The 144,179-nt window shown below is 38.4% G+C and overlaps 2 protein-coding genes across 2 annotated transcripts in view; one reads left to right on the forward strand and one right to left on the reverse strand.

The window, feature by feature from the left end:
* Positions 1-2,333: 2,333 nt before the first annotated feature.
* LOC118823783 (formin-1) lies at positions 2,334-112,771 on the reverse strand. The gene is made up of 19 exons (XM_036593597.1): positions 112,750-112,771; positions 108,664-110,425; positions 75,948-76,120; positions 68,932-69,052; positions 65,395-65,456; positions 61,631-62,352; positions 58,937-59,078; positions 48,923-49,010; positions 44,141-44,202; positions 43,127-43,215; positions 42,245-42,374; positions 41,936-42,082; positions 41,068-41,127; positions 40,849-40,969; positions 25,211-25,303; positions 15,395-15,446; positions 7,869-8,018; positions 3,615-3,696; positions 2,334-3,490 (listed from the first exon to the last, which is right to left on the reverse strand). Exons 2-19 carry the CDS (start codon positions 110,306-110,308, stop codon positions 3,446-3,448), a joined length of 3,984 nt encoding a protein of 1,327 aa, XP_036449490.1. The 5' UTR covers positions 110,309-110,425; positions 112,750-112,771; the 3' UTR covers positions 2,334-3,445.
* Positions 112,772-120,549: 7,778 nt separating this feature from the next.
* The window catches only part of LOC118823245 (ryanodine receptor 3), a 282,056-nt gene continuing 258,426 nt past the window's right edge, over positions 120,550-144,179 (forward strand). The window contains exon 1 of the mRNA XM_036592700.1: positions 120,550-120,656. Coding sequence (XP_036448593.1) covers positions 120,609-120,656 — 48 coding nt within the window. The 5' untranslated portion in view covers positions 120,550-120,608. The remainder of the gene's footprint in view (positions 120,657-144,179) is intronic.

Consider the following 144,179-nt stretch of genomic DNA (forward strand, 5'->3'; position numbering starts at 1 on the left):
ATGGGTCACCATGTATACAACACAAATATAGCCATTTCATTTACTATCCCAAAAGCACCAGTGAACCTACAGGTGTCTTTTGAGTTTTTATATGGAATGTAAATCAGATTGTTTTAAAAATTTTGAATAACCTTAGAATAGCCTTCATGTATCCCTCCACCAGGTATAGATTAAAATACATTTTAGGACAAAACTTAAACACAAACATATTGTAAAACAATGTCTCAGACATCAGGCTAAGTATTCATAACCATTTCAGGTAATAACTTTCTGGGAGGGAGCTTTTAGAGGTGGATGTCTGTGTCCTATCACCACAGTGAGCAATTCTGACTCAGCAAGTTTCTCTAAAACACACCAAATCACTATGAATGATTTTGTTTACGCCTCAACCATTCAATTATGCAGAATTTTTGGAAAATCAGTGTTCCCCTTTAACTAGTGATGTAGCCAAATACCAAATACATATGGGCACTTGCATAACACATTTTCAAGTATTCACCTTAAGTTACAGGTTTTAGGTATACATTTAAAATTTGCAACTGTCAAAAAATATTGTGCTGAACTTCTAAAACCACAATGGATTTTTTCCCACTTTACGCTTAATATATTTCCACAAAGAGATTCTACTTAAATATTTTGCTTCAGTTTGCTTCAGGGAATTCCACCAAATTTCTAAAATGTCTGCATAATTAAATGGTTGAGATGTAAACAAAGCCATTCGGAGTGGTCAGTATTGCTCACTGTGGTGGCGAAGGGAACCAGACATCTGAAGAGTTCAATGCCTTTAAAAGATCTGTCACAGAAAGTTATTACATGAAATGTTTATATGCATACGCTGTCTGATGCATTGCTTTATAATAGTTCTGAGAGAAAGGTTTGGTCTAAAACTTTAAATAATTATTGTATATAAATATACATTTTAAATCCATTCATAGTGAAGGGGCACATGCATCTCAGTAAGTTTCTTTACAAAGAACCACTCCACATCAGACCAGTCCGAATGACTGTGTACAGCTCCACCACTGAATTATGCATACATTTTGAAAAATCAAAATTCCTTAAGGAAAAACATAAGGCCTAAGGCCTAAATTCATGTTTTTGCATGTGAATCCTGCACCACAACTACATTTTTGCATTGTTTGTTTATTATTTCCTTGTATTATTTGTGTCAAATGATATGTATGAATATATACCCAAAACGGTCTATACCACATTCAGGAGTAGGTGATTAGCTATGTTAAACTATTTAAAAATAGTACTGCTGAGTGTTTTTGGGTTCTGCTCAAATATAGCTAAAATTGTCACTGTAGAAACAGTCACTACTGAAACACCTGGTAAGGGTTTAGTAGTGTTATGAGTGTTTTGTTTGTGACAAAATGGACTGTTCAATCATTCATCATGTTTTAGTAAAATAATCATAATTAAGGTATAGGGTCACTCAAAGCAAAAGGATTTTAGTGTAAAGTCTAATACGTGTTTTCAGCTCTGACTTAGAAACAATTCACTTGAATCATCCATATATGGTCAGGAGTACTGAACAAGGCAGCTACTCAGATTTTATCCTTATCCACAAAAAAAATGGTTTTGTGTGAAGCCGTACACAACACACACATAGAAAAGAAACCTGAATCACACAATAAGAGAAGTATCACTGGAATGTGAGTGTGGATGGTATCAGGTGTGAGCTTTGCTACTCTTTTGTTCATCCCTTCCCATTTTTCCATTCTTTCACTCACTGACACTGTTTTTGATGCTTTAGAAAGAAAGAGCCCAAAAGCAACAAGGCATGGTTAAAGTTTATGTCCATGGAAAGGCAGAAAGGGCTGCTCAAAACCAGCGTATATTGCACCTTTGAAAGCCATGATCACTGTGGCAGATCTACTAGACTAACCTAGTATTGTCAGGCTAAAGCTTTTTCTACAGACAATTCTGATAAACAGGAATTCACGTCAGATTTCTACAGCTTCTTCACCAAACCCCTCAGTATGCATTTTGATGTAAAAAAAATAGTGTTTACAGAATTAAAATCTAGACATGAATAAACTTTTCCCCTTCAGTTTTACGAAGCATTTTTTTTCCTTCGGCCAAGCAAGTCTATCCAAGACGGCAAAAACCACAAGAAGATTAGGCCAACTTTTTTGGTTTTGGTAATGACAAGAAATTAAGGCATTAATGAGTTCACACATTTCTAATTTTACATTATATGTGTATCTATCGCTGCTGTCGGAACAAAACCTTGTATCCCCATTTTTGTCATTTTGTCACTTTGTGACATAATTTGAAAGTATCTGCTGCCCTTTAGATTGTGTGTAAATTTCATGACGAACAGACCAAACAGACTTTGAAAAAAGTGGATTTTTCCTCCTCCTGTAAAGTTACCATTTTGAAGGTTTTGTTCCGACAGCAGCGATATACTTACTGTTATATTTTAACAGATAACTGTAACCACAACTGTTAGTTCACCAATACACCAATATTCTATCAAAATAAATATACTCTGTTTTACATGGACAATGTGGGTCACAAAAAAGGAGACTGCATAGAAATTGCAAATGAGGTGCAGAAGAGTCACAGTACACAGGATTAAGTACTGTTTGGAAAAGGGAAATGGTAAGATAATGGCTGCTGCAAGCAAGAAAGTGCATGGAAACTGCAACAAACATTATGCAGTTAAGTACTACCAAAACAATATCAGTCACTAAACAAAAAAAAAAACACGCTGACTGATTTTTGGGTTGTGGTTGGTCACTTGAGGTTTGTGAGGGAGGTTTTTACTGCTAACGATATTTGGCTGTCTCCCATTTTGCCTGCTTAGATGAAAAAAGGGGTAACAAATCAACCAATTTTGTTTGCCTTAAACTGAAACAAGTTGAAACAGCAGTATTCTCTTGTGTATGGTGTAAAACAGATTTAACATACTATTCATTCATTAAACCTTATGATGGTCTGTCTGCATATTGCTTCATCAGCGCCCTCTTTTTGGAGCTAAACCTGTCTAACTTTCTGAGGCTTACTTGTTATCAACATCTGGTTTAATTAAAAATTATGCTGGAATTGCAAGTGTTTGCTACAGTGGGTATGATTAACCCATTCAGCCCCCCGTAGCACCTTTGGATGGCCCTACTGCAGAAGCAAAGGGTCACTGCTCACGATATGTTAAAGTTCTTTGTGTGGAGAATCCTCATAAGCATCTTCAGTTCTTCTCTAAGAGCTTTTCAAGTCTATCTAGGTCCCACACTGAACCCTGAACTCGAGTAGTCCCACCACCACTGATTGCACATTCGCAATAGAGGAAATGTCCTGTCTCAGATCTTTGTTATGGCTTTCACGTTAAAGAAGTCTGGAGCAGGTTATGGTGAACGTCTCCTGTGGAAACAGTTCTCTGTCTTAGAGGAGATGGTGGAAAGGATGGAAAGCTCTTGTTCTTGCCTTTCTCCTTTCATTTTCAGCTGGAGGATACACTTGCTTCTTTCTGCCTCAGCCTCTCTTTCTGTAAAAAAAGATATACATATATATTTTTAATATAAATGTTGCAATTTCTCAATAAACTCTCGACAGGGGAGCTGAGGGCTGATGCAGGTGTGTGTGCATTTGTGTGTGGCTCTTGCTCTCACCAGACTGTTGGCATTGACCTTCTTTATCTCCACCTTCTTCTCAGCTGTGATCTTCTGGACATTCAGTTGAGCTTCTTTTAGTCTTAAAAAAGCATCAAAAAAATAATAATTGCAAATACCTTTCATCGTTCATTGAAAAGTCCCTTTGTGTACCTGAACAAAAAAAGTGGTCCTGTGTGTTATGAACAAAACCTTGTAAAGCCTATAAATCAAGGCTTCAGACTAATGGCATCCCGTTGTCCTGGGGGCAATAAAAACAGCATAAGAGATCATGTTTAAATCGTTTTGGGATGCTTCAGGGACAACTTGGGTGCTTTGGACTTACCACTTAATGTCTGTAAAATATAGTAATAAAATGTATGCAGGTGTCCATTCATGCTCACACTAAATATAGCAATGTTTAATCAAGAAACTGTTTTTTGTCTCTTCATAAGTAGCACTGTTCATCACATTTCAACTGCTAGCATAATGCTGATTTCCATTAGCCCATTAATGGGAATTCCTTTGTAACATTAACATCAAGCTAATGTGTCTATTCATAATTTTTAGCATGCACTACCTTACAATAAAAGCTTGCATCAGACATTCAAGTAACATGTTTTGCTTTGTATGCTGGAGCATTACAGTCTCTTTGTAATCTGGTCAAATATGGTAGCACTATTCCAGGGTGCAAAAATATTTTCTATTTTCTAACCATGCTGTATTCTTAATTTACAGGCAACCATAAACACTGATGATGAATCAAATGTTATAATTACTGTTTTTCCCTGCTGTCCACTACAATGAAAGCTGGTTCTGAAGAGCTGCAATGTTACAGTTTCATTTGAATTATTTAAAGAGTTACTGCAAGAAAATCTGAACACAATCTGAATTTACTGAGTTTTATTTTGCATTTCAGGAATGCAGTTTATTAAAAGAATTAGTGTGATACAATCAAATTGGAAACATTACTTTTTAGTTACAGATCTTTTGTACACACAATCTCAAACATATGCACATAAATGTATTTATTGACCATAGCTGTGTCTGTTTGCATTGTGTGTCTGTAAGTGTGTGTGCATAGATGTGTACTAAGCATGTATTCTGTGTATTGCTTTCTGACATATGTCATTTTTGTGAATCTGTAATACTGAAGCACAAAAATTTAGTTTAATATTCTTCATGGTTAATTTTTACTGAAGAAACTTTTTTGAATAGCTCTGGGATGGTTCTGAAAAAGTTAGGCCTTAGCCCTGCTATGAATTAACACTTCATTTTCTACATTTTGCACATTACAGACTTCAAAGCAAAACGATAAAGCAACACAGTTAATTGCTTGTGTAATTTCACTCCACGCTCCTCCAACGTTCTACCACTGAGTCTAAACTGAAAGAAGGTCTATGCTTGGTTTTATGAGCTTGTAACCAGCATTTAAGATAACAGCAACAGTAGATCAGCAAAAGCTGTCAGATGTAATGTGGGACATCACTGCTCAGTAAACAACTAGTTTATGATGGCAAGAAAACCCATGGACATGCTTGAAATCGTTAAACTGCTCCACACAACAGTGCACCTACCTTTTAATCTATAGCAATCTTTTAGTAGGCCTCACTCATTTAGTTAATTCATCGTTTTGTGTCTGTATATACTTTTTCCATCTTTATTTTTTGCATGGATTTTTATTTTGTGCAAACCTGGGCATTTGGCATATTTAGTATACTATCCCATTAAGTTTGATATATTTTAGTAAAAAGACTTTCTGATAAATCTGCGTTAAACCACAGGCTCCATTTCAAATGTGAAATACCTAAAAGATATAACAACTTTGTTAAAAATGATCTGAGATACTAGTATCTGAATTAACCATATATTTCTTTTTCCGAAAGAACAATACTCTACATTATGTCCCTTCTTCAAAAGCTGTGCTGCAGTTCAAAATATTGTCTAAGCTGGACAAGAAAAGTATATATCTGCTATCCCTTTAAATGTTCAAACACTAACAAAATATTAGATATTACATATTACATACATACATTAAGCTTATCTTTAAGTACCTCCTTCATATGAGCTCATGCCATTAAAGGAGAATTCCATTGTTTATTCTGCACAATTTAGTTGTTGAGACATAAACAAAGTCATTCATAGTGGTCTGATGTGAACTGTAGAGAAACTTACTGATTTCTTTACAGTGGGGGTGACAAGAACAAGGAGTCATGATGTCTACAATGCAAGCATAGACATTTTATTGGCTGTCCAAAACAACCAGTAGACCTACATGTTCCATCTGAGTTTTTCTATATTGATAATGGTAAAATAGTGGCAAATCTGAAAAAATAAGTTCTATGGATGCTACTTTGCCTTAAAATGTTCTGTATGTATGAAATTTTAAAAATATAGTTTAGGCCAAAAGCTTATCTTAAAACTACTGTAAAACAATGTCACAAGCGTCATGCAACCTACTTGTTACCATTTAATGCTATATCGTTCTGTGAGGTAGCTTTAGAGACATTAAATACTTTGGATGTCTGGTTCCTATCAGCACTGCTGAAAAATTCTGACTCAGTAAATGTCTCTAGAATGGAACATTTCACATCAAACCACAATGACCTTGTTTACCTTTTAACCACTTAATTATACAGAAACTTGGAAAAATCAATGAAATTCTTCATAAAATGTGACAAACTTTTAAGAAATGCGATAGGACGAGGCTTGGGAACAGGATCTGGAGCTTAGTTTGGATGTTAGCAGTGTGCGTGAACGTGCGCCAGAAGCTGTAAAGCGTCTTCAAACTGACAGTAACCTTGCTTGTACCATTCCATGCACTCCCTTTAACAGCCTCCCATATTACACTAGTAAAGCCAGGGGGCCGCAGAGAGAGCTGCTGTCCCCCCAGTGGGATGCCCCCCACAGGTCAGGGGCGAGGTTGTAAATCTAAGTTGCTTGACACTGTACTAGGCTGCGGGCTGAGACTGCCGCCGTCGGCTTTGATGCCCCTCTGGCCTTAAAAACCAAAAGCACTTTATTTTTATTTGTCCTTACAGAATTCATACTGGCTCTCCATAGGCAAGGTAGGGACCAGTAGGTGCAATAGAAGAGGGGTTGAGAGTCTGGCATGTGTTAAGGGGCTCCACTGCTTTGTTGACTAATTGAAAGGCAGTAACAGAAGGTGCTACAAAGACAGAGAGTGTGAAAGCTTAAAATACTCTAAAGACTCAGGGTTGAGAGTTAACAGTGTATAGAGACATCAGGCAACAATACAGTAATTTAGATATTGTTTCATAGAAAATGTCGTTTCACAATTCAGTAAGAAATGACGGTTTTAAAGAAACACTTCATTCAAAAGTTATAACATGGCAATGAATGGGGACCAGCTAACATGATTTACTATCTTTGTAAAAGCTTGTATTCATTAGCAAAATCAGAATTTCTGGGTAAATGTCAGCTAACAATATTGTTGGGTATCTCAAAATTGAGGTTTACATAATATTCGTAAATAGACAAATTGGCGTTGATTGATTCACTACCATGAACTCCAGAGCATGTAGTTAAGGGCTGTAAATATCAGTATATATGATTTTAACACCTTTTGGCTCCCTTATGTATCAAAAATCCTGAAAATTACTCAGTCACTCAGTTCCATCCATCATGGTCTGATGATTCATCACTTCAAGCAATACCTAGATTAACACCTTACTAAATTAATTTCTGTTTAACTGTCATTTCTATTCAATCATCTGTACTTAATGTCTGTTTTAGTATTCACCTTTTTTAAAAAACAATAAATAAAATGTATTTATTTATTTAACTAGACCAAGCTATGGTACAGCTCGATATAATGTTATAGCATCTCCAGGTACTTTGTATTGCTTTAGCCTCTACTGTTTGCACCCTCATATAACCCTGTTCTACACTGACACAACAGTTGTATGAAGTGCTATTGTATCATGCCTCTTTATGGTGGATTAATACTCCGCAGTTAAAATGTTATATTTTGAAGACAAATACAAGAAAGACAGATTATGTTCAGAAAATACTGACTGGCCAATTGGATATTTGTGGGCTCCAGAGATGAAATAAGAATGTTCATATTTTTTTCAGTGATTATACACATACAGGCATGAGTGACAGTGAATGGAATGATTACAGCTTGACTTTGCTATGGTTGCCTTTGGTTAGAAATATGTTTTTAAACCATATAGCATTGCTTTTATTTTCTTTCTACCCTGTAAGAATAGAAACACTCATAGACTGTGACAGGATTGTACTTCTACTAACCTCTCTTTGGAGATGTTCTTACTCTCACGTTTCCATGTGTTTTTGAAGTCGTTGCAGAACTCAAACCAGAGCATGAAAACGTAGTTGGGAGCAACCTCTTTTTCTCCAGATTTGGGCTTCAGTCCAAAGTAGCCCACCATGTCCTGAAAGCTAAGAAAGGGGGATGAGGGTGGGGGTGAATGAAAGGAGACAGAGAGTCAGCGAAGACCAAGGCAACACTGGCTGGACAAAACATTTAACTACTTGCTATAGCTCCACTAATCTTCCTGACATCTCCACTCTGGGGAGGACAAGACTGAGGGGAAAAGATCTGAGAGAGAGACCAAAGAGTGAGAGGGCAAGTCATGTCAGCTCATCAAAAGCTCCATTTTTTTAGGACATTATATATTCCACAAAAAAGAGATCTAAACTGGGACAATTTAGCTCCTGAAACAAATTGAAGCACTGAGGTACAAAACCCTAATAACACAGCATACGGCATAATAAATAACAGGGCACGCTTGTAATTGGATAAAGCAAGAGCAGTCGTAAAGGAGCATTTCATAGCTCGCAACACTCTCCAAGTAGCCCTCAGAGTATTTGCAAACTCTATGTTCTGCAGATCCAGAGGCTAATTCAATTGTAACCAAACCTGAAGTCTTCCCAGCGTTCACAGCAGTGTTCCACAAGCTGCAGACGCTACAAACTGCTCTGCAGCCTGCTTCCATTCAGAGATTAAAGACCCTCTCCTACTGCCGCTGTCACGCTTGTCTCATGGCCAACCGTGACTCCGAAGGATGCACGGGGGTCGACAATCCTCCCGTGACCCCCAGACGAATGGGGCCTAGCGCTGTGCTAATAGGAGACATGCTGCGGGGCAGATGGCGCCATGCCAGTGCCAAGATGCTTCCCATTTTCTGGTCATCTTTCTGGCTGCTACGGAGGATGGAATCATAGATCATTCATTCTCCAGGGCCTTTCCACAGCCTATGGAGCTCTAATAATGTAGAAGAACTTTTGATTCTTTCTCCTCTTCTTCTCTAGAGATGACAAGACCTGAGGTGCTCTTTGAAATTCTGAGCTCACTGGACGGTTTTCTCATTGGAGCCTTTCATGACCTGGACTAGGAGTAAACACAAATCAACGAAGGGTGCGAACAAAGCAGCCTCTCGTCACAATGGCACCACCTGCTGTGAGATTGGTTTTGCTGTACACACATTCTCTGCATTCCCCTTGAATGGCAGGAAAAAGGCAATAACATGGAAGATTTCCTTGTAGCACACTATAAAGCATCTAAACACTTCCAAGTATCCTTTAAGAAACTGACAAGTTCTGGTAGGCCCCAGAACTTTTAGACCCAAAATAGAGCAGTTATATAACCTGGCACAAAAAACCTACTTCACAATGGCCTTGTCTTAGAACACTGTTTTAAAAATGTGAGATGATCAAGTGACCACCATCAGAATAAGGACAGTCACACTATTTATTCAACATTAAGCTTAAACCATAGAAGGTCAGGGTCCAATGTACTAAGCCTTTCACGCCAGTTTCAGGAATTCAGCACGTGTTCTGCAAGAAACAGGCAGTGCACATAGTAAAATGCAAAAGGCGCTTCTCTTATTTGAGCATATCCATTTGAGGGAGGGCAGTGGAAAACGTACAAGAATAGCATAAAAAGTAGGTGGAGATATTACACGTGTCTGATCACATATTCTGCTCAATGTATTAAAGTTTGAGCAACCTGTGGCAGCCCGTTTTGCATTAAGTTTTCCTCTGTCATTTAAAACCAGACATACATTTGCATTAGGGTCTAAAGACATGTTGTTAGACTTTCTTCAACAATGACAGCAGACACAGTGGTTAGACGGAGGTATGAGCCCCAAACGTGCTGAAAGAATGTCAGAATAATGCTGCTGAAATTCTTGAGACCAAATGCACTTATGTGAGAAGATGCTGAGCACAATATGCCTTGATGCAGCTGCAAAATGCGGACACTGTCCGTATTACTGTTTTACAAACTCTTTTTTCTAAGATGGAATAAAATGGAGAGTGTTTTGATGGAAACAAACTTCATTTATTAACACTGCTATCTCTTCATCACTGAATTTTCATCTTCTATTTTGTCTTCAGTTTGGTCAGATTCCATTATTTCACTGCTTTGTTTAAGCCAGGGGAAATAAGGGCCACAGTCAAACAGTCTGGTCATTTCCCTGCTCTAGCCCAGCAACTAAACCTGATTTATATGATGACTTGAATCAGGTGTGCTTGAGCAGAAAAATCACCAAACTGCGCAGGAATCTGACCCTCCAGGACTGAGGTTCCCCACCCCTAGTTTAAACCCTGCCCCTTATGAGTGAGAAGTTAGTGGGCAGGGCTATGTGCAGTCTGCATAATAAGCTGCCGTTTTAGAAAAGTAAACTGAACTGTGGGACTCGGCTTTGTTCAGAGTAGCTGTGTTAAGAATAGGAAACCAATCTGCGATCTCCAGCAGAAACTCGCTGCTGGGCTGCAAAACATGCTTAGTGGCCACAAGTCAAGTGGAACAGTGTGACTAATGGGCACCTGTATAGCAGCTTACCCATATCACAAACAGGAGGGAAACTCAATGGGCCATTTAAACATGGACATGCCCTAAAAGCCCTATAAAGCAGACCTAAAATTTGCTGTGCATTTCTACCCCTCCTGCTTAATCTGATCTGTGACTTGTTGAAAAGGTTACAACAGCTCACTTCATCTCCACTACAACATTTTCTTTAAATCATTTTGTGTGTTTTGGTTTCAAAATCCTAGAACAGAATGGATTTTACTGTCAAGGACATTTCTTTTCTCAGCTTTCTGAATATGATGCTTAGTGTTAGTCACAAATGCATAAGATTAATCATACTAGCTATGCTTAAAGACAACCTGGGATGTGATAACTGGGAAAGCAATGATGTTCCTTCCAGTTATTAGAATAACCAATACAATATCACAGCCAACATGACCACTTATAAAGTCTGAATGTTCAGAAATAAAAGCCTCTGCCTTCATTGCCTAGATGTTAAGAGGCTCATCTCATATGATATTAAGGGGTTCTCCTATAGTCAATGGCTGCAGTTGTTTGACTAATTAATGGAAAACAGCGTAATTACAGAGATCACCGAGCTGCTGTGTCTGGATGTGCCACTGTTTTGAAGAATTTTGTTATTTTTACATTTTAATTAGGGCTGCATTATATTGAGGATATTGTGAATATTGTACTTATAAAACACTACAAATGTTTAGTTTTGAATTAAAACATGGTTCATTACAAAGATAGCATAATTAGTTGGATGAATTGAATTTAAAGCAGCATGGTACATGAAATGTTGAATAAAAATCATTGTTTTAAATCAAATCGTTTTGGGAGTATTAGGGAAATGTGGCACCACTGGCTACCTTTTTAAGTTATCAATCCTCAGAAATTTATATTTTCCTCAGAACTAAATATCGTGATCCATGTCATGCATAATGAAAATGTATTAAAGTATGATGATCTGCCGTATTGCTAATTCCTACCGATTATCATCGCTAGTCTCTCCTGACAGTGGTAAGAATCTGGTAGTTTAAAAACTGCATATGCTTTCTCTGAAACCCCTAAGGTATGTTGCTGCATCTTTCAGAGTCACCAGCAACTCAGCACTCCACAGCTATTTAATATGTTCTGTGACTCTATGGACTCATCCCAAGTATTACGGCATATAGTGTTCCCTGCTTCTGAAGCTGCAGCTCAGAGTTTGTCTGAGCTGCAAGTCACACCTCTGCTTGCAGGCTGTGTTTTTACTAGAGAGCTTCCCTAATACTGCCTAAATAAATAAAAGTGATTAGGCTCTATTTAACCTCTTTTGGGCTTTTGAAACGTTTGGCTATGCTATAAGATAATGCTAAGAGAATGCTGAAAAAACTTTATTTTACTTATTCAAAAATAAAGTTAAATGGCGCTTCTCTCTCTTGCTTCACTCAGACTGAGGTACTAAACTATTAAGTGTGAATATTTCACAATGATTGCATTTAACAACAAAAACATGAAAAGAAAGAATAAAAACAATACTGAAACAATGGTATAGACTAAAGTACAGTCTAGGCTATTTACTAATGTAGATATTCCAAAAGTTCCCATGATCAAGCTAATGTGTGCAAGGCGTCCAAGTCTTTTCTTCTAGTCTTTAATGTTTGGTATATGCCTCCAGGAATGCTTCTCTGCACAATAGCTAACGCATTTTGATTAGAACCATCTTTGCTGTTGAGCACTTGTTCTGCATAAGTGTTGAGTGATGTGGATAAAGTATGAAAAACATGGATGAGCCTTGCTGCCCTAGCTGTGGGTGATATGGTAAGTTATACTAACCCTAATTGCGGATGGTTAGCATCAATGGCTACCAGTTAGGCCTGTACCATGTGTTTGACAATAAATAAAAGTAAAATTAAACGTAATTAAAACACCACCAGCATTTATACACTTGCCTATCATTCCAGATTTAAGGTCTGTTTTCATGTGTACTGGAGCTCAGTTTTTTGTAGGAGCTCAATTTAAAATTGGGGAATTTAAAGTAAAAAAAATAAAATAACACAAAAAGCTAATGCAAATAATAGTTCTGCACCCAAAACTGTATGTATTGTTAAAATACATGAAATGTATGAGTTTCCCAGAAAAGTAAAAGCTTTACTCCCCCACAGCAACCAAACCACTTAATAGCCCTACTGTAACTGCAAAATGGAATGACACACTTCACAAATCTTTCAAAGACATACACTTGTTTACATTACACTGCTGAATGTATAGACGAGATTGCTTCAGCAGCTTTTACTACTGCGTAGCTGAATGGAGTAAATCGGCGATTTGCACGGAATTAAGATGGAATGCATGAAATGTACACAGAGTAATTTGTGTCGGCCTCCGACTGCCTGCCAGAACATTAAATAAACAGGAGATAAGAGAAATACAGAGAACGAGAAGGAAGGATTTTATTTGATTGAAAGAGAGCTCAGTAAATCAGTTTCTTCTTTCTATCCCTTTTTTGAATGAAACTGACCGGTGTGGCCTATAATGTGTAATGCATACACCCTTTCTGCTTGTAGTAGTCTTCAAATGAAGGTTCTGCTGACATGGAGACTTCATAACGCACACATAACCATTGAATAATACAGAATTTATAAACAGCTTACTCATTAAGTAAATGACAGCATCAACTAAAGTGATGGACACTTGTTCCATTTATAACATATTTATGCAAGTTTAAGACCCAGTGAGGAACACTACATACAGTATCACATTTAATACAGTATGTGATGTTGTTAATCATTGTGATGTGGATCATTATACAATCCATTAATAATGGTTCGTAAGAGTTTTGTAAATGCAACATATGTCTGTCACTAGTTTAAGGGCCCTAATGTCAATACAATGTTAATTATTTAATAAAAAATCCTGTCATCTTGCGAATACTGACATAAGCTGTTCATAAATACTTGAGTATTGCTTTTGAAATGCATTATCCAGTGCTTATGCATGAGTTATTAAGTCCCTATACAGGAGCCATTAAATGTATTCAACCCCATACTCTCAGAAAAACTGGGGTGGTACCCTCAAAGGTACGTCTTCAGTACCTTTAGTTAGGGAACATAATTACACCATAATGCATTGCAATTATATTTTGTGAAGTATTCACTTCACACACCCTGTCCTGCCTCCAGCCTTTTTATTTCATTGCTCTGTTTTAAAACACTGGTTTATGAAAAGGTATAAATGTGTACTTTTCCACTGGGAAAAACATATTTAAGGTACACAACTGAAACCCTTGAGGATACATTTACATTGTACCTTGATGAACAGAAATGTACCATCACAGTATCTTATTTACACCTACAGTGTATGTAGGTGCTGTTCAACTGTTACTTAATTCTTTTGTCTGAGGGTACTTGTGTCCCAATACAAGTATACCCAAATGTATTGTGTATGTGTATCTGATTACGTTAATACCGGAAAAAAAACACTGAAATTAAGAAGACATATCCTTCGTCATACATTCCTTCTTTCTTTTTTAAACAAATGCTTCCCCTTAAAATGCTAATACTGCTAAAGAAAGCTAGATGGGCCCAGTTAGCATTATGCAGATATGTTCATGCTAACCGCCCCTTGGTTTCAACTGTTGCTAAGCCGCATTACCAATTTGGAGGAAATAGTCCTTTAATGATCAAAGGTATGGCTCTGTTGAAGAGTTTGGCCACCATGCAGGCCACACAGTGCAAAACAGCAAAGGTGGATTCTCTTCAGATTTGGACACATGTGGCCGCCCACCCAGCTCCAGGAGGCTGGTCATATCCATCACCAGCAAGTCACTTTAATGAGGTGTGTTCATGGGAACATGGGGGAACACCCCGTCTCCACCACCGCCCATTCTCTCTCCTCTGGAGTGGCCACTGCCTTGGCCGCTTTTGGTGACCAAATTAACAGCGAATAAAAAAGGTTTTCTACCCGTCAGGCCCTTTTGATCAATATTAGTCAATTCAGCACCTTTTCTGAGAAGTGGAGTCGAGGAGGCGCTGAGGTTTCTGTTCTGCAATAAATTAAGGTTAAAAGAGCTAAATTCAGTGTGTTTGCCTTGGACAAGGAAAATGAGGAACCAGCCATGCAGTTTGACAGGACAGTCTGCAACCATCAGCCCTGAACTGTCCAAAATCTCTGATTTTCTGAGGTTCAAAGCTGTGCTGTTTTTGCCACGTATGCACTCTTTGTTTTTATAATTTATACACTGATTCTGATTCCATTTCTTTTAGCAGACATGCCAAAAACCTCTCATGTCTAGCCAAACAAGGAAAAATAATCAATTTGCTTTGTTTGTCATTTCAAGAGTTTTTTTTTTCCTCTATGAAAAGTTCCAGAGATACTCTTGTTTGGCATCTGCGAGTCGTACGTTTCAGCATAAATCACCCAAAACAGTGGACCGCTGTTGGAACACGGTTACGCATGGGAGTCTGATGCAATTAGTCATGATAAGGCTACATGATAAGCAGTGGAACCTCTGTGTGTGTTTGTGCGTGAAGAAAAAAAAGACTTTCGAACATTTCTAGGCATGCCTCCAGCTCCCCGGGTAACAGTTAGGGCTGTCATGAACATCAAGTCCTGCACTGATTTTGGGAGAAGGAAGTCATTGGTAAATAACAGCTGACCACAGCATTACTCAGCAAGCCAAGCAGACCACCATTCACCCTCTCTTTCTTGTTCTCACATAGCTGAGGGATTCCTTATCAGCTGACGCTAACTGCTACAGACAGCTTTACAAATGACAAACATTACTGCTATCTGATGTTGAGAGGATGTGGTCTCTGCTTATCTGTACCTAACATGCTGAATAACCAAAGACGGTTCTCTGACGTCTCTCATAAATCTCACTTGGCTGAGTTCCCCAATGGATGTCACATACTTGCATGCATGCCTCATGTAGTCTTATAGCAATGTACAGTTTCTTGTGTAAACCGATAAAAAAAATACACCATAGTAGGTACATTTTAAATAAAATGCCTCCCACCTTTTCTGGGCAGCATTCAGGCGGTCATCTTCAGCTGCATACTCTGCTTGCGCTGCAGAAGAACAGAAAACAGCAATTGTCAATACATATCAGAACATACTGATGTTGGGGTAGTTAATCAAAAAAGTAATCCATTATAAATTACTGTACTTCTCTCAAACTATAATTGGATTACTTTACTTACTACTTCCCAAGTTACTACTCACAACTTTACTTCTACATTATTTAAAAGGCCTCTCACTATCCCTGAACAAGATACTGCCAGTTATGCTTGATTAAATTTATTAACAGCTGATGGATGATGTTTAAAAATCCAGAAACTTGCCACACTGTAAAAAAGGACAAGTTATCTCAACTTAAAATTATGAGGTAACTGATTACACTTATTTTATTGAGTTAACCTTAACTTGAGGACACTAGACCTCCCTCAACTCAAACTTCTTAGATGAGTCAAAGGTTCTCTTAATTTTTTAGTTCTGCATCTCAGTTAGGTAAACAAAAAACAATTAGCATTTTTACTCAATTTCTGCAAACAGTGGAAATTGCACAATTGCTCTTTTTGGACTCCCAGATATGGACAGCTGTGGCTTTGCTGGGATTCAAACTCACAAACTCCTGATGCTTGGATGAATTATAAAACAGTTGCACCACATCTGACCATGCTACTTTTCAATAAACATTTTCTACGGTGTATTAAACATTTATGGACATGAAATGTGAGTAACTTCAGCTGCTCCTATATGGTGCAATGGACTAAGCCATCACCCTTATAGGAGATTGTGAGTTTGAAACCCAACGTCATAGAAATTTATAAGGGGAAAAAACAAATTCTACTGTATGTACCAAACTGAGATACAGAACTAAAAAATTAAGAGAATTTTTGACTCATCTAAGAAGTTTAAGATGAGGTGAATTCTAGTGTACTCAAGTTAACTCAAGAAAAGCAGTATATAGAATAATCAGGAATAATCATTTACTATATAATTTTAAGTTGAGCCTACTTTTATTTTTAACAATACAGTAAAAACAGTTCAACATTTTTTTTTGCCTAGGAATAAAATCTTTATTAATGAATTGCAAAGCTTATAGAACTTATTTTCAATTAAAACTGAATCTTGTTTGTTGGGGTCCTCTCTTTTGCAGCACATGGATTTTCATCTGTCACTGTTATATTAATGTGATTAGATGACAGATCACTCACTGAGTTCATGTTCTGCACTGCTCGCACTAACAGCGTGACTTCACAAATGTTAGCGTTTGCAGCTAACGTGCACAACAATTCCGTAATGTGCTTACAAGTAAGGTAACACCTAAAGGACAGAGTTCATAAGGCTACAAGACACCTACATAAGCCCACAATGACAATGGACTTAAATCTACATAAGTGTGCTTATTCCAATAAGTGTCATCTATCATAAAAGCTTTGACAACTCTGATGTAAAGTTGACTTAACATCTATGTTAGGGGTGCTGATTTTTTCTGACATTGCGTTGTTATGACATGACACTTTTTTTAAATGACCTAGCAGATTATAAAAACTGACTTTGCAGCTTAATATAGATCCCAGTGACATTCTTCTGATGATGTGACATATAATGTCAACTTCAATTAGTTGACTTTACTCATGCAAACCTATAGCCAGAAAAAAGGTTGTTTAACAGCTTCAAGCTTAAATAACTTAAGCTTTGATTTATAGTTCCTTTCTATTTCTCAGTGATCTACACTTCTACAGCAAGTAAAGTTAACTCACCCATGCAGCTCTGAAACTGCTTGGGGTCTAGTATTCACCAGCTGACAGTGGTCATGGGTACAGAGCGCAATGTTAAACCTGAATACTAAACATCATCAGGGTTAGAATAACAAAAACATGTAAAATTCACCCATTTACATTTTAGCATCATGCAAAAATATCATTATGCGAAAAGAACTAATGAAAAAATTAAGAGTTAATTAAGAGAAACTAACAAAACCGCTAAGAATGCTGGTCTGCAGGTCTCATCCAATAACCAATATTCTATTTCAATAAATGCTTATAAATGTTTATGTAGGATTATGTCACCTTTCATGATGAGCTTATGAAGGTGTCATGTAATCTTATGAACAGTGCCCTACAGTAAAGTGTTGTAAAGTTGAATTGTAATGCACTGCGCTATGCTGTTACAGGAAAAAGTAATCACAACTGTACCGTGTTACCCCCTACATGGCAACATACTAAGCCTATTTCAAAGGTTAGCTCTGCTTTATGACCTAAATTGTACTTTTTGGTGCTTCTGTTTTGGTTTTCATTCAAATCTGCTCTTCTGTTCTCGTGTTATTCTTCACTTTTACAACGGCTAAAGTGCCAATCAGGCAATGTACTACAACAATGCTACAAGATTAAGCTGGATGTTCTTGGCATATGTGAGAAGTTGTCGAGGTGTCCACGGATTTTGGAACAGTCAAGGCACATTAGTGTCCTGTGATTGTGTGTGCGTTTGTGTGTATGTAGCAGAAGCAAGGAGTAAAGCTTGGGAACTGGAGGCTCCTGTGGAGCAGGGCCATGTAAAAGTGTCTAAATGCAAGGCAGATGTGTACGGCGGGCCAGGCCGAGGTGCAAGAATTTATCTAGGGCCAGAGAGAGCCTGTGATCTCAGATTTATTGCATTTTTCCAGATTCATCCTTTTTTAAACTTTGATGGGGGGACCTTTCCCACTCCAAAGATTTAAGAGGGGGAAGTCTCCAAAAAATTGTTCAAAGGCAGGTTTTGGGGTCTTTGGTGGGGAGGGTTTTGGGGGGGGGTGGGCACGATAGAAGGAGTGTAAGCAGCAAAACACCCCTTTCCACTTGGAGTGTTTGTGCGTGCGCGCGAATGTGTGTGGCTGATTATCTGAGGTGAGTCTAATGATGGGAGAGGGGCACTGTGGTGGGGTAATGGACAGAAAGGGGCGGGCCATGACCAATGGCATTGGTCTCAGCATGGGGCGGACTGGCGCCGGAGGTCCCTCTCGCTCTCCCTCTATGTGTGTGTGTGTTTGTAGGTGTGTGTGGAGGTGGCAGGGCCACTCCTGAGACCGGCACGGAGGGAGAGAGAGAGGATGTGTGAATTTTCTCTACCCCCAAGCTCCCTCTGTAAACATGAAACCAGTAGTGGCTAACTAGAAAGTTATGGGACTCGCACGCTGAGAGGTACAATAAATTAAGGCTTTAAAAGCTCAACTCACTTCTTCGAAGCACCGCTCTCTCTACACCTCCTGTAACTGCAGTATCCACATTCAGCGATAATAGTGCTCTAACCGCATCTGATATGCAAAATATTTGCAAGACTATATAGATTTGCTAAGAATCTACTTATCATTGTTGTTTTTCTATAATGTTAATATATACATGTATTATTTAAAATCATACATAAACATAAACACATTAAAAAGTAAGATTTTTTTGTTTTCCCAAAAGTAGTTGATATCTTTGAGTTAATCTGAAGAACAAAATTTGGGTCCGGATGTCTCCTTAATGCCCTCAGCAGTCGCACAGATTTGTTCAATTCCATCACCACCACACTTGATTTAACATAATGAAGCACAGATTAGCCAAACTGGTAATGGATGATAACTACAATTACTACTGGGCTACCACAAGAGCAATAAATGAACACATTCACATTTAAAACTATAATGTAATGTATTAATATTGTTTTTCTTTTATTTTAATATGATTGTTTTTTTCTGAGCAAATGAAAATACACCTTTGTTATAAACACTGTCAAAAATATTTAAACAAACAGGCAGACATTTACCTCTAGTTTCATGCTACTGTTTAAAGTATGTAAGATCTCTGTTCATTTTCTCCAATAAATCTAAAGGAAGATGCAAATATAGTCATGGGCATCCATTACACATGATCTATGTTGATGTACTGTATGGATATGAGCAAAATCTAGCCTTTGAGTGAGGATAAAATATTGAAAGAAAAAAATAACAAAAAAGAAGCCATTTAAACTTTCGTTTTACAGCTTAAAGTATCTACATTTAAAAACGTAATTTACATTCTAAGTAAAATCTATACCTGCAATTAAAATAAAACAGTAAAATAAACAAATATTTTATTGAATAGTTAGACCCCCCCACTCTCAACTCCAAAAGTTTCTTAGCACTCAAGAAAATGACAGAGGTGTTTAATAATTCTTCTAATATATTGATCTAGATTAGTTTGCTTAACAACATGAATGGCACAGCCGAATTAAAGGACAAATGAATGAACGAACAAATGGATGAATGAATAAATGAATGAATGAATGAATGAAAAGGAACAGAATAGGGGTAATGGAAGACAGTGGCCTTGTGTGGCTAAGAGAAATAAATAACTAGATTAGAAGAGAATGACTAATTGAATGAGAAAATGAGTGGAACTTTAGCTCTCCTATGAAGGCAGTGGTAGGGGAGGTCCATTAAAGGGGACGATAGGGGAGGGAGGTCGCGGAGGTGGGAGGGAGAGAGGTAAATGGATTACAGCAAAATGGATGAATGAGTTTTGAAGATGTAAAAGCTGCTCAGATCACAGGCAGGTTTAAGAGTCTGCGTGCAGGTCGTTCGAGTTCACCTGCAGCCCCTGCTGAGAGAGACGCTGTCACTGAGACTGGACCGTAAAGCATTCATATGTGAGTTATGGATTGCTGCCCTGTATACACACATGCATACACACACACACACATACGCATACACCACACCAAACACACATACGTTCAAGCAATCAGGGCAAATAGCACTGCAGCAGACTGTGCCAAACCTAAATTCTGATTTGTTTTCTTACAGCTTAAACTGATATAAATTAATGTAAATTAATGTAATGACACCTGTGGTGATTCAACTGCATGGATTAAAGAGAGTTAAAATCCATGGTCAGCCTAATCGGTACTAGTAACATTAAATAAAGTATGTACTAATTTTTTAACACTGAGCTATTTTGCAATAGTCAGAGAACATTCTCAATTTGTTTAGTTTCCAGTTGAAACAAACAGTTGAAAGTACAAGTTATTCATTGTTCTCCAGCAGAAAAAAGCCAAAGACATATTTAACAAAAAAAATAGCAGAGAAGCCTCAGCAAATAAATATAATAGCATTTAGGTACAGAGTACATCGCTGGCTAGCCTTATAAACTAGCAGACAACTTGGATCAGAACAAATTCAAATAATTAGATATTAATCAAATTTACTGATGCATTTCTAGTGAAGGTTAGAGCTAAATGGATTACATCTAAACACAAAACAATGTTACCTTATTATTTCACTATTGTACATCTCATCACTACAGGCTTATACGGGTTTCATTCTGTTGTCATGGTATGCTATTGTGCTTACTGACCAAAAGAATAGAATGTTAAGGAAAGTGGGCTGAAAGCTTGCCACTTGCGTTTATCTACAATTAACTTATTTAACTTCACAGAACATTTGGTGGGTTTGCTACTTCTGTATGCGGCACCTGGCATGAAGAATATGAGAACCCCTGGCATATATATATATATATATATATATATATTTTGCAGATATATCCCTAATTTAGTCATTGCCAATTCCACCTGCAAGCTATGTTTGCCCTTATCACACATTGCTACCAAGCTGGGGAGGCAAAGGCTAGCACATGCATTCTCTGAGTCATGTGAAGTCAGCCTTATTAAAACAACTCAACATATCTGGAAGAGAATACTAACTGTCAATTCTATTACATTTGTTTCTGTTAGCTAACAAACACTCAGGTCGTATTGTCCTGAGTGATTGGGTGAGGGGGGGCATCCTATCCACACAGAGAAAGCTAAATCAATCATGTTCTCTTGGATGCTTGGCTACAGATGATCAGACTTCTTGAGAAAGCTTACAAAGTTGTGCCACATGGAGGCCACAAGACTGTGTCTCTCGATGAGAGTGTTTGTTATATGTTATTAATTAAATTAAGTTTCACACTCACATTCAATTTGCCCTTCTTTCCTTTTTGTGCCCCTGCTCCCTAAAATGTCTGCATACAGGACTGTTGTGCGGACAGAAATTTACATTCCTAGCAAGAGCAAATCTCATAAAATGAAGCGGTGGCCTTCCTTCACTGGCTGAAGTTCTGCTCTAGTAGAGTGTGAAAAAAGTGTGGCTCACACAGTCAGAGCACTTCCCACGTCAACATTTTCAAGCCTGTGCCACCTGGCCCATCTTAGAGTGCTCCAAATCCTGAAATGCATAATCCTTCATAGAAGCTTCCCCGGATTACTGAGGCATTGAAGCAGAATCAAAAATACCTGTTGCCCTCTCTCTTCCCTAAGAGCTCTGACCCAAAAACCCTCTTCTCCGAAAAAAGCCTGCACAATCTCTTGCTCCTTTTTCATGCTTTAATCTTCATTTGTTTTGTGTACTGAAGCCATGGAATCAGCTCCTGAGAAGGCTAATGTCATTGCTGAGCTCCTAGTGCTTCAAAAAGCAGAAACAGGGGGATGGCCAAAGGAATTCTGTTTATAAAGTGAGCTTTACAAGTATCCTACTGAAAAGTTTGCACTCAAAGATGTGGCTCTGTTAACTTAGACAGTACTGTAGCCAGTGGCAATAGCCTTGCTTTTAAAGCCTGCTTTGAGGTCTGGTGATGACCTAAGGACAATGGCATCTTCACATTCAATTATTACATGCAATTAATAGTTTGTTCTAATGCTAGTTCCAAGGCTACAAAACCACTGATTCAAACTGTCAGATGTGGCTCTCAAAGGTAGAATTCAAATAAAAAATATGCGCATACATATATTATCTTTAATATTGTTGATGTAAATCTCCAAAATGGTAACTTTACAGGAAGGCAACAACATAACTTTTCTTAACTTTTCATGTAAGTCATTGTAAAGGGATTTTATTTCAAGTGATTTCAGAGTATTTCATTTGGTCCATTCATCATGAAATGTTCACACATTGCAATGTATAGGATGGCTGCTGTGTTTAAATGATGTAGAAAACTAAAAACTGAAAAAATGGAGATGTGGGTTTTTTGGATAGTGATGGTTTATCGGAAATATGTATTTTGGTAATAATTTTAATATACTGGAGGAAGTGGATTGGAGGGTCAGAAAATGATCCACAATGCAACAGCTGTGTTGCCAAAAGAGAAAAGAGAAACACAGCAAGTCAGCAGTGAGGCGAACGAACAATTTATAACAATTCTTTGGTAAAATACAACTATTAAGACAAATTTTAATATCTCTGGAAAAACTTGCCTAATGTTATTTTATTAGTATTATTAGTATTAGTTTTGACCACATTTAACTTCAGTCAAAATGAACATTAAACACAAGCAATTCATTTTTCAGCATTAGGAAAAAACAGAAGACATATTTAACAGAAAATTACAGGGAAGATTTTTTTCACTATTTAGTGTGTCCACCCTCTGCCTTTTTTACAGCTTCCATTCCTTCTTTTAAGAAGGCTTTCTTTCAGTTTTCCAAAGCAATTTTCAGGGATATTTTCCACACCTCCGAAGTTCAGTAAGCTGGTTGCATTTTCTCCTTTCCACCATCCAAGTAACCCCAAACACATGCAGTAATCTTAAGTTCTGGGCTCTAGAGTGGCCGGGCCATTGTTGAATACTGATCTGTGGATTTTTCAGACTTAAAGAAAAAAAGTGGAGCTCGATTTTCTCTCAAAGACAAAAGCTTTAAGTACTGTTTATCTGATGATGACAGGTCTTGCATGGTTATTAGTAGTCCCATTTTCTCTATATCTTTTTTATAATTAATAATTTTGCACTCCCATTTTGAAAACTCCTGTTTTTTCACTTATAATCCTTTGACTTTCCCCCCCTTTACTGTGAGTGGATTATCTTCTATCTAATTTCCTCTAAAATATCTGCTAAAATATCTGGTCTATGGATATATGTGAGTCAATCAAAACTAATCAACCCCCACATATAATGAGGCGGCTTTTAGCCAATCAATATCTTTAAAAGGTCAGTTAAGATCAGTGAGGAAGTGCAAAGCAGCATCTGCACTGACCCTCTAGGACATAAACCATCAGAGGGGTAGGAGTGTTATGACGTCCCCTGCCATGGTGGTCCCCCAAACTGTCCCTGCTGAGGTTGGCCAGGCTTTACGAGAGCCCAGTCAGAGATGTCCTGCCAGCTTTATAGCAAGACTGAGTACATACGGCCAGTTTAGGGCAACCTGATCCCTCAAACCCAAACCCTCAAGCTGGCGTACAGTGGAGCTTTACTAGCATTGCATAAACCAGTGGACAGTTTCTGAGCCCCAGCTGATCTGAAACCAACTGAAAGGAAAGGTCAGACCTCAAGCACAGGGCAGAGAGCAGGTCATAAAGGGCATACCAATAAACGCTAAAAAAAGGGAATGTATTTAATGTACTTGATTCAAATGTGTTCATTTCTACATGAATTTTTGACATAATATGTTTCATTCACGTGACAAAAAAAAGCACACTGAATTCATCACTTTTTTCAGGATGCTCAAACATGTATGATGGCATTTTAACGAAAGCCGCATTTCTGTCAGGTAAAGGAGGTAAAAATACTTCCCTGATTCTGGTTCAAATTATGACTTATTAGTTTGGAATATTGACTTATTTCTTGAGATTTTGAGTTGAAAAAAATGTTATTACTCTTCAAGATGGTACCTGATTGTCTGACAACAATAAGTAATTATTTTGAGAAAATAAGGCATTATTTTGACATTGTAACTAAAAAAAATCAAGAAAATAAGTGATTATTTATGACATTTTCGATTAAAGGGATGAGCTGACTTTGATTTTAATGCTGAGTGCATTTGAAAACTCTGCATTACTGTAACTGCAGTGAGCACTTTCTGATCATATAGGATTGTATGATTTTAAACCTGGGTGAGTGTAGCCCTTTGGCTTCGTCAAAGTCCTTGTGCGGAGTGGATCTGTGACATTTCTGCTATGGACGGAATGTATGGAAGCCACAAAGTGCACAAAGTAAGAAGTAGCTTTAGCAATGCAGGGACTGCACAGCCAAAAGAAATTCAATATGTCATCATTATTTAGGCATAACCTAGTCTTAAGACACTTCAATAGTGTTGTAAAATATGCCTGCAGTATTAGGAAATACAGTTTAACCACTGTTTTTCTAAAATGGTTTTAAGTTTTATATGTCCTTCACCAAATTAAAAATAATGTGACATGGCAGGCATTCACAAATGTGTTTTTTCCATTGAAAATAAATCAATGTGTTCAAAAACCTCTCACACTTGTCTGTCTCCGAGCACAAGCAATGACAGCTATTTTAACACTAAAAATCAGACTTTTCTTAGGAGCTTAATAGCACAGAGTCAGCATTAATTATCAGCCTTAGCAAATCAGAATGGGTGGTTTATTATAATAATCCCCTCCCAGTATTTTGTGATTGAAGATAAAACTCCTATAATTGCATACACAATTAGGCAACAGTGCAAGAGAGCAGTGACCGCCACTTTGGTCTTATCTACATTTTATTTTTAATAAAAAAAAATGAATAAAGAATATTTGTGTGTCTTACGTTGTAACAAGTAGGAAAGACAGTCATAGGGGCCTGTTTGGAAGCAGCATGAACAAAGTCAACATCATTGAGAATGTTCATTTTTTCTAGAGCCACCGCAACAATATGCAAACCGACCATAAGCAGTCAGTTTACAAGCTTCTCCACTGTGGATCAAACAAGAAACCACAACCAACTTTAGACCTGGCCTAGATACAGACAATACACTAACAACCCCATCTCTGCCTACATGCTGTGACTAGTATGAGGCAATTCACATCAGTGTTGCCCAGTCTGTAGCCATACTGGTTCTGCTCCCTTTGCTGTTGACTCACCAGTAGCGATGAAAGCCTCCATCTTGTCTTTGAATGGCTGGAGGTGATCCTCCAAGGAGTTGGCACACACCTTTTGCACATTCTTTTCAGAGGCTGCAGGGGGGAAACAAACAAAACCAGTTCAACATTTGACATCACTGCATTTAGCACAGAGTCTGGACTAGGGATGAGTGACTGTGGGAAAGAGAAAGGGTAAGATAATGGTGAGCAATTATGCTATAGAGGAACTGATTCTGACTCTTTCTGCAAGCTTATCAGATGCCATTCCATGGGAGGAATGGAAATCAAAATATTTGTATACGGAAATATTGTTAATTAATGTAATCAAATAAAACATATTTTCCCCCACTACCTCTGTTATCAGATTAACTAGAACACTGTTTGCTCTCTTTATGTGAAATGTTATGACACTGTGTTGACCGGCAATGAGCAATGCAGGGTGAAAGGGGAACCCCCTCCGTGAAAACTCATCACATCTCTCCACAAAGGCAGTCATGTATAGATACAATGGACAGAACAACTGCAGCTTTCTTGATATAAATCAGGTACATCTACCCACAATAAAATATAGCATTTAAACGCTATAATTACACTTGCATGTTGACTTGCTTGCTCACCTTGCTCACTTTTATTTTTAAAAGTGTAGAAGCACATAGGCACCACACTGCAGTGCAAAACAGACATTTGTATCCCAATGTCCAAGATTCATCTTTCAGAAGTAGCGTAGCCTTAATTTCCAGATATCTATATTGGCTGGACAGTAACAACCATGAAATCTGAGTAAGGGTTGGGGGAGTGTTTTATAGATTTTTCTATTTTCTACTAACAAATGTGGGACTTAAGCTACAGCCTTCGTTTGTGTGACCAATCAAACTATCCACAGAACCTGCACCAAATGCAGATGTCAGTGGGGAACTCCTTACAGCTGGCATCATCAAGACTAGATGGAGTTTAAAAAAGGCAGGAGATTAATGAAGGGCATATGAGTTTGCACATTTCATTACCAACACTTTCATAATTAAGTTAAAAAGGGTCTTGTGAGGAAAACAGATGAGGAGAAACAGAGTGTGAATGTGCACAAAAGCATCCTGAACATATGGCTATTAAAAAAACTCTTTTTAAACGTTCTTGGGCCGAGTTCAGAATGTAACAAGAGAAACAATGCTTTTCATTATCAAACCAGTCTCCTGTAATCAAAAGCACTGCTTTTCACATTTTCAGCGGGATTTTATGGCGGTGCAACTTAAAAGTAAATGTTTTTTTCATCAACACTTTTAGCATGTAGCGATGACATGAGTCTGCGGTTCAGTATCCGTTATGAGATCCCTTTCATATGGCAGTGGTTGTTATTAATCCCAGTCCTGGGGACCCCATGCATAGCCTGTTTTTGTGTTTTCCCTGCTCTAAGACACCTGACTTAACTTATCAGATAATTATTAAGCCTTTCAGGAGTGTAGTCAGCTTTTTAGCCAATACATGAACTCTATTCTTAACTTACAGGTCATGCCACTTACCTAGGGCGTGTCTGGTCACGTCATGAATTTGCAGCCATGAAAAATTTCAAAGCTGTGCTTCAATAAGTGTTAGAGATATGAATTTTTAAACTTTGCCCAGTCTAAAGTTCTAGATAAAGTACTGAGTTTAACTGCTTACAGAATGACTAAACTGAGCTAAAATATTAACACCAAAAATACATCCTCCAATTATTTAGCTCTATATGAGAATTTATTAACACTAAACAAGCTGATTTAAAGTGAAATAGTGTTGCATTTATGCCCAGTTGATATATAAGATCAGCTGAGTAATTCTGTAAGCAGTTAAACTCAATATTTAAGTTGCTTTTTAGACCCTGATAGGGGAAAGGTTAAACATTCAAAGCTGTGATATTTTGCAGGGCTGCATCAGTAAAATAAATATTTTAGCTTGAATTTTTTTGAATATTTTTGAGAGTTGGCTGGGAATGACCCTTATAACAATGAGTGGAAATAACAGGTTTTTAATAAAGTACACAGTGAATGTATGCGTGTATGAATGAACGAATGTAAGTTTTGAGCTTTAAGTGCTATTTTGTAATGTACATTACAGTGCAGAAGTCAGAGACCACCCTTCATTTATTTAATTTCTAGTCAAAATGGCCATTTACAAGTTATTCATTTTTCAGGAGATTCTGAGAAGATTAGACATAATATAGTCCATTTCTATATGAACAGGAAAAGTCAAAGGAAAATAAGTGGAATAAAAGGAGTTTCCAAAACTGGAGTTAAAGAAATGACAGACCACCAGTCACCATCAGATAAACAGCACTTAAAGATTTCATCTTTGAGAGAGAGGAGAAAATAAAGCTCTACTCTTGCTTCTGATCTGAACAAATCAACAGGTGTTTATGTTCATTCTTCCACTGTAAGAAAACGCACGCTTTGAGTCAGAAAGGATGTGTAGCTGTAAAGAAGCTGTTACTGAGAAAAAGAAATCAACATCAACAAAAAACATCAACATTAGTGAATGCGTTTGGGATTACTTGAATTGTGAGAAGTAGAAAATCTATTGTAATAAATACTGAAAAAAGCTGTAATAAAGACAAAAGGTGGACACTAAATACTGAAAATAGTGATATTATATTTAGGTGTTGAGGAGTGGTCTCTGCCTCTTGCACAGTACTGTATGTCTATGTTTCAGTTGTGTTAAAAATGCAGTCACTGATAAGCTTGTGCACAATTATACCTACAACATATCTGAAAAATACATTTAGCCACAGCTTCCAAACATACCTCTTGTAGAATGTACTGGAGCTGTAATGAAATTTTGCTTTTTGACTTAAAACGTTATACACTGCACACTGCTGCGTTCATATTTAACAAACGTATCATGGTTAAAGGGCTGATCTAATATCAGTTTCCATCCTAACGAGAACGATTATATGGACAAGGGTGACTTCATCTTAGATCATCACAATTAGTCGAAGACTCTTGATCAGTCCGTGCACCATATGGTGAATTGGGTTTGACCCATCCTGAGTCTGGGACACATGTTTGTGTTGTTTGTGCCAAAGCTTGGCTTTGTTGTCTTGCCAAACAACTGCTCTCACACACGCTTGATGACTTGGCACTCGCTAACTTTTTTTTTTTTGCTTCTTTCAAACAAGCTTTCTTAGGTTACAATATATAAGAACAGCTTTTGTGATTTTTTTCACCTGTTAGTCATTAATCAGGCCCATAAATACTTAAACTCTACAAGAGCTGTGCTGCTAAATAAGCACCACAACACAACATGAATTGGGGTGTCGCTGCTGTGTAGAAGCTGCCAGTAGTCTTTACACAGGGCAGGGGCCTGGGGTGGGGATTTGTAGAATTGATCTCAATTAAGCTCAATTTGTTCAAATAATATCAGACATTTTTTATCTGCAGTTCTCAAGGACAAACAGACACCATCAGTTGTTGGTATTATTATGCAGGATGTCATGTGTAGAGATGTGTATTCTGACTAATTTTGATTTTTGAGTATCCGTAAAAGTTAATGAACTTGGTTAAAGAGAATATTTTTACATTATACTAATGTTACATAACACAAACATAAAAAAACTGGTCTATTAGTGCTAGCACCAGCTAGCACATTTGAAAACATATCTTATTATCCAAAAATAGCCCTGTTTGTCTTAAATATGGTAACAATCTAAGCGTTTTTCAGACCAGAAGATGATATGCCAACACGGTATTTGACTAAGAAGAAAAAATCTCATCATTATTTTTCATTCTCTCTCACGGCAGCTAGAGTAGTTAGCTTTCATACAGGTGCACTGTCTCTGCCTTTTCAATCACATCCTTAAAAATGCATCCTTGGCAATGCATTCACATTAAGGCACTGAGCAAAGCATAATAACTTGCTTAATCCAAAACACGAGTAAACTGTTGCACTTTACAGACATATTACAGCATAACAATTCACTGAACTGCTAGCCTGTGTATTTTCTCTTATTCTGGGCTGTAATGTAACAAAAACAGTGATTTCTGTATGTGAATACTTGCAACTAGAACAGTTAACCAAGTATTACAGAACACAAGGACATCCCTAGTAGGTTTGTCGTTTCTCCACCTAGTCAAAGTCACTGGTTAGGGTCTGAAATTCTTTCCAATTCTCTCCTTCTTTCTTTATTTCTCCTCTCTGATACCTTTTTTTTACAATCTATTTGGTTTTTGACCAAACTGATTATACAGCTAGGAGAAAACATCATTTGATTTGTTACCTACTTTTCATTTCTTTCTGTTATTCATCATTTTTATTTGCTCTATTATATATCTGCCGGTTACTCTGTCTTTTTGTTTTTGTTGTTGCAAGTGTGCAACAAATCCCCTTGTTGTGCAATATTTCAAAATATAATAAAATAACTGGTCACACAATAACTACACAACCGCTAACCGTCCATTTGAACAAGAAATTCTGAACTTTTTTTAACACCAACTAAAGTTGGTATCAAAATCTAGCACAGTAAGAGTGACTTTTGAAGTGGAACATATGTAAAGCTCCATGTAAAAGTTCTCTTTCTTTGTTTGAGACACAGCTGATCCCTCTCTCCACTCTCCTCGACCTCAACCCTTTTCTCAACACACTGTGTACCACAAATGGCCCCAGGTGATTCAGCACAAAATATTGTGAAACCCCGGACTCTGTATGGAGGAATCAACACAGAAACTGCAAAAGAACCCCTTATTCAATTCTGGGGCTCTGTTTCTTCGTAGTGGTCCAGACATAGCGCAGCCACAAGAAGGAAGCCTCAAGAACAACAAAGCTTAAAAAAACAAACCAAAACCAGAAACTCATTGTTTGTGGTCGTCGTCATGCGACGTCATGCAGTGCAGAGCTCAAGCCGAAAGCACGTGGGATACTTCAGTGTGTGCCAGTGTGGTATCTCACCAGCATTTCTCAAAGTTCCTTGCAGTTCTTCAGTTTCAGTGGTCTCCCCACAGGCAAATAGCTCCATTAGATTGAATAAGAGCCATGCTGCTCTTAAATTAAGAAGCTAGTGTTGACCAACACCACCTAACCAACATCACTTAACCAGTCAGATTAGCCCATAAAGATTTTAACACAATAGTGTGAAAAAAACAAAACCAAAGTTTATCAAACCGTAGTGGGTATTATTAAATTAACAAAAGGCAGGAAGTCTAAATAACACTGTCTAATATGTTCAGGTAAGACAGAGAATGTAAAAACTAAACTTATCAAGTATTATAAATAACTATGATGATCTCACCGGTGTTGCCTTCTACTCTAATTCACCATCCCACAACTACCAGTGTAACAAGGCAAAGAGTTCATATTGTCAAAAATAAATGAGTAATCAGATGCACTGAACAACAAGCATACCAGTGTAGTTATCCTGGCCATTAAGTTTTCAATACACATAAAGAACAAACCTGGCCAGTATAATTATGTCAGTCTTGAGATCCTTTCTTTTTCCTTCTCTTTCTCTCTCTTCACACACACACACACACACACACACACACAACAAAAAGCTCCTTTTAAACCTACGTTGATTTTTTTTATTATTATTTGTTTTTTTTTGTTTTTTTATATTTCCGGGCCAACATTCATTGGCCACACCACCACCACATAAATATATTTTTTTTTCACTTCGCTATTAATGTCACAACTCATCGTTTATTAATGATCATATAGATATAAGGTGATGTGGCCACAACCACCCAACACCCCTCCAAACACCACCCCCCACCCCCTGCTTTGAGTGAAACAAAGAACAGAAATAACAGAGACAAAACAGAAGAAGTAAAGAGAAAGGATGAAATAATAATAATGACAAACTGGACATACAGGACAGACAAACACAAACACTTAACAAAACAATAAACAAGGCAGTAATGCCCCCCCCCCTTTTTTTTAATGTAATTATAATGTCGGTAGTTATCAAATCCTATGTAGGGGTTTTAACCTACCCCTGATGAGTTTGGAGAGAGAAATCAGCTCTCAATATAAAAGCATTTGAGGTGACTGGGTGCTGTAAGTGAGGAAAGGTCATTAAGTAGCGCTACAATTGGACATAAAAGGGAGGCCCAAAATCTCTGATAGCCTGTCCATGACCTCTGACAATGTTGGCATTTATCGCTGTGACTGAATCCCATACGGTGTAGTTTACAGGCTGTAATATATGTTCTGTGAAGGGTTTTATATTGAATTAGCTGGAGTTTTGAATTGCTGGACAGAGAAGATGTCACTGCATATATTTTGCCAGTTGACATTACATATTTCTTTTATATCTGAGGTCCATTTTTGAATTGGGAGTGAGACAGTGTTGTCCTTTGAGGCTACAAGTTTATATATTTGTGATAACATTTTCTGAGGTTTAAGGGAGTGTAGTTTTAAGTAGAGAGGGGGAGTGTGATTGCAGAAATTTCCACTATTAACTGTTTTCTTTAGAACATCTTTGAGTTGTATATACTATAATTATCTGGTATGTTGTATTTTTCTTTGATGTCATCAAAGGTCATGAGCAAGCCATCAGAGAACAACTGTGCCAGGCTGGTTATTCCTCTCTGTTTCCAGGCTGAGAATATAAAAGGTTTGTTATTTATTAAAAACATGGGGTTGTTCCACAGAGGAGTTTGACTGGAGGGAGAGTGGCTGTACTTAAGAATTTTGTTTGAATTCCACCATGCATTCAGGGTGGCACTTATTGTACTGTATTTATAAAATGTTGTTTTTTTATAGCTTTGTCTATGAATGGAATACTATTAATGTCCAGTTCTTGAATTAAACTTTCCTCAATGTCTTGCCAGGGTTGGTTTGAGCTGCTTGTCCAATGTCTAATGTAAAGCAATTAATGTGATAGAAAGTAGTAGTAGAAATTTGGGGCTCCAAGTCCTCCAAGATGTTTAGGTTTCTGGAGGGTAGCTAACTTGATTCGAGGCTTTTGGTGCTTCCAATAGAACTTAGTAACTGCATTGTCAAGAGAGGAGAACCAGCCTGACAGTGGTCATAGCAGAGGGTCATAGAAAACAGATAATTGATTTTAGGGAGGATATTCATTTTAACTGCTGATATTCGGCCAATTAGAGTTAATGGTAATTTATTTTACCACCTTTCTAGATTATCCTTTATTTCTTGCATTAAAGGTATGTAGTTAAGTTTATACAAATCATTTATGATAGAAGAGATATGAATACCAAGATATTTAATAGACTGTGCAATATGTTCAGATGATATATCATAGACCTTGTCATCCCAGTTGAATTTATCTAGAGGCAGAAACTCAGATTTGGACCAGTTAATGGAATAGCCAGACACCCTCCTATACTTGTTTATCAGATCATGAACTGATGGAAGGGACAGTGAAGGGTTAGTAATATACAGTAAAACATCATCTGCATATAGACTGATTTTATGGTGGTATGACTTTGACTGAGATTTTATTGCACTGTCTGATAGAAGCAGCCAAGGGTTCAATAAAAAGACAAAACAATAAAGGTGATAAAGCACATCCTTGTCGACTTCCTCTTTGTAGCTGAAAGGGTCTGGATTTACATCTATTTGTTGAGACTGAGGCAGACGGTGAGTTGTATAATGTTTTCATCCAGTTGATAAAGTATGGGCCAAATCCAAAGTGTTTAAGAGAGGCAAAGAGAAAGGACCACTCCACCCTACGTTGATTTTAAAGGTTATAAAGATACACAGTGTATAATAATGCATATACATACACATGCTCACAGTTGAGTGATTCAATCTATCTACTCAGTTACTACATTACATTAAAAGTAAGTTAGTTACTTATGAAAGATCTAAGGCTTGCTGCTCAGCATGGTGCTTGGTGAGTGGTAAAAATGATTTGTAATCTGGAACATGCTTTTCGTTCTCAAATTCTCTGAATCAGATTCTAGTCTCATACTGTAAAAATACAAGGAAAAAATTCAAGCCAAACTTCACAAGGTCCAATACACACAGTCTGAGCCAAAAATGTAAAAAACAGAAGGGCAACCAACTCCAAATCCAACATTCTAAGAAATACAGAACATCCAGATAACAGAAGACAAAAAGTGTTAGACCAGGGGCAGATACAGAAAAACAGATTATAATTGCCATAACCTGAGAGCGGTAAGAGCTCGCAAAGGGCTAATATGACAAAGGTGGATCTATAGTTGATTGGAGTGAATGCAGAACAAGTGTGTGTGTGTGTGTGTCTGTGTGCATGAGTGGTGTTGATGATCAGAAGGTCAGAGAAGTTGAGTGTTGATGGTTCAACACACACTAAAAGTCAATTTTAGTGACTGCTGAGTTTGTCTAGCATGTGGATGGAGGGCGGTTGCATATTAGGAGGCATCTTTGTTCACTGTGTAAGATGATGCTACCGACTGGGGAAGAAGAATGCAATGGAAGAAAAACAGCGAGAGCTTGTTTAGTGTTCAGAGTGGGTTAGTGTTTCAGAAAAGGGTCTGAGTGAGGTTAAAGCACCTATCACTGTGGCAAATCAGACACTGGGCTCCCGGTTTAAACAGCCCTAAATGTCAAGAGCTGGCTGGGCCTATAACCGTGAGGGCCCTTTTACAGTGGAGCTAGTGGGGCAGCCACAGTCACCACCACACCATGTGCTCAGACAGGACCTGTGAACAGGGCGCCATGGATAAAGTACTTTTTCCCTTTTGTTCCTAGACTATATATGTTTTGGTACTGTTCTTCTGTCAGTAAGAGAAGCCACTTTTTCATGTCTCTCTCTTTTCATCTCACTCACTTTAACTCAAGTACTATTTTCTGCTAAAAATGAAGTGGTGTATCTGTTGGCATGCATTCTTAATGACTACCAAATTCAACATTTAGATCGAAACCCCCAAAACATCCCAGCCTTAGATTACATACAGTTCAAAGTACAAATTACATATTAAAAATACAGTTCTCCATAAATTCTTGCTTACAATTTGGAAAAATTGTAGTACAGCCAGGAGGGAACCCCTAAAGGTCTTCTACTTCAGAGAAGGCCTGGTGATTTCTGGGATCTAAAAAAAAAACCTGTGCAATTTTTAGTTCATTTCTTAATATCACAAAATCATGATATTTCTTGTATTTAAATTCTGTAGGTATTGTAGTAATAAGCTAATAAGTTATTATTGAGTTTTGGTTTTTAAGATCTTGAAATGCCCACCTGAAAACAGCCAAATCAGGAATTTTCCCCAATGGTTTATAGGTAGATAAAGCCAAGAAACCTCTCTCATTGCTTAGGCCCTCAAGAGCTGGACTGAAAGCCTTAAACGTTAGATTAACTACCAACATAAATAGGAATGGCAGTGGAATCAACCAATCACATTTTGACTTCCAGTGTGTTGCACCAAAAAAATCACTCTAAAACGTCTAGAATTTCTAGATATGTCACTGATTAAGGATACAAATGCTAATCCAATCAAATGTCAGTCACTTGTTAGAAATGGAAAACAATTGTGACAGCTCTATACCTATGACAGAGGCAGTTTGGGACTCTGTAGTGAGTGATTCAACAGAGGATAGGTGCTACATGCTTCAGCACCTGGCAGCTAGTTTGCTTCAGCACTCTGCGAGACTTACGTGGTTGAGCTGCTGTTGCTCCTAGACACTTCCATTTCACAACGGACTCCTTCCACTAACGCTTCCACATTCTTCTTAGTGCTACATTTGCTTTTTACATTTGCCGAGGGTAACACTCACTTTAGCTCCATATGACTGCTACAGAAGCGATATCAAAATGTTATTGTAGTGTACCACTAAGCTGCAACGTCCATATTTTAGTTCCCATGCACTGTTACAACAAATAGTGAGAATAAGAAGTGGATGGAAGCACCGACTTTAGACAGAGCTGCTGTACTGAAGGTGTAGTCTTGTTTACTGCTGCTCACATGAAGCAGTCAGTGTCTTTGTACAACATGACAGCGATTTATTACGAAATTAAAGCATAACTTGTATATGTAGTGTGAATTTTGACAGAGTTTGTTTATATTTAGCTAGCTATACTAGCTAGAAGCCATTGCTAACTGTAGCTATATTCCCAAACAAGGGAGCTTTTATTAGCTGCTTGCACCAGTTAGCTAACATGGAGCAGTCTCTGCCACACATGTACAGCATATCAGCGATTTCTGTAACATTATAAAAGGAAAGCAAAACTTTAAAGTGTAAATTTTATTTGATAGACTTTAAGATATCTTGTAGCTAATGGTAGGCTAGCAGGCTACAGGTGCAGTTCAAGGAAAACCAGCTTCATGTGAGTAACAAACATTAGCTAGCTGGCTAGCCATGTTAGCAATTTGCCACACAGCAACATTCTTTCAGTTATTATAATTTTTGAAGCAGTACTTTGGAAAACATCACTGCTCACATTTAAAAACATGACTCCAGCTAACGTCAGCTGTTCATACTAAGCTGATGTAGGAGAAATTACATCGTTGATAATGCATTGCCTGTAGCATTAGCTTTTTATAGATGTAAGTACAAAAATCGCTGGTTAAAGCTGCTTTAAGTTAGCTGCATAACAGTTTGGGATGATAGATGCTGTCAACAATGGCTTCTAGCTAGCATAGCTATATCTAACAATTATGGCACAGGAGTTACATAATAACATCGGTAGATGGAACGTCAGGAGATAGTGGCAGAGGTAGTGGCTTTGAAGACACTGTGAAATGAGGAACACATTGGCGCTCAAAATATTTCTTCAGTTGATGTCTTACTCATTTTGATCTGGGTCTCTTAAAAACCCAGTGTAAACAATACTACCGGAAATGAAAGAGCCGCACTATTTCAAAAGGGAAATATCATGTCATAACATGGAATGCAAGGAGTCCATAGTAGCACCTACCGTTGACTGGGGCAGATCTAGGACAGAAATTTCACAAACTGACTTGTGTCAAAGGCGGCATCCTATGACAGTGGAACATTTAAAGTAAGTGAGCTCTTCAGTATGACCCATTTTACTGTTGTTTCACTGCCACCATCTATGGAGATGGAGATGCATGGCAATGTGCTTGATTTTATCCACCTGTTCGCAATGGGTGTGGTTAAAACATCTGAACTCAATAATTTTTATTAGGATAATTATTTTAATTAGATTTCTGTAGTGCTTAGGTCAAAACTTTTACTTACTGACACATTAAATCTAATCTTGCATTTTAAAACTATAAATATATATAAATATATATTCTATTGCACTACAGAACACTCTATAATGCAAAGTTTCTCCATGTTCATAAAATGTCTGAAAAAAACAAGGTGCTAGTAAATGGTGGTCGAGGACCAAATACTGACACATTCTAAACCCTTGCATATAGGCAATGCTACAAATGGTAGCTTTAGCAACTCACTGCTATGGGCACTGTGGTACAGATAGCTGACTGTGCAGTGGGGAAGAAAGGGACTGAGAGCTGATTTATGTAGGCAAGTGGGCCTCGGCCAGCCTGAAGGTAATAGCTGGGATTTATACGGCGCTCTGACAGCGCTCTGGGGTTGTATATAATTGTGGATTATCTGCCGAAATTCTTCGGCTTCACAGTGATGGAAATGATCCACTGCCTGGTATATAAATAACCATGGAGCGCCTGGCCAGACAAAAGTCTCCTCTCCTGAAAGATTTTCCAAAACATAACATCTAAAGCTGTGTGTGTGTGCATCAGTGCATGTTTGTGTGTGTGCGCTTTCACTCATTTGGCTCTTTCATCATCAAGGACTGTTGAGGATTGGGGAAAAAAAGGGAATTTTTATGTCTTAGCATGAGGGCTCAACTGATGTTTGTCTTGTATTGTTATTCCAAAGAAATGCCCAGCAGCCTACTGGCTGGAATAATATAGCATTGTCTCCAAACTGACTGACAAGAGGATGTAGAAAGGAGGGCAGCATTTGTGGTGCCATTAAAGATCTGCGCAACCATTAGAGACAAGACTGACTGAATGGCACCATGGAGGATCAGGCTGAGCTCTTTTCCATTCACCTGCTTTGAACGTGTAGTATGATCTGACATAATACTGAGAAGAGAAATTTAACCCCTTAACCACATGAACCTGACTAATTCGGTACTGGGCTCAAAAAAACTTGTAAGTTTTCCTATTCAAAATGGCTGTTTGTGACACATCCTCAGTAAAACTCTTAATATTCAGCTTTGTTAGATCCTGTTCTTTACATATCAAATAAACACAACAACAGCATTTGCAGAACTGCATTATAAAATGAAAACAATTGATAAAGTAGCAAAAATATCCATGCAGGGGCCTGTGTGTAGGCCTACACTTCAATTATTCACTCTTATTACTACATAATTTACACACTAGTGTCCTAGTAGTTATAAAATAATTTATAATAATTAATGAATAATTTCTCTTAAGATTAATAACTAAACTGTTTTGCCTGAAAGTCTATCCCACACTGGCACTCGCACAGTAACATCAATGTAAGTGCCATGGGCTGTGTATTCTGTCTCCCTGATGCAGAGGAACATCTCTACAAGTGTTTCATCTGGAAACAAACCGCCATCCTCAATCCAAAGCCTGTAATTCTCTGATAGCCATTACTCATCCGTTCATGTTTGTCTCTGGTCGTCAGTTACATAAAAGAAACGGAAAACTGGTGAAGCTCTGCTGGTCTTTGTGTTTCCTCCATTCAACTTGCTTTTCATTAATTAATTACGTTGATGAGGTCCTTAAGTGTCCACTTTGTGAAGTCGGTTATGTAGATTAAGAGTTTGCGGTCTTGCTTCCCATGGTAATTACATGCCTCATAAGCAGCGCAATCAAAAGGGCTGACAAGTCTGGCCAGAGAAGGAAAAAAAAACAACATGGGAGCAACATGAGGCTTTTACATATGTTGTTATGCTCTCTTCTCGCCATGATTAATGCTTGGCTGTCCACGAAACACTGTAAACATAGAATTGACCGCTTTTGTTTTGTCCCATTGTTCTGAAGCAGAAAGCGCTCCCGGAGGCTTTGGGACTGGAGCTGCTCTCTTCTGGTGTGGCTTAGATGGGATTGTGCAAGGAAGCTGAGAGAGCCCAACATCAGTGAATACAGTATAGAAATTAAGTAAATAAGCATAGGTCCAGTTTTGTACTCTTTTTCATTCCTTACAATGAAGCTTTTTAGATCCTCACTTAGATCCTCCAGTATATCCTTAGAAAGAGATTCTCTTGAAGTCATGGACAACCTACACACACACTTTTGGAATTAAATTAAAACCCGAACCCTTTGGTGTAAAGCCAAGCCAACTCTGTCCATTCTGCTAGACTTAAATCCCCTATATTATTCTGTTACAGGGGTTTCTATGTGGATCTTTGTCCTGGATTATAAACGGAAAGCATTCCATAACTCCTGTTCCCTTACCAATGGCTTTAAGTTGGCTTTTTGAGGAATTTGTACAAATTAACCTTCCACAAATCTTACTTTTTTAGCTGCGTAAGCACAAATATAGCAGTCCTCTCACTGTAATCTTTGCTTTGTGTTCACATACAGTAGTGTGCAAAAATCTACCCTTCATATATTTAATTTCTAGCCATAAAAAGGGCCATTAAGCTATTCACTTTCAGCATCAAGAAGAAAAAATGCTTTGCATTTATTACAGCTTTCATTCTTTTCCAGAGACTTGCTTTCAGTTTTTTTCAGCGAAATCTGCAGGAATATTTTTCCACACCTCCAAAGTTCAGTCTTAGAAGTTGGTTGCATTTTCTGTTTCTCACCAAGTAGTCCCAAACACATTTAAATATATTGAGGTCAGCCTAACCCCATGCCATGGCCCATGTTCCACACCGTGGGTACTGGAAAAGAAGTGTGAAGCGACCCACAATTCCCTAAACATACAGACAGACTTCTCTCACCCTGTTTCTTTGCCTCGCTTTTTCTCCTGTTCCCTCCTCTCTTTTTTATTTCTCCCCTGTGCAGTGTCACAAAATCATATGAATTCCACCAACAAAGTTGTATAAACAATTATGTATGAATAAGGCTACAATAGGGAGTATGGTTTAAATAATTTGTTTTCTTGTAATTTTTCTTTTTTCAATATATCACATTTAAAACCTTTCCACTAGCTCAGTTAAAGTCAATCACATTTACAGTTTCTGAGGGGTTCAAGATGCATTCAGGGAATTTAGATGCAATCAGCTGCTGAAAAACATTTTTAACTGATCCAAACCTTTTTCTTTGTAAGAGCTACTTTTAATGTGATGTAATTCTTGCTATTTATATGAATTTCAAATCATTTCTCATCTTATACATTTTTTCCGTAGCATTTCTGCAGTGAAAGCAGAATGTTTGCATTGTTGCCAATGGCACATTATATTATAACATTATTAAATATTTAATATAATTCTAATTAATTAAATATACTAATTATTAATTCAATCATCAAAATAGCACAAAACTACAAAAAAGGTTCCTGAAAGCACAATTCATGTTGTGGTTGTCTTCTTTGTATTGTGTCTCATTCAAAAAGCAGTCAATGCTAAAACATTGCTTATAATTTCACTCAAATCATTTTTGCAGCTTAATTTCTATATATGGACTGTATAAGGAAGTGAATAAAACATTTAGAAATTTTAACAATGTTTACATACTACACTGAACTTGTTTATTAAAGAAAAAGCAAATAAAGTCTATTGTCCATGATATAGGCCCTTTAATCATAATTTTTTTTTTCTGTTTCTTTTTTTCTAGGAGTGAGAGAAGCACTTCGTTTTGTGAACCTTTTGCTGAACCATGACGAGATATCAAAGCTCAAGGAAACACACCATCAGGCCATACTAAACTACTGCCCTAACAAGAGGCAACATGGAAAGGGCCTTCTTCCACATGTGTAACTCATGTACTAACTCTTTTTCAGTACCAGAATCTCAGGGCTATATTACCAGGGGTATAATTAAAAACACTTGCTTTCTTTAGGGTGGTTCATGATAGCACAGCATAAATATTTATCTCGCTCAGCTCGTGGTGGGGATAAAAAATAAATATGTTGAAGGTTCTCCTTCCAAAGCACTGCAATTTCTGCCTTACGATTTGGTGCCAGTACCCTGAGGACTCAAAGGCGAGACGTTTAAAGTTTTTTGTTGCGGTCCAGATCAAATGCTAAGGCCCTTATGTTGTATTTATTGTCTCCTAGTCTTCCATTTTTTCCTAATAAATGACTGACAGACAGCTTGAGGTGGGTAGGCGACTCTTTTGTAGATTACTTTGTGTTTTTTCCCCTCCGGGTCAGTGAGGATCAGGGTTTTTTAACTGTGATTTGTGAATGGAGGAGCGAGGATAGAGAACGTATCTAATTGGTTTCATATGTCGTATTATTGGTTCATTTAAATAATCGCAGACACCAAGGGCTGAGAGCATGACCCTCAACCTCCCGGCTGCTTATAGAGGAGTTTGTTGAGCGTAAAAGACCCCTACAAACACCTTCACTTCTTACACTGGCCCTAGTAAATACATTCTCATCGATATGTTTAGGGGCATAGTGAAAAGTTCATAACCAAGCACTAGAAATTATAAGAAAGCAATAGCATTAAAAGAACATCGAAAGGCCAGTGGCATTAGACACAACCTTTTTAAAGCTTTTCCAAAGCTGTATCATCCCCTTCTACAAACTACACATTTTGCTATGCTTTAGAAAGAGTACCACAAAAGAACCCCCCCGACCCCCCCCAAGTACCATACCTGTGAGATCCCTCTTTAGCTTTCGTAGGTCCTTTGAGAGGTCGTCAAACTTGACTTGAGCAGCCAGGAACAAATCCTGAGGCTCAGGCAGTGGGAAAACACTCTTATCTGTTCCTGCATTCTGAAACAAACAAAAAACTCACACTTATTTCAAAGCTAGATAGAAAAAATGTTATTGAGCACTCACTAGCTAGCATTTACTAACAAGTAATACTCTACCTCATCTATGTTTCGTAGGTAGTATGACACCACATAATCCACCAGACTGATCCGGTTGTCCTATGAATGGAAATGACATAAAGGGTTAAAGTAAACTGTAGAATATATTTGAACTGAATACTGCTATATTTCTTACCACTGAACTGAACTACATTAAATAATTTACTGCTTCTCTGGACATTAAAGTGACACCCATATATGAGTTGTGCGAAAATATTGGCCAGTACTGACAACTCAAGGTTTTATTGGTATTGATCAAAATATTGATGATTGTCAACATTTTTGATTGTAGCATCACCAGGAATCAAACTTGCAATCTCTGGCAACAGCACAAAACCTTGTGGTTGTGCCACGGGGGAACCCAGTATGACTCACCCCTGTGTAGCTACATCACAGTCATACAGACTGAACTGTTGAATTTGAACACAAAACACCATCAGGAGGAAAATAACAAAAAAACATGTAAAATGTTTTCAAATCTAATAATCAGCATGAGAAACCACAAACCAATATTTACAAATGATGATTATTTAATACTCTGTGAGTTTCTGTTGTTTGAGTTTGTGTGAAAATTAAGAACTGTCAATCATATCTGTCAATAAAGCTAAAACTATTGGAGTATAAAATTAAACTCTAAAATGTAAATATAAAACTATATCAGCCAATATTATAGTTTTTTTTTTTAGCCCCTTAAAATCAGTATCTCATGTCAGGCCCTACTAGACTATTTACATCCTATTAATGGCTGAAGCTACAATTTACTATCTACAATACCTTTGCTAGCTTGGGGAAATATTTCATGCTAATCTGTCATAAATTCCTTTAGGGGCATGGTAGCACTCTTTATAGCACTGTAGTGAGTAAGTACCCTGCTCTTGACATCCTTCAATTTGGGGAGAATTTCTAAACCGAAGCCATCAGCCTGCCCTCTGGTCCTGTTCCCACCGTTCATATAGTTCCCAAAGGCTAGGACCAGGCCTATCACTTCTTTAAGACTGCTGCCGTCCAGGAGCTCCTGCAAAAATATATGAGCACACAAACAAATACAACAAATTACAACAAAATTACATTCAAATACATTCTAGTGACTCTGAACTGCTATCCTGCCATAGCTGCTCATCACTAGGTAAATCTTGGCATTAAGAAAGCAAATTATGGCACATCTGCCTGATCATACCTTGCACACTCTGGAGATGATCTCTACTTTGCGATGAATGGAGGATATAGCATCCTGAAACACTGACCGGAATATGATGCAGTGAGCGCGGCCAGCAAAATCCGGAATCTGAGAAAGCTCATAAAGAAACCTTTGCAGAGAAGATAAGAAATCAAGTGAAAGGAAGGAACACGCACTATCCAAAAGAACTTAGTGACAGGCTACTTCTGTTCAATTTACATGCTAACTAGAAATACATCAATAGAGATCTGCTTTTTGTTACAATCTGACAAATCTGTATGTAACTAAGTGTAATTAAGTGTGATTAAATTGAGGATCAAAGATATGAAACATGAGACAGTATGTACACAGTTTGAGGGAAAGACTCAATGACTCAGTAAAAGCTAACAAGTAGCCCACTCCTGACTCATTTGCCTGAATATGCTTTGTTCCACTGTAAGGCTCAGTAATTACTGCTAGTCACATTCACAGTTTCCGACTCTGACCAATGAAGAAAACAAAGGCCTTGTTGGTGAATGTGGTTTTAGACTGAATCACAAAAAATAATTTTGGAATTGTGTACAAAGTGTTATTTTATCATGATGTTCAAGACTCTTTAAGATTACAAGTTATTTGAAAGCTCCTAAATCAGCTCTGTGTCTAGTTATGTGATTTATAACATAACCAACATATAAATCTCTAAATTCAAATGACACGGTAGGGTGACCAATGAAAAATATTTTATACAGCTTTGATATAATACCACAAGCTCCTACTTGCACATATCCTGTGTTGCTAATAACATTTTGCCTCCCTATTTCACACCAGTAAACTTGAGGAATTAAGAATTTTTACAAAATGAATCTCACGAGCAGCTTCATCAAGTAATAATATATGTCGTACTGTTCGGGCTTGTCCAATAGCTTGACTTCATCTTCTTTCGATGTCTCATAATGTTTTTTGATCTTCTCCAGTTCATCACTCTGAGCTCTCTGTAATCAATTCACAACAGTTACTGACAAAATATAACACAACCTATTAGGACAGCTAATAAAGACAGAAGTAAAATCATAAAGACATTGAGACAACAAGGGATATCTAGTAAAGCAATGCATGCTGTAGTAACCACATACATGCACTGTAACACAATGCTGAAGCCATAATATTATTGGGAAACTGACCAATATGGTATAGTTGGCAAAACTGTATCTCTTTGCCAAAGTATGGCAAAAATATACTATTACCATACTTCAAGACATTTGTGCTATGCATCAAAACAATACATTTTTATTTAGAGTTTTGACTGAAGTTAAAGCAGAAAAAAGTCTCACAGTGCTACTTTTAAAAAATGATAGCAATGCACCGAAAATTCAATCACTGAAAATATTGTTAAAATGGTACTTTCATTTTTTTTTCCCTTACTAAGAGCAAACAGGCCTAAAACGAAGAGTAAGAATTGAATGTGCAGTTGGTCAGTGTTCTTTAAGTACCTTAAGTACAATATGCACAATATGCTCAGAAAAATTGTTTCTGTTAAGTAATACGATGCAATTTATCACAATAAAGATAAATATCGTTATATTGCCCACCCCTTGAGTGGAGGTAGCCCTCATAAAGTAGCCAGTGACTGGTAGTACAAATAAAAGGTTGGCGACTACTAATACAGCGAATGGTGGGTTTATATCAACCAACAAACAAACAAACTTAAAAAAATAGATAAATCAATGTCCTTCAAGTAAAAAGGCAGTAGGTGGTAAACATGAGATATTTTATATATATATATTTTAATTTTTGTATTTTATGTTTATATAAAATATCTGATGCTACTGACTAAATGTTACATACAAACTGATGAAAACAGTAGGCCTGCATGAATTTTTGACAGCTATTCAATTACAAAGCCCCAAAACTACTCACATTTTCATATAAAGCTTCAATGGTCTCCAGATCCACCACGGAGTTGTCCACGGTAAGAACAGCTGCAACAGTAAATCAGTTTATTAGCAGCTCTTGTACCCAGACAAAAAGGAAAAAAACCCTAGCAAACACGCTGTACTCGTTAGCGTTAGCTCTTGTTTTGGAACGCGTGCATATTTTCCCCTGAAAACTTAAGACATTTACATGCTATACTGTTTCATGAGCCTGTTTGTACCTGGGTTTATTGGATGGCAGTGCCTCTAATACTTAGACTTGGAAACACAATACCAATTAACTCATAGCACTGCTGCAACACCTTAAAAAGTTTATTTTCAATATGCTGTTGCAATGAATTCATATCCATATTTATATTGTTGGTGGATAAATAGCATCAGACTTCATTTCTGAGTTATGAAGTGGTTTAAACAGAACCTTAAATAGAATATTTTCTGAAAAATAACATAATAAGGACATAGGGAAGAGCGGAGCACAAACAAACTTGGGGTAAAATATAGCATAGGTCATTTATGCAGCTAAAAGTGTTTGAGTAGGATGTGCTTTTAGACATGCTCTTGTGTTCCCATAGCAATGTTGTCAGTAAATTCCAAAAGCAATTAGACACATATTTCTCAAGTTAAACTCTGAAGACCATAAAAATTTAGTGTATTTATGTATTTATGTTTGAAAGCTCATCTGGTTTAAAGAACACAGAATTGTACTGAATTCATGTATTTTGCATATACAATGCACTTTGAAATGCTTCAGTTTATCAGACTTTTTAACGACAGTTACAATTAACATCTCAGTCTGTTATAATTAATCCATCTATGGAGTGACTTCTAACTCTTTTGGTTGAATTATGTGTCATTAACTGTAGATGCTGGAAACAAAGTTGTGCAGAGATGTGCAGGTTACGTGTATAAACAATCAATAATCAAGTACTTTAAAAATTATTAAGAAAAAACAAAATGTATTAAGTTATCCCCCCCGCTCCCCTATTTTAAAAAGCATGTGGTTAATATGCATTGTTGGGCACTGAAGCTATGGCTGTATTAACAGGATCACCAGGTATTTTTCATCTGATGCCCCTTTGTTCCACACATACACACACAGAAACACACACGTAGGGGACTAAGCCTGTAGGCCATGGGTCATGGCCAAAAGCCTGTACTTGCTTAACCTCAGGACCCACACATACAGAACTACCACAGCTCTGCAATCATCAGCACTGCCTTGCCAGAGAAGAGAAGAGAAGAGAAGAGAAGAGAAGAGAAGAGAAGAGGACAAGACCCTCTTGCCTGCCTAGGTACAGTATATCATGTTTCCATAGCCTAAGAACAATAAGGCCAAAAAGTTGCACTGTGATTTTATACAGAGACATTTCAATGGGCCGAAAGGGCTTTCTGGCTTCTCTCTGCAGACGCCAGTGTCTTCCAAATAAGACTCTGACTATCTGCTTTTCTCTGTTGAGCTTGTTAGTTGCCAGCAGTCCCGCTGACAGATTAGAGGAGTACTTCTGGATCGAGCTCTTTCCAAGTGGTGTTAAAAATGGACTTTTGCAAAGCATGTAGGGCATCTGATCAATCACGCAAAGGTGAAGGCTGGGGGTGTGTGCTTTTGTGTGTGTATGTGTGTGGGTTCAAAGGTATGACGTGTTCTGGAAATTTTTTCCACACCCTCAGATCAAAGGCCACCAGCAACCGCCACCTTGCTTGGTTTCCCTCTATTAGCCCCTCACTGAGTGAAGAATAAGAGATCGCGTGTGCGGGTGGGTTACAGAGTTCACAGTGGTTAGCATGGTGATTAGAGCAGCCAAGACCCCAACTAAAGTAAAAGTCTTAATTCAGTGAAATAATGGCTTATGTAGAAGTAAAAGGAGCCAGTTTCCCAATTATTAAGACCAAACCTAAATTAAAAAGAATTTCCAATGGTAATTCTCCATTGGCACTGAAATTTAGTCCAAAATTAGGCAGGTGCGTAGGACACCAGTACTTTGTGTTTTTACGTTTTTTACTTTTTTTGACATAGTATTGTTGGGAATTAAGCATTGTGATACTACACTTGGTATCACTATCAATATCAGAAGCTCAAAAAATGTCACGAGTGCTGAGTTCTCCGTGGAAGTGTAGTCAAACTTTTTAGAACATCCAGCACAGAATGGAACACAAATCAGGCCTTAATATAGTTTTGAAATTTTCATTACTTTTTAGTTTTTCAGTTTTGTTTCAGTTAATTTTAAGAGTGCATTAATATTTTTTTTCCAGAAAGGAGGAGTTTTAGTTATGGTAAATATTTTGACAAAAACAGAGGCCAAACTGAAATCTGTCCAGAATGACTTGAGTACCGCACTTTCCCCTGCTTGCCGCTGAGAGTCTGCCCTCAATAACATAGTATAGGATAGCAGAATGACCCAGGTGGATAGTAGAATAACCCGAGTGAATTCTTCCTCTGAACGTCAGGGACTTGTAATTTTCTTCTGATAAGTTTTCTAAGGCTAAATTAGCACAACACTAGACTATGCTAGTAGACTCGGCCAGGTTGCTAAAAGACATCACCTTTACATTAGATAGAGACATCGCCATCTTGGGTTTTTACGGGTTAACACAGATGATATCCACTTCTAGATCATCTTTCACACACTGAAAACATGAATGTTTTTTCTCTGTTATACTTTTTAAGTTTCCATTCTTGTTGCAGTTGACCTTTTGGATTTATTTTGTTTTAATGTTTTCAAAAACTGACATTTTTAGGAATTCAAAGGGAATGACTAAAGTGAAACAGAGAAAAAAAGTAGATGTACATAGCCACACCCACCTCTGCTTTTTAATTACTCTCTCTCTCTCACCCCTTCCCAATCACCTTTTCTCAAGTGGCTGTAATTGCATTACATGTACCATGGCTTTTTAATTTGCCAACAAAGAGGCGAATGGCTCTGGGAGCTGGCAGCCCCTCAGAAGTGCTTATTAAGAGTCTCTCCTCTAGTATGACACTCAAAGACTCTGCACTTCTACCAAACCTGTCATTAAGAGGTCCACACATGCTGAGAGAGAGTGAGAGAAGAAGAGAGAAAGAATATAACAGCAACAGCCTGCCAGACCCAATGTGCCAGGCGTACGTGTGTGTGTATTCTGTGCTGGTGGATTTATACACACTCAGATCATTAGCAGATCGCACCCATTAGGGATGTGGAGAGTGTCACCAGCTCAAATAAACAGATTGGAGGTAGCCACATGCACAGACAGGCAGGCACTGACTGCACTGTTGCTGTCTCCAACCAATCTAAACACAGCATTCAGCATTCGTTCTCTTCGCTCTTATATATCTTGCTGTTACCTTACTCTCACTTCACGTTAGGGATGTAAATGATTAACCATTAACCATCAGATAAACAACTGTTCGACCAATGTTATCGGTTAAATAAATGCTGATTGAATTTCATTGCTATTTCAGTAGGCGGGTCTATAGTTTAATTTGAGAAAAGTTTTTAAATTGTACATGTTATGGCATAATAGCCAACTGGTTTTGCTAGGTCTACTAAAAATGAAGCACACAGCTAAAAAAAAGTGGTGCTCGGGACCACTTTTTCAGGATAATGACAGCATAACTACAATGATGTACCATATCGAAAAACAAACATCCGCAAGCAAGAAGACAGACAACTATTTCTCCATGCTGTGATGTACAGCAGTGTGAGGAATCATACATGGGTGTCCAAAAAAGTGGTGGATGGCAACGTCTTACGAGAGCTACCAAGGTGAGACACTGAGACAAGGTTAGCCCCGATCATAGCTTTTATGTTTGTTTTCACTTATGCTAGTAATTAATGGTAAAGAATTTAGAATAGAACTTTCTATTCTATGGTAAAGAACTTTTAGCCCATCATTACATATCCCAGTTATGTCATCAACTTTTTAGTTTGTTTTCAGACAAGCATAAACATATTATAGTTGCCTGTCTCTGGGTTTAAACAAAACTTTTAGTCCATTTCCATGGTGAAGCTTGACCCACGTATCAGTACTACATTCCACGGTCTATACAAGGAACACTTTTTAATATTGATGCTTTAATACAGAATTCAGTTATGGTGAATAACTGTGTGCATATCAAGTATTTCACAATGCTTCTAACATAGCTCAGCCAATCAGATTTCAGTTTATAATATATATTATTTGATGGGTTAAGTTCTTAATTTTAGGCTTGTCAGTTAACAGTTAACCAGCGACTAACGACGGTCGGTTATCGCTCAAAAGAATTTGCCAAAATTCACATCCCAATTTCATGTGTATCTCTTTACTGTTATGCACCTTTGGCTCCCACATGCATACAGTCATTCGGTCTGTGTTTCCTCAGTCAAATGGGAGAAATTTCCTGCCTCTGAACTCCAAAAAGAATAGGAAATGAATAAAGGATAGAGTCTTTAACATAATTCTTATGATGCATGTTAACTTAGTCACTGGAGCCCCACAAACATACACATACACACTGTTAACATGCTTCGCTCAAACACCAGCATTGTTCAGCATAGACACAGGAAATTTGTAAAAAGGCCAACTGGAAGCAAATCAAGAGACGTCGGCAAAAGAGAGAGAAAATTACAGTTGCGTATTGCTCACATATTCTCCCACTAAAAATAACTGAGCCCATCTGTGAGTTATCAAGCACACCAAGAACGATTTAAGTCTATCGGCGTGCAATTAAACGAGGGAGGGGGGCACTTAAGAAAGCCGGGAAATGGTTGAATGAGTTGAAGAGGAGGGGTGAGGGAGTGAGCGTTGTGCTCACCTTGCTGAATATCCTTCATCTCCAGGTGAAGGCTGGATATTAGGATTCCCACCGCCTGAGAACGCTTCCCATCCAACAGTTTGATAATCTGAAAGGAGTTCAAACAGATAAAACAGTACTTTTAGTCATCTTCTACATCTTCACATCTGCACAAAATAAAATTTTAAAACTAAAAACAAACTTTTTGGCAACAGGAACACAGGTATTTTATGAGCATCAAGGATATACTGCTCATTATCGATCAAACATATTGCTAAAATTATCACTAAAACTGAAAATTGACATTACGGTATGTCAATATCATAGCATAGCAGTATAAGCTATATATCACCAGCACTAATTGAGCTGCCATTTTTTATTCTTTGCTATTAGTAGAAAGTTTCTCTAATTTATAGGATAACAGAGTGAAGTAACGTAGTCTGTATTTTAAATATGCTCACTGGCCACTTTATTAGAAATGCCTGTCTTGTAGGTTTTTGTTTTTTTTATTTGCACATATTGCAAATATTATGCGACTGTCACTGCTGCGTTGAGAACAGTCCACCACTCAAATAATATCTGGTTAATAGCAGTCCTGTGGTCAGAAACTGACCCATGATTAATGGGATAGAGGCTGGCTAACAAACGCATCACAACAGATGAGCTACAGTCTGTAACTGTATACCCACTCAGTCAAGTCATAAAGAGATCAGTCAGTAGAAGTACAAGGTAGGTTTTTCTATTAAAGTAGAAGGTGGGTATTTGCAAAATACTGACACAAAGACCCTAACTGAATTGAACTAAACTGAACTGATGTTGTTTCTATATCATTGCTGTCAGATCAAAACCTTCCAACTCCAACACAGCAACTTAACAGGAGAAGGAAAAAACATTCTTAAATTTTAATGTATATTAATGTAATCAGATTTTTCCAAGTAATGTTGGACCATTTGTTATGAAAATTTTGAATCAATGTTTAAGTGCAACTGGTGTTTCAAATTACATAAAAAAATTAAAACAACAAATGTGGAGGTTTTGTTTGACACCGACGATATACGATGTAGCCTAACTAGCCCGCTCATGTGGATATATGATACTGTCACTGACAGTACAAAAAAACCCTTAATTGAGTCATATGTGATACAAACCTAACTAGGATGCAGCTGTGAATAAAAATGGAGAAAAGTGGAACCATAAAAGGACATCTTTTGGTCCTGGACGAGCAGGCTAACAGATTTTATAACAAACTATAAATTCACAGGATTTTTATTTGCACCTACACATGGTCACAATTACATATGACTAAATATCCCCATAAAGGGCAAAACAGTTTTTGGCAAGTTAAAGCCCAGCTCTAAAAGTTAATGTCTCGGACTTCTTCATTAGGTAGCCATTGAGCGCCCTTGCAGGCGCTGAGCTACCGAGGTGTTCAGTGGGAACCGGTGCGAGGGCTCTTTAGAAGTGAGTATTGCATTACAGCCGGCAAAGTGGGCATGCTGCTTCTGCATTCATTATTAATGTCACTGGGGATCTCCCCTGGCCTCCCCTCCCACAGACACTACAAGAGAGGGAGAGCCTCTCTTAACACCTCTAATGAACTGCAGCGTTAAAGCTAACCAGCCTTAAAACTTCTGCAGCGTACGACGGCTGACTGGGGCCACCAATTAGCACTGGTGCCTAACAGAGCTAATGCATCGGTGGCAACACAGGACTGTGGCATGCTACCGCTGTTTAAATATAAAAGGACAGATGGATGGATCATGGATGGATGGAATCCATCCAATTAGAAAATGTGGATGGATCCAATTAGAAAATCTGCTTGTGACCTTTAGGAATGTATTAAATCACAGTTTTTGGTTTCCCTTACAGTTTCAGACTGATAGGATGTTTGCGGAGCTTTTTTCCAACCTTAGTCCTACATTTAATGCAGGTCATTTATTTAGCAAATTTGTTTTTCTTTTCCTTTAAATCACTGGATTCATGAATGATTAAATCATTAAATATTAAACACTTTTCATGGTTCAGTACCGGAATACTGGAATGGTTACGGGAGAATAAAAATTTTTAAGAGAGTGCTTTCTCTGGAGTTTATGACTAAGTTACACAGTGATGCTCTGAAGCAATATGCCTGTCTAATAGCCAACAAAAGCTGACATATTCAGAGAAAAAAAGCAGATACATGGATGGAATGAAGTCTACTGTGCTCCTAGAAGTCAGCAATGATCAGGAAAGCAATTGCAGTCAGTATCAAAAAATAACCAGAGGTTATTAAAAACTCCAATAGCTTTATAATAGCCAAGCATCCTCAACATTACATTACAAGGCCAATTGCCTTAACTTACAGCCACTACATGATTCAGTGACCTGGATTACTGAAAACCTTCACAAACATATTGCCAGTTAAAACAGCAACATCTTCAACAGTGCTGGAATAATCTGATGTTTGCAGGTAACTGACTGCAAAAGAAACAAGTAAAATAAAGTTAAAAATGATGATGATATTGACAATGTCTGTCTATTTTGTGTAAAATACCACTAATTTAGATGTATTACAAAGTGTTTCACTTTACAACAACACAAAGCAAGCAAGTACATTATGAGAGGAGAAGGCCAATCAAGCATACACTTAATTTAATGAATAGAAGACTCAATTCAGAAACCTTTGCAAATGGCTGCAGCAAAGGCTTGGCAAAGCATGAAAGGAAGATAAACATAATGTCATTACATGGTTACAGGCTCAACGGTTATTGTGTGCCGGTAAAAATTCTAGTTTAATTCTTTTTTCTTTGCTTTCCTTCAAGAGAAGTCTGGGTACAGATGCACTATAGGTTCAAAATGATAAAACACACAAATTACCTAGAAATCAAAGCTGGTATTTGTTACTTTTCCTTCATATTCACCTTGTGATCTTTAATCCAAATAATACACTCGCAAGTATGCAATACAAAGTACAAAAGTAAGTTTTTACTTGGGTCAACTCAAGCTGACAAAATAGCTCAACTTATTTGTGTCTGTATTTTTAATACTGTGACTATTGCACAACACATTTTGGGAAATCTTGAGGTCTAGATTCTTCATAGAAATACACAACACTGCCAAAGCAAAAAATATGACTCAGGAATTTATGACGGAGAGCACCGTGACCCAGGTCTACCCAGGCTAACATATCCTGAACCCACTCTTAGACGTCAAACCACGTCCTAAAATAGCCGCTTGGTAAACACAAGGTGCCGGGGCCTGCAAGTCATTCCAGAACTTCTGAGTCAGGACCAATTAAAATGTCAGTTTGTTTGAGCAGTATTACCGCTGTACAAACTGCGTATTAAATGTGATTCATCTGGCGACTGAAATCGCCGTATGATCTTTATGCATTAGGCCACATATTACAGGCCTGTGCTGCAGGTAGAGACAAAGAAAGCGGCAGAGTGGGATGTATTTTTTTTTTACGATGTGTAGTGTATCTCATCATTTTTAACAATGCTGAGACACACCACAATGCTGAAGGAAACTGCATGGGCCTTCTGCCTTAAATGACAGCTGTGGACATCCCCCGGACTAGTGCTTGAAGTGGACGGGTAGACTACACCACATTCTGAATGGAGATTTTTCACTGAAAGAAAAGGCTTAAACCCTGTCTATGGAAAAAGACCCCAAATGTCCAAAAAACTGCTCATCCAATGTAGAAAAAAAATTGACCCCCTTTGCTGCAGGAACAGCCTCTACATTTCTGGAAAAGCTTTATACTAGATGTTAGATGATACTAAAAAGCTTTATATGTAGATGTATAGACTATGCAGTGTGTGCATGCAACTGAGAGCCTCTGTCAGCAATGAGTGATTCTTAAAGTAGCTGAATCATTGATTAGAAGGCTTATCTGGATACTTTTGGACAATATATCTATTCATATTACTTCATTACCCAGGGCACATATTATCCAAATCAACTTGTATTCTAAAGTTAATTTCTCATATACTTCTCTTTTTCTTTTTTTCCTGTTAGTGGCTAGCCTAGTACATAAAAAACACTTCAGTAATATTATCTTACAATCTTAGCCTGGTCACAAAAAGGCAATAAGAGAACAATGTCAGAGTCAGAACACATAACACTGCTTCAAAATGAGAAGACTGCAAGATACCTGCAATAAGCATCTTACCTGTGAGACATAACCTCAGCAAAGGGACCACCACCACAAGTGTGACATCAGTTAGTGCTATAGCTGCCCTTAATACCGTTAATGTAAGTATATAATTAATGTAAGTTACTGTTGATGAACAGTACAAATGCTTGAAAAAGGGGCAACTGCAACATTAGCATTATAGCACCAGCACTTATTTTTTCCCTTTCAAGCAGTGCCCCAGACCCAAGCGGAGCCACATGCCTGCAATTAGGTTTTAGTCCACTAGTCTGACTGAGATGACAGAGTCTCCACTTGCTTCGTGTCATCTCCTCTTCTTTCATATGATAATCAGAAGCGAGGCAGAAGGCCTCAAGAACACACATAGTGTGGATCAGGACATATGATACAAATTAGCCCCCCTGCACCACTACCTTATGTAATTGTGTACAGAGATGAGATGACTAGCTCTGTTTTAAACACTTTAAGGGTGATTTCAATAATAACCCCTTAGACCCAGGGCTTATTATTAAGTTATTTATTTATAGTTCATTTTTCAGAAAATACTATGAATTATTTAAAAACTACTATAAAACTAATATGTATGTGGGTGATTCCACAATTAGGGTGACATTTGCCCTGTGTAATTCATAGAATTATGCTTTCATTTTTTTTTTTACATAACTCAACATCGAATCTAAGAAAACATGCATTTAAGGACATTCTGATGATTTAATTACATTTTTAGTTTAAATAAATGAATGAATAATTTACTTTTCAATGTATTATTTGGGTAACAGGGTATACAATATCATTATAAAACTTAGTTCATGAAACATCCTACTGAACATTCCATGACTTGATATTTCAGAGGGGTTAATGTGTTCAGGTAACAGGACTGAGTGAATGTTATGAGAGTTTTTCATAATCTATAACAGATGAATTATGAAAAAGGATGTTTCAACCATGAGATGCTAAATAGTTTGACACATTTTAAAGATAATCTTTGAAAAAAAAGAATTTTGATGTTTTTAATGATTATATTTCAAGGTAATGTGTTGTGTAGATAGTGGGAGACATAAACAGATGCGCAGTAGTACTTGCACGCGAAGATTCAATAAAGCGCACACACACAAACCTCATCTCCATAATGCCAGTGCAGATCAAAACACATACTTTCCCCAAACACCTACAGACTCCAACCATTTCCTCACCTCTCCCAAAACAGCCGCGCACCCCAAGGCGACAGGCCCAATCTGGCAACACTTTGAGAGGAGGCACGCACAAGCACACCCATACGCCTGCACTGTCATCACTCTCTGCTGGCCAGTTGAGCTGCTCATCGATTACATCCAGACTCACCTGACCACTATCGGAGGGCCAGAGCTACTGCTATTGGCTTGTCAGTTTCTCCTATACTGCACTGTAAGGAGGGCCAGAATAGGAAAAATTGACAGAAGTCCACGTCTGGCTGACAGGCTGGGCCTGCTACCCCTCCTCCTGAATTTCTCCACGCAACTGCCCAAAACCCCTTTCTTTCCTGGCCTCGGCCAGTGAGCATGACTTCTCAGAAGGATGATTCAGGAAAAGCGTTCGTACCTTGGAGTGTAAACAGGCGCAGATAAAAGATGGAGATGTAAACATGTTACTTTTGTTTAGCTGACCTTCTGGAAATTGCGCCGCTTTGCCAAGACGCCCGTGCCAATAACCATCTGTCTTCTCACTTTTACCGGACACAATGTTGAAACTTAATAATGGTGTCATCAAATTTTTCATGGCCCAAATTTTTCTCTCTCTCTCTCTCTCTCTCTCTCTCTCTCACTTTCGTTCTCACGTTCTCTCTCTCACACTCATAGATATGCAGACTGGGTAAATAAGCTATCCAGACACACTCTGTGGTGCTTATTTTTTTGGGTTACATTATAATCAAAGAGAGGAAATAATTTTGAAATTTTACACATTCTGATGTTGGCAAAACTGTCAAATCAAAGCTTGAGATTGAGTTCTAACCTCTTTGCATCTACACTTCATCCCAAACTGGTGTTAGGCTATTTAGATTTGCGTGCTTTCTTTTTTTTTATCATTTATCCTCAATGAAGCTGCTAAACCAGGGGTTCCCAATCCAGTCCTGGCAACCCCATACTATGCACATTTTAGCAATTTGTCTCATCTAGCACTCAAGATTCAGCCCATTAACTAATTAACAAGATCCTCGTGGTCTAGGTCAAATTTGTAGAGTAGGGACAAACAAAAATGAGCAAAGCACTGGGTCACCAAGACTAAATTGGATTTTATGGGATCTTAAAAAATTAAAAGATCAATGATTAAAAGATCTTAAAAGATTAACGGGCCCCACATAAAAATATTACTTTTAATTAAAGGTGCAGTATGTAAGATTTAGAGTGATGAGTTGGAATATAGAGTTGGAATATAGTACACAAAACCATGTTTTTATTAGTGTATAATCACCTGTAACTATGAACGGGTGTGTTTTCATTAGTTTAGAACGAGCCCTTCATATCTACATAGGGAGCAAGTCCTTTTTCTAGTGTTACTGCAGTAGCCCCAAACGGACAAACCAAACACTGGCTCTAGAGAGTGCCTTTCATGTTTTTCCGTTGAAATGACAGCTTGAATTTGGTGGCCCTACAGCACCAGTTGGAAGCAGGGCTGAAAGATCAACTAAAATTGCAATCACAAAATCGCAAGAGCTGTAATTTTGTAAAATTATAGCCTGCAGCTGCTTTTCACTATGTGTTGTTGTATGAAAAATTTACCTGTAGGAGAATATCAGGATATCAAGATTTAAATGCCAGAAAAGGTGCTGTCCATGGCTTTAAGATGCAGAAGTACCCACTTTTCTCATGATCTTTGTTTTTTTTTTAATTGGTAGTCCACATGCACATTCGTTGTTACATAAAACAAAAAAGACAAAGCCTATTACTGTTAATAATAATAATAATAATAATAATAAGCCACAATAACAGACGCCTAGAGTAGGGCTTTAAGAGTAACTGATTTTGTCTCAAAATTTAAGAGTGCAGTTGCACTAATTGAAAATTGTAATTGTATACTTTATTATCAGCAATATTGTCCTGAGTTTTAAGAGGGGATATTTAACTTAATAACAGAGAGCTAGTGAACTGCTTGTAGATAAGTTAGACCAATCAAAGGCAACCAAATCTCCATGTGTTGTGACATCACAACCGGAACTTACTGGCTGTCTAGCACACTACATTCTGGGGTCAAGCCTCAAGCCAGAAAAAGTGAATATTCTTCTTGGCAAAAATAAAAACAGGTCTAAACCTTAATTTACAAAAAATAATCACAATTTAAATGGCAGTTGCAATAATAGTTATTATAATAATAGGAAACATTTTGTGTTGTGAGAAGTTTGAGAACCCAAATTTTGACAAATGGAGAATCATACACATTTAGCACAAGAAAAACCTAGGGAGGGTGAATCCTCGTCATCAAAGGAGCAAAAACATGACGGCCACTGTAGGTTCTACTATACGCTTGAAAAGGGAGGGGTGAGGGAGGGGCATTCAGTTGGTTGCAACCTGCAACCTCACCACTAGATACCATGAAATCTTACATACTGCACCTTTAATAAAAAAGATGACAATGTAATTTGCTAGTTTACTCGCTGTTGTTATATCTCAAACAAGCTGATTCTCCCAAGACATGCAACTCAACTCACTAGCATTTAACATTAACCTAATTGTTTACAGTAGACTAGACATTTTATATCTATTATTGTCTATTTAATGCTCTTAAACTAAAAATACTATGTATGAAACAGATAAGTTGTAAGGGATCTGTTTGAAAATGACTGTCATGGATGAGATCCATAATAACAAGGACATAAATAGGCGTCAAGGCTGTCTGTATAGTGTTCATAGAAGATAACTGGTGAGGTATGTTAAGATTGGACCTTTCGGTGAATCGTAAGTGTACAATTTTGGCAGTATCTATATACGGAGCCCAATAAACATTTTTCTTTTCTTCTGTTCGGGCTGCTGCCCCACTCTGGTCTTTTGCTCAGTCATAGTAAAGATGTAGTCAGGGAATGACAAAAACATCCAGATCTACAGCTGTTTGGTTGTACATGAAAACTCATCAAGATTATAATTAGGCTAAGGCTGCACTCCATTCTAAACACTGGAAGAATCTAAGGGTTGAAAATATGAATCCTATTAAAATACTCCTTTTATAGGTATTTCATGAAATAGCTGACCTTACCCTGAGTGATGTTTAAATAATTGTTACAATATATTGCCTAAATGAGACATTAAACAAAAAAAATCCCTTTTCTATTCCTTTTAATCACTGAACGACTCAACTGAATCGCTGGATGATGAAACTGTTGTTTTACAGTTCAGTACTGGAATATTAAACACTGAAGTTTCACACCAGTGGAGGTTGTGTTGACAAAGAGCCCACAGAGCTCAGGATCAGCTTGCAGTGATACTTCAGATAGATCTATCTGTCTGACTGGTACTAAAACTTTATTTGAAAGATATGTAAGAAAAGGTATTACAGGATTATTATAGAAATAAAAGAAAAGGGTAGTATAAATGCTGCATTTCAGACAATTTGAAATACTTTTAGCTTTTCTAGTGTGTACTGAAATCTCAACAGAATTATGAAGTGATGAAGTGCTGGGACTGCAGTTTGTGGAGACGCAAGGCAACAGGCAGCTGGCAAGGCTTTTCCCTGTGGCCATTTGAAATCAGATCAGACGAGGCCAACTCCGAGGCCAGAGTGACCAGACATGCACACATTGGCGACTTGGTGCCCTAACTGATTGATCAGTGGGGGACTGTGTATGGATTTGAAGGAGGGCTAGACAGGCCCACTTGGGCCAGTGGCTGACTTTTGAACTGCCTGGACGCCAGAATAAAGTGCTGACTTGCCGAACAGGACCATTATTGTCAAAGCTGCACTTCTATAGCTAGTAATACCATGATGTCAAATGTTCTGTAGCAGTATCACATTAGAATTGTGGAACCGACCCATTCATAAATTCATAAATCATTAGCACTGAGGGAAAAGTTGTAGTCAGGCATATCCTAAAAAAACAGTTGAATAAAAAAGAGGATGTGCATCTTATCTATATCTGAGCCAATAAGATTAAGGCTCTAGCTATCTTTTTCCTATTTGAAACAGGTGATGGCATGAGTCAGTGGTATTATGGTTATATGGCAAAAAAGTGCTTCTACAGAGAAACGCACAAAAATGCAATTTAGATGTGGTGTTTGTATATCCACATACCACTGTACAAATCTAGGAAGCTGCAATTGTTATAAGGAATAGTCCTCTTGTCCAAGGTCATAGAGCACATCGACACACATGGGAAATTAAGGGCAACTCTTAATCTTATTCAACATTCTTCATGAAACAGTTTGTATATAACAATACAGCAAATAACATGACGAACTACATAGATAAAGCCAATATGTTAGCCACTCTACTTCTAAAATGTCACTCACAGCTCATGAAATGCTTACAACAACCATCTGTAGAGACACCCTTCCAAGAAAACAATCTCAAGAACCAAATGCAAAGTAGAATGTACGTGTGATGTTGCTGAAGCATGAGCTATAGTGTGCCTCAAACGTCCTCTAGTGGTAGCAGTGGGTGCTCCCCCCATCGACGCATAGCGAGTCCATAGAGGAGATGACAATGGTGTTAATATACGGACAATAGTGTAAATATACGTAACCTACAGTAACCTACGAAAACCACAAGGCACTCACAAGCATGCTGGCACAACGGGTCATTTGAAATGGTCAAGCAAATATAGTGAGTCCTCGGAATGATTCGCTATTACATGGCGAAAGAGGATATTTTAGCCCACTAATTTGGCACAGATGTGTTGTCGTGGTAGGATGGCAGCATGAAGGAATGGTACATACCTTCTTAGCTTTGGTCTTCTTCTCATAGGTGTCAGAAAGAGGCTTCTTCTTGGGCTGCAGTGTGGCTTTGGAGAAAAGATCTTCAAACTCCTTTGTGTCAATTATGTCTGGCTCTTCCAAAGAACCCCACAGCGTGTTATTACTGGAAAAGAGACACATTAACTGTACCAGTGTGCAATTAAGGTGCATGCAGTATTTCAGATGCCATTAGAGCAACAGCCAGTGACAGAGCAAGGGAGGATTATATAGAGTGGAAAAAGCACCTCTGGAAATACCAAGGCAAACTGTTCTCTCTCAGCTGTAAACAATGCTTTTATTTTCCTTAATGTTTACCTCAGCTGTGCCAAAACTTTTATTTGCACTGTCTGAAGTGAGATGAGACATTTTTTACTGATAGTGAGCCTACAGAGACAAAGTCTTCTAGAAAGCAGAATTTGTCCCAGGTGCTTTGGCAAAACTCTGCAATCTCTACTTGAGTGTTCTTCCAGAATCGAACGACTGTCTCCTGCAGAACTACTGCGTCATTAAGGATGAGAGGTATTTGATTTCGGGTGTTGCTGAGTAACATGGACAATACAAACAGGCTGTCTAGTCATGAGCGAGGGAGACTAACAGTGACTTGTGTGACTCCCTTTGCTACCTTCCTTTTCCACTCCTTCTTCCTAAAATTGGAAAATAACCTCAGATGGTACAGCAGCTTTTCTCCAAATGATAACACACATCAAAAAATGATAAAAAGTGGTGGGATTTATTAATCTAACAATCTTCTACCTTCAGTTTAGCAAAACCTTTAGGATTTTGGTAATCATCTTTTTATCAAGTGTGAATGAAGCATTGTCAAATGGATCTGGTGGGTTCCCATAAATGTCCATAAACTTCTGTGCTTGAAAGACTGTGCACTGCAGGTCTTGCATTCACTGCATGAAACACTATTTTGTATTGCTTAAAACTCTTTTCGTCATGTCTTATTCTAATCTTGGGCCCTCCGTCAGCAAAATATTCTGAATATAGTTCACCAAACATAATAAGCAGCCTAGACATTAACCAGAACTCTGGCAGGGTGCGTTGGATTCAGTGAAGGATTTTACAAGCGAGAAATGAGGTTTCTCAGAAAAACAAAAAGGGTCGAGCAGTTGGTCATGGATACAATACCGCAGCAATCAACTGTGTTGCCAGTGATTCAATTAAGGACAAGTGAGTCTAATCTTAAGTATTTGGGAGCCTCACATTGCAAAAGTGTTGCTCTCCCTAGAAGAACACAAATGGATGTGATGTGCACTGATCTGCCTGACATTTAGCCCTGTGGTTTAAATAGCTCTAATGGAGCCTACTGTCCTTTCAACAAATAGATGCAATAAAACAGGTGAAAGTGTGTTGGTGGAGACCAGCCAATGTTCACACATTGTTTAGCATTTTCCCTTTCTAGGATACTTTGTGAAGGCCACTGTTATGACTTTATACTATATAATGTTACAACCATACAAGGCTAGATACTGGAAGTATAAGAGATTAAAATTTTTTTGTTGTTATTTTGAACTCACTGACTGTACTTTTAATCCATTTAGAAGAAAATGTGTGGCTAAACATTAAATGCATAGGGGGTCTCAAATTTGCAGCACAGACATACAGCCTTGTGGCTTTAGTTTGGTTTAACACTTTTACTGTAGCGCTGATGGCTAACATGAAAACCTCAATTACCCCCAAGGTTCCTGGAGTGAGTGAGGACTCTGAAGCACCACTGTACATCCTTTCCTAATCCCCCTTACAGTAATACAAGGCCATAAAGCTCCTGGGCTGGCACTCCAAGCTCTTCAGCTGTATAAACCACAGGCACTTTAAAACAAGCAGCTCGCACTCCATTTCCCCCATAACCTCTTGCACTAGGTGTGGAGAACAGCATGCACACTGTGATGTGAGTGTGTGTGGGTTTTTATGACTGATTGAGCTGTAGTGCATGTTCACATTACCGGGCAGAAGTGACGCAAAACTGATGTTTTCAGAGTGCTGTGAAATCACAAATCTGATCTATTCAAATCAGAGCATAACCTCTTTCATATGTGGTCCTAGATACATACACAAATCGTGGTCACGTGACCTCAGTGAGATCCGATCTGAGCAAAAAATCAAAACTGAGCAATAAGGCTTGTAATGTGAACGTATATATTAGGGCAAAAGTGGCGCAAATCAAATTGTATGCCTAAATATGGCATCTGATTTTGAGCTGTGTAAACACAAACATCTGGTCGATCTTTTTAAATTGCATTTGAGTGACTTTCAGATACATATCCTAGATCAGATACAAATCTAATCAGTAATCATGCAACCATACAAAGAAAGAACGGATTGGGATTCACATGTTTTTTAGATGCAAAGTTCACTAACTTACACACTCACTCACTATGAGCACTCAGATAGCTTTTGGTGTTTTTTTGTTTTTTTTTTCTTTTTCATCATTTCACTCTACATGCATACATCACTGTTGTCATCATCCACTGTTGGCAGCACATCAGTGGTGGCTAACTTGATCAAATGTCAGCATGTGGGTCCTTTGGGGCAGAAGTCATAGATACAGCTCACTTATGAACACAAACGTGAACCATTTTGACAGAAAGATGGACTAATAAAACATGTAGGCTAATAAAGCTCTAAGGCCTGTAAAGTGAAGGTAGCCTGTATAAATCAGAGGGTGCTTACTTGTTATCATGAATCTGAATCCTAGTCCAGTAGAGGGGCTTCATTGGACAGGTGGGCTCTACAGCTGGCTTACGGGGGGGTTTATCTGTGGCCTGGCCAAAGCCAAAGCCACCAAAGGCAAGAGGAGGAGGTGGGGGGCCACACCCAGGCATGGGTGGGGGTGGAGGAGGGACACCAGGCATGCCAGGTGGAGGGGGCGGGGGAGGCAGCGGAGCTCCAGGGAGGGGTGGAGGTGGAGGCGGTGCAGGTCCAAGTCCAGGCAAAGGGGGTGGAAGAGGTGGTGCTTTGGATCCAGGGAGTGGCGGCGGTGGTGGTGGCGGTGGTGGTGGTGGTGCAGGCAGAGCTGCTGAGCCATGTGACTGGCCTGGCAGAGGAGGAGGTGGAGGAGGTGGAGCTCCTGGGGTCACACCCAAGGTCATGGTAATAGAGTCTAGGTCGAGTTTTTTGGGGAGGCTGAGACTGGGGCTTGGAGTCAACTTGGGTCCGTCCCCCTCTGGCGGCGTCTTGATAAAGGTCTCGCGGTCAGTCTGGATGCAGACGGTGCGGTAGGTTTTGGGGGGTATGTCGTCTTCAGTGGACACGCAGGCCTCCCGCAGGTCCCCCCGCTCCTGCAACGAGCCGTTCTGTTGCATCCGCTGCATTTCGGTAATGACTCCCTCCAGCCGGGACACTGCCACAGCATGCTCTCCCCGCAACTGGAAGACCTGGAGCTCAAAGTTGGCCTGGATTTGTGCACATGTGAAAATGATAGATATATTGGTTACATGGGGCCAAAAAGACAAAAAAAAAGTTTTGTAGAATGTGTTTTTAAAATGCATTTTTTTGCATGAAACTATATTTTGTCATACATCAACAGTTTTAAAAGAAAAGAACAAGTTATGTAAACGTTAAAAATATGTTTGCTCTCTCACTAGGTGAGGGCTGAGGTTATGGTAACTTTCTAGGGGCTAAATCAAAAGTCCTCACAGGTGAACTTCGGCCCACGCTGATGTAGACTGACAACGTCAAGACGTTTAACACATTCATGAAACCAGCTAGTAGTGGCTTGACATAGTGAGTCAATGCACAAAGGAATCAGCTTGTCACATGCACAAACATTGTGTTAAAATTGAGCATTTTCAGCCCTAAAAGTCAAACTCAAGATATTTTCGGTTTGGCTGAAATGCAAAGGAAACCATCTTGACAAACTTCCCATTATGTAATTTGGAGATGTGCTTACAAACACACTCCAAAGTGAGACTGAGAAGAAAAGCATTTTGCAATGAAACCTCCACATGTTTCTTGTTATAACGTGGTCTGCACAGGACTGAGCAAGGCACGCTGTCTACTCCCATACGCTGCCACTCCTTGTCAGCACTAAACATCCCCTGTCCATTTTGCTTTAAATCGAATGTGCGTGTGACAAACAAGACACTAAGACACAGTCAATTAACAACACATTACATGACTTTACTGCATATAAAAACATGAATCATTCTCCAAAAGACATCAAGATTTTCCAAGACTAAAATAAATTATGCAACATAAATGATGTATGCCACATAATTTGATGTCTCCCTAATGGCCCACACATTTAAATCATGTTTTAAAGAGGCTCATTATGCTGTTAACAGCTTGTATGTTTATAATAGTGTATGCATGTGAACACTGATGGCCAATTTTATGGATGCAAATTATGACTTCTCAGTAGAATTTGTGGCTACATCAAGAAAGTAAGCTTAGTTCAGTCACACTAAGGGCTGAAATTCTCTTACCATTTCTAACTAACCTATTTAGAAGACAATGTGTAGCAGAAAACTGTATTGTTGCTGTAATTCAACACCGATTCTGTGTCTCACATAGATAGAAAGGGATTTTCAAAAAAGAATGGCCATTGACTGTGTGATTAAGTTCAAGACCAGACTAATCTTGCTAATCTAGGCCTATCTGTGCCTGGAAACACAACTCTAAAATCAACGCCCTGTCTTATCTAGGACTATCATTACATCAGTGAACCCCTTATAGAACAGAAAGATAAAAAAAAAAAATCTGTGCCAAATGTATCCTCTCCCCTGAGAAGTGTGTGAAACTGCTTTTGAAGAGTCTCTTTAGATGCCACAGTCTTGCCAGTCACAGCTCAACTGCATAAACATTAGACCTTTTCTATCAGCAGACAAATCAGCATGGAACAAGTAGGGCGTTCAAACCAATACTTCAGCGAAGCCACATAAATAAATGAAATAAATATACAAGGAAAAGTTTCCTGAAGGACAGAGACAGTTTGACCACACATTTTCAATGGATGAGAGGCCGAGACGCATCCAGCTTGTAGACCATGATCTTATTTCATAGGAGGAGCTGGCAGGAGGTAGACCTCCATCTGGAAACCATCACCCCATTATGGCTTCTTCACTCACTTCTGCCCTCATATCCAACTATGCTGTTTACAGTCAGAGGGCAGCATGTTCAGCCTGTGGCAACGTGTTAGCATTTGCCACCTCACAACGAGTTATCAAAAGCGTTTTTTCACAGATCCACTTTTGTCTCTTATCCCTTAATGGCTAAAACAAATTAAATATTTTAATCTGAACAACTTTGACACCAGGATTATTATGCAGTTATCAATATTATTAATTGTATTAAGTTTTGTAATTGCTAAATATTGTTGTCAAAATCTCCTACAAATGACACGCCAACTACTATGAAACTAGAACGCAAATATGTAGTTACAAATAATGAGGAACTGAAGTCTGGATTCAAATATGGGCCCTCATAGTGTAAGAGTCCATTTCGTTAAGCTTATAAAGAGATCTTATGCACAAGTTCCACCCATTCCTGTAACAAGTTTTTATTAGACCTTTTTCTGTATTAATTCAGGACTAAACTGATCTCTTGGCCTAGTTTCAGTCGTTCTTCACCATGTCTGAACTGTTAATGGTAACCTAGACACATCCTCTAATGTCTGATAACTGGACCTTAAAGAGCAGAAACAGTCTAAATCTTGGAGCAACAGGCCTAATACACTATGAAAGGCTTTCAGTGCAGACCATAAGCCACATATGATATCTGGGCTTCCTTCCTGTCTCGCGGGACTTGTCAAACTTTTGATAGATTACATGTTCCACACATTAATAATGTGAATACTCAAATATTCTTTAATTACATTGGTTTTTCTAAGTAGTTTTTGGAAGCTTTGTCTTTTCCAGCCACATAAACTGTAGCCTAAATTACAATATGTTTCACCAGCAAAAGCCTTTAGATAGAATATGTATTGTAAATGTTCTGAAAATGTTAAAAATGGAAAAATGATAGCCCTAGAACATCTTATACGTAAAATACTGTCCAAAAGAGCTGTCATAGAATAAAAAGTGAGAATTTAAATCTGCATGAATGTGTGAAAATGACAAGACCTGAGCTGTAAAAGAAATCTCTGTATGAATTAGCCCAAGAGAAACATAAAAGGGAAGCATGCAAATAAATGCACTTCTCCAGAAAGTTTCATTTCAGTACCAAATGCAGCACAATACACTAAGGTAGCAGAATAACCTACAGCTGTCTTGGTTTTGAATATACCTTCATCTCTAGGTGCATATAAGCTTCAAAGTTGTGTACATTTTATGTTTCAATGCATTTCTGCGACCTCAGGCATTTACTGATGTTATTTTACAGCTAAACACACAGCAGATTCTTGCAGATGCCATCTTCCCTGACTTTACTTGCCTATGCTGACATCTAGTGCATCTCGAAGGAACTGCAATATCTAAGAGTAGATGACACTGACTTACATGCAGCTTTTCCACCTCCTCTTTGCATTCTCTCTTCAGCTGAAGCAGGGCAGCCTGGTGCTCTAGAAACAAACAATATCAAATCATGATTCCAAGTAGAAGTGCTGGTCTCAGACCAGTTTGCCCTGTACAAATCCTTACCAAAACCCATAACAGTATTTTCTTCTGGCCATTCAATTTGAATTCACGGTGTATTTTGATTCTCCTCAACAGATGGCATCGAGGAAATCTTAAAATGCAAAGATGGGACAACTCTTCTCAACTCTTCTTTGATGATGACTAAATGCACCTCCTGCTATTCAGGATCTTCTTCTCAAAGTTTTATTTAACAGCGTATAACTGCTTACATAGCCCCACCTTGTGGGTAAACATTAAAACCAATACAGTTCAGTGTGATGTAATTTCTATTCCCCGTATTTGCACATATAATGTCCTACACTTGGTCACATTATTTAAATATCTGTAATATGCACAACAGGAGGTTGCCATCACTTAAATGTTATATTATGTATCTTCACAGAAGCACAGTTTTAACAAAGGCTAGTCTAACACTTTTTTCTTCATTCTGGACTTTTATATTTTCACACAGGGAAGGCAGAATAACAATAGTTCCCAATCTTGATCCCAGCATACCCCTGCAATGCACATCTTAGTTTTTTCTCTGTTCCCAACACCCAACTCAATCCATTAGTGCAGTTACAAGCCCTTGATTAGCTTAGAATGCCAGAGCAGGTTAAAAACACAAAATTGGGCAGTACATTGGTACTCCCAAACTAAGATTTGGAAACATCTACATATGGAGACATCAGGTAAATAATACATAAACCGATCTGTTTTCATTACCACATACATTTATAAATCATTGTGTAAAGTAGTTAGTTTTAAATAACTTTTAAGTTTAATTAACTCAAACCATTTAAAGAAAGTTGTTGTCTCAAATGATTTAAAATTTGAAACAGTTTTTATTGTGTTGAATACATACAAGTCTTCAAGTTTAACAGACATAAGGTAAGTACCACTTAAAGAATGTACATTCACTGACCACTTTATTTTTTACATCTACCTTGTATATACAGGCATTTGTCCATTTTGCCGTCCACTTTGGCTGGAGCCATTCCACACTTACAGACTGTTGTTCACTTTTGTCTCTCCATAATTTGTTAGCCCCCTTTTACTGTGTTCATCAGTGGCCAATGGGTGGTGGATCATTCTCTAACTGACACTGACATGATAGAGGCATGTTACTGTGTGTGTGTGTGTGTGTGTGTGTGTGTGTGTGCTGGATCACATACAGTGGTGTATTCTCTGTCCAACTGGAGTCATTGCTGGACTGAGAATAGCCAACCATCCAAAAATAACCAGGCAGCAACATCCTGTGGCCAGAACCTGACCACTGATGAAGGACTAGAGGATGACTAACACAAACTGTGCAGCAAACTGTGCAGCAGATGAGTTTTCGTCTCTAACTTTACAAGATGGGTCAACAAGGTAGGGGTTTCTATTATGCAAACAGTTTTTAAGAACACCAGTAACATTGCCGGGTCTATTCGTACCAGCTAGGCCTGCCACAATCATGAAATTTTAGCTGGCAATTAGTTGTTGTCAACAATTAAATTAGTAAATTAATTAAGTAAATAATTGTGATTAGCCATTTAATTGTCTGTTTTATTCATTTAATAACATAGAGCAGCTAAACTGACTTATTAGCAGTCTTGTCTATGTAACTCTTCACTTTCTAGCTAACCAGAGATGATACATCACACTGTACTAAGCGTAACAAATGTTTGGCTAAAGCCAACTACTGAAAGTGTATCCACCTCACATTGTGCTTGTTGTGATACAATGACCGCGAAATCTAATGAATGAAAAGAATTGTGGTCAGATTAAATAATTGCAATTATCTCAAATAACTGCAATCAGATGTATAACATGTCACTAGCATGTACCATGTACTACCATGAGATAGATTCACCAACCAAATACCTGCACAGTGGAGGTCCAGTGAGCATACTGACCATTGATAAAATGGGGTAAAATTAAGCTATGAAATTATGCAGAGAAACAGATGGACTACAGTATATAATTGCAGAATTACAAGCTACACCTGTTATGTATACTGAGAGGAGCTGATAAAATGGAAAATGACTGTGAATACAATGTATCTAATAAAATGGCCAGTAAGTGTAGTGTTTTGGTAACTTGAGTTCTTAAGTAAAATTAAGTACTATGCAACATAGCAGATTTGATTGCTTAAATTTATAACACTGATTACATAAACATTGTCTCCCTTATAAAGCTTTGTATATTTTATGCATTTTACGCTGACTCTTCCTGTGTACACAGTTGAAATGATCAAGTTCAAAATATTTGTGCATCCAAACTCATATTTAACCTATACATAACAAGTGAAAATGCTGTTCATGTGAAAATGACACCTGAAGTAAAAAGATAATCGCTAAGAACTCTGGGAAACCACGCCCCATACTCTTATAACTTGGTCAGTTTGTTCTTCTCAGGAAAATAAGCACACGTGAATTTTCAGGCAGACAGTACAACAAGCCTTTGTTAAGTAATAACAATTATGAGAAATAAGTACAAACAACGTCAAAGTTTTCAGTGCGCTTGAGCATGTTAGCTCCAGAAGGCCACACATTTTTTCCCCTTTCCTAGTTTCAACTTATGTTTAAAGATTCGAGATTCTGCCTTAGGCAAAGTACGAATATACACTGTTCAAATGTTTGTTTGAACAGGGGATATAAGAAAGTCTGGTTTCCAGCTAATGTGTATTACTTTATATTCATGCCAACTAGCCCAGTGTAAGGAATGTTTCAGAATGCTAATTCTCAGACAACAAGCATAAAGTTACAGACTAATAGCAGGGTGTGGGAATTGCTGAATTGTATTTTCTCAATTGTGAGGAACTTTCCAACTCCAGAAATGAATGAACTGGGCTGGAGTGACTGTTACAAACACATAAAATATTAAAATAATTAAAGGAAATGAACTCTTCAGTGTAATGACTGAAATTTCAACAAAATCTTATTTTTAAGGAATAATCATTGAGGAGAATGAAGTTATCTTATATTTTTGTTTTAGTTTTTTACAAAGCAGTCAGATGAAGAAATGAAAGCTCTATGGCCTAAATCCATGCTCTTACTTATAAGCTCTGCAGGTATTTTGGAGGGTTGGCAATGAGTAATGTAGTAGGCTATTTCTATCCCAAAGTACAACTGCTTTACTGCTCTTAGCTCTGCTTTGTACTTCTAACTGCACGAGACACAAACAGGGATATCATGGCCAGGGACAGCTTAACATGCATTCCTCTTTTAAACAGTTTTAAAAGACAGAACACCCGTGGCTCTAATGACCACCACAAAGCCATAGTTGCTTCTCTTGTTTGTGGCACCTTAAAATTAGATTAAGATGTAAGAAGTGTTTTGAAAGGAGGAGGCCTGTTCCAAGAGAGGGTGGAGAAGTGTATATTTCTGTACTGGGACAGAAGCCTGTATGGAACTTGTGTATTAAAAAAAAGACTACCTGCTTCAGTATATCGAAGTCCCACTTTCTCCTCCTCATCCTTAGGTTTGGGCGGGGGCCAAATTGCTTGAAGACGCCCAGGTGTTCTGTCTTCGCTGTCAGTTGGGGAGGAGACCTCAGACTGGGAATAAAAGTGAGAGAGAGAAAACCAAAATTTTTTTCAAAATATTTGAAAGACCATCATTAACACATCATCAAACTGTGTTGTCACATCTACATTTTAAGTAATTCAATTTCAGAAGCAGACACAAAAGAATAATTAAATACAAACCAAATATAATAGCATATGAAATGATTCCAACATTACATTTAAAGACAGAAGCTGCAATTAGCCTGAACTGCACCTTGGAGAGCTGATCTAGCCAAATTTTGAGAGCATTTCTTTAAAGATGTAGCAACAACTTTATGCTTAAAATTTCTACAGCTAAATGCTGTTTGAGAGATACATACTTTGACCTCTGCTGTGCTCTTGTCACTAATAGGCGATTTGCTCGCAGATCTCTCAAAGATAGCCTTAAGCAACTCCTTTTCGTTCTTTCTTTTCCTCTTGATAGCCTCTAGGTCCACTGACGCATCCGCAGGATCCTTCTTAAGGGGCTTAGGACTGAAGAAAAACTTGAAGGCATCAAATGCAGTATCTGTGCCTTTGCTGCTGTCATTTGGCTCAGTGTCATCCTGTGCAACATTCCCTGCTAACCCCTCTTCCTCTGCTTTGAGGTCTACGATGTCCTTGGACTCTTTATCTTTACTCTCCTCATTCTTGGCATCATCAAAAGTTAGAAGCCGCCACAACCGGCTCTTGGGCTCAGCCACATCTTTGGGTACAGCTTTCTTTTTGGGGGAAGAGGTGCAGGCTAGTTGCTGTTCAAACTTAGCTTTGTTGACGTGCTGTTTCAGGCTCAGCAATGCTCGGTCAGCGTCCCTTTGCTTGATCTCAGACACAGTCTCTCTCTCTTCCCCCACAGCACCCTTCTTCAGCACTCGTAGTCCACTGAACAGGGCGGGCAGCTGGAAGGGCTCCCTGGGTGTGGATGTAGCAAGCGATCTGGGAGAGGGAGTGGAGGAAGGGTCCGTGGTGGTCCTCTTGGTTGCAGGCGTACTCTGTCTGCTGCCTTGGGAAGGAGGAGAAACAGCACTTGGCACAGAGTCAGTTGGGGACTCTTCCTGGTCCGTACATGAATGGCCCTTTGTCACACTGCTCCCTGGCTGAGGAGCTGAGTCTGGAGAGGTAGGGCTTGTGCAGTCGAAGGACTCTGAACTGGTGCCACTGATTTCTTCAACTGAAAGAGATGCAGGTGGTTGAGCTGTTCTCCAGCCCCTTTGTTGATGAGAAATTAGATCCTCTGAAAGCGAAGAGGAGTCTGAGCAATTTCCACTCAAAGAGGGCATATGAAGAGAGTCCTCAGTCATATATGATGAAGAAATTTCTTCATGGTCACTGGAGTCTTCAGGCACAACTGGATAGATATAGCTCCTTGCAGTAGAACTACTGGCAGCTGACACATTTGAGCCCATATCTACAGCTTTGTCATCTCTGCCGGCAAGATCTGCACACTCCCAAGGGCTCTCGGACAGAATTTTTTGCTTCGAATTGTCTGACTGGAGAGAAGAGCAGTCTAGCTGCCTGTCGAGCCTTCCGTTATAACATGACTTCTTTAGAACAGAGATGTCTTTGAGAGATCGCTCCAAAACACTTTTGGCTGTGAGGACAGGCAATTTTAAGTCTGCCGTAGACACATCTCTCCCCCTATCGTGACTGAGCACCTGATCCGAGTTACGATCAGTCTCTTTACCCTTATGAAGAGAGAAGGATGTTTCAGTGGGCTCCTGTTCACCAGACAGGCCAAGGATCCTATCATTTTCTTCTTCTTCATTTTCTGTGTCACTGTAAGTCTCCACTCTGGTTACCTGCACCAAATCTGAGTCTGCCACAACAGGGGAAGAAGTGGAAAAAGGCCTTCTCCAAGATGAAAAGGGGGAGCATGGCAGAACTTTCTCCTTACAGGACTCAATCTCCCAAGATTCAACTGTTCCCTCAAAAGTACTGCTGGCATCATGTTTAAGTGCTGTTCCTGGAAGATCTATGCCGACAACACTATTACAGCTGTTCTCAAGATTACCATTGTTTACAGGGTGTAAACATGACTCTTCCTCAGGCAGTGTTCGGAATGACTTAAGCACTGCACTTTCCCTGCTTGCCGCTGAGAGTCTGCCCTCAAAAACATAGTGTAGGACAGCAGATTGCCCCAGGGTGGATACTACAGTAACCCAAGTGGATTCTTCTCCTGAATGTTAGGATAAGTGCTAACACATTCTGTGATTAGGGATCATTTAACAGATTTCCCTAAACCACTTCCCCAAACCACTTCAAATACAACTGACCAGGTAAATTCCACAAATCACTCCGGTGTATCCAGTCAGTGTCACAAAATACCCTTTTTCCACCTGTATGTGCTACAGTTCCATTTGGTTGAGGACACAAAGCCTTTTGTGAGGGCAAATACCTTGGTTCCTCTCACCCACACCAGCAGTGCTTCAATTACTGCCCCGTAAAAGACCCTCTTATCTTCCTTTCTTTTGGTACGGAAAGCTGCATTGGAGCCGTACTCTGTTCTCAGAGCAAAAACTTTATCCTTTTCCACAACATTATTTTGGATCCTTCAGCCAAAGAAAAAAATAATCCAGTGCTTCCAAGATTCATCTGACAATCCTGGCCACAACAAATGTCTTGTGATTAAAATGCAGTCCCCATTTTTTTAATCTCTCTGGATAGCTGGGAATTTGAAGTTGCTTAGTAATACACACTGTGAGAGAAAAAGCTACACGTCAATCCAATTGAATATAAGCAAGCAGGGTGGTCCAGAAATCTCCTCAGTGCGGTCTTTCAGTCTGCAGTACAAGCTAGCCTCCTAGTGCCGTGCCTCCTTCCTGCTCCTTGAGAATGTAAGAATTTGTCTGTCTACCGGAGAAAGTTCTGTGCTGCCTTTGAGAAAGTCACTCAGGCTTGGTGTGTCACACTAGTTTACCTATGCTTCTGTTTCTCCCTCCCTTATTTTCCCCTGCCTACTTCCTGGGAAAGAACTTTAGCAGCAGGTGTCCTATTACTTAAACTTACTTCCTTATAATGGCGTCGGGTACAGCCTCCCTTCCTCCCTCCCTTCCTCTCTCTCCCTACCTCCCTCTCTCTCTCCCTCTCTCTCGCTCCCCTCTCTCTCTCTCTTTCTTTCTGCCCCCTCTCTCTCTCAAGCTCTCTGAGTTGCTAATCTCCTTCAGAGTCAGGTGGAGTGGGCATTGCTGCTTCACTCTGCACACAATATTACAACACCGGCATTAAGCTGCTCTGGTTAAGCCACCGAGACCACGCCTCTGCTTTTCCACACTGCCACATCAACAAACCGGCTAGCCTATTAGCCAAAGCTTTAGTATGTTTCTGATGTTTTGAGCACAATTTTTTGAGAAAGGAGTCTAGAGGTCTTGTTTCAAGTGGTTATTTAAAAGAAAGTCTAATATACCGGTACACAAAAAGGCAAATCATTTTAATTGCAAATTAAACATTGGAGGATTCTTTTTACTGTACTCCAAATTTTTTTTTTTAAATACTATGCTTTAAAATGAGCTATTTCTAATTGATACACTTCTCTTAAAATTAGTATCTAAAAGTATACACTTAAAAATGATAGCTCTTTAGGAGTTCTTTAATAAAGAAAATGATTCTATATAGAACCATAAACACTCAAAGCATCCTTTGGATAATTAAAAGGTTCTTTGCATTCTGAAAGGGTTCTTCAGATTCTTGGAGAATGTGCTGTAGATGGTTCTATATAGAACCTTTTTGAAAAGGGTTCTATTTAGCACAAAAAAGCTTTTTTCGTCATCAAGCATGTAACAGTAGACAAATGTTTTTTGGTGCTATATAGAATCATTTTTAAATGTGTAGGAAAAATATACAGCTAACATCATAAGATCACATGATGTCAGTGTGTGCAATGTCTTGTAACTAGGTTCAGGACTGGATCGTATTAATTATTTGTCCTGTCTGATATACAGCATTTTCTGCTTATCTCAGCCCAATATCTATTCCTATCAATGCCCCTTCTTTTTCATGGTGTCACGGTGTACATGCAAACTATGTGTATTCAATCAACTTCATTCTAACATTACTCAGACAAAACATCATAACCTGAAAGTCCTGTCATATTGGGACTGCTTGCCCATTTCTCCTTACTGTTGGTATTTTAAGGTTTTTTAAGGGCATTGCTGGTCTAATTGTACCACATTCCATTCAGGAACTCTAGAGCTTAGGGCTCTGACATGGTTTCCAAGGAGATCTGGCAAGCTATATTTAAAGCTGGTGAATCGTGTTTTGCAGGTCTTAAAAGGTTAGCTGTTAAGGTCTTTAACTAAACTTTTTTGTTTTAACTAGCCTGATGTTCTCCCAAACTTGTGTAATATTTTCAGCAAAATGAACATTTGAATCTAAGAAAAGGCTATTTTTCTGTGCTTCCATGTTCATGAACCCAAAGAGGATTAAAGATTTTAAAATGTAAAACATAAGGAAACAGAACAAAAAAAAGTGATATATGCCTAATATCATTAGCATTTCGGTAAGAAACTTCACAAATTGGCACTGGATAAAAGGCTTAAGCCTTGCAACATAAAGTTAATTCCTAGGCTTATACTGAGGTGATGTGGGGATTAAAAGCAATCTAATCCTCAAAGCAGACCCACTTGCTGCTCTTATGTAAGAAAGGTGTTGTAGTTTCGCCTAGGTTTCTCTTTTGACTTCATGAAGCACTACTGTCTTGGTACTACTGTCCATCTCTGAAAGGCTTTGACCTAGACACACAGTCCAACATGCATCTGAAATCTAGGTGTGTCTGTCTCTATGAGAAAGAGTCTGCAATGCTCATACCTTTTCAAAGGTCATATCTAAATGGTTGGCATTTAGATGAAGGGTCCCATTAAGAAGGAATGCGAAACAATTGCAAAAGAAAAATAAACATTATGATAACCATTACGGCTTTCAGCAGAAACAAGTGAACTGCCAATCATCATTTCTGTGGAATAAAGTCAAAAAAACTATTTTTTCTGAAGATATTTCATCTACTCTACCGACCACACCTTCTCTATCTTTTGCTAGGATCAGAGCTAAGCTGCATTCTGTTGTTTTGTCAAGAATACTACTGGTGCTGTCTTGGGAGTGTACCGTTTTGATTGCATGGGGTGTGTGTGGACACGCACACACACGCACTTACGAGAACAGTGCTGAGCTTGTGCTAAACAGTGTTAAGCACATGAGGTGCTTTAGTGGACACCGTCGGCAAGGCTGAGAGATTTCCTCATTAAATTGTAATTCTATCGATTATTTTTCATTGTTTAGATGTAAACAATGTCATTCAGGTTTGATGTGAAATGCATAATTCTAGAGAAACTTGCTGAGTCAGGAATTAGACGTCTGAAGCATTTAATGCCTCTAAAAGCTACATCACAGAAAATTATTACACAAAATAGTTATATAGAATATACTGTCTGGTGCCTGAGACATTGTTTTTTGATAGAAAAAGTTTTGCCCTGAAATGTTTAAATTTAAAATCCCTTCATAGCAGAGAGGCACGTGCAGGGCGTTTAAGGCACAACAGTCCTCAAAGAAAACTTCTTTTTTCAAACTTAACGCTATTTTATCAGCATTACATTTAAAACTCAGTAGACATGTGTAGGTTCACTAGTCATTTTGTATACAATAAATAAAACAGCTACATTTGCACTGTAGACATTGCAACCCCGGTTCATTTCACCACCATTATAAAGAAAATCTGAGTCAGTAAGTTTCTTGACAATGCACCATTTCACATCCAATCAAATTGACTTTGTTTACATCTCAACAGCTGAATTATGCAGAAAGTTTGCCTGAAATTGAAAAACACCATCAACACTTTAAAAGACGTCATGAATGATGAGTGCGTATGCAGGCTAAAACTTGGGCCCACCGAAAAATAGCCAAGTCATGGTCAGACAAAACAGAGTGAGCAGAGAAAGCTAGACATACTGAAATACTTTTCATAGTGTTCTTATTCTAACCTTAACCAGTTTACCAATTTACTAACCTACCAACAGATTTATAAATACTGCTGTTTACAAGCAAAATCTCTCTTTCTAACATGATTCAGCTCTTGAAACTGTGAATTAGGTGCACTACAGAATTCTTACACAGCTGCTTTCAGTCTAAAAAGAGACTTCTTTTTTCCATAACTGTTGCAGGTCTCCAGGCATGCATATATAAGCGTGTTTATGAGTTTTTGGGTGTAACATTCACACCCACAGAAAATATGATTTTGTTCCACTGGTTTGGAAGAATGCAATTGAACCACTGTCTGCAAGCAAATCAATTAAAAAAAATCTTATCTAAGACAGAACAAATCAAAGTTAGCTAGTCGTTTTGGCTCAGTGCCTTAGTGAGGTTTGTTTCACCTACTAGGAAATGTCTCTACATATACATTTCTCACCTAATAATTCTAAAGATCCACTTTAAACACTAGTTAATTACTAATTTAGATTATACGTTAGTCAACATAATAAAAATAGCCACTGTATTATGTACATTTACCATACAGGTGCATTCTGTAGTTTAGACTGTAGTCCATCTGTTTATCTGCAGTTTGTTAGCTTTTATTTACCCTGTTCTGTTCCTAAATGGTCATGACCACCCATGTTAACAAAATGACCTTTTCTTTCAGAAATGTATTAATTTAATAATTGATAATCCTATATGCCATGTCAATGCACACTTTATACATCTGTAAAGCTAGCATCAGCATAAAGAAAAGTGGGGGGTGGGATTCTCCATGTTTGTGTGATTGTGGAGCTACTGTACCCAGCCACACTAAAAACACACGACAAAGTTGAGCTTAAGGCTTTGAGTATGTGCATTTTAGAGTGCATAACTGCATGTCAGGTTTCTTTCTTCCATTGTGTTTCTTTTCTTCCATACCTCCAGCCATGATTCTCGGTCCACTTACTGTAAGCTCAGGTTTCAGGTGGTATGGTGTATCTCCAATAATATCATCCTCTGGTGGTGTGATCCTCAGAAAGTCAAGACGGTCAGGTCTGGTTGCTCGACATAGGGGCTCATGGGAAACGGAGTCATCACCTTCTAACAACCAGATGTCATCTTGTCTCAAAAGGGGGTCCTCTATAGGAAACAAAGAGAAACCACAGCATCAAAATGAAGCAAAATGCAATTAGTGTTTGGCGATTTGCTTTTAAAGAAATATGTTTTTAGAAAGATTTTATAAAAATGATCTTGAATGCCTTCTAATTAATTTTAGAATGGAACAATTTGATCATCACACTTGCAGTAACACTGCCTACACTGCCAGTCTTTTAATGGAAAGTTCTGGTAAATAGCAGTAAATAATTTTGTACATAGAGGACAATCCCCACACTTCATAAATAGAATATTCTGAATCTTTTACATGTTTATGTGTAAAAATGATGTCCAAATCATGCACAACAGATTTTGCATTATTACAGCATATTTTCTGTACACTCCACAAACATTCCTTTCAAAAGAAATTGAACATTTCTTGTTAATAGACCATTTCTGAATCATTTTGGCTAAGATTTTCCAACAGTTCTTACTTAAAGAACACAGAGAATAGCAGAGGTCAATTCTGTGTCAATTCACAACAGACTCCTTACAATTAAATATCATTTATGTTTTATAAGATTTTAGTGTTTGCCCCAAATAAACAGTCCTTGATGGTATTTTAAAGAACATTGTAACCTTGTAACAAGAAGTATGCATTAGAATATAACAGTAAATTCTTGAAATATAGATCATTCATGAATTACAACTTAAAGGTGACTGAGTACAGCCATTTACAGTCATTAAGTCAAAACATTAAATCCAAAAAGAAGGAATACACTGATAATATTTCAACAATATAAACAGGGTTAACTTGCAAATGCATGGCTGACTAGCCACTTTTAATTAATGTTAGCGGGCTAGCGGGCTATATGCACCTCAATTCATGAAAACATTAACATTTCTGAGAAAGTATACGCCAACACAGATTAAGTTAGTTATAATCAAATTAATAACAAGATATTACAATAAAACGTGAAAACCAAAGCAAAATAATCTCTCAAGCCATTTTGCTAACTTGTTGGCTAATAGCTGGTTTACAAATAACGTTAGCTTTACTAGCGTTACTTTTAGCTAGCTAGCTAGCTAACTTAGCTAATTAACACTGTAGCTGCATGTGTAAGTTAATAACTGTTACTGCACAAAGTTTATATTGAACTATATTATATAGCTATCGTTTCCACCTTATTTACAACATATCTGAATTTACCATAGAGGTACATTATTAAGCAGCTTCACTCCCTCATGAACACGGCGCTGTTTCTCTCTCATTTCTCTTGCGTCTCACTAGCCGTCCAGTTTTTATGTGACGGTTAAAGGGTTAAATGCAGCGCGTGCTTGTAACAGGCATAAACTCCAGCAGAATCGGAACCTAAAGCTGAACTCAGGTTCGCGGTTTTCCTGCCAAATTGGGGTACTGGGTGCGGATGATGGTGAGGAGTCGATTCCAAAAGAATCGAGTCTTCGACTCCAACACAGCTGGGAGTGGGTGTCGACTCTTGGCCAATGACTCTAAGAGTCAAAATGCTAGGTGTCAGGTAACTCTTCGACTCCGTTTTTCACCTTTTTTCTTGCAGGCAAAACATAGTACACACCATCAGATAAGACACTTATAAAAATATACATATAACAGTGTACATATCTATAAACAAATTTGCTAGGGGGACATAGCTACATAACTACATAAAAATCTTGAAGTACATGCATGCTTTAAGAGTGTTTAAAGCTGTTTTTTCATCGTAATTGGCTCGAGGGGCATTTTGACGGAGGCGAGTGTAAAAGCAGGAAAGAGTGTGAATGTGAGTAGCGTGATTTTGTTTATATTCCAACCAGACTTGAAACTATGCATCGCTGCTCGCAACAGAAATGTTTTCGACACGTCCTGCAGTGCAGCTCTACATTTCTCTCATGATTTGGGTTGAAATAAACAATGGTTAGAAACACCACAAGGAACGAAGGATATAACCCAAAACAAACAATGTTTTTCACGGAGCATAGTGGAAAATAGGATGAAGCTGCCTTATTCAGCTTCCTCCGTAAATGGCGCTGCAGGTACGTTACGGTTGCTGGCGCGCCGTAACGGCAACTGCTGCATCTCTTAAAGTGGACCGGAAATTTGAAAAAGAAGCTGCTGGAAAATACGAAGCCAATTTAGCTAGCTTCTTAAAAAGAGGAAGATACACACAACTTTGTCTTTTTCAAAGAATTGAAAAATAATCCGAAGTCGTGAATCATTATAGTGACCTATTCGTTTTTTTGCGATTGCTTTTTTTCGGTTTTGCACTGAACTAATTTTTACATTAACTTTTTAATACGTCATGAAGCTAATCAGACAAACGCCATCATCTACTCAACAAAAAGGCCAACCTAATGTCTCATATTGCCTTTTTTCGTACAGTCAGAGCAGCAAACCGTGGTGAACAATCTGGTTAGACACACTAGGTATGTGTATAACTGTGATGAATATTATTTAATGTATAAATATGTAATAAAAATTATAAGAACAGTTCGTTTGTATTTTAGCAGTTCACATCGGTATTGTTAGGCCAGATATTTAGTCCCCTCTTCCCAGGTAAATGTACATTAATATCTAGTTTAAATAATTTATAGATTATTCTTATTTATGTATCAAAACTCCAAATTCACAATATACTGTGGATAGCAGGATGGGACCTCGTAAGTTGTAAGCCAATCAAATCGGACCTTGTAAATTGTAAGCCAATCATATCAGACCTGGGGAGGGTCTCTGGTTTTACTTGCTCTGCAAAGTGACTTCAGTTGGCAACCTGAAGCTGAAGACAGGATTTTGGCTTAAAGGTCACTAAAATAAACATTAGACCTCATTTAAAATCTATAATATACAGAGTGAAACAGTTAGTAGTTACAGACTAACTACCCACCTACAATATGGATACGTGGCAAATTATGGTCAGTATAGCTGGCTATCGTGTTTTTACTCGGTCTGGGTTTACATGAGGCGATTTTTATATTTCTCTTCAGTATTTGGAAACAGTGACACCAGTATTTGCCATATATTGTTACTGTCAGTGAAAAGACCATATAGTGTTGATCATAACACTATTTTATATCTCTCAATTCTTCAACCTGTAGATGAAAATTCAGGGGCGGTAGCTCCGTTGAAGGCCAGTCAGATGAGAAGATTTTTTTTTAAATTGAATTGATTGATCTCTCATTATTTCATTGGGTTCTTGCAAATCTGAGTTTAGTAAAAAATAATGTATTGCTAAACACAGGAAGAGAAGGAGAGCTGATTAAACTGACAGGACTGAAGAAGCAGATCTGATGGAGGTTAGTGATCAAGAAGAAAGTGAGGGAGAGTTGTTTAAGCTTTCAGTTAAAATTAATACTGAATTTAATTGAACTAAAGTGAGAAAGTATTTGTCACTGTAACCTTGAAATTCTGTCACCTATCTTATTAAACATGCCTACAGAGTAAAATCACACACTTTGAACCAGCTGAGACAGAACTGATCTATAATCTGTTTATCTAAGGGAGAGGAGATAGCATTGCATAGTATTTCCGTCATATTTGGTCCAAAAGCAGCAAGAAACAAACTGTCTAATTTTACACTTAAACTTAACAATTTCTCAGTTGCATCAAGCTCATCCAGTTTTATCAACCCTACACTGGTTGCCAGTTAAATTTCGCATCGATGATAAAATTTCTTATTGACCTATAAAGCTCAGTCTTTAAGTCTAGGCTAAAAACTTACTTGTTTAGTCAAGCCTTTGGTAATTAGTTTTCCCTGTCAGATAAAAAGTGCAGATCTGGGGGTTCATGGTCATAGAGTACTATGGTAAACTGGGGGTGTTGGTGCTGTCGGCCTGCTGCTCTCATGCGTTCACTAAAGTTTGCTGATGGTAGAGTGGAGGGGCGCCAACATCTCAGGGAGCCCTAATGTCTCTGTTCCCTTCTGGTTTCTCCCTTTTAGTAAAGGGCTGCAATAACTAGACCTGCCGTCTCTGAGTCTCTGCTGCTCTGTTAATACTGTAATCTGTGATCAGTCACTCATTACAGAACTAACTCTGTGTGTTTTCCTTTCTTTGCCAAGTTGAACAGCTGCCCATCCTGTGCGTCTGATGCTGTTGCTTCTTCTGCCTTGATCGGGTGCCCACTGCTCGCCAGCCTTCTGGACCGGCTTGACCACCGTTGAGCTTCATGCTGTACAACGCTGTGCAAACCTCACCCTCATAAACTGACCCTCCCGATGATGCTGCTGCTGCTGCATAAACTAAAACTAATCTAATTAACCATTGCTCCACCTGTTTTCCCCATTTTGTACTATAATACTTTATACTAACACTGTTTGCTATCTGGTGTCGATCAGAGGAGGATGGGTTCCCCTTCTGAGTCTTGGTTCCTCTCAAGGTTTCTTCCTGTTGCTCTTAGGGAGTTTTTCCTTGCCACTGTCACCACTGGCTTGCTCATGGGGGCTTTTCTGTAAAGCTGCTTCGTGACAACACCTGTCGTAAAAAGCGCTATATAAATAAACTTTGCTTGCTTGCTTGCTCATATTAGCTCTGTGTTTAGTACAAACTACAAAGAGACAGATCTACTGGGTGCCATTTGGACCATTTAGCCATTTTTGATAAACTTTCTGGCTGTTGCTCTTCTAAAAGGTCTTGATGAACAGACATTTTGGGGTAATTAAAAAAATTCTCCTGGAGGACTTAGACTTTGCATTGTCTCTAGTGTTTTGGTCTGATCACCGCTGTGGGAACAGATAAAACTTTTTCTAACATTTTTTCTGTAAAACTGACTGTATGGGATGCTACATGCAACAAACCATCTTAAACCCTTCTTCATTCTAAAATTTCCATTGGTTTATTCTCAGTTTTAGCATGCGTGTTTGGTTAGAATAAGACAATACATTTTACATGTACAATTAAGCACTGCGTATGTACTGGAGATTCTCATAAATGCAGGCCGACATCTTTATTTATGTATAGTAAAATGAATCCACACATATTTGAACAGAATAAAGCTGTTTATTTAGAATTTTTCTAGGCTGTCATTATCTGTGACTGCTATGGCCACTGTGGTGGACAAGGTGAGTAACATGAGAAAAGTAGGTGACAGGTGTGCTTAGAAGATGTCAAATATATAACAATAAACAATGGCACTTTATATTGATCCTCTTGTAGCCTACCTTTAGCAATCCTTGGAAACCAGAAAGATAATACATATTTTTGCATTCTCCTGCGTTGGTTTTGTTCTGCCCTGACAACTAACCTGATTGACCTTGTAAATGAGCTCTGACTGGAGCTCTCTATAGATTTGTTTTGCATTTTGCCTGTACACAGTGCGAGTTTAAACCTTACATTTTTAGTAAAATGTACACAAATCTTTATTGTCAACATTTCGTCCAATGTTGACAAACATATTTCAGATGTACAAAAAAGAAAGTGATTTCTCACCAGGGATCAATAAAATGTGGATGAGAGTTTGTTAAAACCGGTATTGAAAAGGGGGCGGTGAAGTGAATGATAGTTCTGGGAGTTAGAGATAGAGCTGGGAGTTGATACCAAAAAGAGTTGATTCTCTGATTCCAGGTGGACATTAGGACATTTCACACATCTTTGGACTTAATTCCACACTTGTTTGTCTGCACTCAACTATGCATTACTACTGGCTGGATCAACTCCAAATATGGTTATGGTGTTATGTTAAATGCTTTGTTATTGGTCTAACACAAATGTATGTAAAAGTGCTTCTACATGCCTAAAATAGCATTACTCTTTCTGATATAAAGCCTAAAACATGTTGTGTTTGATCTTTTTCACTATTAATGTAACTTTGCAGACGACATAATTAAAGTGAAAGACATATCTGGATTACTGATAATGTGGCATGATGAAGTCATTTCTCAAAAAAGGTTTTTGGTAATAAACAAACTATATAAATCGAATAAGAATGCCTTTTTTGATTGAGGCTTAATGATTAATTTAATTAAATAATATGAAAATGTTTAGTTTTTTTCTGATGAATACATGAGAATAGAAATGTCTGCATCACTGATATGCAGTGGTTTAAAAATTGCAGAGCTCAGACTGCAATCTATTAATGGCAACTGATTAACTGCACTTCATATTTATCTGAGAAAAAGTAAATCTGCACTGATCGCCTTAAAGTTTGGCTGATTACAGCAAAAACGCTGGTGAATAAGAGTTAATTTCAGTTTTCACACAAATGCATCTCCACTTGACTTTTAGAGCCTGTTAACACTTTGCTTTGCATGTGTGAGCAAATGTGATTCAGCTGTCCTTTTCCCATGTAAAAAGCGTGATTTTTGGTGGGGGATTTTAAGCAAACAATGGCTTGGAGATTTTTGTTGGACCTAGCAACCTTGCTGAAACAGAAAAAGGAATAAAAAAGATGGACATTTTTACTGTGTTGTTTTATCTGTACCAGTGGCCTTTGGCAACTCTTAAAGTCAGCTTTTTTGCGAAGTGGAAAAATATCATGTTTTTTCTTTGTGGGCAAACACAGCGTGATTGAATGTGTTCTTAAGCAATCGTTTTCCTAAGGGCTTACACTGAATAAAGGATCTTCTAGGAAAGCACTGGCCCATATTAATACTGAAGAGCCTTTCCTGGAGGCACAGAGAATATGTCTATTTATAACCTGTTCTCTGCTGTCCCTGTCTGGAACCAGCAGGCTAACTCTGATCCAATAAAGCCATGCACCAAAATGTGAGCGGTCCAACAAAGCAAGGCCTGAACTCGACAGATTTATATGTCTGACCTGCTTCATGCAAAATGACAGCTTGATGCATTACTTATAGCATATGGCATATGCCTCAGTAAAATGGCCAGCCTCAAGCACAGGGCTGCACTTCACTCAGCAACATCTGCAGTGATGCAGAGTAATGTTAGCGTGGAGGCTAAAGGTGGAGGGAAACAGCATGGGATGCGAATCTTGAAACCATCAATTGCTCTGGCTTTAATGAAGAACATGTGCGAGAGGAAAAGAGCCTGTCTAGTGTTATTCATCACATAAGATAAAGATGTGTCTACGTGGATGGAAACCAGAGGAAAAGGTACCATGCAACAAGGGCAAATCGCTTTACCAATTACATGCGGAGTAAGAGAAAAAATGTATCTCCCCAGTGTTAGAGTGTTATTCGTCTTGTTAAGAACTTGTTCATGGAGTGATCTGTGCAGGGTTAGAGATGAACATATTGCCATAATATATAACACTGCTTTGCTATCTAATGAGCTATTGTATGAAAAAATTAAGCAACAAAAACGAAAGCAGTCATACACTCGAAATATACTTCTTCCACTCAGTGACCAAAATATGATCGCCCAAATCTGTTATCATGCACAATTTGTCAGCCCCCTATAGCTCATTCGTCATTGTTTAGTTTCTGACAACAGGAGCACTGATGACCAGATATTATTAGGGTGGTGGACAGTTCTCAACACAGCAGCAACACTGATGTAGAGACGTGTGGCAGTGGTACAAGTGTATGAGGAATAGTGATATTACTGCTACGTTGAGAGTGGCTCACTGCCTGAGAGCAGCTCAGTGGGCAGAAACTGACAAAATGACACAAACTGGTTAGAGTCAAGGTGTATTTAGAAAGTAGTTGTTTCTGATAACGTGCCTTGTGAGTTGATATAGCTACAGTGAAAGGTTTACTGCATGTAGCTAAAAGTATTAATTAGTGGGCCTAGAGTACTGTGCAAAAGGCAGAGAACACCCTTTATTTGTTGGATTTCCAGGCAAAATAGCAATTAAGTGCAGGTTATTCATTTTTCAGTGTCAAGAAAAAAGTAGAAAAAATATTTAACAAAAAATACTCAGAAATATCAACAACATCAATGTAATATCAGGGTTTTTCATTATTTAGTATGTCTACTCGTTGCCTTTATAACAGCTTCCATTCTCTTCGGGAGTTTTCAGTTTTTCAAAGAAATCTGCAGCCACACCTCCAAAGTTCAGTCTTAGAAATTGGTTACATTTTCTGCTTCTAACAATCAAAGTAATCCCAAACACATTCAGTGATGTTGAGGTCTGGGCTCTGGGGTGGTCAGTTTATGTGAGAATGATAGTGTATTCCCTTTAGAATGCATAGTTAAACCAATTCATCTTTAATTTTTAATGGACTTCAGTCTGTTTAGAAAATATCTAGTTCAAAGAAACACCAGCTTTTTTCTTTTTTATGTATTTCTTTTTCCCAGTAACAGCTTCTTGACAGCTACACATCCTTTCAGACCCAAAGCATTGAGTTATCTTCTCACAGCGGAAGGATGGACAGAAACACTTTGCTTTTTCCAATCTGAAGTAAAAGTGGAGCTTGTTTTCTCCTCTCTCTCTAAGATGAAAGCTTTAAGTACTGTTTATGTGATGGTGTCAGTTTTGTTGCTCTACCAGGTCTTGTCCAGTTGTTAGAAGTTACATTTTTTTAATACCTTTTAATCAATTTTTGAACTCCAGTTTTGGAAACTTCTGTTTTGTTTTTTTTTTCATTTATTTTTGTATGACATTTCTCTTCATAATGCAAGTGAATTATTTTATGTCTAATCTGCTCAGAATCATCTGTCACTTAACACTTAACAGTCATTTTGACTGGAAATTAAATAAATTAAGGATGACTTTCACACAGTGCTGTATGTGTGAAATAATACAAATGATTGTATTCCTTTAGAATGCCTAGTTTAACCAATTATTCTTTATTCCATAATGGATTTCAGTCTGTTAGGAAATATCCCCACCTACTCAGATACCAAGTATAGGAACACCTGCATCAGTGTGAGTGTATAGAATGGCTTATGAATATGGCATTAAGCACTTTCTTCTGCACTCACAGTGAGTGTTATGGCTAAATGGCCATGGCTCTTCTCACCCTGGACCTTTCTGCACATCATCCTTCTCCCAGTGAAGTGCACTGTATATCACTTGGTATTACATTCACATAAGACATATGTGCACTATTGCCTAGACGTACTGCAGGCTTTTACAAAATTAGATCACACACTCCTTCCCTCCCAATTTATCTTCCTTTTTTATAATGAATCTATTTTATTTTATACATTGTTCTTTTCTATCTGTGCCTTTTTCATACCAGTGGTCATAGCTAGGACCTTATGGGCCCAGTGCACAATAAAATTAATGGCTCCCTCATACAAAAGTGACCTTCAGTTAATTAAAAACTGACAGTGTAATTGCAGCGTGACAAGACAGTGCAAGATGCCGTACAGTTCATTAAGTGAATATCAGGCACAATTTAATAGTCATTGAGACCTTGAGGGGTACATTGGGGTCCAGTAAAGACATGGGGCCTAACTGCATCCACACACCAGTGCGAATGCCTTGCCTGCTCTGCCATACACCGTATGTGTGCAATGTCACGTACAGTAGTTTTTCCAGTGTTCAGAAAGGCGAAAATGTGTGTGGTTGGTGGAGGAGGGGGCATATGTGTGTGCGCGTGCGTGTGTGTGTCTGTGTGCATGTCACTTTTTATAAAAGCATGCAAGACAATACTGCAGAGTACAGCGCACTGAATTCATGCTGTGAGTTTGCTATAGGCCTTCCTTTAATGCAGAATTACTCAGCGCTGTCAGAAAACATTGTGTCTCAAAAAACTTTACAGTAGAATGTAATTTTCCATTCATCATGAAATTTTGACACAATGTAAAGGGCAGCTGTCATTTTCAAAAACAATGTAAAAAATATACACACACACACACACATTTTCTAAGCCACTTATCCTTCTGGGTCGCGGGGGGGAGCTTGAGCCTATCCCAGCAGTTTACGGGGCGGAAGGCAGGAAACACCTTGGACAGATTGCCAGTCCATCACAGGGTGTAAAAAATACAACACAACAAAAATGAACATAAAAGGTTTTGTCCCAACAGCAATGTTTTGAATCACACACTCACAATGTGTGAGACACCAGAGATTTGACATATTATGTGACCTTTCACCTTTTACACACTTATTGAAAACGCTAAACTTGCAGTGAATGTGAAAAAAATACATACCTAATGTGCTTATATTAGATCTATGTGCTTTTTAACATGGCAAATAAAAAGCAGGATTGTCTTCTCCCGACCTCCGTTTTTTTTTCCCCCGTGTGGTGGCCGTACCTATGATCGAGCACCTGAACGGAGTGAAGTCGTGTTAACTAGCTAACCATCTGGTACATACAACCTTCCGATGAGGACACAAGCAATACAATTTAAGTTGAGCTAACTCAAAAAAGCAGTAACTGTGCTGTCCTATTATAGGCTGAAATTGTCTAATTTTTTTGTTGGATCTTTATTCAGTTTCTTTCTCTTCCTCAAATCAATTTATTGCTAAGTCCCACACATAGGTTAAGACTTCCTTATGTCCCTAAGTTGGGGGAGGAGGCACTTCTTACTCTTAAGATCCTGACCATGGAGGGCAGTGGCAACACCGGCATTCGAACATCTTCTTATAACTGGGCAGTTAGACAGATCAACCCTTTTAAAGTTGTGAAAGTATAAAAATTTCTGTGTCTCAAATGATTGAAAAGGTAAACAGTCAGGAGTGGTGCAACTATCTAACCACCCAGTCATCAGGCCACAAGAGGTCATGAGTTCAATCCCAGTGAAGCCCTGCACGATTGGGAGTCTGAGAGTAGGAAGCACTATTCCCCAAAAGTCAGAACTTCTGACTAAGTAGAGTTAACTCAAAAAAGCCATGTTATAATTTCAACTTGACCTGAAATATTTTTTTTACACTATATTTATGCTCTACATTCAGTACTAAACATGCCCAGTTTGTACCAGCGTGAGTTGCAAAGCAGTATCCATAATTAAAGAGACTCTGGCTGTGCGGAGAAAGCCTGACTGGATTTAATAATGTTTCATTATGATAATGCATCTCTGGCCTGAGCTGGCCAGACCTTCAGATGCTGACTGTACTTTTGGTAACATTCCAAATGCAAAGTCGAGTCTTTTCTAGACCGGTTGACTTTCTCCTTCTGACTCTGTGGCAAATCACTCACAAACTCAAGCTCTTCATATGCATTTCAGGCTTTTTTTCAGATTCACAGGTCCTTCAGGCTCTGACAAAAGCAACATCTTTTCAGCCATGCAGTGCAACCACATGTGTAACTGAAAGATTAAATTTGCAAACAAGATAACAAGAGAAAGCACTCCTTTTACTTTTATGTCAGTCAAGCAGTTCTATTCTGTCAGTGGACTCACCCACTGGAGGTTGTAGAGGGTCAAACAGTGCCATCTTTTGGACTGGAAGAGGCATGTTCACATAAATGTCAGTGATCCTGGAGTTGTGACTGAAGGCTCAATGTAGGCCACTGTTTCCCAGACCAGGTTTTATGATACTTCAGAATTATATTGAATTATTTAGCAAAAGAAGGGCTTGATAAGTGGCTGTTGAACTGAATCAGGTATACTGAGACAAGCACACATTGCTAGGAATAGCACTGGGAAATGTTGATGTAACCTAAAAACATCTGAATCTGACATAACACAGAGATTAATAAACAGAACTAACTAATACATGAGTCCATGTGCGCAGAGGGGCCATATTTTATATTGCTTGCTTGTTTATTGCAAGATTTTTTATTAAAAAAACAAGGCTAGCCTAGTTTAATATAGAATCCACAGGTTAAATCAGTGTCTGCTGACTTTTATTTTAATGAGCAAACAGTAGTGGTATAAAAATACTTCTACAGCAGCGGCTTGCAGTCTCAGTTCTGGGAACTATGCCTTGAGCTGATAATTGATATAATCAAATATTGTGATAATTTAATTAATTTCCAACATCATGCAAATTCTCATTCTTTCATTTTCTTTCAGATGCCATGTGACTCTTTCTATTTTTTTTTTTACTTTCCTTGCCCTTGGGGTGATAATAATAAATAAAAATAAATAAAACCAAATGAATAAAACCAAATGAATAAAATTTGGTTTGTGCAAATGTATGGCAGTTTATATATTTTAGGTTAATTTCTTTAGGTTAATTAATTTTTCTTAGTAAATCAACAAAACGTCATTTGACAGGAGGTGAAATTTTTCCATATGACTGTAGACAATAGTAAAGACTACACTACACTACATCACCAACTAATGAACTACACACATACATACTACTTGGAAGGATTATAATACAGATTTTGATTCTAACAAAGAATCCTGGGGATGTGCAAATGATACAAAAATGACCTCTTATGAGATCTGCCCTCTGGTAGAGCGTAAAATGGACAAGCCGGTAAAATAAATAGTTCCAGAAGAATTTTTTTTGTTTACTCAGATTTACCACAGCTTTATCACTTTCAACATTTCCTACAAAAAGGTAGTGTAGGTTCACTGTTGGTTTTGGATAGTACATAAATTTGTGTTGTAGACATCTCAACCCCTTGCTGATAAGTTTCTTGGTACATTTAACATTAATCCACTTTGTTTACATTCTTAACGATTGAATTGCACAAAAATTTAAAAAATGGATTGAATGCGTGTTTAATGTCCAATTGTTCTCCACGTTTGTTTGTTTGGAAATCACATTGCCAAACTGGTGCATTATAAACAGGGACATGGAAAGTGGGGGTGCCAAGGGGAACCACCTTTTTTCAGGACTGCAACTGTTAAAAATAATAATAATAATAATAATAAAACGTTCTTATAATAATTTGAGAGTAGGAAAGACCCATATGTGCTTGTTTAAGAGTGGAGTTTGTATTTTTATAATTTGAAAATCTGTACTAGTATCTGTGCACTCATTAAGTGAATGCCATATATTAATTGCAGTGAACCAGAAACTGTTGGCCACATTTTTAAACTTAAAAATAATCATCTATTGTAAAAATGAAGTTTTTATAAACCTTTATATCTTCCACTCTGTGTGACTGTGGATGTGACACAATCAGTTATTGCTCCACAAATTAGCAATCTGATTGTTGATATGTGGAGCAGTAACTGAGTCACCACTCAGCTCATTTGCATAACATTTGGCTAGAATGAGAGAGTGGAGAGAGGATGTGAGCCGGAGGTCTAATGTGTCAGTTATATGTGTATATTGTTGTCTCTCGCCTCATTGTAGCAACATATGACACACTCTGCTTGATGTCAGTTTAAAAAAAATCACATAAAAAAGGAAATGATTGTGTATGACATCATCACTCAAGTCACATACACACCACTTAAAATTTTGGCACCCCAAACTTAAAACACCTTCCTGTATCCCTGATTATAAATGATTAAGTAACATTAGAAACTATCCCTGATGGTAACTATGTGGAAATTAAATAGGGTAAGGCTCTGTAGCACTAATAAGTGGCATTTCAAAAATCACAATTATATCATTTATCACAATAATGGGAACCCCATGTCCTGTTCATTTTCCCCTCACTAACACACTTGACTCACCTCATCAGCTGATTATCAAGCAGTTTACAAGATGGGTCAAGTGTGTTTGAGCAGAAAAACAAAAAGGTTTTCAAAACACGAGGTCTTGGGAACTTTTATACTGAAGTATATTCACTTTGTATGAGTATGATTGGAATAAACTGGCTCTGATATGGAGATTATTGGCAGAAATCTTCCTTATTTGAGTCACATGACAGCTAGTTCAAAGCTAGCATTATTCAGAGGGCCTCTTGTGTGTTGCTCTGTAGTTACTGAGCATTCTGGGCAGTTACAGAGCTTGTAGATCCCTCAGATATTAACCTTTGTCATATTTCACAATTACTGGCCATTTTGAATCTCTTGCAGTCACTTTTAATATCTTCCAATAATGACAATATCTTTTAATAATTCCAGGAGCAGATGAAGTACAATACTTCTGTACTTGTATTAAAGTAGTAGTACTCTTGGTAAATGCTACTTGAGTGAAAGTACAAGCATCCTATCTATATTTCTACTCAAGTAAAGTTTAAAAGCATTTGCTTGTGATTGTACTGAAGTCTCGAAAGTAAAAGTACTTTGATTTAGAATATTTTGATGAACAAGCTCTACTAAGGAGAGTTGCATGACTGCACACATGAGCTAGATTTTTATGTGTGGAATTTTCCTCAATAGAACTTGTTCATCAAAGTAAATAATACATATCTATACTAAATCAATGTGCTTTTACTTTTTGATGCTTCAGTAAATTCACAAGCAAGTACTACTCAAGTAGAAATGACATTCTATGATGCTGTATGTATGTATTGTTTGTAACAATTTTGGAAATAATAAGTTGAAAAAAATATGAGCTGACTTGTAATAGACAATCCATTTTAATTTCTCTAATAAAGGTAGTATTAATCATCATTTGTGCTAAAAGTATGTGGACACCTAACCATCACATCTATATGAGCTTGTTGGACAGCCAAAACCATGGGCATAAATATGGAGCTGCAGCTCCCCCTTTGCAGCTATAACAGCCTCCACTCTTTTGGGAAGGCTGGCAAGAACTTACACCCATTCAGTCAAAAGAGCATTTGTGAGGTCAGACACTGACATTGAACAATAAGGCCTGGCTCACAGTCAGGCCTCACTTTGTGCCCAGGGGCACAGTCATACTGTAAGGAAAGGGCCTTCCCCAAACTGTTGCCACAAAGCTAAAATGTCTTTGTATGCTGTACCACTAACACTACCCTTGACTGGAACAAACCCTGAAAAACAGCACCACACCATTATCCCTCCTCCACTAACCTTTACTGTTGGCACTATGCATTGTGGTAGGTAGCACACTCTTGCCATGCACCAAACCCAGATTTGTCCATCAGACTACCAGATAATGAAGCCTGATTCATTAATCTAGACAACACGTTTCCACTGCTCTACAGTGGAGTCATGCTTTACATCACTGTTGTTGTTTCCCGAGGCAGTCTGAAACTCTATAGTGAGAGAAGCAACAGAGGATAGGTGATTTTTATGCGCCACAAGCTTCATGCTTCAGTCCCATTCTGTGAGTTTTGCGTGGTCCCTTCGCTTCATGGATGAGCTGCTGTCCTAGACATGAAGATTGCATGGTTATATGCCTGATTTTATGCACTTATTAGCGATGGTTGTGGCTGAAACACGTGAACTTAATAATTAGGGAGGGGTGTCCACATATTTTTGGGCATATAGAATAACAGTGATATTTCTATGTGTAAAGCCTACTCCCAACAACGTTCTGAAAAAAAGACAAAATTTGTGAAACTGGTCTATAATACTTTTAGAACTAAAGCCTTTAAATATAGACAGAATACGTTTTAGAATTTTACTCAATCAATATTAACAGAAGAGTTGTACTTATTTTACCGCTGAATATTTTCTCCTAATAATGCAAACATATCTCAAATCTACAAATGTCATGATTTAAACTTGTAACATGATTGAAACTTGCAATTTCCATCATACGTGTTGTTTACTATCACCACTAATTCACAGTATCAGCTGTGTAGCTGTGGGAAAAATGCACACAATCAAAGTGTTCAATTTACAAAATGCTATGGTCAACTAACCATACTTTGGGAATGCAGCACATAATGTAAATGTGATTTTGATAATACTACTCCTTTATTTATTCAAGGTACTACTGCTGTACAGATGAATAAAAATTAAATAATAACAAGATGTGACCTAAAAAGGTAATATTCTGTTGGCAGCATACCTAAGCAGGATACCTAAACCGATTTGTTTTGGGCCTTAGAACAGATATTCTATGCCTAATAATAATACCTAACACTAATAACACTAAGCTTGAGCAGAGTTCTGGTGAAACGCAATTCATTTAAGAGCTGCAGGCCTCCTGCTTTTAAGATAATGACAGCGCATTATTAGAGCAAGCTTAAGGCACAACTATGAGGAAACTCCATGCACACACACATTGCGGGTGAGGCAGCGTTCAGTAGCATGGGGGAAAGCTGCTGTCTAATCTCTTGAAGCGGTCTCAGTCATAGATAATTAGCTCTGTTCATTAAAAACAGCCTTCTTTAATTACTCATATCGAGATGCTTTTTTCTCTCTGAGTGCGTGTTTTCCCCCAGCTCTCTTTGCATTGTTCTGTTTGAGGCTGAATGCAACAAAATGGCTACGTATGTGTGTGCATTACTTTCTGTCTGACTGGCATGTCCTAAATTGAACTTGTCCTCAGAAAACATCACACGGCTGCACTATTTGCCACTACCCTCCCCTGCTAGATACACTTAACAAATGCTGTGGATTCAAGTTCACTCACTATAGGAGAAACCGAATACACTTGCTGTCCTCGTAGACTGTCTGCAATGGCATGATGTTTCACACTGTCTTGCTCTGCATACTGCACTAAATGTTACACAGTGCAGTGGCTGTGTGTAAAAGCAATACGCTCAGTGTACTTTCCCAGAAGACCTGTTTTACAAGTGACCAGGATCATAAACTACCTTCCAAATGACATTCTCTTCTACTGATTTCTTCTAATAATGCCCAAAAAAAGTGAGAATAGTATAACTCCAAGAATGTTTCAAAATTTCTGCATAATTCAAGGGGCTGAACAAACAAAGTCTTTCAAAAAGGTCTGAAATAGTTAATTGTAGAGAAACATACCCATTTTGAACAGTGGTGGTGATAGGAACCAGGGCTCACAATGTCTACAACTGAAGCATAGCCATGTTATTTATTATCCAAAACCACCAGTGAACTTAGACATGTCTTCTTAGCTTTTATATGTAATGTTAATAATAGGTTCTTTAAAGCTCTAAGTATTAAATAATGTAAAGAATAAAAAGTATGTTTTTTTCTCTTGTAAATGTAATTGAGTAGAAGTGCTTAATTTCAATAATACTTAAGCAAAGTACATATCTACCCCCCCTCCCCAAAAAAAACACTTCATTACAGTACCCAAGTACAATTAGTCAAGTACATCCCACTCCCACCATTAATGAATGAAAAAAAAGGCCAAAACCATATTGTAAAATGAACTGACAAAAAATAAGAACTTCCTGTGAAGCAGCTTTTAGCGGAATTCAACCCCTTGAACTACAGGCACCTATCACCACCATGCTAAACAGTTCTGACTCTATTTCTCTGGAATGGCACATTCAGATCAACCAAATCTGAATCACTTTGTTTACATTTTAACCATTTAATTATGCAGAAATATTAAAAGTCAGCAGATTTTCCCTTCAAGTGTCTGAATGAAGTGCTTTTAATGTTTGCATTTTGGATCATCCTGGCTGTTAACTTTCACCACTTGTTAACAAGACTAACCTATTAGCTGTAATGAAAATGTGAATTTGCAAAATGCTTTGGTCAACCAGCCATTCTGTGGTAAATAGTGCAATGGCTGCATGCTTTCTGTGAGAGCAATGTACAGTCATCAGTATGGTGTTGACGGACAAGGCTGTGATATGAAGGGGTAAATCAGAGAGTGAGAATAGAGTAGCTGGCAGTGTGTAATATGTGTGTGTGGGGGGGGCTTGAAACAGTGCTTGTATTATGCGATATTCTAGAAGAGAGAGGTCGTGTGTTAGTTGTCCCTAGCTGGCAGCTGCTAGACCCATTTATTATGTTTGTGCTGATGTACACAATCACTGTTGACATTAGTTCATCATCATATCATCATGTAGTGCATGAGGGCAAATATCAAACCCTGTGTTCTAAATAGGTCAGCCTCGGCACTGGAGCATAACATAGCTGAAATAGCTTTGGAAGAATTTTCCAGCTGGCTGAAAAACCTACATGACTACAGTCCATTGTGATATGTGTGTATATATATATATATATATATATATATATATATACACACATACACACACACCAGAAGATATACTCCTCCATATGCACTTGAGTAATGAGTCACCTTATAATGCATATTTCTGTCAGTGACAGGCTTTGTAACCCACTTACTCTGTAACTCACACAAAAAAACACCAACCCTAAGAAGTACTGTACATTTATACCTTATTAGCTAGAGAGATCTAGCTAATAATGTTTTTTTTATGTCATGAAAACCACTTAATTTTCATACACTGTATGGCCAAAAGTACATGGACATCCTTCCAAATGAGTGAGTTCAGGTGTTTCAGCCACACCCATTACTAACAGGTGTATAAAATCAAGCACATAGTCATTCAATCTCCATAGACAAACACTGGCAGTAGAACGAGTCATATTGAAGAGCTCAGTGATTTTAAACATGATTTTAAACATGGATCTGCCCTGGTCAAGTGCTGTTATTGTGAAATGGAAGCATCTAGGAGCAACAACACCTCAATCACAAAGCGATAGACCACACAAACTCCCAGAGTGGGGCTGCAGAGTACTGTAACTTCTTGTCCAACATCAGTGCCTGATCTCACAAATGCTCTTTTGACTGAATGGGCACAAGTTTCTACACACACACTCCAAAATCTTGTGAAAAGCCTTCCCAGAAGAAAGGAGGCTATCATAGTCAGTGGTTTTGGAATGGGGTGTCCCACAAGCTGTGTGATGGTCAGGTCATGTGTCCACATGCTTTTGGTCATGTAGCCCACCCATTCACACTAAAATTCACACTAAGAATGTTTCAGCCCAGACTGCTTGTTGAAGACAACCAATCAGAACACAGCTGACAGTACAACTGCTTTAAAGTACAGTAACAAAAACAGCCTGTGCAATTCTAAGGGATAAAGACAGATTGGAAAATGGTAAAATGTAAAAATGACCATTTTTGGTACATAAAACCAGACAAATGTAAGTCGACCTCAGTGGGTAAAACTAAAATACAAGAAAAATGTAAGATATATGCCATTTAAATTGAATGTCTATATAATTTACGTGACATTCATCTAGCTCAGCCCTAGAAACAAACAGCTGCAGTACACATGTAGCCTCTGCACTCTCCCTCTCTAGTTTATCCTCCTCTTTTATTGTCCTAATGCTGTTATAGAGCCTGAAGCATAATCCCTTTGTGCTGTTCTCATCTGAAAGCCCATAATTCCAGTTAAATGAGTCTTTGAAAGAGAGGACACAGCGTGCTCACATAAACCCATTGATATTGAGAATCACACAGCAAGTAATATCTAAATCTTCATGTCCTGAAATAAGCAGAGGATAGGCCAGCACTAATGATGTCATGTCTAAGGTCAGTTTGACTGATTGCTGTCATATTCAAATCTAGACAAGAACAGTGATGTTAAATGGAAGTTATGTGAGTAGTTAGTAATTTTCTCCAGTTACCTCAAAGTTGGAGTGCTGAGCAGGGCATTACTAGAGATTTATGGATGGGGGGCTTAGCCTTTACTATGGGGATCTGGGGGTATGTTCCTAAGGGGAAAATGTAAAAAATTAGCAAAAATGTGTTTGTGATACATTTTTGTAGTAGCAGCAAGTGTAAAATCAATCAAAAATAAAGCTAATTGGTAGATGGCATAAATAAGTTGGCACACAGTAGATCAATCTCGACATAATTTGTATTAGTCAGGGATCCAATGTGACTTAAATGCTATCCATCCACTAAGAACAGGCACAGATCAAGCAATGGTACTGAAGTCAAGCAGTGTTCCTCTCTCTTAGACATGCTACAGATCCTACAAATATTACTCAAATACACAGATTATAGATTCAGCTTCTTCAGTTTCTTTCTCTCTTCTGTTGCCTGTGTTTAGTAACATGACATTTTTACTAAAGGGCTCATGTCGTGGAAAACCGAATTTCTCTTGCTTAAATAAAGGAGTTTAAAGTAATATGTAAACATTGTTAGTGTAATGTGACAGAATAAACCAGACGCCCGCGGATTTAAAAAAACAGAGAGGCTTTACTAGTTAGAGTGGATTCCAAACCCGTCGTCACAAAACAGGCAAAGGTCAGTTCCAAAACAGTCCAAAACCAAAAACACACCGACGTAACCAAGTTAAAGGAAGAGAGCAGAATACAGAGTCGAAATCAACAGGCAAGAAGTCAATACACAAGAAAAACAAACTGGAACGTACAAAGGAACACTCAGTAGCTCTCTGAACAGTAGCAGGACCCCACAAAGTGTCCACACTAAAGCCTAGGCTTAAATGGCTAACTAACCAGATCACATGACAACAGAAACAGGTGCAAACAATCAGTATTTAGGTGAGGCTGATCGCTGACAGGTGTGTGATGGAGGCAGAGTCACGTGATCACCCAAGGAGTTCTGGGAATTGTCCATGCTGGATGACTGCGTGACAGTTAGTATCAAAATGTCCCATTCACTCCCCAGTCCATACAGTCCATATATGGAAATTAGGCTGCAAGAACAGCTCATTTTAAATTCATTGTTTCTGTGGTGTCTCATTTACATATATCCACATATTCTGCGTAACAGCAGTTTAGCCCCACCCTTTCACATTGAAGTTCAGAGTTTTTCATTTTTATAAGAAAAATGAAGGATATGAGCCCTTTAAAGCTAGCAAGCTAACATGTAATATATGATAATATATAATATACGCATGTAATAACTGGGTAAAAATGAAATGATAATTGCTTTAGGTACATAAAAATTACACAAATGTTATAAGTGGACAACAAGGGGGAAAAACACAAATGTGGAAAAAAGAATATAATATAAGACAAATGTACGATTTTGGCCCTTTAAACTCAGAATTACAAGAACACAAGTGAGGCTTAATAGATAGAGAAAGAGATCAATTAAATTCTGTTTTTTTTCTTCTCACCTAAATGGCCATTACATGCTGCTTATCCTAAATTTCCCATGTACAGCTTGAGAAATTGAGGGATATAAAACTGCATTATGATCAACACTGTGACCCCTTCACTCGTATTCACCGATATTACCTGAACAATGTTCGATGGCTACTACTGATGTGAGTGTCTCTACTGTAGAGATATAAAAATAGAGCTGTCAGTAAACTTATTTCAAGCTCTTTTGCTTGTTCACAATCTCACTGTTTCCAGTTTCCTAAAATAGTTGGCTTGTCAGCTAGTTAAAACATTAATGTTAATCAGCCTATCTCATCTTCTTTACCTCATGTTAAATGGCCCATGTCATTAAGAAACACTGTGTTGAAATAGGAGATTGATGTAGTATGTAAAAGTATGTATTTGAAACATACTATTAATTTCCCAGTCCACACAGTCTATGTATAAAAACTAAGTTGCAAAAACGGCTTGTTTTGAAATCATAGCTTTGGTGATATCATGAAAACCAACACATTTACATAGATCCACCTATTCAGCCTACAGCAGTTTAGCCCCACCCATTTTTGTTTAAAAGTTATAAGGAGTGTCTCAGCCTGGACTGCTTTATGAGTGAGGCACAATACATGGCAGCCAATCAGAACAGAGATCATTTACACATACAGTCATCAAATTACACATTTTGCTTTTTATTACTGAAAATAAGTTAACACATCCTCAACAGGAAACAAACCTAAATTTCATTGTTATAATGCACTGAGTAGCTATATTGACCATACTTCGCCACAACTGCATATTGTAGTTAGGTATCTTAACACTAACTGCATACTGTTATACTCTGTATATGATGTATTTTGAATGAGGCCTAATGTTTATCTTAATAAGATTTTAGCCGAAATCCTGTCAACAGATGTTACAGTCTCTACTCTCACTTTGCAGAATGGGTAGCACAGCCAAGGCTGTGCTGGATTAGAGCAGCAGGAGCCTCCGCCAGGGCCTAGTGCCTCAGTATGTCTGTATATTTTGAATCTGGAGTCGATGGCATGGTTTTATAGTGAATGAATAAGAAAAACCTGTTAATTAAATTAATAATGTATTTATTTAGGAACACTAAAGAACGTTTAGGGGAGGCTAAAGTCCCCCTAAAACTGATGCTGAGATGAGTTTTTGTGACTTTTGGTTTTTGGCATCTCCATCAATACATTTTGAATCTGAAGCTACCCTTTAACAATAAAGGTGCTAAAAAGGGGTTCTCTGGAGTGATGCCATAAAAGCACTGCTTTTGGATCCCTAAACAACCTTGCAATAAATGTTTCTTTAAGTAACCTTTTCTATAAAAGAGATGTGCAAGTGTGAAGAGCCTTTTCAAACTTTAAAGAGCCTCCACATAATGTAAAGGTTCTACAACAATTAAAAGTTTGCCCTACAGCCACACGTCCAAGCCAAGAACCACGCAGGAACCTTTATTTTTAAGAGTGTAAATTATCACTCCTATTTTCAGATGATTGATAAATGCTACACACTATTATAGGCTTGGCTTCTCCACTAGATATGTGGCTGCGTACAAAGCAACAGCTTTTGCATCTTTACTGATTTGCATGAACCACATCCTGGAAAGTCTCACAATGTCCTCCTCCTTTTATTCTGTCCCTAGCTGTCCTTCCAGCTCATCTGGATTGGCTGTGCCCTCATGAACATGAGCAGATCCCACTGAGAAGGATGAGTCTGAGTGCTGTGATGTCCTGAAGGGCAAAGCTGTAATGCAGCATAGCACGAAGCTCACAGGACTCACTGCCACTCCACTCATCTACTGTTCAGCACAGGCAAGGCAAAAAAAGCCAGCCACTGGAAAACAAACGCAATCATTCACCCTTGACTTCCCTGCGTGGAGGATTAGGGAAGAACAGAACATTTGCGTAAAATGTGGCAGTCTGAGATTTTTGTTTTAAAAAATTTTGTATCATTTTATAGTCTACTGATTTTATGACAATTTGTGATTGTAAATGGTGGAAAAATGGATGTAATTACACAGTAAAAACTAGCGCCCAATTCAGTACCAGTTTTAACATGCCCTCATTCACCTGGCCTCACTGTTTCCCCTCAGTGGAATCCCCAATGCCATATTAAGGGCAATCAATAGTGGTAATTGGGAGAGTTGGGAAATTCCCAGTGGGCCAGTAGCATTTTTGGGCCAGTTACTGTAAAATGCATGAATGTTCTGACAAACTATAAATCTGTAGTAAATATGGATTGAACCAGCAGCTCCCACCTCAAGTGCTACAGCCTCGGTCGTACAGTGGATTAGATAAAGCTAAACGTAGTTTCTTATTCTCATTTTCCATTCAACTTTAAATGATGTAGCACTTGCATTCAGACACCTTTGTGGGTGCTAGTGTGTAATTGCTGCACTATTTAAGGTGGAACAAAAAAAAAAAAAGAAGCTAACATCGGCCTTGAAAGATTTAGCACAGCGGTGTGAATCAGGTACTGGCTAACACAACAGTAGCCACGTTTACATGCAGTTTGATAATCCGTTAATAATCCGACTAATAGCTCAATCGCAATAGAACACGTCCATGTAAACACCTCAATCGGAATAGACTAGTCTGATTGAGGCCATTCGGAATACAATTTCTATCCGATTGAACGAGGTGGGTAAACTTCTAAATAATCCGTTAAATAGAAGAATAATAGCCATGTAAACGCCTGAATCCGATTACATTCCAAGCGGAACGTGTAAGTATGTTCTGCGCATGTGCGTCGCGTCATGGCGAAAGTTTATACCGTTCAACATGGCGGAGCAGAAACTGGTCTGCAGAGGAGACGGAGTTTATGCTCTGAGCTTTAAAAGACGGCGGTGGGACGGACGTCCAGCTTATGTGTCTCACAACACGACGTCTTCCTCTCGGCCTTCTTTAATAAGGACATGTGTAGGACGTTTTCCTGAGTCTGACATCATTTTAAAGCAATTAAAACACGAGCGCGCCAACTGGAAACTCATCTCACGCGGACTGGACCTCACGTGATGTTCGCTGTCATGGTAACGTTTACTCTAAACGCGACTCCACGCATGCGCGTCATTTTGCATCGGATTACTTGTAGTGAGCATGTAAACGAAGATTTTCCATCAAATCGTTGAATAGAGTGTGCATATAAACACCTCTGTAATCGGATTGGCAAAAATCTTTGCATGTAAACATAGCCAGTGAGTGCTCTACAGAGCTCATTATTTTTTTTTAGCAGTTTTCATGCATTAATCAATTGAGGATGGACAGCAGCAGTGAAACTGCATAAAATCAAAGTGGCACCGAGAAGACAAGGGTGAAAAACCTGTTTAAGGAGGATGAGGACACAGCAAGGACAATTTTTTAGCAAGCAGTAGTTTGTAGCATATTGTCTGTCATGATTGTCACATTTAATATAAAAGCTGTTGCCAGTTTTGAGTTTACACGGTTTTCATTATTGCAGAGGATAGAAGCAAACAGTCAAACAATAGAAAGCAATAAGATTAACTATACAAATATAATAAATGGTAACGGCACATTTCAAAGAACATGTAACCCATTTTATATCCGCTTAGTGTACAGTTAAAACACCAGTAAAATAGGCCAAAACTGATAGATACACCCATTTCACAAAGTGTTCAGTGTTCTGTTTATCTGTCTCATAAACCACATGAATGCACATATCGGGTTACCCAGTCCCTCCTTGGAGAAAACTACTGTTCTGCTTGAAATTGAAAGCAACCCATAGGCAGTAAACTACTGTGAAATGCTTAACATTTAAAAACCATGACATTCGGTTTGCTGAGCTTTAAGTTACAAACTACTCCATCTCTTACACATGAATTTTGATACAGCTTCATCACTGTACTATGCTAGCTGGATAGTTAGCATGCTATAGGCTAGACGGCTAACAACAACAAAAAGAAAGCCACTAGATCACCTCTCTACACCAAGTTTATAACCAGAAAAAACAATTACTCACAAATGTTATGTATTTTATGTTTAAACAAAAAAAGTTTTGCATTGAAAAGTTTGCATGCCTAGCCGATTAGCTCACTGAGGCTAACCTGCTGAGGGCGAGTGCATTGTTAACACTCAAAAAGTGAACAAGGGCAAGTTAAAATAGTAATTGAAACAGGCCCGAGTTTATGGCAATGCTTCAGCTCCATTGCAATGTAGAGAAGGAATTTCCCTGAATGAGTTTCTTATTCAGAAAAAATTACACGTTGGGCATAATTAGGGGTAATCAGTGAGAGCTATTCTCGATGCATCATACCCTGCTGGGAGTGAGGAAGCATCCTCTTTAGCCTCATAGATCAGAATCAGTTTCATTCTGGGAAAAGAACTCGGCCTTCGCTGGGTTTTGTTCACGTCAGCTGAACAGAATATAAAGTGTAGTGTTCTACTTCCTATTGACTGCCAGGCCTGAAAAAAACAGAAACTTGTCAACTGACTCTCTCTAGAGTGATTAGATTCATATGACCACTAGAGTGATTAGTTTATATCATTAGGGCATCATCGATGCTATCCCTGAGCAAGATGAGTGGAGGGATTACCTCAGCACTGGGTTAGAGGAGCAGTGGTCTGTGTCTGTGCTTAAGGATTAAAGTCTATGCTTACATAGATGTTATGCTTTAGACTGATCTCAGGCCAGTTTAGCCTACCCTGTCATACCATCCATTGCCATGGTCCTCACCATCTTGAAAAGCTACTAAACATGATACTTTAGTAGACACAATAACCCAAAGTTGCATACAATCAATTCTGATCATCAAATGAACATACACAAGTTTCGCTGCTAGTTTTGTTATTTTCTTTGGAGTATCTGTACAATCAAATTTAAGTGTGTGTAAATTTGTGTAACAACTTGAAAACGTCAAAAGTAAAATCCACCTCACATTCTGCAATAACATAGCTCAAGTAGTGTAAGGAAATAATCACACTACACAATCACATCATCTTCACAGATCAAGACATTTTGTTCATTTCACATTTTAATCTATTCAGTTGCAATTTTAATGCTATATTTAAACTCAGGCCAGTAGGATGTGCAGTGCACTCTCTGCGCCACCCTAAGCTCAATCGTTAGCTTATGACCCCACTGAATGCTTTCCTTTAATACACTCTGAACTCTACATCATTCTGTAGTCAGTGTCCTGTTATATCAGTAACTCTGGGCCTAAGCAGGTTTTCTCTATGGAGAAAATCAATGGCATTATGATAATTTCCACTGTTGCACTCTGTGGTGTTCCAACCTCAGTATGTTTTTGTCCGTCGTTATTTATGAGCTTGTTTAGCAGCAGCAGTACCAATGCCAGCAGCAATACCCGTAATGCTACAGCATGCTACAAATAAGCTAACACTGTGCATTGAAATGATGTTGCATGAAAGGCTGCTATTAGTCTACTATTACATTCCAACACTATTATATAACAAGACCAGCTACTCAAACTGCAGGCTACTACTGCCATTGCATCTTAAGTACAGCAATTTTGTGAGGTATTTTGGTGGAAGTGCCAGTTTTATGATGTCAGTTCTGCACGCAGCAGTGTCAGCTTGAAGGTAACGTTATTCACATTTCGACTCCTTAACAACCTCGGAATTCAGAGGATCCAGTGACGTTTGTAGGAAAAATATGTATATATGGCAAAATGTTCCAGTGTTTTTTGTTTACCAAAGGGTGCAATAGCAGCACAAAACACCTTTCATTTTTCCCTTGAGGAAATCAGCTTAGAGCTGCAGTTCCTCAATGGTCATGACTGCAACTACAAATTGACGACACCACTTCAGATGTCTGTTGGCTCACTATCGAAACATCTGCATGGATTAGGGCATGCTTCCAGTAAATTATATTTATATGACAAAAAACTGTAGTGCTTTCTATTTATTTTTAATTGTAGTTTCCATGCACTGAATCTGATCAATCAAGTGGCCTCAAGTCAGCGCTTGTTTTAGCACTGTAGGACAGTTTCATGAATCAGGTGCAGTTCTTAAGTCATTCAAATGTGTGCTAATCTTACAGAATTGTAATGAATAAGCATCAATATTACCATGTTTACTGCTAGGTTTAATAAGACACAATCACTTTATTCATGCTCACTGATTCAGTGTATGCACAATGAGCCTCATAAGCAGTAGAGCCAACAGTGATAAAATGGTATCTAAATTTGAGAACTGTTGACAGGGCAGACTGAAGGGCAGGTGTCATCCTAACCAATTTTAGCAGTGTCCCCGTAACTTTTCAAAGTAATTAATTATTGAAAGAAGGTTCCAGAGGACTCACAAAAATGTCCCCATCGTTTTTCTCTTTTAAGAGCAGTGGTATACTACATGGAATTAAGATGCTACACTTAAGATGCTATTGCTCATTTTCTCAGAGTTCATCTGTCTCATATTGTAGACATGCCAGGAGCAGTTTCAACTGATAAAAACACACACACACACACACACACACACACACACACACAAACTTTAAAACTCAATTCTAGTCTAAGCCAAGGATGCAAGTTTTACCTTCATTTTTTCCAGTGGCCAGTAGAATGGAAATGAACTCTGATATTTACTGTGGTCAAATGAAATATTTTCCCCTATAACTCTGTTATCAGATGAACTAAGTTGGATCTCTCTCTGAAATGCTGTGACTCTTAGTTAAGCTACTAGTGAGCAATGAGGGTGAGAGCCCCTTGTAGCGAATGCATATTTCACATCTCTCTACAAAGATGCCAAAATATAGTGGACAGCCCAACTGCAGCTTTCTTCATATCATATCATAGCATTTAACACAATAAAACCACATTTATAAATGTTGCCTTGTTTGCTCATCTATAATGACACAAATCCAGTTCACTTCTTGTTTTGTAAATTATACACCTTTCCATCAATATTATTAAAAAAAAAGAATGCATATTATAAAAATCTAAGGGACCTCCAAAACAGGCAGAAATTGCATTTTATGACTACTGTGCATGCCACTTAGATCAATATGGAGATCCATTATAACTAAAATAAATGAGTGTCAAGTGACATCTGCCCTGTGTCTGGTGAAATTCTTTGGTAATTTGTGTCTGGGATAATTTAAGGTAACGTGAAGGACAGCAGGAATGACTATGAGTACAGGTCTGCGTGACTGGCAGAGGAAGAGATCATTACTGAGAATCGGATTATACCCCTCCCCTCCCTGCCACCCCCTTCCCTCCCTCATACAATCCCAGAATGCCTGTGTCTGTCAGACAAAGTATCTTTCACATCAGCCTAATACCAGTCCTCACACATTAACCCTTGAGATGTTGAGAAGTTAAGAGTTATTATTATATAATATATATATATAATATATATATTAATATAATATATATATATAATAATATATAATAATATAATATATATATATTATATTATATAAGAGTCAGTTTTCATCAAATTCAAATCATAATAAAACATCTCCTCTACTATCTGCAAGCAAAAATATGATATCAATTCATAGTTCAGAATATGCACACTCAACAAAATGTTTCTGCTTGTTTCATTGAGCTACAATTGAGAAACAATGGATATCAAAATACACAACACTTTTGTTATAAAGGACTTTTGGTTAAATTAAACTTCACAGAAAGATACAGTATTGTGCAAAAGTCAGAGACCATGCTTCTTTTATGTAATTTCCAGTCAAAACATGCATCAAGTGGAAGTTATTCATATTTCAACATCAGGAAAAAAGCAAAACATTATTTTTCACACATAAGCCTCAACAACTATAATATATTTTTTTTAGTATTTAGTCTGTCCATGATTTATCTTTATTACAGCTTCTTTTCTGTTTAGGTGACTTGCTTTCAGTTTTTCAAAGAAATCTGCAGGGATATTTTTCCACACCTCCAAAGTTCACACTTAGAAGTTGGTTGTTTTCTGTTTCTCCCAATCTGAGTAATCCCAAACATTCAGTGATGTTAAGTTCTGGACTCTGGGGTGTACAGTCCATTATTCTGAGAACAAGGGTATAGGAGTGAGTTTGACATTGGGGGGACACATTTGCTACTATAAATCTGTCACAGAGCTGAATAGCTGCTTGAAAACAATTCTGAATGGGATTCAAGAGGCTTATGAGAAATTAAGCATATTTTATTATTTCTGTTTATTGATCTGAAAAACTGGCATTGAACAGTATGGAGACACTCGAAGAAGAGCTTACTTGTGTTCTCTGACAAAGCTGAAGTCAGTTTGTTCAAATTTTCCCATTCCACCTTAAATGGTATGGTAGTTATTAGCACTAGAATGTCAATTGTTGAATGTCAAAATGTCAGTCAGCTTCATTGTTCTCTGTGGCTAAAATCTGGCCAATATGTAACATTATTGTCCTGTTTCATGTGTACAACATAGAACATTTAAAAATGACAGAAAAATTAGTTCGATTTTATACGGTGAAGTTGACTGCTGTTTTCTAAGCTAATGACACATTGCATGCACTTAAGACAGAAAGGTAAATGGCTAGGGTAAATGAAATAATGACTAAATTACATGTTTTAAACATTACAGATGTCCTGAGGTAAACTGGCATTTCCCCACCTAACCATGAAGAACTAATCCCATTCAAACAGGGCTTAAGGCAAGTTAAAAAAAAACCCTCAGTAACATCGTGTCCTGTGATGATTTGATTTATCTTGTTTTGGTGGCATTATGCTGAAATGAGATGCAGTTTGGGAGACAGCCGGCTAAGATTACCATATGTTTTTTGAAAGCTTGAGCATAGCTAACTTAAACCCTCCTAGCACCCTCATTAGCCATTGTTGCTATTTGTTGTGCTCTCATCACTGACCTCAAGTTTAAAGCTGGTGAAAGCTAACCTTATTAGCTACCAGATGCTCCAGTGAGGCGAACGCTGAGGTCGGTAAAACTGGTGGTTGGAGGATATTCAAACAAAACATTTTTTTTTCAGTCAAAAATTCTTTATTTTTGAACAAGCACCTCAACACAGGCCTTAACAAAGGCTAAGAGAAGGCCCAGCACCACCTGACCCTAACCTTAACCCAACACACAGCATAGCATGAAATGGGAAGCATGAAATATTAGCATAAATTTTTTTTTCCCCTGCAGTATAATTTTTGGGCGGGATACATGCACCTATTTCCAATATTGTGTGGAACATGTCCCACCCATCCCACCTGGTTCCTACACCAATGTCTGACTTGCACATTTTATTCTGTTTTGTCTATTTTCTTTTCTCAGTAATGGTTTCTTGACAGATGCACACCCTTTCAGACTCAGTGTTTTCTTCTCACAGTAGAAGAATTGGCAGAAACACCTGTGGTTTTATTCAGATCTGAAGTAAGAGTGGATCTTGATTTTCTCTTCTATCTCAAAGATTAAACTTTTATTTGCATGTTTATCTGATGGGGACGGTTTTGATGGTCTACCAGGTCTTGCATGGTTGTTAGGACTCCCATTTTCTCCGTATGTTGTAGTAATCTTTGAAGTTCAGTTTTGGAAACTCCAATTTTTTTCACTTATTTTCCTTTGACTTTCCCCTTCCTTATTTAAGTACATTATCATATATCAGCAATGTCTCTTTTAAAAAAATTAACAACTTGTACTTAATGGCTGTTTTGACAGCAATTTAAGTAAGTGAAATTTGGTCTGTGACCCGTAGTACCAACCCATTCAGTCATTTTGTACAAATCAATAACTGTGCAAAAAGCATTTGCATGCATGACCCAGGATGCGCTTCATGTTGTGCTTCTGCATAAGATGTTAGCAAGATTTTCTCATAATCATTATACATACTTACATACTGTATTGATAAATGCTATGTGCTTTGTTAAACTAGTTTTTCTTTGACAAAGCATCCAAAGGAAGCTTTGTTGACACCACATTCATTACTCTCAGAGTCTAATGTGATTATGACCCGATGACTTTAGCAAAAAGCAAAGGACTGACCCTTTCCACAATGTTCTCCGTCAGACCACACAGCATCTCAAACAAGGAGCCAAAATAGCCAGAACTGACACTGTGGTGCATAATAATCTATGATCAAATCAGCCGGTGAGTTGGAAACTACACAGTGCAGCATGGAGGGGGGTGGCTGCATCCATTCTGCCCCAAGCAAAGGAAGCTGAGGGGTACATTGTCTGATAATTGATCAGCAAATCACAGATCCACAGAGCTGAAGCTAGTGATGTGTGCAAACGGCTTAACCAAAAGGGCACACCATAAATTTTGTATTTTTCTTTTTTCTTATTGATGCTGTCACCATGACCATGAGATGATGCTTACAAGCTGTGGCACTGAAGTTCGGAAGTTCTTTTTTTTTTGTTTGAGCAGCACAAAGCCTTAATCCCCTTTTCTAAGTAATGCCCCAGAGTAGCCAGTCTGGATCTGTAAAATCAAGGCAGCTTCTCCCTCAACAGGATGTAGCTCCAAAGGTGCGGAGCAAATTGGCAATGCTTGAGTTAACGTTACATTCATGGGAGCAGCACAAGCATTTGAACCCCAGGCCGATCAAGTGACTTTGATCCAAGGGGTCAGGCCTACAATCCAGACACTCTCATTCGCCCACATGTACACATTCACACACAAAGTATTCAGTACCGGGTCATCAGGATCAAGGGGGAATGAGGCCTAAAGTCCGGTGTCAGGGTTTATGCTTTAAACAAGCAGTCACATGACCACAAAGAAGTGGAACACTAACCAGAAAAAGAGCTGATGTACCTAAATCATTGCTGACAGAACAAATCCTCCATAAGAGAAACTTTACAGGAAAAGGAAAGTTCTTTTAGTGGAAGCTGAAGTAAAAGACTTTGTTCCAGGTCATTCTGAAGCATTGCTATTGGTCCATTTGGTATGAAATTTTCACACAGGAAAGGAGGGGCAATTGCACATGGGCTCACATTGGACAATTGTAGACCCAAAGATCCAGTTTCTTACCAGAATATCTCACCAATATCTCAACACTACACAGACAGTCATGATGTCTATTTATCTCCCTCTTATTCATAAAGCATCTCATGCTAATTATTTTCAAATGGATCGCTGCAAACTGCAACATGATATATTCATTATTTTTTCATTATTTTTAAGTCTACAGTCTTAAATAGATACTCTAGCATAAACATTTAAGTTGATGTTAGATGCTAGTAGGTGGTGTGCCTTGTGACAATCAACTTGTTTGAGACATAACAACAGCAAGTACACAAGTAAATTACATTGTCTTTTTTGTCACTGAAAGTAATCTTTGCATGGAGGCATTGATTTTTTTGGCACTGGGTTCAATAAGATTCTAGTTACACTACTGAACAGTGATGATATAAACCTTGCTAACCAAAATTGGTGACAGAAATAGAAAGGCTTTATTTCCCATTTACAGTAAATATATATGTAAGGCTGAAAGATTAATTGTTTTCATATCAAAATCACAGTTTGAACAAGTGTAACTGTCAAATCGCAAGAGCTGCAATTTTTTATTATTATAGAATACATTATCAACAATCTTGTCTTAGGTTTTAAATGGGGAAATTTAACCTAATAAAACAGGGCTTGTGAATTTCCTGTAGTTGAGTTAGACCAATCAGATGCAACAAAACACCCATGTCATGTGTGACATCACAACCATCACAACTAACTGGTGGTCTGATGGCACTGAGCACTCAAGCTTCTTGTCAGAAAAAGTGGATATTCTGGTCATCTTGCCCAAAAAAGTCTTGGAAATGAATTTATAGAGAATAATTGCATTTGCATCGCAATCACAATATTGAAATACAGAAATATCGCAATTCCAAAATCACCCAGGCCTAAATATATGTTTATATTGTAATGAGAGCACCACACCCTTATGGTATAAACCATAGAAAACACATTCCCACCGCTTTGTACAAGGAAGTAGCACATAACTCCACATAAACATACTGACTTCCATCTGACTCATGCAACACGCAGTTTAATGAAATAATTAAACTGAATAATCCATCTTTTCTTTAAAATGTTTCTTTTGGGAGACAATATAATTAAACCTTACCTTACACTCACCTGTAGTTGTAGAACCAGATGTGCCAGCAGTGCTCCATGTAGAGTTCCTGGTTCCTTGTCGGCTAAGGTTCAGGTCCAGCCTCGTAATAGTTCTACGGTTCCCATTTTTGTCTATGACTTCTGTTGTAACTTTGGGCTGATTCCCAGATTCTGACCATGACCCAGTTGCTTCATCTCTGTCTTCTTCCTTACCCCCATTCTCTTCAGGCAGCAATACAATGCGATGATTCAGCTGAGGACTGGACAGCTTGGAGGACAGTGGTGAAAGGACAGGGGACATACTCTGGAGACTGTTGGTTGGTGGGTAGGACACATTGAAAATGCCAGAAAGGGAAGGAGATGTGGGACTTTTGGTCCAGGGCCTAAGGTTAGAGACTCCAGACTGAGCTTGAGCATGGGCTGAGAGTGGAATCCTCATTGCCTCAGAATATCTGTCCCCCACGTTTGACTCTACCTCCTTTCTCTGAGTACAGTTTTCAGTGAAGGCCCTCACCTCTTTATGGTTCAAATGTTGGCAAATGTTGTGTCCCATAACAGAGCTGTCCTTGCTGGTATATGGCATAACTTCTACAGCACCAAAGGAAGCTTCTTTGGTCTCTAGGCAGGAATTGCACTGTACAGCATTGTCCATCTTTTGGCTCTCAGTCATGTCCCTCCTGTTGATATCATCATAGAGCTGAGCTGCAGTCTTACCTTCAGGCTTCTCTTCAAAATCCTCATTCCCTGTAGAACTGCTGTTCCTGCTAGGTCGTATGTTATTTCCACTGGCCATTTGGATATGGTCCTGCACATTATCCATGAAAGTACAGGTTGAAGCTCCATAACTCAGAGAGAACTGGTCCTCAAATTCTGTGAGCTCGGAACAGAGGTCCATTTCTGAGTCGAATGGACGTGAATCCTCCATGAAGTCCCAGCCTTCCTGAGCAGTTTGGAAGGGTCCTTCCATTGGGAGAAGTGGCTCGCTGCCGACACTGGCATAGGAGCCTGAACCTGCATTAAACAAGGGGGTTCCAGCTGTCTGAATAACCATTGAGACTGCATCCAGATGAGTTTGTGGAAGCTCTGAAGCTGTGATGCTCTGTACTTTCTTATTCATCTTACTCTGCAAGAACTCTTCAGCACTGTCTGTCTTCTTACCGGCCAACTTTTTCAACCTCCTAACTCGGGAGGCTGCTCTTTTATGGTCTGGGGACAACAAAAGGGCATGTTGAAGGTTGCTGCTGCTAAGATCATGCAAAAGATGTCCTGCATAAGCTTCAGGCTGACCTGGGAACTTCCCATCCTGGTTGCCCATTTTGACCCTGGCTGCGCAGTCACCGCATAGAGACAGGAGATCCACCAGCAACTGCAAGTGTTCCGCAGACAGCCACTGAACCTCAGCTAAAACTCCTTTTGTTGAATTGCAAGACTGGGAGGCATCGCCCGCTGGCTTGTAAGACTGGCCTCTTTGTTTGGCCCTTGCGGGATCTTCATCCCCCTGGTCATGCTGATTAGCGTACAGGGGCTGGCAGTCACGAGGGGCGCGGCTGCCATACGTAAAGCATCGGACCCTCCCAGTGGGGAAGTACAGGCTGATGTGGCTAAACTCCTGGATGGGTTTGTGCAGAAAGAGCACTGTGTGTGTGCCCTCCATTACGGGAGCCATTTAATTTATCACGCACTTACGTTAAATGGATCATCCCAGTGCTCCTGCCTTTGCTGGTAGACTGCTTGGGAAGAACCGACAGAGTGAAGGGTGTTCATCACCTGGACGATCGAAGTTCTGTTAAAGAGAAAGAGGCCATTAGGGGGAACAACATGATCATAAATCTGTTTAAGTACAAGGGCAAGTGAATGAAGGAATGGTTTATAAAATGTCAATTACAGTGCAGCTGAAAATCAGTTTAATCAAGAATACATTAGTCTGCAAAGAAATCCAGTTTCTGCTAACCATTCTTAATAACTTCACCATATGAATTTGAACTGAATGCCTGGCTGTAGCACACATTTGCTGTGAATTCTCATGTTGAGTGAAATAGTAAAGAACTGAATACAAATTAGAATAACTGCTGTGTAAAAATGCAAAACAGTGATGAACACAATGCAATAATAAGCTTCTTGTAGCCAATGAGTTATGAATGAGCATTTTCTGGAACACTGTCAGAAACTGGAAGACATTAGACTGACAAGGAAACGTGACATATTTTGGCAGAAACCTAAATAAAGTGAACTATCACAGGATCTGTCAATGTTGTCAGTTCCCCCAAAGTGTCATCCAGACTTTTTGAACAATTTTATTCCACACACTACCCTTTAAAAGTTTGGAATCACAGTTGAAAAGTTTAAAATCACTGTTTTGAATAACGTAAAATATATTTTTGCAGATACATGTATAATATTACACTAATGCTCTGTAGGTTTCAAGCGATTTGTAAGAAGCTTTAAAATCTAAGAGATGATAAATGGAGCTGCAGGTGATTACATAAATCTGAGAAAGCTGTATAACATTGAGAGTCAACATATAATAAAATGAATATCCAGAAAGCCTCACATTCCCAAAGCGGTAACCAAATCTTGCTAATCAGGTAGCTTTACTTTATGTCAAGAAATGACTATCAATACACTCTTAAAAATAAAGATGCCACAAAGGTCCTTTCCTAAAGAACCATTTTCTGAAAATCAGAAAGCTTAAATTCACATAATGAAAAGGTTCTATACTAATTTAAATGTTCTTCTTAGAACCTTTACTTTGGGACATTATGTGGAGATTATTTAAAACTTTAAAAGGGTTCTTCACACTCACACATCTGGTCTGCAGCAATGGTTCTGAGAAGAACTCTTAAGCTTTACATTATGTAAAGGCTCTTTAAACCACTTTTGCTTCCCTAAAGAACCTTTGGTAACACTTTATTTTGAGTGGTCCCTTGTAGATGATTAATAAACTCTTAACAGATTATCAGTAATGCATCAACAACATATCAGTGAAGCAGCAGTAGTGAAGCATCTGAATACACTGAAGTAAATATCTTGTAGATGTTCTGTTGATACATTCCTTACATTAAGTAGATGTATTGTTAATATGTTCCATTATGCAAAGTCTAGCCTTACCCAACCTTAGCCAAAACCTAACCCTGGCCATAACCCTAACCCTAACCTTAACCTCAACCCAAAACCTAATCCTAACCCTCATAGGTTTTTGACATGTTACGGAGAGTCCAATGAGTGTTTGTTTCATCTAAAAAGACCACTCAAAACAAAGTGTCACAGAATCTTTCAATGGTTGGTTCTTCAGAGAACCAAAAGTGGTTCTTCTATGGCATCACACAAAGAAAACCCTTTTTGGCACCTGTGCAGAGAGTTAAAGTTTATTGTTGGATTACATTTACTTTTTTAAACCATTGGTTTACGTTTTGTTGTCTAGTTCATAACATTTCAGTCTACACTGGGCTACTACTATTATTATTATTATTATTATTATTATTACTATTAGGTGTGCTGCTGACTATATGTATAGTGTTTCTCCAGAATATCCTTTTGTCTGTGTTATTATTTATCAACAGTTATTAAGATGACTAAACTTTTGAACACTAGTGTAAGCAGAACACTCTGTATTAGTGCTATTACTGCAGCCCACATCATTATGAGTTGACTATATTCTGATAAGAGTATACAGCACCAGTATACTATAACTATGATACTATGATGGAGGGCCATACTTTTGACTGTTAAATAGCAAGAAAGCAACATAATGTATCAACAGTAATACAACAAACAAATATTTACAAAATAAAAAGCACACAGTGCTTCTCCGTGCGTTTACACATGCTCAGAAGTTATGACACGTTTGTTTCTTTGCCCCATCACTGTTGGTTATTTGCCCCAGAAGAACTGCCCTTCAGCAAATCAGCAATCAGATGATTATTATTACCATATATAACCGCTGCGAGAACACAGTGCAGCACTAAGTTGTGCCTTCTCGTATGATCCCCCCACAAACAGCAGCATCCATCCATCCCACACTCCCGTTCTGCGCTGTGGAAATGTTGCATAACACGAGCGCCGCATGCGATAGGCAGGTGTGTAAAGAGCAGAGTTGAGCACACTTACCGGTTTCGCTCGCCGCCCGGGTTGTTTTCTCTCTGAACCGAGAGTCGAAGCGCTCAGCGCCCTGTTCTGAAGGGCGGCGTGGCTCAGCTCGGGAATGACAGGCGCCGGAGCCAATCAGAGCGAGGTGCTGTGCCCTTCCGCCGCTCTGATTGGTTGGCCATTGGGCTACAGGCTCAAGAGCAGGAGTCGCTGCGGGCAGCTGCGGATTTTCAGGTGCAGGCGAGAGCAGAAAAAAGAGGGGGAGGAGATCCTCTTCCATCCGAGCTACCACTGAAAACTTAAAGGCAACCAGCCAAGGCTGTTAGAATAATTATTTTTGTGCTTGGGAAGCCGGACAGTCGACAGAGAATTCAGGCCGTTTTCGCGTATTACAGCCGTAGCATCGCCGTGTCTTCCAAGTTTAGCATGTGAAACGTGTAAAGGAAAGTCATTTAGCTCGTAAACATCCTTATTTGCAGGCTAAATCATTGCATTGTTTGTAGCATCGTAACTCTTTGTGGTGTATGTAAATCAGCAATTTGAAGATTTTCCTGCCTGGAAATGATGCTTTGTTGGATACAGGAGGTTCATATGAAGGTTGCACAGTTCTTTTAAAGCGCAGCTGCACTGCATACTTTGCATATAAGCTATTATAGTTGATGAATGATTAAAGGGCCCATACACCTGACTTGGATTATTACCTAATGCAGGGGTGGCGAACTGAGTCCAGCACAGTTTGGTGATTTTTCTGCTTTTAAAGGGGAATTCCACCAAATGTTCAAGATTTCTGAATAATTGAGCCCTTGAGATGTAAACAAAGTCATCCAGAATGACTTGATGTGAAACGCTTCATTGTAGAGGCACAGACTCTGATTACTTCACAGTGGTGGTGATAGGAACCAGGTGTCACAATATCTACAACACAAATATAACCATTTTATTATCTAACTATCCAAACCGCCAATGAACCTGCACGTGTCTTCTTAGTTTTTATATGTCATGTTGACAATGGTAAAATAGTAATAAATCAGACAAAAATATGTTTTCTTTGGGATTATCTTACCTTACAGTACCCCACAGTTATCCTTCCACTATGAACAGATTAAAGTAAAAGGATTAAAATACATGTTAAGTCAAAATTTTATCACAAAAAATCATAAAGTAATTAAGATGTTACACATCAGGCAGCATGTCTCTAACCACTGTGAGCAATGCTGACTCTGCAAGGTTATCTAAAGTGAAGCATTTTACATCAAATCACTCTGAATGACTATTACATTTCACTCATTTAATTATGTAGAATTTTAGAAAAATGGGTGGAGATCCCCTTTAACACACGTACTAAATCCAGCAATAAGCTGCTGAGTTGAATCAGGTGTGTTTGACTAGGAAAACTACCAAACTGTGCTGAAATCTGACCTAATCCCTACCCCTGGCCTAATGAGTCAAATTAGCTCTGAGACCTTAAAAACCCAACAGTAGTCGAGTGATTAAAAAGCTGCCCAAGTTATGCACACACCACATTTTATCATTTATTTTTTCCAGTGCAACAAATGAACGATAATTGTCCATTACAACTGCAGAAATATATTTAGGTTTGTTCCATTCAGTGATGGTGTTCACTTCTTTTCATTGTGAAAATCAGCAAAATGTAATTTTGACTGGGGTGTCCATATTTTTGCATACAACAGTAACAGTGTTTACTGCATCAGACTCTTAGTCGAAAGCAAGGCCAAAGAGGAGCACAATAGATGCAGTTACTCATACCAGTTGACATTTCTCTTGAATTTGACATATGCATCAGTGTAATCTCATTTAGCACCTGTTTCTGTTTATCCAACCCCCATAACATACCCAGTGAACATTAAGACTACTAAGAGACTACTGGAAAAGCAAGCCTAGTGTGATCAGTGTGTGATGTTGTGCATATCCTTCATCCTTACAGCCCACCTTGTACCCTTAGGTCTTCTGGTAGCAGTCTACTCTCAGGCCCTGACACTGGACTGCCCACATTTGGGTGGCAGATAATTGGTGTTGTAGCCCTTAAACTGTGGAATTATATTATCTTTTATTTCCTCTTGTAATTTTCTTCTGAAGCCTCTTCTACTGTATTGTAAAGCAACCTTGTGCTGTATAAATAAACCTCATTATTATAATTATTGTTGTTATTATTATTACAGTGTAGAAGAGAGGAAGTCATTTGCAGATTTAATATTACTCAGCATGTCCTTAAAGCTAGTGTTGTAGTACTCAAGGCTGGTCATGAGGCCGTGAATCAACGGTCTCGGTCTTGTCTCAGTCTCAACATCATTTTGAGTCAGTCTTGTCTCGGTCTCGGGGTAAGGTGACATTATTAAATATCAACACCTTCAACCTGAACAAAAAAAGTCCTTTTTCTACATGTTTACATGAAATCTGTTTACTGCCGATTGCAGATGTAATTGATCTTTTCTCTGATGGCTTAACTGGGTATTATTTGTTTGCTGATGCTCATTGTTTCCAAAATTTGCACCTTGAGGGCAAATCAGAATGTTAATTATTATGATTTTTTTACTCAATAATAAAAGAAATAAAAAAAAAGGTTTATATTCATTTGACTTCCTTACCATCATTTGCAAGTCACAATACAAAGTTGGTCTAAGAGTATAATATGATATTAATAATAATTGATAATATTTTAATAATATTTCATATTTTATTTAATGTTAGATTTTACAAAATATAAAATATTATTTTATTAATGAATATTTATCATGTATATTGTCACTGCTAGACTATGACTTTGTATCTCCAAAATGGTAACTACAGGAGAAGCAAATCTTTCTTGACTTGTAATTGAAGTTAATGTAATAAGATTTTTTCCAAGTAATTTTGGAGTAGTTTCATTGATTCATTTATCATGAAATTTTCCCACAATGCAAAGGGTGCCTGGCGTTTTCAAATTACACAAAAAAGTGGAAATGAAAGGTTTTTGCGTGGAACTACAAATAAATTTAATTTTTATTTCCCCCATTCTTCTTTTTATTATTATATTCTAGAGAAATCTTAATCTGGTTTCAGTCTTGACTTTGACTCAACTACTACAAGGTCCTGGTCTCAACTTGGACTCAGTGAGTGTGCTAACATGCACTTAATAATCCCATCATTATCAGATTTCTACAGTTATCTGATCATTGAAGTGGTCATGTAAACAGTACACTCTGATTTCATAGACTGGATTAAGGCCTGGAAATCTGATTAAGAAATCTGATTAAGAGAACTGGATTTTAGCTCAGTAATCAGGATTTTCAGTGCACATATATCCTTTTTCTCAGTCTGCACATGAGCGAAAACAGAGCACTGTCCTGGAAATAAGCAGCATTTAACACAGCACCCGCAGATGGCAACAAAGCACTTTTGGAGCAAGACTGAAATCAAAGACATGAAGAATTCAAATATTCTTTATGTTCTAGATTGTGCATATTCATATTTTTACTAAAGTGACTAGATATTAGAAAAAAAAGCCATGGGACAAGTTTTATGTCTACATCATGTCATCTTCTGTGAGTTTATTGGCTGGTTGCAAAGCAGAAATCCAACTACTGCCTGACTCATATAGACATGGAGTTTTCCTATCATCTTATTATTTTCTGCAGTTATCAGATTATTAAATGCATGTAAGCGCACTCTGTAAGCGCACTCTGTCTCCATGTCTCGGTCTTGACTGTAGTGGTCTTGACTACACCACTAATTAAAGCATAGGGAACTCATGTCTCAAACACTTTACCTCATATTTGGTTACATTCTGACTTTGAAAAAAAATAAATAAAATAAATAGTTTTGTCCCACTACTGTTCACGTCTCGAGCAGCATGTTAATAATAATCGGTGAACACCATCTTCAGATGCGTTCACTGATTCTATAACTGTTTCACAAGCTCCGCTGTGGTTCAGTAGCTACGTTTAGAGGGATGTGCTCTTACTAGGGTGATATCAGTGCTTTTGACATGCTTTTGTGGGCCTCCCTATGTTTGTGCCTCAACCTTTATTTAAACTCAGAGTACATTGAGAAAGACCCTCATTTACAATGTAGCCGAGCCTATACAGAGATCAGGGATTGAGAAGATAATTAGTAAAAACATAATAAATGCATAACAAAAAGTAATAACAATAATCATAGTAGTAAATTAAACGAAATTACATCAATAAACAATTAAAATTACAACAATATAGTAACTTAATGCAAAAGATAAAATAAGCATAAATAAAAAATATAATTAATAGTTAATAAAGAAAGAAATAAAAGATGCATGTTTGTTTCAGGGAAAATCTCATATCAAAGACAAAAATTTGGGGTAAGCTGACTGATGAACAATGTACCCTAGACATACAATACTGTGCAAAAGTCAGAGACCTCCTTTCATTTATTTAATTTTCAGTCAAAATGGCCATTTCTGATATTTCTGATGTGATTAGATGTAATATAGTTCACTTGCTTAAGGAAGGAATAAAATGAAAGGAAAATAAGGAGAAAGGTCATGTGTGTTTGGATGCCTCACCAAAAACCTCATTGGATTGCCTGTTGTTTTGCAGCTAAACCACTAGAGGACAGCAGATGATCATGTGACTTGAACTGTCAGCACATCGCCAGCATACACTCGCCGTCTGCTGTATTAGAAATACTTTCATTGTGTTTCCACTCACTGGCAAGTTTTTTGGGGGGGAAGGGTTCAGTAACATTGTAGATCACTGTATAGGTGTACAGTTGCACGGGGTAGCTTCTCCAATGTCATGCACAATTTGTCGCAGGACTGCTGTTGACCAAACAGTGGACCAACACAGCAGTGACACTGAGATGGTAGTTAGTGGCACTGATATGAATGTATCAGACACAGTGATGTTACTGGAGTTTTTCTACTTGTCAGTTTGTTTCTAGGTTGAGAGTGGACTACCTCCTGAAAATATGCAGCAAAGAATGGGTCAGTGGTCAGGAAGAGTGGAGGATGACTAACAACACAGCAACAGATGGGTTACATTCAGTAACTGTAGCAAGGTGGACCTTCCAGGGATATTAGATAGATAGGTAGATAGATAGATAGATAGATAGATAGATAGATAGATAGACTATGTGGACAAAAGTAATCGGACACACCTTTTAATCATTAAATTCAGGTGTTTCATTCAGTCCCTTTGCCACAGGTGTATAAAATCAAGCACCTAGCCATGCAGTCTGCCTTAACAAACATTTGTGAAAGAATGGGTTGTTCTAAAGAGCTCACTGAATTTGAGTGTGGTACTGTAATAGGATGCCAGCGTTGCAACAGATTTCTTTCCTTCTAGATATTCCATGATGAACTGTGAGTGCCATTATTGAAAGTGGAAGCATTTAGGAACCACAGCAACTCAGCCACAAAGTCACAGACAATGTAAAGTTACAGAGTGCTGAGGAGCATAGTGCACAAAGTTGCCAAAGCTCTGCTGACTCAATAACTGAGTTCTAAACCTCCTCTGGCATTAACATTGCCACAAAAACTGTACACCAGGGAGCTTAATGGCATGGGTCTGAGCTGCCTTAGTCTTACATCACCAAACACAATGTCAAGCGTCAGATGCAGCAGTGTAAAGCAAGTCACCACTGGACTCTGGAGCAGTGGATTCTGTGGAGTGACGAATCACACTTCTCTGTCTGGCAGTCTGATGGACGAATCTGGGTTTGGTGAATACCAGGAGAATGTTACTTGCCTGACTGCACTGTGCCAATGTAAAGTTTGGTGGAGGATGGATAATGCTATGAGGTTGTTTTTCAGGAGTTGGCCTAGGCCCCTCTTAATGCTTCAGCATACCAAGAAATTTCGGACAACTGTATGCTTCCAACTTTGTGGGAACAGTTTGGGGACGGCCCTTTTCTGCTCCAGCATGACTGTGCTCCAGTGCACAAAGCAATAATAAAAGAATAAATTAAAAGAAAAAAGCTAAATTAAAGAGATATGTTTTCAGATGTTTCTGTTCTGAGCTTGACTGCCTAATAAAAGGTGGAATTGAGCTCCACAGTTTCAAAGCATGAAAAAGTCTTCTCCATGTTTTATGTATCTTCAGATCTAGGATCACCAAGTAGTGATTTAAAAAGATCCTTATCAATTAATATACTTCAATTACATTTTATCAAAAGCTAATACAACATGAAATCTGAACAAACATGAAATTTTATTCAAGTGCAAGCTTCTAATATCTTGTATTTTGTGCTAAACAGTGAGAAACGAATTGATTAGTGAAGTCTAGATATCTCACTGGGTACTCACACTGTCAGTGTTTTAAACCAATTCTCCACAGTTCTACTGTAGTCCTGCTGAAAAAACTCTGCATTGGTTGCGACTGAATTGCACCAATTCTTTCATTCTTCACATGAAAAGTGAAGGTCATCTGGATTGGCAGGAACCATAAGTACAGTGTTTTTAAACTCATCCTTGCAACTTTAAGTTTAATATTGCTCTGCATATAAAGCACCAAGCTGCACCAGTCAGATTGCAGTTCTGATCTGACAGTTCAGTGGTTCAGTCCCTTTTTAATGTACTGCATATGCTCTATTGATGTGCACTGTTTTTGTTTCAGCTGATGTTCTTTGCTCCTCTGTAAGGACACCTACTCTGTGCAGCAACACTGCAGCCACCACTCTCTGTTTATACACTAGGGACCCAAATACTGCATACATACCCTCAGATGCAGCATGTATATCCTACAGAATACTGCACTGTCTGGACAACTTGTGTTGTATTCCCACACTTAGCTGTGTACCACCTTCAAAGAGACTTACCATCATTAATACCCAATAATCTTTGTTATTTAGCTTTAAAGCATTAGGCACTACTGGATGTTTAAAAAATTCTGCATAACTAAATGGTTAAGATATAACCTCTGTTCTAGAGGAAGTTCATGAGTCTAGATTGTTCACAGCCAGATGTCTGAAGTGTTCAATGCATCTAAAACAGACATGTAAAACTGGGGACATTGTTTTATGATAGCTTTGATGGGCCTTGTCCTAAAACGTATTTTTGAAAACACCATTAAGTCAATTCCCATTATAAAGCAAAACCATTAGGTTTTAATCTTTCCTAGTGGTTTCTAATGGTCCTTTTTTCAGCAGGGCCATTTCACATCCAACCACTCTGTATGACTTTGTTTACATTGCAATGACTGGCTTTTGCAGAAATTTTGAAACGTCGGTGGAATTTCCCTTTAAAAACTAGGCAAGTGGGGCATTCTCAGTCTGCGGTTGCCTACAATAGCGCGAGTACAATAAGAGAAAAGGTCCCTTCAAAGGTTCACAGACTGTTGTGTGTGGCTAATAAAAGAGCTAAGACCTTTCTGCAGGGACAGCTAATAACCAATACGTACAGGAGTGGAACTGGAGAAGTGATCTTCTCGCTGTCTGTGTATTATTTCCACAGTAAAGTTGAAGCAGAAATCTTGAAGCAGTTTGAATCATGTGGCGTGAACGGCACCTTTAAGCTTCATTTGAAGCTCCACGCTCGAACCTGGGCATTAATAACGGTGACAGCGGTGACGTCAAAGACAAGACTAAAGAGCCCGTGTTTTTCTACTGCAAGACCACGTTTGAGCCCAAAACCGCTTCGAGTACCACCGTAGCCCCTCACACACACACATACACGCACATTCTGCTGGGCGAGCAGCAGCTTCCACTCGAGTGGAGCTGAGGGACAGGCTGCAGTAGTAGTGGAGCTCCGGCTCTCCCCCCTCACCGCACACACCTCCTCCTCCCCTACATGGCCGTGGATTTAGCTATGTGCTAATAGCGACAGGAGGAGGCTGAGGAGCGGCCGGCGCGGAGCTGCGAGCCCACGTACGGCGGAGGCTGCCACAGTCCGAACAGGCTCCCGAACAGCCATGGCTGACGGCGGAGAAGGAGAAGACGAGATACAGTTTCTACGGACGGTGAGTGGGCTTCTTTTGCAGGGGGCTTGTAGTCCATGAGGCGGCGGACAAAGGGGGTTCGTATCTGCTTCACTCTAAGGCAGCGAGCATCGTCTCGTGCCGACTGGGGCGCGTGAGGGAACGGCGAAAAAGGCGCGAAATTGGGGTTTGTTTTCTTATTATTACTCAGCTGACAGTTCGCCAAATAGCCATTTGGTGTTCACGTTTGTTCACACAGCTCCAGCCCCAGCGTGCTCTGGTACGGCTGTAAGATCGAAGCTTTCTTCTCTCAGGTCTCTCTGACAGATGTAGGCTGTTTATCACGGGCTGCTCGATTCTTTTGCGCATCGCTTCAGACGAGAAGAGAACTTCTGTTCCGCCGTTTTCCAGAACTGTCGCCTCCTGCAAACCTTGATTTAAGTTTTTAAACGACAGGCTATTTTGTGTTTAGTCTATTAACCTTTGAGTCCTCGGGTTTTGATGTCCTGCAATGCTGAGAAAATCATAGAAACTGATAAAGTTTCCGTTGGTTCCAGATGGTCTCCAGTAGTGATGGTATTTTCTGTTTTCCTAGTGAGTTGATATCACAGGATAAAAGACTCTAATGGTTTAACAGGTGTTCTCTGACTGATTCCAGATGCATTTGACGGTTTCCTAAAGGCATCTAAAGGTGTCCTACAGGAAACTAGTGGTCTCTAATGATAACCATTAAGCCAGTTCTCATTAGACAGCAAAACCATCAGGTTTTAATCCTAATGGTTCTCATGCTAGCAGGGTGAGATAACTAGTTTCTCCTCACACAACACATGCAACACTTCATAGAGCCGTGAAGGTACAAACTAAGCTAAAGCCAGTTAAGTGGAACAGCTGCTAAAATCAAAAAAGAGTAATAGTAGCCTAGTAAGCTTTGTAGTAAAATATATTGCAATTGTTTATTTCTCTTTTTTGACTGAAAACGCAGAAGCATTGCAGGTAAAACTCGTTAGATTATGGTGAGCTGAGAAAGGAATTAGTGTTCTAACAGTACAAACACTTGTTGACTTAGTGTTTATCTCCTTTAACCCTCTGCTAGCCTGAAATAAAACAAGCCATATTCGGAGGGGACACTACTGGGCAATTGGTGAAGGTTTCTATTTATGCACTGAAGTTGGCTGACTGCATCCTGCACCTCATATCGTTGTGGATCTGTTCTTTTCTGTTTTATAAATTAGAAAAAAATATATATAAATATCTGAAATTCTGTTTCACTCTTCCCCAGCCACATCTGGAATTCTTCTTTTTGAGGAAACCAAAAGAGTGACATAAGGGTGGTTGACTGTCCCTCTAAAATTGTTGAAAATGTGTGTGGCAGCAGTCCAGGAAATATATTTGCTAATATTGCACACCCATTATTTTGGCCGACAATGCTTATCTACTGCAATCCATTAGCTGACATAAGTCCACTGATTTTTCTTAGTTTTCCTTTCAGTGCCTATGAAAAGTTTGAAGAGACACAATCACCATAACTCACTGATCATCTACAAGTGATGGCCCTGTTTTTGTCTAAGATAAATCTTTGTGGGACTTTGTACATTGCAGTGTGTTTTAAATCAGCTTAGATCTTGAATCAAAAGTTCTATGGGATGTTAACCTTTGCAGGCATTTCATGGTCTCTTGAGGGAGTTTCGAACAAATCTGGATTTCTCCCTTAAGAGGCTTCCTCAAGTATAGGACAACTACAGTGCAGTAACTCTATGCAGTCTCAACCTTTTGATAACCCAGCACTACTGTGCACTCTTAAAAAAGATGGTTCGTCAAGTGTTCTTTAGTAAAAAAAATGCTTCTATTTAGAACCATGAACACTTGAAGAACCCTCTACATGATTAAATGGTTCTTTGCATCATGAAACTATTCTTCATATTGATGGAGAATGTGCTATAGATGCTTCTATGTAGATCCTTTTTGAAAATGGTTCCCAAAAGGGTTCTTCTTTTGTTGTGATGTCAAGCATTTAACAATAGAAGAATCCTTTTGGGTGCTATATAGAGCCCCTTTTAAAAAGGTTCTGTATAGAACCATCTATAGCTCATTGATGCACATTCTCCATCAATCTGAAGAAGGCTTTTATGATGCAAAGAACCCTTTAATGATGCAAAGTGTTCTTTGAGTGTTCATGGTTCTACATAAAACCATTTTCTTTACTAAAGAACACTTGAGGAACCATCTTTTTTAAGACTATAGAGAAACACACTTAACCCATTCACATCCAACAACTAAGTTCAGTATGATATTTCACTTTTTAGCCAAATGGTTTGATTGATTTGAACAAGTTCTTTGCTCAGAGAACATATGAACTAAAATAAATGTTAAATTACAGATATGGATGGGGTTAATGGCTTCATGTAATGCAAAGCATGTAATTGTGAAGTATATTTCCCAGCAGAACCTTTATATGCACTGCTGCACTGAACTATAATATGTAAATTGTTGCAGCCTCACAAAAGTGGGTCCTGTTCAGATGAACCATTTTTGAATTTGTGCCCTGTTGGAGACAGAAAACACGTGGGTGTCACAAGTTGTATTTTCTTGCAGTGTTGTAGTACAGTACTCTGCCCAATTACTGCAGGCTAACTCTGTGATCTCTCCTAACAGCCCTCATTTCCGATGCATCTTCACAGCCTCTGTGTCTCTGAAATTGCAGTAGGCCTACACTTCGAGTTCTTTTGTGTTGATGAGTTTTAGTTCTAAATCTTGTAGATACGTTTTAAATCTTGCGTAAGTCTGTGGTTTGTAATAAATGTCATTTTTGCATATCTAGCTCAGCACTGTCTGCATCAGAAATGAAGAGAGAAGTGAGTCACGGTTTAATGTGTGAACTAACCACAGTTGCTGGAGGCTCTTGACTCCACACAGGATGTGTGAAGGGAGGGATGCAGACAGCAGAAGAGCTCTTCTCATCCTACAGATTCACCCACTGCCTTTTTAAACCTTCTTACAGTAAGCTGGGATGTTGCTATAGTATAAACGTCTGGAACAAGGCTGGCTTTCTGCACGGTTATTAACCCTACAAGAACCGCAAGGACCAGTATATGAATCTATAATGCAATATTTTACTCTCGTAACCATATAAACTACATATTACATTCATAGTAGTAATAAAGTAGTAATAAAATTAGTTAAGCACTAATCATAATGCGAGAAAGCACAAAATATAGATCAGATCTTGTGAAAAGGTTGTTGTTAGCAATGTTAGCTAAAGCATTATCTCATAAACCTGAGTTTTGTGATATTTTTCCTAGAAAGAGTGAAGATTGCTAACACATGCACAGACACGCAGACACACACGGACACTCGTGGTCCTTGATAATGTAATTCATCTCTTTTTTTACAACAGTTTAAGTCAAATAAATGAGTCAGTTTGAAAATTACAACAGTCAAAATAGGACAGTGAAAAATGAAGCTGGCATTAAGGTACTTTTTATTTTGACAAGTCAATTTTAGACTCTTTTAGGCTCTTGTCCAGTGCCCACTGGAAATCTGGTGAATTTTGGGAACATAATCCTCTATAAAACTACACAGCTCACATAAAGAATATTAGGATTAACTGGAAGGACAGTGAGTTTGAGTACAGATTTTATTGAATACTGAAGGCATATTACTATAAAGCATGGCTGCACAAACCTTCTTCTGAAGATCTACCCTCATACGATGATTAGTGCAACCCTAACTTATCACACCTGCTTCTAAATTTTGGGATTTACTCAAGTAGGAATTGTGATATTTTCATGTACTCATCAATACCAATACATAAACTTTTAAAAACGTAGAAACCGGGACTACATTCACCTGGATTAGTAGGGGAAATTATAGCATTTATTTCCATGGGGCTACGAATGCAGTAAAAGTAGTAAAACACAGACACAGCAGTCAGCATCACCAGCATTCGTTTTTTCTGGAATACAATAAATATCCAAAAATCTGCCTAATGCTGATATTTTAAAAGTGAATATCAGTATGATTACAATATTTTTGTGTATCCCCACTAAACTTCACATGTTTCTGAGTTCTTTGATCAGGTAGATCAGGTGTGTTAGACTAAGGCTGGAGCTGGTTGACTAAATAACCAGCAACGGGATTGGGCATCAATGCAATAGAGAGATCAGTGAATGAGGATGAAATTCACAATTAATTCGCAGAGTGTGCGCAGACTCCCTCTAAGACATGTGAAGTCACGCATTGGTTGGTGTCTAAATGTCCTTGGAGGAGACAGCCGACCCACTCAGATTTTAAGTGCATTTGTGTATGCCTGATTGCTTTCCTCTTGGTCCCCGAACTATGGATGGCACGTGGGCTCCCAGCTGTAGAACACACCTGTGCTTCATCGACAGTGTGTTTACTGGCATGTGTCTTGGGAGCTCTGCTGACCAAGTGTTGATATGCATCTGATGGAGCTCAGCTTTTTAGGCTGTTTTGACTCTAATCCATATCACACTGTCTAAATCAGATCTCAGCCTTCACTTTCTCATCTTTCTGTTCTTCCTCAAGCAGGGTGATGTTCTCACTGCTATCTCTCCCAAGCTTCATGATAATATCTATTCCTCAGAGCTATCATGAGCGGTGGAAGCTGTAAATCCATCATTTATGCCTATGGCTATATGTGCAATACAAGTTTCACTATTGAGGAGAAAAGCTCCCTGAAAATGATGCATTTATGCATAAAATGACATTACCAGCGGATAGCTGCGCATTCATTGGCTGGTGATCTGACTGGGCTTGCTGTAGCCTCCACTCATAGATCAGAAGATGGCTTCCTGCCTCACCTTCAGTAGAGGTCAAACATCAGTGCTCTAAGCTGTGTGCTACATCTGCCATGCTGGAAAGAACCTTCCTTGGGATCTTTTGAGGAATACTGAACTGTTTTACAAGCTAATCTCCATCTGTCACATGTGTAGCTTACGGTCAATTACAACAGACAATAATTTTGATCCGAACAAAAAATCTGTTGACTGGAAACACATTTACAATAGATGGCAATAGGCAGGTGGTGAAGCAGACGCCTGTTGGCTTTTAAAGTGCGTTTTGAGAAAATGTCTTTAAGCATCCTTTTCTAAGTTCATGGAACTGTTTTGAAATTGTTATCCGTGGTAACTGACAGTACATCACAAATGTGGCAGATTGAGATGAAGTTGAAAAATGTACTTTTACGGTGTTTGGGGCCTTTGAGTTGCAAAGTGCCACTGCTCCTTTAAGAAACATGCCAGCTTGTTGCATTTCTCCACAGGGGGCAGCAGCTGACTGGTTGGTTCTGGGAAGGGGTTCAGAGCTCTGTTTGTTTGTGTGTGTGTAGAGATTGCAAAGCAGGTATGCCTTGTGGTGCAGAGTGAGACTGCAACAGGCATTCTCTAGCAGCAGTGTCGACTATACAGCACAGTCGAAGTCTGCTCAGTGTAGCAGTTATTCAGCATCTTTGTACCCCACTATACTTTAGACCCCCGCTTTCTTGCCTCTGTCTGTACCTTTCTTGTAAACACATGGACACACTCATATACAAATATTTACACCCTCTTAAAGTGTAATATATCTGCTGATTCTCTGAACAGAATCCAAATGCTGGTTTTCCTAATCCCTCACATCCATGTATTTATCTTATGTGAATACACAGACTCCATAGCAAATGTCAGTAGAGTTCAACACTGGCATAGAGCCCTGAGATTATTGACAGTTGAGGTATTAACTGAATGTTATATTTTTAATCGTCTGCTTTTGTAACAGACTTGTATTGATAGAATATGCTGTTCTTATTTAACTGAATGGTAAAATATGCCAGCCGTGACTGTGATTTCACTTTTTTCTCTATTTAATTTTTAAAAATCTTTCATTTATTGGCAGACACAACTGTTTCCAGTGGTGAACTATGACTATTAGTGTTAGGCCTTTTGTTCAGGCCACACATTTCAAAACCTGGTCAAAAAAGAAAAAAAGGAAAAAGAAAGGGGAAAAAAACACCTCTATGATATGACCACTCCTATGGAGTGCTAATACTATATTAGTACTGAGCTAATGGTAATTCACATGAACATTTTGGCCCATTAACATAATTTGCTATTACCTGTTTCTAACAGCTGACTGACTCTTGGTTTAATTTCAGTCCTGGAGGGTTGGGATCCAGCACAGTTTGATGATTTCCATGCTCAAACACACTGGATTCAACTTGATCTTCTTATTATCAGGTTTACTAGGTATCTTTGAGCAGGGAAAACATTGAACTGTGCTGTGCACCAGCCATCCTGCACTGAAATTGCAGAACCCTGGCCAAGAGTGATATTTTTTCTCATGAAAATGTTCCTACTCATTAGAAATCAACATGTGATTGGTTGATTGCACAGTCAGTTTCTAATTATGTTAGTGGTTAATCTGACACATTAGGCCTTCTTTTCACCTCCTGAAGGCCTAACCAATGGGAGAGATCATTTGACTATATCTACGTAGTTACTACAGGGGGCAAAATCTTGACTGGACAATTTTCTGTTGGCTGTTTCATAAATTTAACCCTTTTGTTTCCAACCCAAAATTAAAAATTGTATTGGATTATTACTACAATACCTGCAGATTTTAAATACAAGATAGATAGATATTTTAAATTTTTTTTTATTATTTAACAGACATCATTAGGTCTTCTCTAAAGGCCTAGAAGACCCTGAGGATTCCCCACTATTTCCATGTGCCATGTATCAGACATTTGTAAAAGCGCAGATTAAGCATGGATTCTAGTCAGCTCCAGACGACTATCACACAGCCTGCTCTTTGTCTTCATTCACTTTCTGCAAGTCATCAGCACAGGTGAAAGTATCTGTTTGTGTTGTCCGTCGGCTGTTCCCTGCAAACCTCTGGTGTCCAGAACTGCTCACACACAGCGCAAGTTGATTCGCTTCCTGGGGTGTGGAAATCTGACAGCTCTGATATTAGTGTTAACAGTGAGGTAGTGGGCTGACCTCAAAGCAACGAGGAGAGCTGTTCTGGCCCCTGTTAGATTGGCCTTCTCGCAGACTGACAGCAAGATAGGTGATTTGTACAAGTTATGCGTGTGTGTGCTCCGTTATCTGACGGATGCTGAGACAGGAGATGGAAGAAGCCACAGCCCAACCCTGCGGGGTGAATATCAAGCACTTTTCTTGCGCCAGCAGCTACTAAGCCATCAGCTATGGTGAAAGAAAGGGCAGTGTGTAAATGTGACTAATCCACTGTGGCAGGTCTCAGAACAGCAGACTTTGCCCTCCTGACCTGACCTGGAACTCCAGTGAGATGCTTTGGGCATATACATTCTGTTTAAAGGGGAATTACAGCGATTTTTCAAAATATCTGCATGTATAAAACCATAGGTTATTCAGGGTGGTTTGATGTGAACGTTCCATTTCAGAGAAACTTACCAAGTCAGAATTGTCCACAGTGGTGGTGATAGGAACCAGCCATCCAAAGCGTGTAATACCTTTAAAAGCTATCTCACAGAAATGGTGATGTATACGCTGCCTGATGCCGGAAAGGTTTTTCATGACAGTTTTGAGAAGGCCTAAAACATACACTATATATCCAAAAGTATGTGGAAACCTTCTTAATTATTGAATTCTGGTGTTTCAGCCACAGCCATTGCCAACAGGTGTATAAGATTAGGCACATACAATCTCCACAGACAAACTTTGGCAGTATTATGAGTCATACTGAAGAGCTCAATGACTTTAAACTATCATAGGATGCCACAAGTCCATTCATGAAATTTCTGCCCTAGTAGATCTGCCCTGGTCAAAGGTAAGTGCACTCATTATGAAATGGAAGCATCTAGGAGCAACAGATCAGCTACCAAGTGGTAGACCACACAAACTCACAGCCACCGAGTTCTGAAGTGGCTGAAAAGTCTATAAAAATCACATATTCTCCAAACTGCCTCTGGAAGCAACACCAGCACAAGAATTGTGCATTGAGAACATTATAAAATGTGTTTCCATGGCTGAGTGGCTGCAGACAAGGATGGATGAAACTGGTTTTGATGTATGCCAGGAGAACGCTATCTACTGGAATGCATAATGGCAACAGTAAAGTTTGGTGGAGGAGGGTTAATGAAAAGGGAAGGCAAATAATGGGTAATGTAAATGCTGCAGCATACAAAGACATTTTAGACAATTATATGCTTCTGACTTTGTGGCAACAGTTTGGGAAAGGTCCTTTCCTGTTCCAGCATTACTGCACCCCTGTGAACTAAAGGAGGTCCATAAAGACATGGTTTAATGAGACTGGTGCGGAGGAACTCCAGTGACCTGCACAGAGCCCTGACCTCAACCCTATTGAATGCCTTTAGAATGAATTTTGGGATGATTTAATTCTTCAAGGGTGATGTAAGCCAAATAGTCCCCAAAGAATACAATTCAGATTTCCATATGTACATTACTCAGGTGTTTGCAGATAGTAAATAAAATGGCTGCATTTGTGTTGTAAAAATTGTTACCCCTGGTTCCTGTCAGCACCACTGTAAAGAAATCTGAGTCAGTAAGTTTCTCTACAATGAAACATTTTGCATCAAACCACTCTGTATAACTTTGTTTACATTGTTTACATTAAAACAAACACATCTCCAACAGAGGCCTGCAGGAGCTTCTAACCCAAGCATGTGAAATCATCTTGCACCTAGACTGGGCTAGTTTTTTCCTATCTTGGCTCTTCAGTTGTTTTTGTGACTGGAGATAAATGCACTGATCTGGTCTCACACTGGGAGCAGTATAGAGAGGGCAGAGTTTCTTAGAGGGATCCGTTTCTCTTTCGTCTGGACTTGCAGCTCCGATGAGCTCTGGATGTATTCTTGTCTTAGGATGTGCTGAGCTGTTGGAAGGGGTGTTATGGAACCTCTTCGGCACTCGAGACCCACCCACACGCTTACACAAACTGTGAAAAATCGAGTGCTGTTAGTGGGAGCTTTCCAGCTGTTTGAAATCATCACTCGTAAATGTATCAAATGTGCACACAATATACAAGTTTCCAGTAGCATGTGGGTAGGCCTCCTCTGTGTAAATTACACGTCTCTCATATCTAGCTTTTTATTGGAAAAAAAGGCTGCTGCCTACCCAAGCATATTTGATGACTAGCGAGCTCTTGGGAGCCCGTTTTCCCCTGTGTGGACGATTATCCAGGTCAAAAACTACAAGCCAGATCTCTATAACTGCAGTCAGCTTCTACTGATTGCCCTTACTGTGTTCAAGGGGATGATTTATATTGTTTCAAAAATTGAATACCAAGTGCTGGAATGTAGGAGTGTGAGTATGGATTAGTGTAGGACAGGGGTCTAAAACTCAAATTGCCTTGGGTCTCACAGGCTACATGAGACCCCTGGTGTAGGACCTTATTATTAATACAGTTCATTTTTGCTCCTGCTTTTATAGACACAAGAGGCAAATTCTTGAGCTTTGAAGGATATCAGTACCAAGGCCCACTAGTCTCTCAGTTTGTATGTATTCAGCAGAAGTTTAGAATTTAGTGCATGCAATGTAGAGCTATGTACTAAGGGCAATGATTAATACATCATATCTATGAAAGGAGCATTTTACAAACATTGTAACTGTAAATGGTCTCTCAAAAGGTGACATTATTTCTTACGTAATGAGATGGAACTTTTCTCTTATTCTATTTTAAAATAAGGTAAATGTGTAATCGTAAATCACATGAATCACAGTTTTTAAGGGTACAGAATAAGGAACTGTTCATCATGTATATCAAATAAGTAAGCATATATGTGCATTGCAACTTGCAGGTGTAATGTTGCTTTTCATTGTAGACCATTGTTAATAAAGGCTTGAATCGGTCAGCCTGATTAATTATGTGATCTGCCATGTACAGATGCGGAGACATTTGTATTATCCCAGTCCCAGTATTAAATGTGTCAACTTTTCCAAGTTTGCTTTTCTAAACTTGTATTTACAATTGTACGTGTATTTCTCAGAAATGATTTTTACCTCCCAATTTTGTCAGTGGAGTATTAATTATGTCATGGGTTTTCCTGTCGTGGCTTGTTCGCCCTCCTTCCTAGTTATTTCTAGTCTTGTCATGTATACAAGAACCCCTTATGTTTTCTTTCCTTTTTTTCTGGTTTTGCGTCAATCTGTTTATGAACACATCTGCATTAATTTTGTTTGTTTTTAATGCTTTTTTTGTACTCTTTTAATAAAATTAATGACTCATATTGACACCCTGCCTCAACCCCTCCCATTATCTGTGGGATTACTTAACTCTTCACTCTTTTAGCTATATGAAATGGAGGTCTAGTTTGTCCTGCAAGCACATTTTAGCAGAAAAGCTTTTTCTTTAATTCAGCTCCATGAAGTTGGAGACTGACAGATGCACCTCATGTGGAATTAAGCCAACAAACAGAGCGCTAGACTGCCCACTGAATGCTCTAATGATCTATTGATCCTCCACTAAATGAAGAAATTTCCTTGACCACTGTCAGTGTCATAGTACAGCAAGCAGTGCTACCTGTCTCAGTAATCAGATTGATTGCTATGTGTTACTATTGTGCAGTTCAAACAGAAATGCCTTGTGCTACGAGATCATTTTGTTGTGGACAGACTTGGACGTTTATTCAGTTCGGGATGTGTCATTTGTATAGAATGGAAAATTCTGTACAGTTGTTGATAATTGTAATTGTCTTTATTAGATTGCAATTTTTGGGAGCAGTATGTGCTGTAAATTTTCTTTTAAGACAGCCATGATTACTCAATTAAATGTTTATTTGATTAAATATTTTGATGACAGTTTTCAAAGTTTTCATAGTGTCAGTTTAGAATATGTAGGCAGAAGCAGACAAATATTAAAAAGCTATGGCCACTAGAGGCACCAAGCCAATCCTGTAGCCAACATTAGAGATATAAAAACATGTTTATCACATGTATATACATATATGATGTAGAAGAGTCCTTGATTTTATGATATCGCCAGCCGGATTGTAGATTGTCCAATACTTCAGTACTGCTGACCTCCATCTTTGTCTGACTTTGATTAATAAACTCTGCAGGTTTGTAACTGGGATCACTGAAGATCACTGCACTACAGCATTGCTTGTGTTTCAGCCGTGCTTTTGAATGTTGTGTTTTCTAAATTAGTTATATCTGGTAAAGCATGAATACATGGTGTCTTCCTGATGTGGAAACTGATGACATGCTTGACAGAACATTCTTCTCAAAATCGTACTCCAGCCACATGCTTTCTAATTTTTTTGGCAGTCATCATCGTTATCTGATTCTTTTTCATTGCTAGTGCTGCCACCGGCAGTGGAGCTATATTCAGTAATCCAGCTATCATGGCAGGCTGTGAAATGCTAGAAAGAAGTTAGAAGCCATTCTAGAAAAAAGCTCTAAAAAGATGTCACTTGTTGTCATGCTAGCTGTCACGGTAGTAACTTTAGCATTACAGTTGGGAAATTACTACAAAATCAATGCATAAGAGGGTGAAAAGTAGTTGTTTTGTTAATAATGATGGATATTTGCAAATGTGTGACAATTCAAGCTCTGCATTTTTAGGGACCAAACTGAAATGAAAAGCGGGGCCAGGGTTTTGGGCCATAGGCAGTGTTGAGCCTGCGGCAGGACATTCCTGACACTTGCTGGAGTAAATGCAACAGTAGCACTATGAGTGCAGACTGAGTTGCTTTTCTATACTGTAGACCAGATGACAAAGGCTTGGGGTTCACCACCTCACACATCAGCTTCTGGACATGTACCAGCGATGCTGCCGTGGGAGTGCCCTGTCCTCAAGTTCTGCTTGCGACTGCATTACCCTCTACAGCGTCAGCGTCACTCATCTCTGGAATACCTGCATATGAAATGCTGGTCATAAATCACATTCCAGGTTGGGTTCCAGCAATATAAGGCTTGTACCTATAAAGTTAGCACAAGACGTTCTAATGCAGAATGTTTCTGTGGATGTGAACTCCTGCACTTTTCAAACTATTCTGCATTGTCAGGGTTTCTGCCACTTTTTCAACTTAACCTTCTACGTAGTGATACAATGATTCATTTGTTTTTTCTTGATGCATCATTTATAATTCACACAGAAGGTAATGAAGTTAGCTGAACGCGCTGCGCTTCAGCCCTGCCAATCAGAGACTTTTTTGCTTTATCTCATTGTGCTCCCACCTTAACCCATCAGTCAGTCTGTTTTCACATAGATAGCATTTTAACCTGCTTATGGGCCTTGGGGCCACAGTTGGTCATGGGCTTTATGGGTGTAGTGAAAATCTATAAAATGAGTAGAACTCAACATGACACAACTAAGGTTCTTCCTGACTGATGTGGACAAATTACACCAGATTTAATAAGCATGGAAAGAGGGAGTCACATTGCTAACAATCAGCAGATCCCCCGCTTTATGTCACCACACTCCAAACAACAGACAGTGTCCAAAAACGCAAAATAAATGTTTTTATGAAAGATGTTGCCACCAGTCAGCGACCTCCAGCACTGCAGTTCGTCATCTCTGCTTTACTGCACTAACTTAAACCCAGAACTAGAGCAACTAAAGCAATGGATTAACTCAGCTAATGTCACAAGCCTAGTCACATTTCACCTTGTACCTTTTATCTTGAGAACAGTGAGTTTGTGAAGCGTAAATTAGCTGATAACCAAACATGATAAATACACTACATTTGTCCAAATTTAAGATAGAAAAAGTTTTATTCATTAAAACTGTACAAGGCACAGTAAGGTAGAATTTAAAATGTAAATCTTCGACTTGAGGTCATATATGCTATGTCTGTGCTCTGTCACACTGTCTGTGGCACTTCTCTGCTGGTGTGCAGCAAACTTTACTCAGTAGAACCATTAACATCACCAAAACAATGAAAGTTTGTTTGCCAAGTGCCAAATGATCCCTTTTCCTCAATTTAAACACTGCAGAACTGTTCAGATTGTTTACATTGCAACTTTAACAAGTGTCAAAGCAATTTAGAGCATATTCCTTTGAAATCACTTTTGTTGTAATAAACAGTACAGAAGTTGCCTGAGAAATATTAGGGAGTCTTGTAGTGAAATATACATTATGAATATCATGCTTCATTATAGTAAATCTTAAAGGGGAACAGAACCATTTTTTCAAAATGTATACATAATTACATCATTAAGATGTAAACAAAAAAAGTCATACAGAGTGCTATGGTGTGAAATGGTGCATTGTTTAGAAACTTTTTTTACAGTGACGTTGGTGGGAAACAATGTCTGCAATGCAAATATAGCCATTTTACTTACTTTCCAAAATGATTGCATTGCCATATGAGTTTTTAAAAATTATTGCAAAACAATGTCTTTGGCATCAGGCAGCATACTCATAACCAGCACATGTAATAGCTTCCTGTGAGGGAGCTTTTAGAGGCATTAAAGTCTTTGAATGTCTGGTTCCTATCACCACTATTTTGAACAATTCTGAGTCAGTAATTTTCTCTAGAACAGAGCAAACCACTTTGAATTACTTTGTTTACATCTTAACAATTTAATTATGCAGACATTTTGAAAATCAGAATTCCCCATTAAAGGTGCTTATACTGCTGAAATGCAATTGCCTAATCAAATCTCTAGTATGTTGAACCAGTTTGAATCATTCTTAATTCACAAAAATAGTTTTTGAATCAAATCAGAAAACGGTGAATCATGAATCGAGTCGATTCACTGTCAGCTCAAAGATTTGCACCCCTACTTCTACATTTTAACATTCAGCGTTTTTTTTTGGATACATAACCTTTTGTGAAAGGTTACAGTGTTGAGCATTTGTCTACAAAAACTGGCCTTGCTTTAATTCTGATGCGCATCTTGATGATTTAATTTTTTTTTTCTCAAGTATTACAACTGCATTGTATGTGAGAGCAACTCTCTACACAGCTTGTAGCTTTATGTATACATTACATGCAACAGTGGCATTACTGTGAGTGTGATTTGACATGCCCAAACTACTTGTCAGCCATTGAGAGCCCTGTGAAGTAGTCATAAATAAAGACAGATTACTCCAGACTTGCTGTCACTGACAGGAAAATGAAACGACTCCAGATCACATTTTATGGGTGTTGAGTTTGTCTCTGTGTGTTCCCCTCACTGAACCAGCAGGGCCTGGGTTTCATATGTGCACACTATGGTTATGTGGGATGTAAGGTGGGTGCTGAGGGATTATCATTGCTGATCATGATCAAGTCAATCATAGACCGTAGCTACTTTTTACCAGCTATTTTTTCCAATTATTGAAACATTTTACTCGTAGCACTATAACATTCACAAATGCCGATTCCTCAGTCTTCAAACTGCATGAAACCGCAATCATTTTTGCATTATTTCCCACAAAATTACTGAAGCCCTATACATATGTGTATGTATATATATATATATAAATATATATATATATATATATATATATATATTAGGGCTGGGCGATAAAACGATAACGATAAGTATCGCGATATAACTTTTCCTCGATAGAGCGATAAGACAGGTTCGATAAATGTTCGATATAATACACCATTCTCACACTTCCACGTTTTAGCGAAAGCCCTGGTGGCGTTTTCTACTGCAAGGAAAGCGACACTACTCTGCTGTCGCCAGGAGAGGGCGCACTTCAGAATTTTTCGACTTGATTAGAGAGGGAGGGGGCCACGAGTAAAAAATGGGTCGCCAAATATACTTTAGCAACGGCTGAAACGTGGAGTTTATACATTCCCTGTCTGAGTGGATGTTATCGGCGATCTGTTCTCCTGTGACCGAGTGTGAGTGACGAGGTCAGTGGTGTAACTGTACTGTCCTACAGCGGACTCAACTCTTTCCGTGCATCCTAACAACTTTAGTGGTATTAAATCACGTCTACAGCGCCGTGTTACAGCGCCAAACCGTCATATTTTAGTATTAGTGCATTCTCGAGCAACGAAAGTGAAAGAAAGACGTGGGTTCATGTTCGAAAGTAAACTGAGGAAGCTGTGAGGCATTGGAGAGCGGGAGAGCACTATCTTTCCAGGCTAGCTGTTTTTAGCTGCTGGCTAACTTGAAGCAGTGCTCCGGCACAACACGGTGAATTGATGATATGGTAGATCAAACAAGACACAAAATCACCGCTTTCAGTTTAAACATACCTAAAAGGAGGACTCTGTTTGTCTGGTATGAGAGATTCACACCGCAGATAATGCTTTTGCACAGCGAACGTCAGATATACTGCGGTTCACCCCTTAAACTACTGCGATAGCATAGAGAAATCCAGTCGTCGCTAGCTGGTGTCTGAATACTGTGATCTGCTCTGACATGGATGTGGTAGGAGTGACAGCAGTGACCTCGCGAACCGAGCTGACGTTGTTGAGAAACTAAAGAGTTTAGCACTGTTGTTGGCCACTTGTTTAGCATTTGTAACGGGGTAGCCGAGCGCTCGTCACCAGACAGCTAAAAATAATCTGTTTTCTTTCTTAAATCATGACTATTACAAAAATTGCAGCTGTGCTTTTAAAGCTGATAAAAACAGCTCAGAAACTCTCTCCCACTCTTCCATGACAGAATAGTGAAATGTTCCACTGTTTGCCGAGTGTTTGTCATGATCGGACCATAAGTGATAGTTTAAAACCACAATTAACCACCCAGGAGCAAATTCAGCTTTCAAACGTGAAAGAAATCATGATTTGACATTTATCGCGATATGTATCGATATCGAACAATATGAATTTTGTTTATCGTGATAACGTTTTTGGCCATATCGCCCAGCTCTAATATATATATATATATTAGGGCTGGGCGATAAAACGATAACGATAAGTATCGCGATATAACTTTTCCTCGATAGAGCGATAAGACAGGTTCGATAAATGTTCGATATAATACACCATTCTCACACTTCCACGTTTTAGCGAAAGCCCTGGTGGCGTTTTCTACTGCAAGGAAAGCGACACTACTCTGCTGTCGCCAGGAGAGGGCGCACTTCAGAATTTTTCGACTTGATTAGAGAGGGAGGGGGCCACGAGTAAAAAATGGGTCGCCAAATATACTTTTGTATTTAAACAGTGCTTTGCCAGCTGACGATTGTTAGTTTTCAACTATCACACTTCTTAAAGTCAGATAAACAGCAGAAACTTAAAGTCTAATATTATTATTGTAGCACTGGTGGGTGGAACTACCCAGAAATCTGTTTCAGTTAATTAACACTATTTTTCATTAGTTTTCCTTATAAAAAAGTTTTTTTTTCCTTGTGTTATTTATGTTGTTGTCATGCTAAAGCTTATGATTGGATTCATTTTACATAGTTTTGTTAAATTACTTATGATGGTATTTTAGGTTGTAATTCCACCATCAGAATTTCAGAAATTAGTGGTTCACTATCTACAACATTTTTGCAGATAAATTGCCAGTCGTCAGTATTGGCCAATATTATTGGATAAATCCTGCTATGTGCACCTTTGTTGGTCTCTTGAAGGAGCAATAAGTGATTTTCTGCTTTAAATTATAAAACAACCAGTATGGCGTTCGGCATAGGTGATATGTAGTGTCTATACAGTGTTGTGGATAGGGGATGATTGCCCTCTCCTCATTTGATAGTTTACAGAAAGTCTAATAAGAAATATCAGTGTCACTCATAACATCAGAGTCAAATTGGTAACTGTAAGAAATGCTTGTTTTTGGAATCTGTTTAGTCAATAACTGATACGGCTGTGATCATAACCAGTTTAGACAGTAACAGTTATCTGTCCTAGTAATATTATGTAATGTTTGCTGGAGATCAGGCTATTTCCCTGTCAATACTATCACTTACATTTGAAGCTGATGTGGCTGAGAAAGTGTCAGATTGACAGCAACACAGTTTAGTGACTAATTTATTCTTTCTGAAGAGCAATCACTATTACATCAGCACTAAGTGCTGTAGAGTGGAAACTAGAGTCATATGGATGACTTCTCTTTTAGATTGATCAAAGCATTCGCTCCATATGCAGCAGAAATGCTTTGTAGGCCAACACATATGCTAATACATGCTAATAATACCGTTATACTTCAATGTATAGTTATTCTTGTAAAAAATAAAAAGCGAAACATTTTGGTCAAGTCAACAAAGCCTGACAACAAAGTATTTGACTCTACATTTCCAGCAGAAAACAAGCAACAACAGCATCACTCTGAAGTCCTCTGTCCTTCATGAGGGCCTTCCAGCTGGAAAATGTGACTGATGTTTACTCTGCTTCTGGTTCTTTGCTGGTCTCTTAGTTTTCCTCCTTTGTTTATTTTGCGTTTTTAATGTGGCCTAACGTTACTTGTTGCCCCCCCCCCACGTTTCAGCTTGTAAAGAGCAGTGATAATCCTCCATGATCATTTTTCCTGTTCAGTTTTCAGCAACACGCAGCTGACCTGTCAGGTACTGCATTGAATAACCTTTGGGAAATGACTAGTATAACCTTAGCAGCTTCAACCAAAGAGCAAGCAAATCCTTTTCTTTTATGGTGAGTTTGCCCAGCTGTTGTCACATGATCTAAACATGGCCTTGCCCATGTATGGACCCTGTGCTACATTATAATGGGTTATACAGGCCTATGAAAGAAACTGAGTCTTTGACTCGTGTGAGTCTAAATTATGAAAGAAACAAAAAGACAGATCTCTTTTATCTCTTTGTTGTCTTTTTTTGGACATAAACATTGCTTATTGCTCCTTTAATTGTTTTGGTTGAGTGCCTCTGCCTCCTGTCTATGTTTCAGAAAGCTGGGCAGTGTAAATATAACATGCATTTTTAAAACTCAACAATGAATTTTAAATGTTCATAAAAAGCAACCGCAAAACACAATAAAGAAAATGAAGATAATTCAAACTGAGTTGAGGCTGTTAGTGCTAGCTGTAGTCATTAGTTCTGATCCTAGCTCGAGTAACCGTGCTTGTTACACAAGTGCTGTGCTGTAATTAGTGGCCTTTTTGTGTGTGATATTTCAAGCATGTCAAGTTTCTTCCATTATCCTCTACTGGCCGATCTTTCCCACCCTTGACATTTAAAAAAACAGCTCTGTTGCCAAAGAAACGCTGCTGTAGAAGCGGTACCTGCAGTCTGTGCTGTTTGGTCTGCTGTGCTCTCTCTCTCACTCCTACACAGACAGCAGCACTCCATAGGGAAGAGGCTAACACATTTTAGCATCTCAACTCATTTTGCTTAGGTTATACCCATAGAGAAATCTACCATCAATACTGCGACTACTATATGACATAACACAGAAGACACAATACAGTAGTGGTGGGCTGTGGGATGATATGTTAGCATTATTGTGCAGTAGCATATAGCACAATACACATTTCAGAGGAAACTTAAACCAATTACAAAGGGCCAGTGAACAACAATGACCGCTGTATAGCAACTATATAAACTGCATAGTAACAAAAATTTGATTGGATGTCACGCTATTATGCATTTATCTTATTTTAGTAATTTTATTTAACCAGCTGCTTGATTTTTCCCCCTGAACATCCATAAAGGGGCATCCCAGCTTAAAACCAGAGTTTAATATGTTATTTGAGACATTATGCAGCAGTTTTATGTACTTAAGCTTTATCAGTTAGACAGAATTCACAACTTTGTCATTAATTTCTCTCCATTGTAGTGCTGATTTGAAAACTGCAGTTATACGCAAGAGTGCAAAAATATTTGGCTTTCCAGCAGTAACATTAGCTACCAACATCTGATTTCCTTCTGCTTTCAACAGCTTAAAAAAAATCAAAACAGTCTGTGCTTCCCAAATATCCACACCAAAGCAATTGTAGTGCCTCCCACCTTCAAGACATCACTAGAAAGGATTTTCCTTGTGTTTAATCTGGGAAATCTTACTTTAGAGAGCCACTGTGGGATACAAATAGGCCTGTTTACAGGGCATGTAGCAATGGATCATTTTGGCCTGACTGTCCCTTTAGATATTTTCAGAATTGTCATTTTGGAAATATTGAATTAAAAAAAGCTTTATACTTATAGTTGTCATAGCCTTTTTTTTAAATGTGATACTCCTGTTTTGCTGGTGCATTTATCTTTACAACATATGTGACATGAAAAATCCTCAGATATTCTGATGCAATATTTTTGCCACCCTTACAATATAGCTGATGACAGTCTTCTTTGAGCTTGATATACATAGAGTGGGGTCCCAAAGTCTGAGATCACATTGAAGCTCTGGGATTTTTTCGTTTAAACCAAAAGAAACAACACAATGTTACAATTTTGAAATATTTAAAATAAAGAAAATATGAGACACTGACCATGTTGAAGCCTTTGGACAAAAAGGTCATTTTTTTAGTCTTATCTCTTCCGTTAAAGCTCGTGTTCAGACGGCTCTCAGGGGCATTTGATCTACTCATCTTTTGCACAAACTTGTGGAGTCTGGGCCAGCTCGAATGCATGCTGTCATTAAAGCAAAAGAAGGACATATGAAATACAAAGAAGTTCTGAAATTCAAGTTAAAAATTCAAAGATTCTTTTTGTCATTCAAATTGTTATGCTGATAAATGTTTTGAAATTAGAAAGCAGTGCAAAATAGCAGCATTGTCGCTAGTGGTCTCAGACTTTTGGACAAATTTGTCATGAATTTCCATCATTGGAGTAATCCATTCCCTCCATTGTAGTGATGATTTGAAAACTACATTTATATGCAAGATTGCAAGATATATGGCTTCCTAGCAGTAACAGTAGCTCTCTGAATTCCTCCTGCTTTCACCTGCTAATAAAAAAAATGTCCTCCCACCTCAAGAAATGTTATGAAAAGCGTGTTTTCGTGGTGTTTAATCGGGGAAATACATAGAGAGTACAGCAGCATAGTAGGTTGCATGTTTACAACACGTAGCAATGGTTCATTTTGATTAGGGTGTCTTCAAGCATTATGAGGTGATATTTTTGCCACTTCTACAATATAGCTGATGACAGTCTACCTACTTTGAGCTTGACATACGTATACTAAGGTATAGAGCAGGCGTCTGTGGCATCATTTGTGCCTTTCATGCTAAACCGCTGTGTCAAGAGCAGTTTCGGCCCCCTACTGCTTGGTAACGTCTCCTAAGCCTGACGTCTGGTCTTTTGACGCCATCCCCTCCCCTACGTCTGCCTCATAAAAGATTCATGCCACTTTAACAACCTCTGCGTCGGCTTCTGCTCGCCACAAGCTCCGGCTAAGAGATATCAGGGCTTTTTATTAGGGCCTTGGTGCTGCAGAGTCAATGATGTGTGTGATAAAACAATGTGTTATTTTGCTAGGGCAGCAGCTGGGAGGGAGGCGTGGAACTGCTGAGCTCTCCGCTGTGTGCATCCGGGGGGGTTTATAGTGTGGGCGATGATAAGGGTGGATCGAAATGGATCTATGTTTTCGATTCATCTATGTAGAGCTTTTCACAGCACAAATTGTCACATAGAAGAAATCTGGGACCGGACCTTTAATGAGCACCATCTCAGTGAGTCTTTGTGACAGCAGTAGAAACTCCCTGAGCTGGTATGAGGAGGACGCCTTGAGAGGAGCCAAGACGTTCTCATGTGGTCAGCACTGGATAGTGAAGTAACAGACAGATAAAGTGTACATGAGTGGGATTAAAGAATGGTATTTGGTTCATACAGAGGGAAGATAAATGACCAATGTTAGCAGTAGGGGACTCTTAATTGATTTGGACACACACAGGATGATCAATTTTGAAATTTGATCTTGGCGTTGGTAGCAAATAATACATGGAAACGTTTGATAGTTAGAGTATATTTTGCTATACTCAGCTTCATGTATATCAGTGTTTTTGCCTAAATAATGTTTTAAAGGGCCCAGAACATGGGAAACCTCGTCACTTCTGGAAATAAATGAATTTGATGTAGTATGTGAGTACCGTTCATGCAACCAGTCCATACAGGGAAACTAAGTTTCTAAGTTTGTTGTAAGAACAGCCTGTTTTGTAGTCATTGTTTTTTGTGATGTCATGAAAGTTGACTCATTTACATATATGTAGCCTATAGCTGTTTTGCCCTGCCAATCTATGCAAAAGCTATAAAAAGTGTTTCAACCAAGACTTTTTGAATAAGGGGCAAAACAAGGCTGCCAATTAGAACAGAGCTCATTTACATATATTAGATTTACATATATGAACCCACACAAATGTTATGAGTGAGGTTCAGGGGAAAAGTGAAATACAAGAAAAATGTAGGATGAAAATGTATAACAGTGGTCTTTTCCAAATTATTGTTAAAAGCACAGCTTTTTAGCTTCAAAAGTGGTTTAAACAGCTGAAAAGTTGGATGTTGATCAGTGCTGAAGGGAAAGAAGAATGGAGTTTGGCATTATTCTCAAGATAGTTTTGTCACAATTATTTACGTGTGACATTAAGCCTTTAGTATGTTGTACAGGTTTCAAATACCCGTCGCTATTTTCAAACGAGTAATCCTAGAATCATGGTACAAAATTATATTTAAGTTTACATCATTGAAGGTAATAGGTCAAGATTAATAAAGTTAATAAGACCGTGCTTCCTGAGTACTGAGTACTGATATTTATTGTAATCAAATATCTGCAATGATTGACAAGTTAGCTGGTAATGATGCTTCAAAAGCGATAATCACTGTGTTGGGAAACAGAACTAGAGAGGATTCATTTAACTTTAAAAGGCGCAGCTTTACGAATAATATTAAGTAATAGGTGCTTGTAATGTTTTACTCTTTTTATTGGTAAAACAACTGATTATTGCAGGGCTTTAATAAATGATTATGGTTACAGTACAGTAAATTTTCCCTGTCTCTGCTGCAGGTTTTCCAGAGTGTGACATACTATCTGAGGAAGATTCTCAGCCTTTTCTGTATAGTTTAAGCGTCACAGTGGTTCAGAGAAGTTGTAAACTGATAATGAAAATGTAATCCTTAATGGTTTCCCACAGGCATTCTCCACTATAACATTGCAAAATGTTGCGCTTTTTGTTTAAAAGGCCCATATCCTACATTTTTCTCTTTTTTTCACCTCCATGGTCTACTTATAATATCTGTGTTGTCTTATTTATCAAAAAAATCATTAATAATTCACTGGCATGACCATTTTCCTACCTCACATAATCTTTTAAAATGAAACAGGCTGTTTTGTATTGTGTGTCTTTGAGACTGGTAAATGCCCTCTGTTTTGATTGGCTGTCCTACATTGTGCAGCATTCAAAAAGAGGTCTAGGTTTAAACACTCAGGGTGTATGGGTGGGGCAAAACTGCTGTAAGCTAGATAGGCAGATGTGTAAATGCATTGGTTTTTGTGACATCACAAAATTATTAAGCTAGTTTCCATATATGGACTGTGTAGAGTGGGGACTGAATGATACATTTTGAATCATTAACAGAATTTACACACAAAATCCTCTCTTTTATTACAAAAAAATAGAAAAATCCACTTTTCCATCATATAGGCCCTTTAATATGTAAAGCATGTAGACATGGCTTTGGAGCTCACATTTTTTTAAGTGTGTATGGCAGTCTTAGGTTTCTCCAGCAGAGGAGCTATTAGCACACAAGTCACTTTTGTAAGCATAATTTAAAGAGAAGAAACAGCTATGAACCCATACCAGCAGGAACTCATGCATTGTTTTGCTGTCACAGCTTTCAAAATAAGTAGTTTTCAAAAACTATATATAATCAGTAATCCTGATTTTGTAACAAGAAAATATCATGCTAATTATTTTTAGACATCACCCAGGCCTATAGTCCCAAAATTATAAGTCTCTAGGCAGCTAGCAGATGGTGGGTTTAGCCATCTTCGTAGACTACATGCTTTTACTCTCCACATAAACTGTAAAGTCTTTGTTGAATGGGCACTTGTCTTGTTTTACTGCCACACCTTTCAGACAAAGGTCTCTCTCCACTGGTCTAATGGCTACTAATGGGATTTACTGATATTCTGCTGTACAGAAACTCCTGTTCTTGTGCAGTAGGGATTTCTGCATTGCTGTACAGGAGAAGGCCATACCAGAGCACAGTCCCAACCCAAAGTGCTGGAGGACCATTAGCAGAAAAGCTGACCACACACATTCTGTTTTTATGTTCCTTGAGGAAACTGGAGCACTGGATTCATCAAAGATTGCACAGCAAGAGGTTGTTGTCAAATAAAACACTGTTTATGTACAATCAACTGGACAGCTTTAGAGGGTTCGTAATTCCCTCCTTTGAGTTTCGGCTTTAACAACTCGTGGCTTCTTTGCCTTGTGCCTTGTCCACTTCTGAGGTTGACAAAAGCAATTATTTGTACTGGGTAGGATGTGTGTCAGCTTTCGCAGCTCTCTTCCCCTACAGCACCAACTGGACTGGAGAGAGCCTGAATGCAGCAGTGTTAACTAACTCAGTACTGCCTTTTGAGTTATTCATTCTCTCTCTCCCTCTCACTCTATCAGATATACACTAGGGATAACATTATTGATTGTAATTGAGTAATCAATTAGTATTTTGATGAATAATCAAGTACTTAGAGTTTTTATAAAAGGCCAGACAATAAAAATGGAATTAACCATAACAGCCCTTGCAGAGTTTTTCCATAATATTTTACTGACAAAAAACAGTATTTGTCAAAAA

This window comes from Colossoma macropomum, unplaced genomic scaffold (genome assembly GCF_904425465.1).
Source record: "Colossoma macropomum unplaced genomic scaffold, Colossoma_macropomum, whole genome shotgun sequence".
In the NCBI taxonomy this organism is placed as follows: domain Eukaryota; kingdom Metazoa; phylum Chordata; class Actinopteri; order Characiformes; family Serrasalmidae; genus Colossoma; species Colossoma macropomum.

What these genes read in the sequence shown, in the direction of transcription:
- LOC118823783 (XM_036593597.1), bottom strand. Translation starts at nt 110,308, where the DNA reads ATGGCTCCCGTAATGGAGGGCACACACACAGTGCTCTTTCTGCACAAA. An exon ending in ACCTACGAAACATAGATGAG is followed by an intron (nt 40,970 to 41,067) that starts GTAGAGTATTAC and finishes TGTTTGTTTCAG; the next exon opens with AATGCAGGAACAGATAAGAG. An exon ending in AAGAACATCTCCAAAGAGAG is followed by an intron (nt 3,697 to 7,868) that starts GTTAGTAGAAGT and finishes TGCTTTTTTAAG; the next exon opens with ACTAAAAGAAGCTCAACTGA.